General features: G+C 56.3%; 3 protein-coding genes and 2 long non-coding RNA genes across 10 annotated transcripts; 3 read left to right on the forward strand and 2 right to left on the reverse strand.

Annotated features, from left to right (window-relative positions):
• Window positions 1-6,032: 6,032 nt before the first annotated feature.
• GRK1 (G protein-coupled receptor kinase 1) lies at window positions 6,033-21,954 on the forward strand. 2 transcript variants are annotated; one of them, XR_006713693.1, is made up of 8 exons: window positions 6,033-6,889; window positions 8,195-8,322; window positions 11,079-11,236; window positions 11,950-12,033; window positions 14,749-14,873; window positions 16,773-16,974; window positions 18,031-20,985; window positions 21,565-21,954. XR_006713693.1 is itself a non-coding variant. In XM_045482653.1 (7 exons), the coding sequence occupies exons 1-7, from the start codon at window positions 6,191-6,193 to the stop codon at window positions 18,327-18,329; spliced, it is 1,695 nt and encodes a 564-aa protein (XP_045338609.1). In that variant the 5' UTR covers window positions 6,033-6,190; the 3' UTR covers window positions 18,330-21,954. The 2 variants fall into 2 exon arrangements, 1 of the variants encoding a protein (XP_045338609.1); XM_045482653.1 differs by having other exon boundaries at window positions 18,031-21,954.
• On the reverse strand, window positions 8,224-15,447 carry LOC123600599. Of its 2 annotated transcripts, none has more exons than XR_006713696.1 (3): window positions 15,370-15,447; window positions 13,467-13,527; window positions 8,224-9,044 (listed from the first exon to the last, which is right to left on the reverse strand). It is a non-coding gene; the product is annotated as an uncharacterized LOC123600599 (long non-coding RNA). The 2 variants fall into 2 exon arrangements; XR_006713694.1 differs by having other exon boundaries at window positions 8,224-9,099.
• Window positions 21,955-32,403: 10,449 nt separating the features above from the next.
• TMEM255B (transmembrane protein 255B) lies at window positions 32,404-72,512 on the forward strand. Its single transcript, XM_045482683.1, has 9 exons — window positions 32,404-33,025; window positions 37,482-37,618; window positions 39,926-39,988; window positions 52,260-52,349; window positions 60,674-60,754; window positions 63,009-63,094; window positions 64,217-64,376; window positions 67,003-67,146; window positions 71,498-72,512. The coding sequence occupies exons 1-9, from the start codon at window positions 32,980-32,982 to the stop codon at window positions 71,630-71,632; spliced, it is 942 nt and encodes a 313-aa protein (XP_045338639.1). The 5' UTR covers window positions 32,404-32,979; the 3' UTR covers window positions 71,633-72,512.
• A 6,364-nt stretch (window positions 72,513-78,876) lies between these two features.
• GAS6 (growth arrest specific 6) lies at window positions 78,877-112,227 on the reverse strand. Of its 4 annotated transcripts, XM_045482708.1 has the most exons (15): window positions 111,907-112,227; window positions 111,487-111,653; window positions 100,829-100,853; window positions 99,388-99,450; window positions 93,319-93,441; window positions 92,627-92,749; window positions 89,665-89,787; window positions 89,011-89,132; window positions 88,501-88,619; window positions 88,113-88,302; window positions 86,259-86,423; window positions 84,927-85,095; window positions 82,165-82,337; window positions 80,374-80,602; window positions 78,877-79,342 (listed from the first exon to the last, which is right to left on the reverse strand). In XM_045482708.1, the coding sequence occupies exons 1-15, from the start codon at window positions 111,983-111,985 to the stop codon at window positions 79,188-79,190; spliced, it is 2,025 nt and encodes a 674-aa protein (XP_045338664.1). In that variant the 5' UTR covers window positions 111,986-112,227; the 3' UTR covers window positions 78,877-79,187. The 4 variants fall into 4 exon arrangements, with proteins under 4 accessions (XP_045338664.1, XP_045338674.1, XP_045338654.1 ...); XM_045482718.1 differs by lacking the exon at window positions 93,319-93,441 and having other exon boundaries at window positions 111,907-112,222; XM_045482698.1 differs by having other exon boundaries at window positions 88,113-88,619; window positions 111,907-112,222.
• Window positions 82,301-83,718, forward strand: LOC123600623. The gene is made up of 2 exons (XR_006713708.1): window positions 82,301-82,387; window positions 82,571-83,718. It is a non-coding gene; the product is annotated as an uncharacterized LOC123600623 (long non-coding RNA).
• Window positions 112,228-122,874: the final 10,647 nt, after the last annotated feature.

The following is a 122,874-nucleotide window of genomic DNA, read 5'->3' on the forward strand; positions in this document are numbered from 1 at the left end:
AACAAAGAAAAAAATAGTCTCAACAAAAAGAAAGTTTAAGGAAAGAAACAGAAGATACAAAGAAGAACCAATGGAAATATAAAAAATACAATAATGAACATAAAAAGCTCAATGAATGGATTCAACTGCATAAAGGAGGGGACAGAGGAAAGAAATCAGTGACATGGAAGAAAAAATAATAGAAATTACATGATCTGAACAGTAGGAAAAAGATGTTCAGTGCCTCAGGGACCTGGGGACTAATGGAGATGTAACATCTGTGCCATCAGAGTTCTGGAAGGAGAGAAGAAAGAGGACAGGGCTGAAAACTCCCAAACACAGCAAAAGATATAAACCTGTGTGTTCACAAAGCCGAGTGAAATCCGAATAGGGTAACTCCCCAGATCCACAGTGCATCATGATTAAACTTCTGAAAATTGAAAACATACACACACAAAAATCAAGAAAGCAGCCAGAGAAAAAACATTTGAATTACAGAAGAATTCTCTTCAGAAAGCAGAGTCAGAAGGAAGCTGCAAAATATATTTAGATGCTGAAAGAAGAGATCTGTTACCCAGATCCTGAACCCAGCACAAATAGCAGGGATGAAGGGGCCCCAACATTCTCAAATGAAGGAAAAGGAAAGGAAGATAATTTGCCAGCAGCAGACTTATCCTAAAAGTATGGCTAAAGGAAGTTCTCAAAACAGAAAGACGGTGTTGAAAGAATATGGGAGCATTAGGAAGGATGAAATAACATGGTAAGCGAAACATGGGCAAATACTATAAGCTCTCCTTCTTGAATTTCCTTTTCTCTTTTTTAAAAATTTATTCATTTTGAGAGAGAGCATATGCATGTTTGAGTGGGAGAGGGGCAGAGAGAGAAGGAGAGAGAGAGAGTCCCAAGTAAGCCCTGCACTGTCAGCACAGAACCCAAAGAGGGGCTTGAACTCACAAACTGTGAAATCATGACCTGAGCTAAAACCAAGTGTCAGATGCTTAACCATCTGAGCCCCTCTTCTTGAATTTTCTAAATTATGTTTGATGGTTGAAACAAAAACCATAACATTGCCTGATATTGTTCTAAACGTATGTAGATGAAATAATTAAGGTAATTATAAACAGGAAAGGATAAAGAGATGTGATATTTCTGTACTTCACTTGAACTGCTAAAGTGACAGCAATAGAATGTGATAAATTATGTACATATGATACCAACAGCAACCAATAAAAATATGCATAAAGAGATACACGTAAAAATACTATAGATAAATCAAAATTGAATCCTAAAAATTTTTCAAAGTAACCCACAGGAAAAATGCCAGACCTCATCAACAATTACATTAAATGTAAATGCTACAAATACATCAGTCAAAAACAAAACAAAACAGAGACTGACAGAGTAGATTTAAAAACAGACCCAAATATAGGCTGTCTACTAGAAGCTTATCTCAAATAGAATGATATAGGCAGGTTGAACACAAAAGGATGAAAAAAGATACATCATGCAAATAAATACTAATCAAATGAAGCAGGTGTGGTTATATTAATATCATATAACTTCAGAGCAGAGAAAATTACAGGAGACATTACGTAATGATAAAGGGTCAATTATCAAGAAGATATAGCAATCCTAGGGGCGCCTGGGTGGCGCAGTCGGTTAAGCGTCCGACTTCAGCCAGGTCATGATCTCGTGGTCCGTGAGTTCGAGCCCCGCGTCAGGCTCTGGATTGATGGCTCAGAGCCTGGAGCCTGTTTCCGATTCTGTGTCTCCCTCTCTCTCTGCCCCTCCCCCGTTCATGCTCTGTCTCTCTCTGTCCCAAAAATAAACGTTGAAAAAAAAAAAAAGTTCTTTAAAAAAGAAGATATAGCAATCCTAAATGTGTATGCGCCAAATAAGAGAGATGCAAAATGTGCAAAGCAAACTAATAAAACTGGCTTCAACAGTTCTCTCTCGATAATTGATAGAATAGCTAAATAGAAAATCAGCACGGATATAGAAGAATTCAACAATATTGTCAATTAACAGGATGCCATTGACATTTGTAGACTAGCCCACCCAAGCACAACAGAATACACTTTCTTTTTAAGTGATCTTGGGACATATACCAGAATAGAGCATATCCTGAGCCATTAAACAAAGCTCCACAAAGTTAAGAGAATTGAAACCATGCAGTGTGTCCTCCAACCATGATAAAATCAAACTAGAAACAAATAACACAAAGATAACAGGAGAATCCTCAAACATGTGAAAACTAAATCACATTTCAAAGAATTCCTAAGTCAAAAGGAAGTCTTGAGGGAAATTTAAAAAACGTAGGACTGATGAAGACAAAAATAGAACATCAAAATTCGTGGGATGCAGCTAATGCAGTGTTAAAAGGAGAATTTAGGGGCTCCTGGGTGTCTCAGTCGGTTAAGCATCTGACTCTTGCTTTCAGCTCAGGTCATGATCTCGTGGTTTCATGGGTTCGAGCACCATGTTGAGCTCCATGCTGACAGCACAGAGCCTTCTGGAGAGTCTCTTCCTTTCTCTCTGCCCCTCCCCCACTCAAGCTGTCTCTGTCTCTCTAAAAAATAAATAAATAAACTTAAAAGAAAAGAATTTATAGTTCCAAATGCATGTATCAGAAAAGAGAGAGAGTCTTAAATTAATAATCTCAGTTTCCACTTGGAAAATTTAGAAAAAGAGGCAGGGAAAGCAAGCAGAAGGAAGAAATAAAAGCTAAGATCAGAAATCAATGAAATGAAAAACAAAAGCAAAAGGGAAAATCAGTGAAAGAGCTGGTTCTTTGAAAAGTCAATAAAATTGACAAATCTATAGCAAGAGAATAGACATAAATAACCAAATTAAGGATAAAATGAGATATTACTACAGACCCTTCAGACATAAAGAGGAAATGCCACACACAACTTTATGCACGTAAACTCAACAACTTAGATGAAATTGGCCACTTCCTCAAAAAACACACCTTGTCCCATTTGAAATAGAGAATTTGAATCGCCCTATAACTATTAAGGAAACTGAATTTATAATGTAAGGTCTCCCAACAACAAAAAAACCCTTCAGGCCCTGATGGTTTCACTGGAGAATTCTACCAAACAGGTAATGAAGTAGCACAAATTGTGTACTGTATCATTTGGAAAATAGAAAGGGACTTCCCCACCTGATTTATGAGACCAGCATGCCCTTCACCAAAACCAAAGCCAGCGCAAGAAACAAAAACAACTACAGACCAAATCCCTCACAAATATAGACACAAAACTCCTTAACCAACTATTGACAAATTGAACCCAACAATGTATAAAAAGCATTAAACACCATGACCAAGGGGGATATATTCTAGAGATGCGGAGCTTGTTCGATATTAAAAAATCAATCAGTGTAAAACCCCACATTAACAAGCCAAAGAAGAAAAATCCTGTGATCATACCAGCTGATGCAGAAAAAACACTTGACAAAATTCAACATTCATTTATGATAAAAACTCTCAGCAGACTAGGAATAGACAGAAATTTCATTAAAATCATTGACAGAATCTCTACAGCCAACATCCTCTCTAGCGGTGAAGGACTGGTGTCTACCCCAAGATCAATAATGAGGCATGGACTTCTGTGCTCACTTCTCTGTGTCAGCCTTGTGCTGGGCGGGTGTTCCAGCTAGTGGAATAAACAAGAAAAGAAAAGGCAACAGACTAGAAAGGAAGAAATGAAAGTCCTTATTTTCAGACAACAGGATTGTATGTGTAGAAAATTCCAAAGACTCTGCAAAAAATCTAGAATACATGAGTTCAGCAAGGCAAAGTCTATGAGGTTAACACCCCCCAATCAACTGTGTTTCATTTACTAGCAATGAGCACATGGGTCCCAAACGACACTATGATTGACATTTGCTCAAAACAAACAGGAATATTTAGGTGTTAATCCAATACAACACGTACAGAACTTGTGTGCTCAAATATTCACGATGGTGAGGGAAGACAGGTTACAGATTACATTCATAGGTTGGAAGATTCAGTGTAGTAAAGATGTCAGTTCTCCCCAGATTGACATGTAGGTTTAATTCCTATCAAGGTCCGAACTAGATTTTTTTGTGTAGATACAGAGAAGACTACTGTAAGACTTCTATAGAAAGGCAAAGGAAGTGGAATATTTTCTTCCATGTTTTGAATACTTAGTTTTAAAAATTGTTTTTTGAAAAATATTTTTGAAAAGGAATAAAGTCGAGGCTCCGTTTACTCAGTTCCAAGCCTATCATCTGTTCTGTGTCTCACATACAGTGACGGAGAGGAGGGTGCTGGAGCAGAGCGGACCACGCTGACGTGCCCACTGCATCCCCGAGCAGCTTAGAAGAGGCGCACAGTCGCAGCCCCACCCCCAGGCCGCTGAAGCGGAGTCTGTTTTGGCAAGGTCTCCAGGCGATTGGTGTGCCTGGCATGATTGGGAAGTGTGGTAGGCCTTGCGACCCCTGTCCTTTGAACCCTGCCGGGTAGGCAGGGAGGGGTTAAAGGCAGGGGACTCTGCTCATACACAAGTCCTCACTTCTGCCTCCCCTGCCTTTCACCCACACCCCTCTCCCAAACATCCTCTTCTCCCCGGAGGAACAGGGGGTGGGCTGGGCAACCTGGCCCCTGGGCTCAGGCATTCCTGTTTCTGCAACCCCTCACTTCCTCCCCTCTTTAAACTATAACCAACCCTCATTGGTTCCTTTTCTTCCCCACACGTTTACTGAGTACCTGCTGTGTACTGGATAGACAAGGCCATGCCTTTGCAAATCTGACACTTCTGTTGGGCCTGGCATCCCCAGATGTGCCCCAGGTGTCTCCTAGATGTCCCTGTGTCCCCCAGGTGTGTCCTCCAGTTGTGTCTCAGATGTCCCCCAGGTGTGTGCCCCAGGTGTGTGCCCCAGGTGTGTCCCCTAGGTGTGTACCAGCTGTGTTCCCCAGGTGTGTCCTCCAGATGTGCTCCAGGTGTGCCCAGGTGTGTGGGACACCTCCCGGTGTGTACCAGATGTCCCCTAGATGCCCCCCAGTTGTCCCCCAGTTGTGTCTCCCAGGTGTGTCCCCTAGGTGTGTCCCACATGTCCCCCAGGTGTGTGCCCAGATGTGTGCCCCAAGTGTGTCCCAGGTGTGTCCTCAAGGTATGTCTCAGATGTCCCCCACGTATGTGCCCCAGGGTCCCCTAGGTGTGTCCCCCAGGTGTGTGGGACACCTCCAGGTGTGTCCTGATGCCCCCCAGATGTGTCCCCCAGGTGTGTCCTCCAGGTGTGTTCCAGACGTCCCCTAGGTATGTGGCCCAGGTGTGTCCCCCCAGGTATGTCTCTAGGTGTGTCCCAGATGTCCCCCAGGTATGTGCCCCAGGGTCCCCCAGGTGTGCTGCTGGCCTCTGCACCCCTCTCTCACTCCTGTTTCTGTGTGGGGCCTCAGCCCTGGGTGTAGCTGGGGTCTTCTGCTTCGGTCCTCACCTCACCTGAAGCTTCTACAGGCATTCTGCTTTGCTGGCACAGCCCAGGAGAGGGGAGGGAGTGGATGTGGAGCTGATCCCTGGGCAGGTGCCGGGGTTACCTTAGGTCTCAGAGCTGGCAGGTGACCTGGGGGCAGGCTTCTGTCCGTGTCAGGCCCGGTCCCCATACAGCCACAGTTGCCCTGCCAGCGGGGAACCATGGACACCCCAGGAAGCTGTTCTCCTGTGAGCTCTCACTGCCTTTTCTACGTGAATTTCTATGATCACCTGTTTTTCTTCCCACTGGCTTTTTTTTTTAAGACAAAAATGAAATATAGTGGGAAAACCACCAGCCATCTTTACTATATCAGGGTTTCTCCTGGGCCCCTCTGCCTTCTGTTTGGTCTCCTGTCGTCTAGAGAAAACAAACGTGTCCCCGCCTGCCTAGGCTGAGGGCAGCTTCAGCCAGACGCAACGGGGCCCGGGTTTGTCCTTTCTGTCGGGCCCTCAGGAGAAGGGAGCCCCGAGGATGGACCGTCTAATCCGACTGGAAGCCGCTTAGGGGATTGTCTTTTTCTGGCACCTGCTCTGTGACCCCGGGCTGGGATTTGGCCAGAGCTGCGTCAGCTGGGTCCCCTGGGCTCCTGGCACGGCCTCCAGTCACCCTTGCACCTGCTGGGACGCCTGCCATCTGGGGAGGGCAGGGGGCACGGACCCAGGGCGGCAGGTCAGGCCCCTCGTGCCCGACGTGGTGGGAGGCCAGCGCCAGGATGGATTTCGGGTCCCTGGAGACGGTGGTGGCCAACTCAGCCTTCATCGCTGCCCGGGGCAGCTTTGATGGGAGCAGCGGCCCATCCTCTCGGGACAGGAAGTACCTGGCCAAGCTGAAGCTGCCCCCGCTGTCCAAGTGCCAGGGCCTCCGGGAGAGCCTGGACCTGGCGTTCCTGAGTGTGTGCTCAGAGCAGCCCATCGGCAAGCGGCTGTTCCAGCAGTTCCTGGGGGCCGACCAGAGGCATGCGCCGGCTCTGGAGCTCTGGAAGGACATCGAGGACTACGACACCGCTGATGATGACCTCCGGCCACAGAAGGCTCGCGCCATCCTGGCTGCGTACCTGGACCCCCAGGCCGAGCTCTTCTGCAGCTTCCTGGACGAGGGGACCGTGACGCAGGCCCGGGAGGGGCCCGTGGCGGGCGGGGACGGGCTCTTCCGGCCCCTGCTGCAGGAGACCCTGGTGTACCTGAGCCAGGCACCCTTCCAGGAGTACCTGGACAGCCTGCACTTCCAGCGCTTCCTGCAGTGGAAGTGGCTGGAGGCCCAGCCCACCGGGGAGGACTGGTTTCTGGACTTCAGGGTCCTGGGGAAAGGCGGCTTCGGGGAGGTGTCTGCCTGCCAGATGAAGGCCACCGGCAAGTTGTATGCGTGTAAGAAGCTCAACAAAAAGAGACTCAAGAAAAGGAAGGGGTACCAGGTGGGCAGCCGGCCGCTCACATCGGGCAGGAGGGAGTGCCCCGAGACCCACAGGGGGCCACCTGGGACCGCGTCCAGCCCCACATGGGACGCTGGGCCCTCCCTGTGGGTAGCCTTCTTGCCCCAAGCGGAGCACAGGCCCCCTCTGGCCCGGGCCTCGGCGTGGCCGCTCTGAGCCACCGGCCCCAGCTCTCTGCACACACACGCGAGTCGCCGTGGTCCCTCCTCAGAGGAGGATTTTGTGTTGTTGGTGTGGACGGCACCGTGCATCCCGCTGGCCTTCTTGTTTTCACCAACACCATGAAATATAGGAGCTGGTGTTGGAGGGAGGCTGTTGACCCATTAATCTGGCTTTCTGGGGCTCTTCGGGCCCTGACTTGGGCCCTGACGGAGCACATGGGGGGTCCAGCCAGAGCTGGCAGTTACTAGAATGTTTTCCTGGCTCAGGTGAGCCAACGGTATGGCGGGTTGCCGCTTGGGGTCTGCTGTTCCCAGCTCGGGTCAGACTCCCTGTAGGGAGGACAGGGAAAGCTGAGCTCATCTCCTGTTGCGCTTGGTTCCTGTCCTCTCCCGCTGCATAGAGCAGACACGGCTTTTTGGGGTAAACAGCAGCCACCAAGGGTGACTGCGTTTCTTGCCAGCGCTCCCCACTTGGGGCTGCGGGAGCAAGCAGGCGTGGTCTCACCCGACGGTGTCTTCTGTCCCAAGTTCAGGGTCCTCACTGAACTTAACACTCGGCAGGACAAACCCAGAACCTGCCCACGCAGCGTGGGTGTAGAGGGGCCTCCTGAACCATCGAGGGCGCCTCCTTGGAAAAGGAACTCTGCTTTCCTTGCCCAAATACAACTTTAAAAGACATTCTAAGTGCACATCGTGAAGTTTGAAAATGAAGATAGAAAATGAACAGATGAGGGTGGGTGCCCAGCCGTCTGCTGCCCCGGGGCCCGGCGAGGAGGGCAGGGTGGCAGGGGGCGAGCCGGTTGGACATAAGGAAGCACTGGAAGGAAAGCCTCGAACAGGCAGCCACAGACATGCGGGATCCTCACCTGGCGTTTTTAAGGCTGGCTGTCTGACTCCCGCCTCCTCCCGGAGGCTCCAGGAAGCCTGAGTCCTCTGGACTTTGTCTCTGGGGATGGGGCGAGTGAGACACGTGTGTAGGTGACTTGTGGTTGTTTTGTGTTGCGCAAGCTGCTTCAAATGCGTTTGTAACTCTGTTTCTGTTTTCTGGCTTGTGGGGCTTGGGCTTCTATGGTGACATCACATTCCTGCTTAAACCTGGGTACTTATTCGAGATCTTGTTTTTCAGGGTGCTATGGTAGAGAAGAAGATTCTAGCAAAGGTACACAGCAGGTTTATAGTCTCGCTGGCGTATGCATTTGAAACCAAAACCGACCTCTGTCTGGTGATAACTATCATGAACGGAGGCGACCTGAGGTAAGCAGGGGGCAGGCTTGGAGAAGGGGCCCTGGGGCCCTGGGGGCTGTCCCATCTGCACAGAATATGCTAACACCCGAGGAGAAGTTCTGCCCCCCATCAACATGCTCCTCTCTGGCCCCTGGTTGCCGACTCTCCAAGCGGTGAAACGCGGGGCTGTGGGGAGGTGGCCCACGGGTCTCTAGTTGCCGGTGGACGTGGGGTTTGTGTGGCGGCAGGTGTGGGGCACGGGTGCCGTGGGTCAAGCGCTCGTTGGGGGGACAGATGAACGGAAGGTGAGCGAGGGCCCTGCTCTTGGGGAAGGCGGCAGAGACGGAAACACGACGTGGCCAACTTCAGGAGCTGTGGCTTTGCTCTCAGCGTGTCTGGTGCCTGGACTTGCCGAAGGCCTGACAGCTTGGCTCTGGGCTCCCGTGGGAAGTCAGACCATTGGCCCTCGGTGGGGAAAGACCCAGATGCAAGTCGGACAACCTGCCCGCTCTTGCCTCAGCATGCTGGTCTGTAAAATGGGGATAAAGAATAACACTAGTGTTCTCAGGGCCTTGTGGGGAGTAAGTTAATACTGTCACACACCTGCGGGAGAGTCACGTGGCACACAAACAGGGCCATCGCTCTTGGTGTTGCCTGCAAGCCCTCTGCCTTCATTCTTCCTGCTGGATTCGTCGCCACTGAAGCTCCGTCAGGTGTTTGCTGGCCGCATTTCCCGGGTGCGGATTCTGAGCCTTGAGTAAGGAACCCGTGTGAGGCCACACGGAAGAGGAAGTACAGGCAACGTGACTGAAAGCGCAGAGAAGGTCATGACATTGTGCTGTACTGCACTCTACTGTATGACATCACACTGTCCTAAGCTTGTTGCTCTACACGGGACTGGACTGGACACACCACACCGTCCTCTACTACACCATCCTACACCACGTTACACCACGCTGTCCTGTGCTACACTATACTACACTATGCTGTCCTATGCTATGCCGTAGTACCCCGCACTACACTATACTACTCTATGTTGTCCTGTGCTACACCCTACCACACTATGCCACACTGTACTACTATACGGTACTATATGATGCCATACTACCCTATGCTATACTATATTATAGCACACTGTCCTCTACTTTGCTGTGCTGCTCTACTATACTGTATTGCATCACACTACGCTGCTGTGTACTGCACTACACCACACCGTGCCACACTATGTGCTATTGTACCACGCTACACCATACTACACTACAGCACACTACACCATACTATGACACTATGCCGTACTAGACTGCGCTGCACTAGACTCCCATAACATACCACGCTACGTGACACTGTACTGTGCCGTACTAAATGACCCAACTCTACCCTAGACTAAACCACACTAGGCCAGACTACACCATACTACACTGTCCCATACTACACGGTAGTATGATACACGCCATACCATTCTATATGACACTGAACTACACTGCATGATATTATACTGTGCTACGCTATACTCGACTATATTATACCATAGTATATTAGACCACAACCTACTATATGATATGATACGTCTCACTGTACTATACTATACTACACTATGCCCCACCATGCCATAATATGCCATACTACACCGCTCTATATTATCCTATACTACATTGCACTATGCCATCCCGCACCACACCATGCCATACTACACTATACTGCCATGTCATTCTCTGCTACACTACCGTATACCACACTGTGCCATAACATGCCACGCCATACTATGCTACTCTGTATTACGCTACACTACACACGACACCTTCTACACTACACTACGCTACACCATACTACACCATGCGGCTCTCTACGCCACTATACTACTCTATGTTACACCATACCGTACTCTACTGTGCCACACTATGCTACACTGTACTACGCTGCATATTCCACAGTACACGACCACACCATACTGTATTACACCACACTACACAATACCACACCACACCGCACCATCCTACATTATACTCCATTACTCCGTTATGCTTGCTTAACTCTCCCACGCTACATCATACTACACACGTCATGCTGTACCACGCTACGTTACACTACGTTATTCTATGCCGTGCTGTTCTGTACTATACTTCACTACACTACGTTATACTACTCTGTGCACTACACTATATTATGATACCAGTGCAATGTAAACGCCATTTATTTTGTTGTCCTGGCTTTCTCATGGTCTGGCTCACGTGAGGTTTCCTCTCTTGTTTTCTGAGTCTGCCTCTCCCTGGTTGCTATCTGGTATAAATAGTTTGTTTCCTTTTATCGGTAGGTCATCAGGTCTTGCTTCTGCACAGGACGTGATAGTGGAAAGATGGGGAGGGGGGAGGCAGGAAGGAGACCGTCTCGCAGGCCCACCAGGAGTCTGTGTGCGTGGGCTTGGTGAGGTAGCTGCCACGCTTGCCGGGGCGCCATATTGAGTCCTCAGGCCACTCATACAGGCTTCCTTCACTGCCCTCTGCCCTTCCTCCCTTGGCTGGCACGGGTGAGATGGCTTTGGCGTCCATTTCCAGCTTTGCAGGCCAGTGTGGGGGAGGCAGGGACAGCCGTGCACTCTTCTGTCTGCCCTTCTCCATGGCGGTGGCACTGCAGGCTCTTAGGGCTGGTGCCGAGGCCCCACAATGATGACTTTGCCGACACAAAACAGGATTTTGAGGCTCTCACTGTTTTCTGAGATCTTACTTCCTATGGAAACTGGGGGCACGTTGTGCCGGAGAAGCATGGGCATCTGCGTGGTCTGCCCCCAGATACCACATCTACAACGTGAACGAGGAGAGCCCTGGCTTCCAGGAGCCGCGTGCCGTGTTCTACATAGCCCAGATTGTCAGTGGCCTGGAGCACCTACATCAGAGGGGCATCGTCTACCGAGACCTCAAGCCTGAGAACGTACTTCTGGATGATGACGGTGAGGTGGCCTCCCTCCCCTCCCGCCCTCACCCTTCTCAGTATCTCCCTCCTGACTTCCCCTCCAGACCTCCCCTCACCAGACTCTCCTCTGTGGCCCGACAGGTCATTGGTAGGGAGATGGGCCAGTTTTGATGAGTGTTATAACTTTAAATGGCACCAAAGGCATCTTAAGTTTGTTGTTCATTTCACACATTTTGCACAATTGTCTCTAAAGTTTTTGATGGATTTAGTTGAAATTTGGTACATAATTAGGCACCAAGCATTACAGGGAGTTAACTCAGGAGTTAACTGTGGAACTCTTGGTGAAGGGTTAACATTTTGTTCCTGATCATAAATCCTCGGTCTGTCACTCGTTCTGCCTTTTATGGGATTGTCATCAGAAAGTGACATTGAGATCTAAGTTTCCTTCATGTCCCTTAGATATCCTCCCTTTGTGTCACCAAGTCATGCAAACGTGGGCATTCTCAAAATGGGGTTTGGGTGGATTGTGCCCCCACTCACAGCCGCAGATCTGCTGGGGCCCCTGCAGTCTGGCCTCGGCGCCCTGGGGTGGGCCCGTGCTGCGAGTGTGTGCCCCCGTGGGCGCACGTGTGCCCTTGTGTGTGTGTGCACATGTGGGCAGAGGCTGCCCTTGGCTCCTGCAGGCTTGGGAACACCAGGCGCCTTTGTTCTGTGGAGCTGCGTGTGACCTTAGTCCATGTTTGCTTTCAGGTAATATCCGAATATCTGACCTTGGGCTGGCCGTGGAGCTGAAGGACGGGCAGACCAAGACCAAGGGCTATGCAGGAACCCCAGGTTAGCACCTGAGGGCGAGGGTGGGGGCTGAGGCCCTAGGGGTTCGTGGGGGTCCCCATCTGTCATAGTGAATAGCAAAACCACGGGGCCTGGCCAGCAGGCACGCCCGGTAGCTCGAGAGCTGCACCCACCGCAGGGATGACCCCTCCCGCCTGCTGGTCCGGACGTGTCACACCCTCTGAGATAGAAGCTTCTGCCTTCAGTGGCTTTCTGGACATCAGCGGAATGTGTTTGTCTGGAGGGGAGCCCGACCATGTTGGCTGGAGCCCTGGGGGTCTGCGCTCAGTGGATCACCGGCTGCACCCCCACCGAGGCGGGCAGCCTGGGAGAGCCCCGAGGGGTACCCAGCCCCCACCGCAGTGTGACCAGGGCCTTCGCTGTCCAAGGGAGCCCTGGGTAGGGTGTGAGGCAGGCGGGGTGGCCTCAGGGGAGGGGGCTGCCCTCGTCCTGTGTGTGTTCGCGGCTGTGTATGTGCGCACGCACACGTGTGTCCGTGTTTGCTTGTGTATGAGTGTGTGTGCACTGTGTGCGCGTGTGTATGTGTGTGCAGTGCACAACACATTCTGCTGCTCCCCCATGTCCCCCAGCCCAGGCCTGCAGAGAACCCAGGAGACCCTGGGAACAGGGGAACAGGGGCGGGGCGGGCATAGCACAGCTGCCCAAGCTGCAGGGGGAGCTCAGTGCCGGCAGGCCAGGGGCACCTGAGGGTCAGCCCCCTGCCCCACCCTGTCCCGGAAGGTCCAGGGACCCTCAGCAGATCCTCTTCTGGGTTGATCTGGCTTTGGAGAGGAGCTGCCACGGTGGGTCTGTCCTCACCTGTGGCTCTTTGTTTAGGGAAGGTCCTATCTTGAGTTTTCCAGGTCCTTGGCCAGAGTCTATGAAGTTCCAGCCCTGAGTGTGAGTGTGTGAGTGGAAACACCCCACATATTTTGGGGTGATTCAAATCGTTAAGAGAAGGCTGTGGAGAATAAGGCACCGCAGGCTGGATTCCAAGTGGTCTGACTCCAGGCCCTGGTGGTATCCAGGCCCATGTGTGAGGGCCCCGCCGGCCAGCAGAGGGCCCCGCCGGCCAGCAGAGGGCCCCGCAGGCTTTCCTGTGGCCGCGGCCCTTCTCTGAGCAGAGGGTCTTGTCTTCTGTGCCTTTGGGGGCAGGGGCAGGGTGTGACCCACAAAGAGGCCCAGCAGAGGTTACCGTGGAGCTTGGGGTGACGCCTGCTGGGTCCTCCCCAGCAGCCACTCTGCACCCTGACTGCTATGGCCGCAGTCAGCAGGCTGTGACCCCTGCGTGGAGGAGATGTGAGCATGCCCTCCGACCCCATGGACGCGGGGCTGGGTCAACACAGGGAAGAATTAGTAACTAGACAGTGGAGTGTTCACTCATTCATTCATTCATCTGCCCACTCACTCACTCATTCACTCACTCACTCACTCACCTGTGCATTCAGGTGACAAATGTTCACTGGTGCTTGCTCTTTCCCGGATGCCACGTAGGTCCTGGGGATACAAAACGATGTGTCACCCAGACCAAGTTGGGAAGCAGAGCAGAGGCACCACTGGGGTGTTTGCTCAGAAATTGATCCTCTCCCTGTGGCCTGGCTGGCTGGCCTTTCTCCTAGACCTTGTTTCAACCTAGAAGTTGTGGCCAGTGAAACACATCTTTCTTATAGCATTTGAGCAGTCTGGAGTCTTTTCAGTTCCTGAAAAGCAGGACCTACAAAGGGGTGAAGGGGTGTCAGGTCCCGGAGGGTCTGTGGGATTTGACTCCTGTAACCTGTCAAGAACAGGTGAATCTCTGGTCACATCAGCTTGGCCGCCTTGCTGAGCACACCACCTATTGGAACCTGGCCATGAACATGGTATACTGAGGGCCTGGAGGGACAGGAAATCAACAGACACATTAGCTTTGCTTCCCTTGGAATGTCTGAAGCGGTCAGGAACAGAAGCCACCTGCACCTAGATCATAGCACCGACCCCTGGTCCCCGGGGAGTGGACCGTGGGTCCCAGAAACTGGCCTGTCCACCCTTCCCATGTGCTGGCTGGCTTCCGTACAGTGGCAGGTAGGGAGCGGAGGCCCAGAGCTTGCTTTCAGGGATGTGGACCTTCACAATGTGGGGCTCCCCCATGTGGCCCCAACTTCCCAAATGTGGCTGACCTGACATGGGAACAGGTGGGGCAGTGGTAGGCATCTGGATTTGGAACATCTGGGCCTCACTCTGTCCTTTTGTGCCCTTTTCCAGAATCAACTGGTAGTGCCTATCTCTGACCACACACACCCACCACCCCACAGGTCACACTTGTACCTGAGTGGCAAGCGAGGACTGTTACTGTCTGTGTGCTATGGTCTCAGGGACCACCTCTCTGTCTGTCTGCTGTGGTTCTGAGGGACCATCACTCTGCCCATCTGCTGTGGTGTGCCACAGGGAAGATGGGGCCTCACAGCTCACGTGATGTGGACGGCAGTGGTTCTCAAGCAGGGGCAGTTCTGCCGGGAGGGGACACTTGGCAGTGTCCAGAGAGTTTGGGTTGTGACACCTGGGGGCTCTAATTACTTACTGGCCGTGGGCCGGGAGTGCTGTTGCACATGCAGCCCGGAAGGGAAGGTCTGCGTGTGAAGCCTGTGGTCGTGCACGTGGGACATCGGTTCTGTGCCCACTGGGGCCGAGTGAGTGATTGCCACCACGTGCTGAGTTTGAGTCTGCGCTGTTGCCCGGCAGGTTTCATGGCCCCTGAGCTCTTGCAGGGTGAAGAGTACGACTTTTCTGTGGATTACTTTGCCCTGGGGGTCACACTGTATGAGATGATCGCGGCGAGAGGACCCTTCCGCGCCCGCGGGGAGAAGGTAGGAGGTCACTCTGTCATCCTGTGACGGCCCACTCGTGGGGGTCGTAGGAGCAGGTGTCCTGCAGCTGCCCCACGGTGACCCTGGTTGTGGCGGGGGGAGGTGCTGTTCAGATCTTGGGCACTAGGCTTCTCGTGGGCAGGGGAGGGGACGTGGTGGCCTCGTGTCATGGAGCTCCCCACACCGAGACGTGTCTCAGGACCAGCCGTGCCTGGGCCTCCCCAATTCCCCTCCCCAGGAGCAGCACTCAGCCCACCTGGGGCCAAGCTGGTCTAAAAGGGATGGGGGTGCGGCCTCGTCCCCCCCTGCCTTCCACGGTAGACCAGTGAGCTCACTGTCGCCCCCTCCAGCACTGCAACCTTTCTGAATAGAGGGCAGTGGGCCTCGCGTCTCTGTGCCCTGCCCCTGGCCCCCCACGCTCTCTCCTGCACCGTCTGCCCCAGGGTCTGCAGGGTGCTGTTACCCCAACCCACCCAAACCACAAACACAGGCTCACCTCAGTGACACCCGGGGTCTAGCTCAGACCACCATGACACAGCAGATGCCACAGTAAAGCAAATCAAATGAACTTTCTGGTTTCCCAGTGTGTGTAAAGGTCACATGTCCACATGCTACAGGCTGCTGAGTGTTCAGTGGCTTTCCGTCCAAAACAGTCCACGTACCTTAGTTAACAAATACTTACAGCTAACTGGGAGCTTAGCAGGTTGTGATCACTGATCACCATAGCAAATAAAACAATAATGAAAATGTTTGAAATACTGTGAGAATCACCAAAATGTCACAGAGACGTGTAGGAGCAAATGCTGTTGGGGAAGTGGTGCCAGCAAGTCTGCTGCCATTTGTAAACACTGCAGCGTCCCCCAAAGATGGTAGCTGGGGGCCTCGCCGCCTGCTCAAAACCCAGCCTCTTCTGGCGGGTGGGCCGCTGGGCATGCGGGGAGCCGGGGCTGAGGAGGCAGGGCGGGCAGGAGGCGTCTCCAGGGCCTGGTGGGAACAGCAGTATTTAGGCGGCCCCGTGCCTGCCTGGAGGTCACGCCCTTCACTTTCTTCTGCCGGGGTCCCGAACGTGTCCGTCCCCAGGTCACCCTGGTCCTGAGACACCCAGTCTTCCAGGAGCAGAGTCCTCGCGCAGCTAACACAGCCGGCCGCTCTGTGGCTCTGCACGGCCGCCCTGATCGCTACTAACTCGTTTTCTCTCCTGAATTGCAACCATGCAGAAGAGCCAGTGCTGTGGGATCCACACAAAGTGGGGGCCCCAGCACAGAGCTCTCACTGACCCCACGGCCCTGACCAGAGGCCCTGTTTTCCGTGTGTGCGAGTCTGACGAGTCAGGCACAGAGTGTGCAGTGGGCCCACGGTGGCCCACTGTGTGTCCCACGGCCCGTGGCCAGCTGGGCGTCAGACCTGCGATGGCAAATGAAGAGTAAGCCTGTGTCTGCACAGTGTTAGGAAGGCGGATCTAACGTGTGGTGAGAGCACACGGTCAGCGTTTGCTGAGCTGGGGGGGGCAAGACGGGCTGCAAAGGGCACAGGGTGCATCTGGGGTCATCGTAGGGCCCCCTGGTCACTGGGAATGGGGTCCTGTGGTGTGGAAACTATACTCCATAAAGCAGATTCAAACTCGCCCTCAGTTTCCACCCAGTCAGGAGGTCCCTGCCAGCTCTGTCTGCAAAGTTGGTTCTTTCTCTTACCTTTCTCATTTTCGCAGTGGGTAAGGAATGATTATGTAGAGGCACCGCAGCATCAACCAGAGCGCCCCAACCTTGACCAACACTGTTGGGGGGCCCGGGGACCACACACGCAGGGTCAGCCATTACCTTGGGCTGGCGTCTTCCTGGGCAGTGTGCTGGCCTGCACGGGCTCCGGGGCCTGACGTGACATGGCGCATCCCCTGTGCAGGTAGAGAACAAGGAGCTCAGACAGAGGGTCCTCTCTGAGCCCGTCAAGTACTCGGACAAGTTCAGCCAGGCCAGCAAGGACTTCTGCGAGGCGCTGCTGGAGAAGGACCCTGAGAAGCGCCTGGGGTTCAGAGACGGGACCTGTGACGGGCTCCGCGCCAACCCCCTCTTTAAGGACATTAACTGGAGACAGCTGGAGGCCGGTACTGTCCTCTCGCCTTTGGATCTGGGGGGCCGCAGGGGGCAGGTCCAGCGGGAGGTCCTTGCTTGCTCTGCCTGCCCTGTTGGCACCTCCTGAGCTCTGCAGTGATGCCAGCAGAGATGCCCCGTGGCCTCCTGTCCCCAACTAACCCACCGTCCCCACTTCTCTGTCCACACAGAGGTTTCTTGGGCTGGTGTTGGGTGGGATGCTTGGGGTGCTGCCCACCTTTGAACTGAAGATCCACACCTGTGCTTGTGGGTTTCCACACCCTGTACTTTCAAGGAGCCCCTGATTCAAGACAAGGCAGGATCCCTCAAGCCGTTGTCTTGGGAGAACCTCGTTCCTTCAGTCAGTCTGTGTTGTCAGGTGTCCCTTGTGGGACACACGTGTAGGTGAGCGTGTGCAGACGCAGCCCCAGCCCCGAGCCTACGGTAGGGCGTGTGAGCTGCGACTCCCTACGGGAGCCCCAAGCGTCAGATGCCCAAAGGAGAGGAGTCGCTTTTGCAGGGAGGGGGCTCTGTGGCTGGATGGTGGTGCTGGTGTAGGGAAGATGGGAGCCAGGAGATCTGGGGCCTGGGGGGGGGGGGTGGTTCTGCAGGCCACGCCACCGGTCTGGCAGGTGGCTCAGCCCGGGGCCCACACTGAAGGGAAGGGCGGGTGGTGCGGCCACGGGGGTCACGTGGCTAGTGTTGTATATTGGTGACTGAAGGACTTCGGCTCCTGAGCAGGCTGGGAGACAAGCCGGCTTTGGAAAGAAATCAAGATGCTCAGCCTGACTGTGCTGAGTTCGAGGTGTTGCACCTGCAGACAAGGAAGCCCCCTGGGAGACTGGTGTGAGGACACAGACCAGAGCAGGCTGTTCCTTCGCCATGGGCACCCAGGAGGCGCATCCTGCCTGGATGCTAAGACCCTCACACCTGCCCAGCGTGCTGTGCGGCACCCGGACATCCGTCCTGAGCCTTCGGACACCCCTGGAAGGGCAGCCCTGCTCGCTGAGCACACGGCCGTTTCCTTCTGTTTTCGGCATTTCCCATCCCTGTTTTCTGTCTCCTCACAGGGATGCTGACACCCCCCTTCGTCCCAGACTCCAGGACAGTCTATGCCAAGAACATCCAGGATGTGGGCGCCTTCTCCACGGTCAAGGGCGTGGCCTTCGACAAAGCCGATACCGAGTTCTTCCAGGAGTTCGCGACCGGCAACTGCCCCATTCCCTGGCAGGAGGAGATGATCGAGACCGGCGTGTTCGCGGAGCTGAACGTCTGGCGCTCTGACGGGCAGATGCCTGATGACATGAAGGGGGTCGCCGTGGAGGAGGCAGCCCCCGCATCCAAGTCCGGGATGTGTCTGGTTTCCTAGGTGTGCAGGGGCAAGAAGGCCTCTGTGAGCCACAAGAGAAAGGCAAGGAGTGGCCAGATGTCCCGGCCCAGCTCAGGAGCCCAGCCCGTAAATAGTCTGCTTCTTCTGCCCCATTTCACTCAGAGACACAACCGTGGTTCTCAGATGGCACGTCCCACGATGCGTAACTCGAGGGCTCTTGTGGACGTCCCCGCCGGCAGCCGGGTCAGCCGTCCGGGCAAAACATTGCTTGGCGTTTTGGTATATGTTTCCTGCACCTTAACTGCACCTTCCCAGGTGGGAGGCATTCTGCTTGTTGGCTCAGGAGTTGGCAGAGCATGGCCCGCAGGCTCACGGACACCAGTGGAGAGGCCTGGTGCCCCCCTTCATGCCCAGACTGTGCCCCCCGCCACCTGCCTGCTGCCAGGGCCTGAGATACCCACCACCTGCATGTTGGACATGCTGACATCTGCCAGGCGCTGGGGGCGCAGTCTCCCAGGGCTTGCGCCACCCAGGCTGCGGCCCAGTGTCCCAGAGGAGGGAGGACGGGGGCTCTGGGGATGAAGGCGATGGCAGCAGCCTCCCCCTCAGCTTCTCTGTGTCCTGAGAACATCTCCAGCCGATGGCATCTGGGTGTGCCGTTCTCCGGCCCAAGCAACAGCTTACCACCGGACTCTGCCTCCTGGCAAAGCCCTTTCCCGTGCTCCCGTCCTGGGCAAGCTTGGGGCCGGCTGGTCTTGCAACATGGGGTTTTCTGGCTGATGGCTAGGGCCAGACCCTGTCGGAATCCCCAGAGGCAACAGCACTGGAGTTTTGGGGTCCTAACCCTTATGAGCACAAGTATGCCCTCCTTCTGGCCTGTGGCCCCGTGTTCACTGTGTCTGTGTTTCCAGCTTCACCTTTAACCCCAAGAATCCCCACGTGCGTCCTGCCTGGAAGAACACAGTCTTTGTAGTGGCCTCCAGATGACATTCACTCCTGGGCTGGGATTTGGTGGCATTGGCCTTGGAACCTGAGACTGCCCAGGGGGCTCAGGTGGGGCCGAGCCCCTGGGGAGGAGCTGAGATTTAGGGCCTGAAGTTTCCAGAAGGGTCTACTTTTCCTTAGGAAATAACTTCGGAGTCCTTGCAACTCATACACGGTGTCACATGCTGGTCCATGCAGAGAGCCACATGACGTGGCTGTGATATGCCGGATTGCGTGTGGGGGTCATGTGGGAAGACTCCCCCTGGGAGTGTCAGAAGACACCACAGCATTTACCTGTCAAGTGGGGCTGACGTTGGGTCCTGCCAGGGACTGCAAAAGAGGGAGTCCTACCTAGTTTTACCACATGTCCTGGGGTCACTGCTTCCTTTCCCAGCTACCTCATGAGAGTCCACCCTGAGTATTGGGGTGCCCCCACCCTCAGACTGTCAACACCAAGTGTTCAGGGGCCCCCTTGCCCTCAGACTGTCATCCCTGAGTGTTTGGGGAACCCCTGCCCTCGGGCTGTCATCCTCAAGTGTTTGGGGAACCCCCACCCTCAGACTCTCAACCCTGTGTTGGGGCGCCCCCGCCCTTAGACTGTTAACACCAAGTGTTTGGGGCACCCCTGCCCTCGATCTGTCATCCTTGAGTGTTCAGGGAACCGCCACCCTCAGACTGTCAACACCAAGTGTTTGGGGCACCCCCGCCCTCAGACTATCAACACCAAGTATTCAGGGGTGCCCCTGCCCTCAGACTATCATCCTCGAGTGTTTGGGGAACCCCCACCCTCAGGGGGTGCCCCCATTCTCAGACCGTCAATCCCAAGTATATTGGGGCATCCCTGCCCTCAGACTGCCATCCTCGTGTTCAAGTAACTCCCACCCTCAGACTGTCAACCCTGTGTTGGGGTGCTCCTACCCTCAGACTGTCAACACTGAGTGCTGGGGGGGTTGTTGCCTGCAGAAGTCCGTGTGCAGTCCTCTGCTCTCTGCCCTCAGGGGACCAGTGGGTCCTGCAGCCAACAGCTCTGGAGGGTTGCCACTCTGGCCCCCACGCCTGCCTGGCACAGGGCCGTGTCGTGTGTGGCCGTGCAGAGGCCAGCCAGGTGGTGGAGAAAATCCAGCCTGTGCTTCAGAGGACCATATGACATGAAGCCTCTGCCTTTAAAGCACCCTTGGACCAGAAAGATCCTTCTCTCCTGGCTGTGCATGTGGCCCGCCAGAGGCAAAAACTGTTCTGGAAGGGCCTGGAGAGATGCCCAGCGCTTTCTGGTGTGTGACCTGGAGCATCTCTGTAGGCGCCCAGGACCAGGGACATGGGGCTGTCGGCGGGCAAATCACCCTCACCCAGTCTTGCTTTGTTTTCCAGAAAGGTGCACGTGGGCTAAATAATGGCCATATGTGTCACTGCACTACCTTGTGGTGCAACAAGGACCTGTTTCTGGCTTTTATAAACCCATTTAATCTGTTCTAGGTTCTCATGGCCCTGAACAAAGAGTGATTCCAGCAGCTGTGTGGATGGAGGCCTGGCCTGAAGCCCCTTGGCGTCTGCCAGGGGGGCCCATTTGCCTGCGTCTGATGGCCAGATGGTCAGATAAAACACAGGACATCGGATGCATTTGAATTTCAGATGAACAGCAAATACTGTTTTTAGTGCGTGTCCCAAATTACCCAGTTTGTGATCTGGCGCCTGTTGCTGAAATGCTTCATGTGTAAGTAACTAATTCCTCTGAATCAGCAGGTCTGTCAGGCATAGTTGTGACTTCAGCGGTCTCTCCGTCATCGGAAGAGGTCTTTCCTAAGCCCATAAAACTCAAGCTGGCCTCAGTGCCCCTGCCCCCTGCTCCCCTACCTACAGGCGACCCTGCACACACTTGAACAGTGGTCTCAAGGCGCTAATTTAGGACGCCCAGTGCCTGTGGAAATTGCGACCTCCTGTGGGACATCCCTCCCCCAGCTCTCCTGGGGGTCCCGGCAGTGGCGGGCGGGGGAAGGGTCAGTGCCTGCCGGTGGTTTCTTCACAGTCTCGGGGGATCTCTGCTGTGGGTGGTCTTCCAGTCCCAGTCCCCCAACCTGGCACCCTCCCAGGGGGCTGGCTGTCCCCCACACGTGAGGCCCTCCCCCCAGCTCCAGCCTGGACCGTGGAGCTGGCCCTGACACGGGTCTTGGGGGCCGTCAGGGATCTAGTTAGCCTGCAGGCTTGTCTCTGGCTTGGGGGCTGCCCACACTAGGTCGATGAGGTTCCCCTGCAGAGATGCCTTCATTGCTGCTCCTCTTGTCCCACACCATAGCTGCCAAGGGGTCTTCAGACACCGGCCTGGACCCCTGCCGCAGGGTGCCTGGCACTTGGGCATCTGTGACCCTGGCCACAGCCTGGTGAGACTCACTGTCATGGGGTGTGACATACATCATGGTGAAGATGGCACCCACTGGGTTTTTCCCAAGGATGGAAGGAGGCCAGGCAGCAGAGGGGCCCTGGGGGTACAGGGATCAGAACGACTCAGCACGACTTTTTGTAAAAAAAAAATGCAGTTTCTATTCAAGCAGAAAAAGACAAAAAGGGAAAACATAATGGATTCTGGATTATAATATGAACGCTAGTTATGTTTTTTTTTTTCAAAATCACCTATACAGACACCTCTGCAAACACACATATACACACACACATGCATGCACACACATACACGCACATATACATGCACACCCACCTGTGCAGATACACATGTACACACATACACAAGCACATATCTATGCATACACACACATGTGCACATACATGCACACACAGCTGTGCAGATACATACATACACACATATGCACACACACATGCACGCGCACACACATGCATATACACACCTGTGCAGATACACACGTACCCACGATATACACATGCACATACACAATTTACCTCCATTCTCACCTCTTTATGACTACCAGATTTAAAAATTGCTTGCAGGGCACCTGGGTGGCTCAGTGGGTTAAGCGTCCAACTTTGGCTCAGGTCATGATCTCAAGGTTCACGGGTTTGAGCCCTGTGTCGGGCTCTGTGCTGACAGTATGCAGTCTGGAGCCTGCTTCCGAGTCTGTGTCTCCCCCTCTCTCTCCTCTCCCGCTCTGTCTCTTTCTCTCAAAAATAAATAAACGTTAAAAAATATTTAAAAAATAAAAATTGCTTGCAGTGTCTCTACTTGTCAGACTGAGAATTCCTGAGCACATGGACACACACCCCTCCACCTGGTCCCCTACCATTGTGATAGTGTGGTTTTACTCTGCTACTCAGTAGTTAGTTTTTATAGGTCTGGTTCCCCTCTCTCCCAAACCTGCACCACACACTTGTCTGAGACACCGCTTAAGTGAGTGGCATTGTGGCTGCCTTGGACAGAGGCCCCCTGGGCAGGCCCTGGGATTTAATGAGGGGGACTAGATGCTGTGCGGGGCAGTGCTGACGGACACGGTGGCTGACAGAGACTGGGGCAGGACGAGTTGCTGTGCATGGCAGGAAGTGCATGTACTGAGTATCATACCAGGTGCTGCAGAGAAGCACGGCACTCTGTCTTTTTCCTGTTTGTGCTCTGCTCTCCACGGGTGGCCTGCGTGTGGCCCCAGGGACAGACCTGTCCCATGCCCCTCTCGTGCCCTGCTGTGCCCACATCTGTGTCAGGTGCTGGGAGACAACTGTCCCCCTGGGCTAGCAAACACTTCCTCCATGGCCTTGGATGACCTGGCAGTCGTTGTAAATTAGATTAAACCCTTTTCCTGCTCATCCTCTGTGCAGGGTCCTAGGAGCCCCTGGACAAACAGGGCTCAGGTTAGTAGGGAGGACACGGGGGCTGGCGGGGCTGTCTTGTGGGCTCTTGGCAGCGGGTCTGGCTGGTGTTCATTCCTGTAGGTCCCCAAGGCAACGGGGACCTCGATGGGGACTCGTACTTCCCAACCCTGCACAGGGCAGTTCAGACTGGGACTGCGTGTCGCCCTGGGGGCCTGGGAGCGAAAGCCACCTTCCCAGTTCAGGAAGGCAGGAAGCCGACACGGGTTCCGGACGCGGTGTACTCCCGTCCTCCCTCCGCGCCACCTGTGAGGACGGCTGGAGCGCGTGCAGCACACGGGACGCACCGAGGAAGACTGGGGTGGGGAGGGGGACGCAGCTGGCTGGCCCCGGACTGCGGGTGACCCAGGCCGGCGCTGGAGGGGCCGCTGGCCGGCAAAGAGGAACGCGGCCCTGGGAGGAGGGCGCAAAGGAGCCAGCCCGGTGACGCAAGGCCCGTCCACAAGGGACGCCCACGGCCCGCGAAGCTGAGTGGGTCCTGACCGCCACCTGCCCTCGGGCGTGACCTGGCGCTGACTGTGGGCCTGAGCTTTTGCCCTCCGCCCCCCGGGTATGAGCCCCTCCCCGTCCCCTCTTCTGATGAGGACAGAGGGAGGAAACCCGCCCCAAACCCACCCCTCCCCCCCACCAGCCGGCAGCACGCGGCTGGGACGCCATGGCCGCCGTGGCCGCCATACGTCAGGAGGAGTTACGTACGAAATGTGTGCGCAGATGCGGCGCGAATTCTCAGCGGAGGGCGGGGCGCAGGGCGAGGGCACTGAGCTAGCGCGGCGGGCAGGACATGCGGGGACGCGCCGTCTTGGTTGGCTCATGGGAGAGCCCACGAGGGCCTGGGTGACGGTGGGACAGAGACGTGCTCACAGGACAGCAGGGGCGCTGGCCAACCCTCGCCCCCGCCCCCGGACCGGCTTCGTCTGCACGCGCTGCTGTGGCCAGCTGGCGCGCTCCTGCGCGGTCCTCCTGGGCTCCTCTCCGTCCTCGCCCGCAGGCCGGGCCTCACCTGGAAACCGTGCCGATGGGCAGGCCCACTGCCAGCAGGCGATTCGCGGAGTGGACCTCAATTTGGAAACGTGAACTTCATCACTAATGTGAGCTGGGTTCGTAGGCACCACCCAGACCACGTAAAATGACGACAAAGAGGTTTCCAGTGTGTGGAAAGTAAACCCCACCTCCCCGGTTACCGTAGAAACGTGTTTGCAAGTTCAGCCCTCTGCCTCCAGGATGCACGGGTGAGGGCGACACCCAGGGCTGAATGGGAGTAGTGGGGGGCGCTGCAGCCTGGCGCTGGACCCACCCGGGCCTGGCTGGGGGCTCGCGGTGCTGGTGCCCTGGTGCCCCCCTTGACTCCGGGGACGCCTGGGGGCGGCTGCCTATCCCTGGAGCGTCACCACTTAATATTTAATAGGTGTCGTGGTCAGGGGAGCCTGCGAGGGGTGCATTCTCCACATCAGCAGGCCAGCGTCCAGGCTGCACTTGGCAGGCGGTGTGGTGGAAACGGTAGACATCGGACAAGCCCGCGGCTGCCGAGTCCAAGGCCAGGAAGGGGCTCCTGCTCCAGGGAATCTCGGTGGGCTTCATGCTTATGGGGGTGGGTGGTGCGTGAGCCCAGGGACCGGAAACACAAGACATCTGGGATATGGCTGATTCTGCTTCGGCTCAATAGAGAGATCGTTTTTACAAGACCTGGCAAAGCTGGATAGTGTTTTTAATTTAAAAAATTCATGTCTCCAAGACCATTTCCTGGCCCACCCCACCTCGCTGGTGAGGACAGACAGGCTGGGGCTGCCACCTGCCGTTTCTCCGGTTGCTTGTCTACATTATTTATTCCCCGAGCTTCATTTCAAGGTCATTTGGTTACAGGAGGGAGTCATGTTTTGCAGTTTGTACTCCACTCCCCTGAGAGCAAGAGCCTGGCTGCACCTGCCTGGGGGCCAGGAGGCCCATGGTTCCCCAACAAACAAAGGAAACAGACTCTGGATGACTAAGGTGGCTCCTGGCTACTTTTGCTTCTTCCAGTCCTGCTCTTGTCAGAGCTGGGAGCCCCCACGTCCCTGTCCCCAGAGCTGGCTGCCCCTGTCTGCTCAAATAAACTGGTTTTCCTGATGTGATGGGTCCCCCAGCAAGTCCTGCAGAGGATGGGGCCGGAGGGTGAGAGACAGTCAGGGGAGGAGTGCTGTGCCCAGCAGGTGCCTGACCTGGCAGGGAGCAGGTGCTGACCAGTGTTGGGAAGTCAAGTGTATGCAGTCTCCTTTAACAAGTGTGTGCTGTGGACCTGCCTGGAGTTGGACGCTGCTTGAACGAGGGAACACCTGTCTTGAGAGAATGTATTTCCTAGTAGAACGGACAGGTATCACGGTCATCCTTCCCGCCGCTGCTTCACACACTGCTCTTGCCCAAAAGAATCAAACTTTTGGTTCTTAGAGCCTTTGGAAGGCCCTTCCCCGACTTTGCCGCCCTGGCTGCCCCCCGCCAACCCCGCTGCAGTGTGAGGCCTCCGGCTGGTGCACCAGACTCTTCTACTCCCTTTCTTGTTCAGTGGCTTCAGGGAGGGGGGCCTGTGGCAAGCGGGACAGTAGACATCCCTGCGTCTTTCCATCTCGGTTGCTCCAAAGCCTGAGCTGGAAACCTGAGAGGCAGTGAGACAAGGGGGTGCTGGGCCAGTGTAGGGAGGAGGTGGGCATCCGGGGCAGTTGTCAGCACTGATGGCCAGATGCACCCCTGCCCCACACTGTCCCCCACTTGCATGTGTGCGCCCGTGTGTCCTATGTGCTGCGGGGGGCCCTCAGGCCCAGGGCTCCTGCTGGCTGGAATGATGGAGAAGTGTCACACGGTCCAGAATTGTGGCAGCCAATGTCCTCCCGCCCTCCCATGGGCCAGAAGCCCTGATCTCAGTGTCCCCGGGCCCAGGGGTGCCCGTGGGGGGCGAGGCCGTGCTGGCTGTTGGGAGGCCTGGGTCTCCCTCCGGCTGGGCCCACCCGTGGGGACCCCTGTGAGTTCTGCATTAGTTAGTTAGTTAGTTCTGGATTCTAACTGCATGTTTACTTCTGTTTCTCACTTCTAGCTGCAGTATTCTTAAAGGGCCAGTCTGTGTGGCCTGTCCGTGGCCCGGCACATGTGTCTCGTGCACAGAGGAATTTAGTAAATATTCTCTGGCTGCTTCGTGAATGTAAGCTTAAATGCCTGCACTCAGGTAAATACGTGCTTTCCCACTTAGAAGATGTAACTGTGCTTTGAAATTGGGCTGACCTGGTTTATATCTTGTCTCTGTCGTTAGCCAAATACTTGACTTTGGAAAAATTATCTAAATTCTGGGGGCCTGTTTTTCATCTGTGAAATAAAATCGTACAAATTAAATAAGGCCACAGGGTGCAAAGCAGTGACCACACTGTGGGAGGTGTGTGGTCAGTGCTCTGTCAGAGCCACGTACCGCCCCTCCCCAGCCAGTCCTAAGGGATGCGTGCAGGGGCCATGGCACCTCTGGCGAGGCGCTCTGGGGAGGTGTGTGTGTTTCTCGCGCTCGCCGGACCCGTGTCCGTATCGGGGAGGTCTGGGGACACTACAGCGTTGTCACCCTGAGCAGGGAGTTTGGTATTGGGGAGAACAGCCTGCATGTGTCATAGCTGCTTTCCTACATGATCTTTCCCCTCACGTTAGTGATTTTATTAAGTTAGTTGCTTTATTTTTTTAATTATTTTTTAATTTTTTTTAACGTTTATTTATTATTGGGAGACAGACACAGAACATAAACACGGGAGGGGCAGAGAGAGGGGCAGACACAGAATCCGAAGCAGGCTCCAGGGTCTGAGCTGTCAGCACAGAGCCCAACGCGGGGCTCCAACTCACAAACTTCGAGATCATGACCTGAGCCGAAGTCGGTTGCTCAACCAACTGAGCCACCTGGGTGCCCCAAGTTAGTTGCTTTATAAAACACTGCAGGTGTCATAATTGTTAACATAACAATTTACCAAACCATAGTCAACTGGGGAGGTTTGCTGAGTGCGCTTTACAAAGGAGAGGAAATGCCAGCCTGTTAATGCTGTTTGTCTGCAGCCCAGGGGGACAAATAGTTTATTCTTCATCAGGGACAGGAAACCGGCTGAGCGCTTCCTTCGCCCGGCAAAGGAGAGTCCGAGCTTAGGAACCAGAGTCCACAGCTGGGGCTGCCATCCTGGCCAGGCTCACCTCTTCCCGCTTGGTCACAGAAGCTTCCAGTAAGGAGCTAGTGCTGTTCAGCTGCTGGGCCTTTGTCCCCTGGACTTAGTACACCCTGAAGACACACGAGGTAGAGGAGGGGCAGGGGAGCATGGGGAGGCCAGGAAGCCTGTGCCTCTGTCTCCAATTCAGCGGCAGCAGCTACGTTAGCAGGAGTGAGTTTGTAAACCTGGACGTGCTGGCAACCATGTTCCCAATTTTTAAAAAATGTTTACTTATTTATTTGTTTTGAGAGGGGGGGAGAGGCAGAGAGAGACAGGGAGAGAGGATCCCAAGCAGGCTCCATGCTGTCAGCATAGAGCCCAAAGCAGGGCTCAAACCCACGAACCTCAAGATCATGGCCTGAGCTGAAACCATGAGGCGGATGTTCAGCTGACTGAGCCCCCTCCTCTCTCCCCACCCCCCGAGCGTACCCCTCCCCCGAGGTTCCCAGTTTTGACCTAGGTTCCCCTGTTCCCACGTTAGCTCCCAAGTGTCAAGCGCAAAAGATACCATGGTTTTGGGGGTGGCGGGTGGCAGGATGGACGGACAGGAAGCCATGCTGTGCGTCCAAAGGGTTTGGGGAACAAAGAAGACGCAGAAGATAGAAAGCTGCGAGTGGCCTTGGGGGCCCCTTCCCCCTGCCCTGGGGATCCCACCTTCCTTCTTTTGGGCTTGGCTTCCTGGCTTCCGGCTTTCACGGCAAACAGCCCACGAAGGCAGTCTCCATCAAGACCCCCACGTCCAATGAAGTTCACACGTCTTGAACTATGGCTTTCAAAAACCTAGGACAATACGGTGCCTTTTCACACGTGTGATTTTGTGGCTCAGGGACTCCAGGCTGTGGAGCCGGTGTGGCTCTCCCATACACTGGATCACCGATGCCGGACCTGCCTGTGCTGACTCAGGGCCCTTCCTGTGGTTTCTGTGGTTCACCTGCTGATTGGCTCTCCAGGCTCTCAGGTTCTCTGACTGTTCCTCTGTTGCTCCCCTTTCACCATCACTGTCACCCGGTTATTGCTGTGTGACATCCCTGTCCTCACCTTCTTGTGGGGCCGCCACCCCCCACCTTCTGCCCTGGGTCTTCCTCAGGGGCACGGCCACATCCTAGGACTCAGAGCTCCTGGTGGGTGTGTGCATGTGTCTAAATTATCTTCTTAACGTCACTACTAATTTGTCCAGTCCCTTGATTATCTTCAGACAGGAAGAGGACAGATTTCCCCTTAATTGTCTTAGTGAGAGCTCAATTAAATTACATTTAAAAACTTCCCTGATCTGGGGCGCCTGGGTGGCGCAGTCGGTTGAGCGTCCGACTTCAGCCAGGTCACGATCTCGTGGTCCGTGAGTTCGAGCCCCGCATCAGGCTCTGGGCTGATGGCTCGGAGCCTGGAGCCTGTTTCCGATTCTGTCTCCCTCTCTCTCTGCCCCTCCCCCGTTCATGCTCTGTCTCTCTCTGTCCCAAAAATAAATAAACGTTGAAAAAAAAATTAAAAAACAAAACAAAACAAAACAAAACAAAAACTTCCCTGATCTGGGGTGCCGGGGTGGCTCAGTTTGGTTGAGCATCAGACTCTTGATTTCCATTCAGGTCATGATCCCAGTGTTGTGGGATCAAGGCCCCCAGTTGTGCTCTTTGCTGAGCGTGGAGACTGCTTAAGATTCTCTTTCTCCAGGCCGCTGGGGTGGCTCAGTCGGTTGAGTGCCTGATTTTGGCTCATGTCATGATCTTCTATTCTGTGGGTTTGAGCCCCACGCCGGGCTCTGTGCTGACAGCTCAGAGCCTGGAGCCTGCTTCAGATTCTGTGTCTCCCTCTCTCTCTGCCCCTCCCCCACTCATGCTCTGTCTCTCTGTGTCTCAGAAATAAATAAACATTAAAAAATAAACATTAAAAAAAACACAAACAGGGTGGTTCTAAAGCTAAAATTGAGGGGCACCTGGGTGGTTCAGTGGGTTAAACGTTGGACTTCGGCTCGGGTCATGATTTGTGGGTTCGAGCCCTGTGTCAGGCTCTGTGCTGAAAGCTCAGAGCCTGGAGCCTGCTTCGGATTCTGTGTCTCCCTCTCTCCCTGCCCTCCCCCTGCTCGCGCTCTATGTTTCCGTCACATTAAAAACAAAAAATCAAAAACTTCCCGGATCCCAGACTGTCGCTCCCTGCAGAGGTGGGCTTGCTGCAGGCCCCTGGGTCAGGTTGAGGCAGGCAAACAATTGTCATTGGTGCAGTCAGCACAGGAGCTAATGCACCTGTCACACTGGGTGGTCACACTGGTGGACGCTTCCCGGTGGGGAGGGGTCTGAGGAATGAATTCTGACCCTCCCTGCAGTTACGTGTGCAGCCTTTGGAAGAATTCTGCATCCGCTTGTGGTCACCCAGTTAGCCTCCTGGGACCTTGGTGTCTCCGCCTGCAAAAGGGAGCAGCCCTGGGTTGTCCCAGGATGACCTGCAGTCCGCTGAGTGCTGGGGCGCCTTCCAGAGCCCTTCCTAGCCATGCTCTTGCAGCCGTGAAAGAACTTCAAACACCTGCCCATTTCCAGTCGGCATCCAAAGTTGCCTGTATAGACTCGTCAATCGGAAAAGGCCATCGTGTCTGGTAGCACACACACATCTTAAATATATTTTCAGCAAACCGTGGAGTGCGTTGCCCTGCAGGGTGGTGGGCACAGGCTTTGCTCCCGGCTCCGCCACTTCCCAGCTGTGTGGCCGCGTGCTGCGTGCCTCACCTCTCTAGGCCTCAGTTGCCTCACTTAAAATGGCAACCCCAGCAGCAGCTCACGCTTGCAGCCCCGGGGTGGGGGCTCTCTTTCTGTGGGAGCACCGTGTGCCTCGTGGCCCCGGAAGCCGGGGAGCCCGCGCCTTTTGGTCCCACTTGAGGGCAGACTTTCCTCTGATTATCTTTCTATATTTCAGTAAATCACGCCATTAAAAATGGCTATTTTTTCTCGTCAATATTTACTGCAGAACGTTTAGCGAAGTCAATAAAAGCGTGTTATCTCCTTTCACTCTCTGGTCTCTGAATTTCTTTATTTTTCTGGCAGCTCCCGTTTTCTCCCTCTGTGCCTCTGATGGCAATGTCGTGGTTCCCTCAATCTTTCCAGCCGTCCCTCACAACTGGGGTCTAGGGAGGCCATATTGTTTTCAAGTCTTTCAACCTTTTATTTATTTTTTTATTTTTTATTTTTTTTTAAATGTTTTTTTATTTATTTTTGAGACAGAGAGAGACAGAGCATGAATGGGCGAGGGTCAGAGAGAGAGGGAGACACAGAATCCGAAGCAGGCTCCAGGCTCTGAGCTGTCAGCACAGAGCCTGACGCGGGGCTTGAACTCACGGACCACGAGATCATGACCTGAGCCGAAGTCGGACGCTCAACCGACTGAGCCACCCAGGCGCCCCTCTTTCAACCTTTTAAAGACATATGATTTTGCAAGTGGAGTCAGAGGTCTCTAGACGTGGTTCCCAAAGCCATCTGTTTCCCACACGAGCGGGGACACTGCTCTGGAGCTGTTCTTGCTTATGTGGCATTCATGTATCTGCACGTCCACGCTTCCTCGGGCTGGCACGTCTGTATGTACACGGATGCCATGGTGTTGCACGTCCACAGCATGAGGCTGCTATGGCCGTGGCTTGTTCCCTGCACTTCCCCACCTGGACCAAACTGCTGTCACGTCTCAGCGGATTCAGTCCCCTAAACCGGGCTCTTTGCTTCTACCTGCCATGCTGCACGGCACCCTGCGGTGGTATTTCTACACCTGGCTGGTGGCCTTCGTGTCACTCTGAGCAGAGCCTGGGGCCTGGCAACGCCTGAGACCCTCCATCTGGCCCGTAAGCCCTCTGGTGTCTTTGCCCACCCCCACCCCCTCCCCAGGCCTGTCCACTTCACCGTGGCCTCTGCACGGGTGTCAGAAATGCTGACTGCTTCCCAGCCTTTGTGTCTGGGTCTGGCCCTCACCTCCCACTCTGACCACGTAATCGCTGCTGGCTCCTGCCACTGCTTCTTCCCTGCTTGGTCTGTGTTCCCCTTTCCCAAAGTGGGTACTGCCTTCTACTCTACTCTGCATTTGCCTCCTTTCCCATATGTACCAGTCGGCATCTCTTCTCCAGGAGAACGCTAGCTCCCTCGGATCTTTGTTTACTGGCTCATCAGTGCTTCCCGAGTGCACAGATCATGTCTAGTATACAGTGGGTGCTCTGCAAATGTGTATTGAGAGGATCAGTGAATGAAGACCATTGTTTTTCAGGTTTAGACACACCACATAAAGGCTTCCTACTCACCACAACCCCATGAGCCCTCATTGTTGCCCCATGGCCCTCGTACCAATCCATCCCAACCACCAGTGGGGTGCCACGTCTGCGTCAGAGCATGGCCCTGTCCTGGTGTAGGCATTTAGGCTGTGCCCGTGGCTGTGCTGATGTACATGGGGCATCGAGCCCCACACGTGTGCAGCGTCTCTCCATCACGGCGACGGCCCCTGTAGAATAGTGGCCTTCTTCACAGCTACCGCACTCCCACTGATTCGGAGTCACTGGTCGGGGTCGAGCTCAGGACCGCAGTAATTAAAACACGCCTTGAGAGGATTGGATTGGGCGTCCTGGCTCCAGAAACTGACTCTTGGGCAGGTCCTTTGTCAGGGAGCCCTGTTTGCCCTGTTGTAGGTACAAACCTGCTGTTTTCCTGCCTGTCGCTGTCCAAGGGGCCATGGTGCAAGTCAGTGCAGCAGCAGGGAACGAGGGTCCTTGCCCCACGTCCTGTCCATGTTACTCGGTGTTACTGCAAAGTTCCTGCCTGACGGTCAACAATTTGCCAACATGGGCGTGAAAAGACACACGTTTTTTTTTTTTTTTAATTTTTTTTTAATGTTTAGTTAGTTTTGAGAGAGAAAGAGACAGAGACAGAGCATGAGCAGGGGAGGGGCAGAGAGAGAGGGAGACACAGACTCCGAAGCAGGCTCCAGGCTCTGAGCCATCAGCACAGAGCCCGACTCAGGGCTCGAACTCACAGACCGTGAGATCATGACCTGAGCTGAAGTCGGATGCTCAACCGACTGAGCCACCCAGGTACCCCGACACGCGGTTGTTTTTGATGACCTTCTCCTAATTCCCGGGGAGGCTGGGTGCCTCTCACACCTGCTGGGACCATTTGAAAATGGCATGAATGGTCTTTACAAGACTGTTTCCTCACCGCCATGTGAAGCACTGGGTCTTGGGATCCCTTCCTCCAGCAGCTCCCATCCGACCTGGAGATTTCACTCACTCTGCAGCAGTGTGATGCAGGCCAAGGTGAATGGGTGGGGGCGTGACAGGAGCCTGCAGTGCCTATGCATTTGTTCATTCATTCATTCATTCATTCCAGAGCTCACCCCTGGACAAGAGCAGAAGCGGGTCCCTGCTGCCCCCAGGAGCCCTGTTGGGGCAGGTGGGCCAACAGGGGGCTGAGTGTGGCCTCCCTGCATCCCTCCCCTCTGCAGCCTGTGACCTGCGGGCACCGACCAGAAATCCAGGGGGACTTTCCAGTGGGTCTGCCTCAGGCTCTCAGCACCCCCCGCCCCAACACACACATGCAGGACCAGTGGGAGGAGGGGGGAGGGAGGGAGCGCAGGTGGGAAGGAGGCAGTCTGAGCACAGAGAAGGGGCGGTGCTCCTGGACACTGATCCTCACTGATCCACGGCCAGACAGCCAGTGCTCTCCCCCGAGATGCAGCCACCGGTGCCCGGGCCCCTGGCCCTGCTGGACAACACAGGTGAGGGGGTACCGGCATGCAGGCAGGTCGTGGGCTGGGGTGGGGGTTGGGGGGGGGTAAAGGCCAGGTCCACAGCTCCTTCCAGCAACCCTGGGGCTTCACCTTTGGGACCTTGTCCTGACACGGGTTCTCTCCTGGCCAGGCTCTGCCCTTTCTCCCTGCTTGCCTGTCTCAGCTTCTGGGTCTCCCCTGTCTGTTCCCACTTCTGTTACCACAGACAGCAAGCTCCCACTTCCCAGCTGACACCCACACTGCCCTCAGCCTCCCCTGCGCTAGCTCAGCCTGCACACATTTCTAGAACTTGTTTCAACAACCGGTAGCTTCTTCTCATGGTTTGGTGCAGCTCTGTTCCAATCCCCTACATCCTCTGGCCCACGAGTCCTGGAACCCCGGGTTCTTTGATCGGCCGGACCAAGCCCAGATGCATCTGGACAGGCCCCAGGCCTGGAAGGATGCGGGTGTGTTTTCCTGAGGGGGGAGGGGAAGGTTTGGAAGGAAAAGAAAGGAGGACTCCCTGAGACGCTGGGGTGGGGGGGGACACCAGCCACCTCCTGCTGTTTCCCCCCCATGGGTGATCCTGTCCCCCCTATGGGTGATCCCATTTCCCCCCCCCCCCCCCCCCCACACACACACACCCAGTGGCTTCTGCCTCCAGCATCTTTGGAAAGTCTTACTAAAAACCAGATGAGTTAGTGGTGTTTGAGTTTTGAATAATAGCCAAGGAATCTGGCTTCTTGAAAGAACAGCCCTGCACCTCTGTCTCCAAGGCACAGTGCTCTGTGGCAGACTGATTCCCATGCATTTCGTCCTCCAGACAGGTTACTCACTAGTGATGGTAATGATGCCTGTTCTTAACTAACCGTCATCATGTATTACACTAGCAGGGCACAATGGTCTAACTAGCCATCATCACATATTACGCTAATGGGACGTGATGGTTTAAAACAGTTTGGACTTAGTTGGTTCTTCTGATGAGAAATCATAAACTAAGAAAGTAATACCAGGAGTTGGTCTCTTACTTAAAAATTCTAAACCTTAGTGTGGCCGGGGTGGCCTCATAGGTATTTCCTAGTTCATGTTTCTGCAGTCAGCACCCTGGTGTGTGTCAGATGCCAAAGCAGACAGTGGGAAGCTGATGGCTGAGTCACACCATTCTGCCTGGGTCTAGTTACAGGGGCATCTCTTTGCCTCTGTGACCGGGTGTCCCCACGTGAGGAAGTGAGCACATTCTTCTCCCTGGGACACCAAGGCCCTGCTGGCAGGGAGGCGGTGACGGGGGGGCTTCCAAGTGCTCCCCCCACCCCCGACACCGTCTTGGTGACGGGAACTGGAGCCCATCCAGTCTAGACGTGGCCAGACTGCCACAGGAGCCGTGGTTCAGGAGAGGGCTGGGGCTGGGGTGCGGGGCAAGGGAGGGCCTACGTGGCTCAGATGCTCTAGGAGGGATGGACACACAGGCAGGGAAAGACGTGAGCACCACACGGAGATGGCTGGTGGCCTTCCCCTCAAGCTGGAGAGCCGGCTTAGAGCCGGGACTGTGCTACTGTTCCCTCCGCCCTGGCTGATGGATTTAGTCCGCTCACCTCAGTGGGGAGTGGGGGTGCTTTCCCTGAGGTCCTCGCGCTGGGGCCGCACGGCCCTTAGGAGGCGGCTAACGCAGGTGTTGCCATTGTCTCCACTTTCCAGATCGGGAAGCTGAGGTTGGTGCCTCCAGATCTGCCTGTCTGAGCCAGGCACGGGCTCCAGCGGCAGACGGGCCAGACAGCCCCCACCCCACGGGCTTCTCCTCTGGGCAGCTCGAGACCACATGGCCGGTCCGGGAGGCTGCCTGGTTATGGCAGACTGGACAGATGTTTGTCTTGAGGGTGCGCCATTTGTAACCACACATACTAACAGCCCTGCTGATGGGTAGGAGGATCCGGGGGTGGTCCACGGGGCGCTGGGGGCTTCCTGTAGTGCACAACCCTTTTGTCTCTGAAACCTGATCTAACAATGTGTTGTAGGCTAATTGTAAAGATGTCCTGCCTTCTTCTTGAGTTTATTTCTCATTCCCTTGTTTTTATGCCATCTCCTGTATTTATAAGGAGCATTTAAGGTCAGGATTCTGCCTCTCTGGAGTCCAGACACCACAGCTGGCCAGAGCCACGCTTTCTGGCACCCTGCACGAGTGGGGCCACTGTCCTCGGCCTCCCGTTAACTGTCCCCGCAATGCCGTGGGGTGACAGCATCTCGAGGGCCTGAGCCTTGGAGGGAAAGCTGGACTCAGGAGACCATGATGGAATGGGCCTCAGGGGGATGACCACCATCCCGAAGGAGACGTGTTTAGCTTTTGCTCCGCAGTCATCAGCGTGTCCGAGTGTCACTAGCGGATCTGACGATGTTCCTGCAGGCAGGTGCCACTGGTGCCACTGAGGGGCTAAGGGACAAGGCCCCGGGGTTGTTGTGCTGTGGCGGGAACAGGCACTGAGACATCTGGCTGGTGGTCTTGGGCGTAAGATATACGATGCCTCCAGTTAGGAAAAACGGCACAAGAGAAGCACGTTGCCTGAGCTTGCACAGTGATTTTGTTTGTGTAGTTCATGTCTGAGCGCGTGACCACCTGGTCATTACTTGACTGGCCATTGAGTGTTGCTGGCAGGGCCACAGAATTGTAAATTCAGGCACAAACCTTCCAGAGCACACGCGCAAACTCCCGCGTGCAGCTGGCCCCCCACTGAGCACACACAGTGTTGACAGAAGAACTGCAGTGCAGGCAAAGACCTGTATTCCTTGCATCCTGATTTGGTTCTGAATCACAGGGCTCAAGATGGCTAAGCTTCCAGAAAGCAAAAGCCTGGGGCGCCTGGGTGGCTCAGTGGGCTAAGTGTATGACTCTTGATCTCAGCTCAGTTCACGATCCCAGGGTGGTGGGCTCGAGCTCTGCATGGGGCTCTGTACAGATGGTGAGGAGCCTGCTTGGGATTCTCTCTCTCTCTCTCTCTCTCTCTCTCTCCCCCTCTCTCTCTGTCCCCTCTCCCCCATCTCTCTTTATCTCTAAAAAAATTAAAATTAAAAAAACCATCATAAAACAAAACACAAGCCAACAGCCTGGTTGGGCTCGGAGTGGAGTCTTGCCTTGGCCTCTCCCAGCAAACTGTCTCCATGGTGTGGCTGCTGCTGGTGGGGCATGGGGCAGGGGGGTGGTTGCTGTAAACGGGGCTTCCCTGGCAATGAGAAACCCAGAATTTGAGACTTGAGGGAGGGCCAGGCAATGGCAAGTTCTCCTTTCTGGCTGCCTTCTTGAGTTCTGTGCCACCTGGAATTAGGTTTGCTTACAAACCCCGGAACATCCCAGGTAGCAGCCGTAGTCCAGGGACTTTATCCTGCTGCTCAAGTTCCAAGGTAACAACCAGGGCCGTCTTCCTGCTCTGCCATTCTGCAAGTGCTGCCTCTGTGCACAAGGTTCCCTCATGGCCAAAAATGGCTGCCTGGGGCTCTGCCTTTCTGCTCATATTCCAGGCAGTGGGAAGGATGACAGGGAGAAAGGCAAGGGACAGGCTTCTTTAAGAGATGTCTGCCAGGCCTATGGAGCATCCTTTGCTTGGACGGATGGACGGACGGACGGACAGATGGACGATTATTTGGCAAGAATGTAACCGTACAGCTGGAGCAGAGGCTGTAGGATGCGCCCTTCACACTTCCGCATCCCATAACAGGCTGTTAACAAAGGCAAGGGGATGGGTGTCCGGGTGGGCAGTGGCAGCCTCCGATGCGCTCCTGAGTCCTTTCTGCCCCCCATCATGTAGCCATTCACGGGTTTGACACTGAGCGGGGTCCTGGGGGTGGATGGTGGGTGGGGACAGCTTGGGTGGTGCTGCACGGAGCAGAGCGGCCTGCTGAGTGCAAGGTCCCCCCTGCAGTCTGGAGCAGGGCAGGCGTGTGGGGTTCGAGGACGGGGGGAGGGTCTGCACACAGTGGGCACTCAGTAAGTGGCCGAGCATGACCTCTGCTGTGTGGGCTGCCAGGATGAAGGCTTCGGAGGGCGCTGGTTTGAGGGTGAGGCCTGGTGGCATGGATCCTTGAGCACCTAGCCTGCAGGCACGTTGTCAGGTGGCAGGGAGCAGGGAAATCACACCCCCACCTGTCCGCATGAGGTTCATCATCTTGGGTTCTGGGACCTGGGGGCTAAATGCTGGAGTGAGGGTCACTGGTTGCAGTGGGGGCTGCAGGGCAGGGGTGGCGGATGTCGAGGAGAGGGGATGAAACATTTCGGGTCGGTTGGCAGGTGACGAGGGAGACCCCGAGTCCCCACCCAGAGAAACAGGGCAACTGGGAAGAGGGGGTGGCACGTACGGGTGGTCTGGGGTCCTCGGAGCCTGTGGCCTGAGAGCAGCATGGCGAGGCAGGTGCTATTTGCTGGGCCCTGCTCTGAGCCCATCCCCTTGCTAACGGTTCCTGTTTGTCCTCCTTCCAGAAGGGTTTGCCAGAAGAAAGACCTCACTTTGGTTTGTGGGGTCGCTGCTGGTGGCGTCCGTCTGTATCCTGACCATCGGCCTCGCGGCCACCACCAGGACAGAGAACGTGACCGTGGGGGGCTACTACCCAGGGGTCATTGTGAGTGTGGCCACCCCCAGGGGTGTGCGGGAGGGCTGCGCCATGTTGGGGCTTGTGGCCGGCAGAGTCTGTCCCCAAAGACACCCGTGTCCCCTCCCGGGCCCTGTGTGAGTGGCGGTTGCTGATCAACTGGTCTTGACGGGGGCCTGGAGCAGGGGTGGGAGGGGGGGCAGAGACCAGCCCTGACGGCCGGATTCCAGCCCCGAGACAGCGCTCTGACCACAGCTTTAATTGAGTCCTTCAAAGACCCCCCTGCGGAGGGTAGTGTTCCTCACTCCATCTTGTGGGGGCGGCAGCAGAGGGCATCACCAACCGCTAACTTCGTATTTCGGGCAGTAACGCCACGCGGCAAGTTGGGGACAGCCTGATCAGATCTGGCAAGAAGGGCCACCCAGATTCAGAATTATCAGGGAGATTTTTTTGAACTATGAATTCACATCCACTGTTGTTAGCAGTAGAATTTGCTCCAAGGGCATACACTGGACAGGAGTCTGGAAGGGGCCTTTATCAGCTATGAGGCCCTTAAAATGCACGAGAACCCAGAGCTGCTGTGTCAAAAATGCTAAATCAAGGTTTTCTTTTTTAATGAAGATCTTTTAATCACATTACTGTCACTAGAAGTATCAAGATTAGCAATAACATTAGTAACATTTTTAGCAAGGATGGAAAGGTTTTGACATTAAATATTTAAAAATATTTCACATACATTGTTCACTTTATCTCTATTAAAAAAATTTTTTTGTAAGTTTATTTATTTCTTTAAGAGAGATAGAGGGAAAGAGAGCTCAGGGGAGGGGCAGAGACAGAGGGAGAGAGAATCCCAAGCAGGCTCCGTGGTGTCAGCACAGAGCCCGACACAGCGCTCGATCCCACGACCCTGGGGTCATGACCTGAGCCGAGATCAAGAGTCGGATGCTTGACCGACTGAGCCACCCAGGCGCTCCCACTTCATCTTTATATTAATATTTTATTTTTATTTTTTGTCTATGTTTTATAAACCTATATTATCTACTTATGTGCTGTTTATGAGTAAACACATAGGGTCTGTGCAGAAAAAGTTTTATCAGTAAAATGTTAAGAGCTGCCAATATGTTGGGGCCCTACTTTTCTGCTGGGTGTTGTGGGGGGACCCCTGGACATGGGGCCAGGGCTGTGAGGACCCACCCCCCGCCAAGGTCAAGCCTCTGGCAGAGCCAGGTTCCCGGGCAGTGGCCAGTTCTGAAGGTGAGCTACGGAGACCAGATGAAATCCACCTGAAGACGATGTGGGTAAACATCCCTTCCTAGGAGACCCCGCGTCCCACATGGGCATGACAGCAGCAGTTCTCAGGATGAAGCCACAGCTGGAGGCACATCTTGGAAAGAGCATGCCAGTTGGTGAAACTTAACGGAAACACCTTAATACATTATGTTGGCCTGGAATTCTGATGGTTTTGAGCTGTGGAGCTGGACGTGAAGAAAACGTTCACCTTTCCTCCTTGAGAATTCTTCAGTTACAGGTGGAAACTTCCTCTGTGCACATGTGTCCGTCTCCACAGGCACCGTTCACCATTACAGATACAGGCTTCTGTCGCCATAAGGCGGTCAGACTTTCAGGACATTAAATTTGACACCGTGGACTTGAGCGCCCACAGAGGTGCCTCCCAAACCCAGGGACAGGCGGGGCCCCTACCCAGCTGCTCACCTCCGTTGTCCCTTGTCCGACGTCGCTCAAGCTGAGGGAACCACACTCAATGGAGGGTCCAGCCTGGCCCTGGGTCCCTGGTTTTGAGGTGAGGAGGCCGGGAGCTGAGGCTGTCTCCAGGATAGGGAGACACCCCTCAGCATCCTCCTCCTGCTGGAGCCTCCTTCCCTCCTTTTACCTCCTCCCCTCCCATGATTACCTGTCTGCCGGCTCACCTATGGGCGCCTGGTCCCCACACCTTCCCTGAGGAGCCAGCCTCTGGCTTGGACTGCCGCCAGGTCTGGGGGAAAGCAGGTGGGCCCCTCACCCTCTGGGTAACCGTGAGGGGCTGTCCCTCAGGCCGGAGGTGAGGGGCCTGTGCTGCCCTATTCTGTGATCAAGACTTAAATTGTTTGAACGGGTTGCATTTCAGTGGCTTGTATTCCTACCACTGGCTTTGGTGGAGCCCAAGACGCCACCCAGACGGGCACGAGCCTGTGGGCTGCTAGGTGGTGAAGGTGGTTGGGGAGGGGTGACTTTGCCCCTTTGGTAAGATGTTTTCGAGGGGGCGGCCTCCGATTTGCTGATCCCTGCGAGCTCTAAGCCTCCGTGTGCTAACCGGGCACCTTCTCCGTTTCCCTCTAGCTGGGCTTTGGAGCTTTCTTGGGGATTATCGGCATCAACCTGGTGGAGAACCGGAGGCAGATGGTAAGAATGTACGTTGTTTCTTTCAAACGTGGGCAGTAAGAGTGTGTTATGTTATGGCTACAGCTAGTATTCCTGGGGAAGCCCCCAGCCCCAATCCAGCAACCAAGGATCCGGGCCCAGGTTCTCCAGGCTGTGCACTGTACAACTCTGGCCTCAGGGCTTATGGGTGTCTTTCACAATTAGTCTAAGTGACAGTTGCTTCTAGGATTGTAGGGTGAAACCTACAGACTCACATGGTGGTCCTGGCAGCTGAAGTTGAGGCACAGAAAGAAGAGTTTGGGGCATGGGGTGGGTTGGGGGTTAGCAAATTAAAGGATGATGTATAGGCTCCCGCAGGCCAAGGAGAGGGGGGAGATGCAAAGGCCAGAGGAGCCACTCAGACTTGACAGAGAGGAAGTCCAGACCTTGCCCGGCCCCCACGCTCGTCCCCCACGTCTGGTCCCTGGTGGACCCCTGTCCCCCACGTCCTGGAGTAGACTACCACCAGCCTCGATCGGTTTTGCGAACGCGGTGTTTTTATCAATGATTTCGATTTGGGATCTGTTTGCTTTGGGGACACAGCTCCAAGAGTAAGCAGTTAATTTTGCCAGTTCACTGTGGGCTGGTGTTGAATTCTGACAGCAGTTCAGGGGGGCTTGGGGCCACATGGCCAGTTCCCACTCACCTCTAATGCCTGCCTGCATTGGCTTCATCCTACTTATTCCCAAATCTGCGGTCACCTGCCCTGGGGTCCACTGTGTGAGGGGCTGCAGTACATGACCCCATGTGCCCCCCATTCCCTGGCTGAGAGGGAAGGCCTGTGGCTTGGCTGTGGTGGCTGCTGTCATAACTGCGCGATGAGAAAGTGGCCCCTGGGGCAGAAGGAGCCTGGCCAAGTGAGGGTGGTCCTGGGATGGGGCCGGGGAGGAAGCATGACAAAGAGGTTTGGATTCTGGCAGAAAGAAGTGTTTTACCCTGAGTCTGGGGGAGAGGAAGGGTGGGTTGCCACCCTGGGCCGCTGGCTAAGAAGACGGGGACAGAGGGACCCCAGGCTCCTGCCAGGTCCCCAGGCGGTGCATGACCCCACCGTCCTTGCCTGGCTGGTGCTGGTGTAGGGGGATCTGGGGGGTCAGCCCTCGGGGTCCTTGAAGCCCTGGCCTCTGGGTGGATCTCCTGCAGGAGGGAGGCGTCCAGAATCCAGAAGGAGCCCTGGAGGTGGCGCCCTTGAAGGTTCTTGCCAAGGTCTTTCTGTGCCCCCGCTGGGGCCATGGTTAGGAGTCTGCAGTGGGAAAAGCGATTTGCTCCCAAGCTTTAACACATTCAAGTGTCGCTGTCCCCAGGAGAGGTCAGGGATTTAGGGCTGCCAGGAGCGGTCAAGCACAAGGCTCGTTCTCTTCAGCAAACGCTGCTTTTGGATAGAGAGGGCCTCCTGGTGGGGGTGGGGAGAAGCTGGAACCCCGCTGTCCGGGGTGTTACCAGGTCCCGGGCCTTAGTCGGGTTTCCCTCCCGCGGCCTCTGGTGTCTCCGGCCCCGCCCCTGCCTCCGTGCCACCCCCCTCCGGCCCCGCCCCTGCCCGCTGGACCCCTCCCTGCCTGCTCTCCGGCCCCGCCCCTGCCTCTGTGCGCGCCCCCACCCCCCCTCCGGCCCCGCCCCTGTTTCTGTGCCCCGCCCTGCGTCCCCGCCCCTGCCTCTGTGCCCCCACTGCGGACCCGCCCCTGCCTCTGTGACCCCTCCCTGCCTGATCGCCAGTCCTGCTGAGGTGTCTGTCAGTGCTCCTGCCTGGCTCTGCAGGCTGAGAGCCTCCTGACCTGCTTTTCCACGCAGTTTCCCCAAGGCTCAGAGCCGGCTGTGAAGCCGGAGGCCAGGCGGCTGCCACGTGGGTGGTGAGGACCCAGTTTGGTCCGGGGACGCCTGTTTCTTTACCTTTTAAAAGGAGCTTTATTGAGACATAGCTCACCCCTTTAACGTGTAAAATTCAGTGGCTTTAGCATATAACGGGTGTGTGCAACCACCACCACAGCCAATTTGAGGACATTTCGTCCTTTCAAACAGAAACCACCCCGCCGGCACCCGTGTCCAGCCCTGGGCGACCACTAACCTGCTTTCGGTCTGGACTGTGTGCACGGCCTGGCCCACATCTGTTACTCAGCATAGTGCTTTCCAGGTTCATCCCCGTGGCCGCCTGTGTCAGGACCGCGGTGCTTTATGGCTAAGTCATGTTCCAGCGAATGGATGGGGTACATTCTGTGTCCGTTCGTCAGTGCTGGTCCCTGGGGAGGCTGCCACCTTGGGCTTCGAGGCGAGTGTGAACATGGGGCACGGTGCTAGCAGTGGAGTTGCTGTCGTGGGGCCACCGTCTTACATGCCCGCCAGTGCGTTCGGGGTCTCCAGTGTCCCCAGCCCTTCCCAGCCCTCCTGGTGGGAACATCGTGGTATCTCACTGTGGTATTTCCTCCGTGACTAGTGACCTTGGGCTTCTTTCCGTGACCTTCTTGGCCTTCTCTACATCTGTTTTTAGACAAACGCCTATTCAGGTCCCTTGCAGATGTTTAAACTGGGTGACTTGTGTTCCTCTCCTTCAGGGGTCAGACCCTTTATGGCCAGAGGCCAGTCCTTTGTCAGGTATGTGATTTGCCAATATTGTCTCCCTTGAGCACAGAAGCTTGCAGTTTCGAGGAAGCCCCAGGTGTGTATTTTCTCTCTCGTCGCCTGTGCTCTTGGTCTCAGTGTCCCATGCCAGTTCCAAGATTGTGAAGATTTACCCCCTGTGTTTTTGAGTTTCGTCACTTACGGTTATGTCTTTGGTCCATTCTGAGTCAGTGTTTGCATATGTTGTGAGATGGGGTCCACTTTCCATCTTTTTGCCGGTGGCTGCTCCGTTGTCCTGGCACCAGTTGCTCCGAATGGTCTTGGTGGCCTTGTCAGCCACAGTGCTTTTCCTCCACGGGCCAGTGTTCGTGTCGATGTGTGCTGTCTCGGTCACTGGTGCTTTGTAGTGAGTTTTGAAACCAGAACTCGAGTCCTCCTACTTTGTTCCTCTTTTCCAGGACTGTTCTGGTTATTCTCTGTCTTTGCAATTTCACACGAGTGTTAGAATCAGCTTGCCAGTTTCTGCGGAGAGGTCAGCTGGATTCTGCTCAACCTGTACATCAGCTTAGGGAGTGTATCTGGCTGAGAGATGTTAAGTATCCTCACCCATGAACTTGTGATGTTTTCCTAGTTTTTTAGATCTTCTTACGTTGTCCTCAACAATGTTTTGTTAAGTGTCTTAAGTTTCGCGCTCCCTTTGTTAAGTTTATTCCTAAGTGTTTTATTCTTTTTGAGGGTGTTAGGAATAGATTTTTTCCTGTAACTTCATTTTTGGATTGTCCATTAAATGGGTGTAAAAATACAATAAGTTTTTCTATGCTGATCTTGTATCCTGTAGCTCTGTGGAACTCATTCATTTGTTTTAATCGTTTCAAGTGGATCCCTTAGGGCTCTCCATCCGTAAGATCACGTCGCCCGCAGACAGACATAGTTTTGTTTCTTCCTGTCCAGTCTGGATGCTGGAGGTCTGCTTCGGAGGCTTTAGTAAGAGAGCAGTGTGGGGCCCATCTTACCTGCAAGCTTCTGTGTGCCTGGCAAGATGGGGCCCCGGCTTCCCAGACCAGAGCCTACGGATGGGAGTCGTCTGTGACCCTGTGCAGCCCGATTTCCCCTGGTGAGGAAGGGCTCTTCCGGACTAACTTTGTAGGGTGAGCGCACTGCACTCTAACGTTTGACTTCACGTTGATGGAGACTGAGACCTGTGTCCACCACTAGGGTGGTGTGATCTTGGGAAACTTACTTGACCTTTCTGGGCCTCAGTTTCCCCATTTCCAGGGCTGCCGGGAACACCTGTGTGAGGAGGTTCAGTACAGTGTTGGCCCGGAGTAGGTGTCTGGGGGCGGGGGGGGGGGGTTGGTGCCAATGTCACTCACTGTTCCTGAGCCCCCCGGGTGCGGTTGCTTCGAAAGGAGTCTGTAAATAGCAAGCTGAGAAAATGTCAGAGAAAGAGAGAATGCATTTCAAGTGCATCCACATATGTAAGAATGCTTTCTTCTTTCTTGATTTCTTTTTGTTTTTTTTACGATAAGAAATTTAGGGGCACCTGGGTGGCTCAGTCAGTTTAGCATCTGACCCCTTGATTTCGGCTCAGGTCATGATCTCACGGTTCGTGTGTTCAAGACCCATATCAGGCTGTGTGCTGACAGCTCAAAGCCTGGAGCCTGCTTCCAATTCTGTGTCTCCCTCTCTCTCTGCCCCTCCCCTGCTGGCACTCTCTCTCTTTCTCAGTAATAAATAAACATTAAAAAAATTAAACATATACAAAAGTAGGCCCTAGAGCCCAATGAATCTCATGGCCAGTTATCTCTCACCCATTTCTTCCCTTCCTGTATTATTTTGGAACAATTACCAGATAGCGCCATTTCATCTGTAAATGGTTTGTTCAACTTGAGGGGTGGGATCCAATCGTTACAGTGGCTGCACCATTACCTCCGCCCATCACCATGTTGGCTTCCTGTGATGTCCAAAAAATGCCCCAGAGTGAGTCAGCTTTTCCTATTTTCCCACTGATGGTGAGTTGCTGGCTTCTCCTCACCCAGACAGACGCACAGATCATCAAGTTCAATATCAGCCCAGCCATCCACACAGCCCCAGAGGTAGGGGGCGGGGGGGCTGAGAGCGGTGTGCAAACTGTCCACCTGCCTCCATGTGTGTGCACACGGACACACAGACGCACACAGAGACAGAAGGACACACAGAGACACACACACAGACACAAATATAGACACACATAGACATGCAGATACACAGACACACATGCAGACACATATACAGACGTACAGAGACACACACACAGACACACACAGACACACACAGACACACACAGAGACACACATATAGACACACACAGACACACAGACAGACACAAACAGACATGCAGACACACAGACAGAGATGAGACCCTGCAACACTGGAACGTGGTGTAAAAACGTCAGCTGAACTAATGGAACCACCAGGAACCCGCAGGTGCCTGGTCCATAGGGAGCCTGTCATCCTGTGCTGTGTGATGGGGTCCCGGCTGGGTCCTCCCTCCTCTCCTGCTTTGCTTCTGCTGCGGGTCTGGACATTGGGGGCCCTGAAGGGGTGTGTCCAGCCTCTCACCTTGTCACACAGAAGCTGAGGTGGCCTGTGCCCCCCCAGACCAGCCTGGGAGGGGCGGGGGAGGAGGGACCCTAGGCCTCCAGGCACGGTACTCCCAGGTCCTGGACTGGGGACCCGGAGGTCATCAGGAGGAAACCTGCCGACGTCCACAGCAAACGCCTGAGAAGCGGGTGGAGGGTGCGGGGCCTGCTGGACCCCACGTCCCCTCTGCAGGTCTCACTAGTGACTGGTGTCCTGGAAGCTGCCTGACCTTGGATGCCCTCGCTCCGCCACAGGAACCTGGACACAGACATAGGGAGCCACGTGCGGGGCATTTGAGGGCGAGCCCTCTTTGCAGCATCTTACAGGCTGCCGGCAACACTTTGGGGACAGGAGTTCATGGCTTCTTCACCCTTCTCCTCTCAAGCTTCTGGGGCCATGCCTGCGGGGTCTGAAGGACTAGGGGCTCTGGGTGACACCCTCCCCCAGGATGAAGACACCATGGCCTACACCCTCCAGAAGTCTGGTTGATTTCGGGAGAAAGGTGGTGGAAGAGGTGAGTGAAGAAGCCACGGGAATGACTACCCTCCCTGCCATCTGGCTGACTGTTGCTTTGGAATAGGAAAAGCGTTCTGGGTTTTAAGCACCCAAGGTTGGAGGCCCACAAGAGTTAGTAGCTGCCACGCAGGAAGCGGACTCAGCAGCTCCAGTCACATAAAAACTGTGGTTGGCGGGTGGCCCTGTCCTCTTATCGCTCCACCAGGGCCACCAGCCACACCCTGCCCTGTCGCTTGCTGACACGGGAGCCGTGAGGGCTGTCTGGCCGCTGAGGCCGGCCTCCGTCCATGGCCTTGTGACTGGTACGAACCCTCCTGTTCCTTTCTGCCCAGGAATCCGGGCAGCGGGGGCTGGGGCAGTCCCCAGGCCAGCAGGCTGGGTGTGAGGCACGGCATGGTTCGCGGCACTACCCGGAGCCGTCACACTGGGGCCGTGTGCGCCGCGTGCCGGGACAGGGTGTGCTGCTCTGAAGGGAGTGGTCCTGCAGCCCGACTCCTGGTGGCGTGGAGAGCCAGTGAGCGTGTGAAAGCACTGTGCCCTGCCCTCATCCTCTGTGACTTTCACTCACTGGTCCTGGGAGCCGACAGCTAGTGACCACTGATTACACAGGGAGGATTCTCACAGGACCAGGTGCTCCTGGGTCTCAGTTTCCACAGATTTTGGTGTTCATGGAGGGGCTCTGTCTGAAACCACCGCCTGAAACTTATGTTTCAGTTGCCATGAGTCCACACAACGTCTGCTTGGAATATCTGAGCTGCTTTCAGGACAGGCCCCAGTGTCTCTGTGTTTAGATAGGGCCCTGGGGCCTTTCTGATGGGATGCCACACCCTGGGCTGTTTAAGCTGCGCTCCCCAGAGAATGACATTCTCCTGCAGCACCTTCAGCATGTGCTAGAGACACTGGTGCACGCTGGCCTGTGTCGTAGGAAAATGAAGTTACTGATTCTGCATCAAAGTAATCTGACTGCCCCCAGCATGACCGCCCGGGACCGTCGCTATTGCTTCTGGGGCACCGCCTCTCCCGAGCTTCCCGTGCCCTGTGTGTGTGTTGCTATGTGTCCATTTCTCCCCCAGAAACATTCAGCACACACGTCCTGTGCACAGTGCTGCTAGGCATGCGGTGGGGAGCCCTGATCTCCTGCCGCGGATGCACAGAGAGCACTGCCCAGGGTGCATGGGAGGAGCCGTGGGGAGGATGGAGAGTGGCAGTCAGGCAGGGAGGCCCGGAAGGATCTGTCCCGAGGCTGGGATGGGGAGGTTGGGGCGCTTGTGGGTGAGGGCCGGAATGCCAGCTCGCCAAGCAGACATGCCCCCTGTGGCGGCTGTGACCCCCGGGGCTCTCCCTGCAGCTGCAGGACAGGGAGTCCCCTTGATCTCACCTCTTCCCCAGGTCCTGCACCCGCCCGCCTCTCTCCCTGCACACCACCAAGGAGGCTATCTGGTCCTTTGTTGGAGGCTTTTGGTTACAGATTCAGTCTTATTTGTATGGGTCTGTGGAAAATTTCTATTTCTTCTGGAGTCAGTTTTGGTACTTTGTGTGCTTCTTACAATTTGTTCATCTAGATGATCAACTTTGTTGGTGCACAAAAGCTCACAGTATCTTCTTATAATCCTTTAATTTCTGTAAAGTTGGTAATACTGTTCCCAAACTTATTTCTGATTTTAGTCACTTGCTTTTTCCTCTTGTTTTCTTAGTTTAGCTAAAGATTTGTCAACTTTATTGATGTTTTCAAAGAACATTGATTGTCTTTCTTTTCCCCCTGTGTCTTTTTTCTCTGTGTTAACCTTTATAATTTCCTTTCTTTTGCTGGCTTCAGGCTTCGTTTGCTCTCCTTTTTCTAGTTCTTTAGGGCGGGAGGTGGCTGATCTGAGAGCTGTCTTCTTTTTCGGTGTGTATGTTTACCATTGTGAGTTCCCGGAGAGCCTCAACTGCACTGGAGTGGGGTCCCGGTGTGCTTTCATTTCATCCTGTTCACCCCGTGCTTTCATTTCATCCTGTTCACCCCAAACTGGTGTGCAGTCCCCCTGGTGACTTCTTCTTTGACCCATCGGTTGTTTAAGGGTATGATGTTTGGTTTCCACATATTTGGACTTTCCATCCATGATTGATTTCTGCCCCATCCACGTGGTTGGGGGAGGAAGGTATGGACAGCAGGAGTATGGATGGAGGACACATGAAGTCCAGCCTGGGGTCATGCGGGAGGCAGGGTGGTCTGCGTGGTGGCATGCACTGGAGCCTGAGGTGTCCCCAGCAGGAGGACCCCAGTCAGGACTGGAGGCAGACAGTACGAAGGGGCTGAGGGACACCTGGACGATGGATGTGGGAACAAAGAATACCTGGGGATGAGGAACACTTGGGGACAAGGGACACAGGGAGGATGGACGTGGGGACAAGGGACCCGTGGTGAGGGATAGCCTAAGAGTCCTGACTCCCTGCTTGGGGTGTTGGGACTGCCTCAGGGCTCCCTGGTGAAGGCCTGGTGACATTCTCCTTGGCAGATGGTGTCCCTGCCAGCTGCATCCATGTGACGCTCCGGGGCGTCAGACTGCGCCCCTCCACCTGCACTGGGGGCCATCTTCCACCTGGCCCTTGTCATTAATGCCCCCTCTGCCAGCGCAGACGTCTCTCCCAGACCGTGGGCCCAATGGCTCTGCCTCTCCCGTGTCCCCTGGATGCCACCATCAGACCAGCCCCTTGCCCTGCACCAGGCCCCACCCTAGTCATCACCTGCCTGGGTCGCTGTCACCAGGAGCTAACGGTCCCCTTTCTACCTGCCCCAGTTCAGCCCCCACAGCCAGAGGGCTCTCACACCCCAGGGTAGGCCTTCTCAGATCCTCCGGGCGAGACCCTGACCCCTTGTTCCCTTGGCAGCCCTGACTCACTGGGTCTGTCTTATCCTTGGATGAGAGGCCTGCCCACCTGGTGACAACCTTCCCACCTGGTGACAAGCTCACACCCACTGTTTTCCCGATTTCCATGTTATCAACATGACCTTATCTACTGGTATTTGGTTTTTAATCTGCCTTCCCTGTTGCGACGTAAACTCAGAGCCCCGTGGAGATGTGAAGGTGACCTTCCCCCTTCCCAGGAGAAGGGCCCTGCAGGGCAGTGAGACCTGTTCCCTTCTGTCCCTGAGGGAGTAACAGCTTCCATGCAAAGTCTGTCTGTGTGGTGGCCTCACACAATGTGGAGAGTGATGTGGCTTGTGTCCCCCCCAAGGCGTGATGAGTTCTGCCTGCCTGTCCTTACTGGCACCTGACAGACCAGAGACCCACAGGGCATCCCTAAGAGAGCTCTTCCGTCACTGTTCTGGAACACTTCCTACTTCCAGCCCGAACGTTGGAGGAGAGAACGTCCAACATCTTTCCCACCATGATCTCCTGGACCTGGGGGCTGATGCACTAGAGGATCTCAGGCAGTGCCACCCCCTGATCTCGCTGCACTTTATCCTGTGTGTGGTCACGCTAGCACTTGACTTACCGAGTGTGTCTGATCACGCTGGCACTGAATTTTAACTTTCAGGAGCAGTGGGCAGAAAGACAAGGTCAGTTGAAAGGTGATGAGGATATTCAAATGGTGGGGACAGCTTGTACAAGACCAAACCATGTTTTGTAAGTCTGGATGATTGAGGGCAGTCAGGCAATGTCAGAGGACACTACACATCCTGTGCTTCTGCGAAGTTCTGGGTGAAATCAGGTGGGGTGTCAGGGAGGCCTCTCAGCTGTCCAGGACTCTGGCCAGGCCGCTGCTGGCTCAGAGCTGGTCGCATGGCCAGGAGGGGAGTGTGATGTTCTCTGAAGGGCCATCAAGTTGGTGCATGGTGAGCTTGCTGGGACAGCAGTCCCCACAACGCTTTGCTTGCACATGCACAGTGAGAGAAGTAGCAGGGCCACTTCTGGAAGCTTCTCAGACAATGGGCAAGTGCTTGGTGGATGTCCTGGGCCAGCACCGGAGCTGGAGTGTGGGTGCACAAGGCAGGCAGACACCCACTCCCGACCACACACCCTGCCGGGCTCTAGGAGAGTCCTCTGTGGGGACAGCCAAGGCTGCCTGGGACCCCAGAGTGCCATGGGCCAGCAGAGCTCGGTGTCCGGGACAAAGCAGGAGCCTGGGAGGCATTTGCTGGCGGAGCGGCTCTCCCTGCTTTTGGACTTGTCAGAGTCTGACCCCTTCCTGAGTTCACCGGCCACTCAGGAGGTCTGGCAGGCAGGTAGGAGGCTGCATCCTGGGATTGCAGCGTGGCTAGCCCTCCCTGCAGCTGACAGTAATGTCACAGATGTCAGGACCAGGAGGACATGTGCTAAGTGACTCTGGGTTCTAAGGTGATCCTGTTCATCTTTGAGTCTGTTTTCCGTTGGCCCCCTGGCCGGGGATTCTGCGCAAGGAGAATTGGAGGCAGCAAGTGGCAGGGACGGACTCCCGGCTGATGCAGCGTTGGGGTTCAGGCCATTAGGAGGGACCCAAGCTGGGCAAGGGCCAGGACGTCCCTCTGGGGGCGGCAGGACTGTCAAAGCTTGAAGACTCAGCAGCCAAATTAGGTGAAAGCTTTTCATTTTTTTTGGAAAGTGAGGTGCTGGGAAATTTGAAAGCTGCCATCTGAATCGTTTATATATGTTTTAATGCATTTTTCCACAACAGCAGTACAAATGCAGGAGAGTTCCGTCAGTACAGTTTCTGCAAATGATGTTCACGTGACTTTACACACCCATCCTTTTACTTGTGTGCAGTGGTTTCCCCAAGGAAGCGACCAGTGTCTTCTCCTTCCCCAGCAGAATGAAGGAAGTGCTTTTTACTTTGGCTACCTTTGCGGTGGGCGTGGCAGGTGGGCAGCCCCTGCCTGGTCTCACACCCTCCCCCCGCCCCCCCAGAACTTGGCTTGTTTTTCCAGGGCCTTCCAGTGCCCTCAGGGTAAGGCGAGTCCTCCCTGTCTATGCCCCAGGGTGCTGGGTTGATGCCTGGTACTATGGAGGGGGGGTGGTTAGTTCTCAGCGTGGGGGAGGCACCGTGGTCTGGTTGTTGCTGAGTCAACGGCTGAGCTGTTGTGTAGAACAGTGGTGTTAATACTGCAGCTTCTGTGAGGTAATAGTTCTTCGTTGTGCAGATGAGCAGGCAGGGCTTTCTGCACACCTCCCCTCGGGGCCTCAAATTCTCTGTCAGTTCATCACAAAATGTCACAAGTGTCAGACCGTGAGGAACAGCCAAGGACCTCTGTTGGTTTTGTCACGTCTACCGGCCACACCAGAGAGGCAGGCTGCGAGGACGCACGGCAAGAATGAGTCAGAGCCAACACCTCTGAGTCCAGGTGGGGAAATTGAGGACCAGACAGTCACCAGTTCAGAGACCCCCAAAGGACTTGGGCACAGCCCCAATTTGCAACATCAGGGGACTGTTTCCACCGGGCTCTGGAAGGGCTGGCGGCTGAGAGCGGGCCCAATTCCCTGCGCCTCGGAACAGCAGCTGTGGGGGGTGGGGCCTGGCACCCTGCCACACTGTCCCCTGGAGTGTCAAGCCAGCTCCCTGCGCCTTGTTGAACAAAATAATTCAGGTTAACAAGGACAGAGGGGGAGCTGGTTGCGTGGAACCGTGGCCAGTGAGCCTGACTGCGCTGCCCAGAAGCAGCTCAGATGCGTGGGAGGAAGCACCCTGAGTGACTTGGGGGACAGTCTGGGGCCTGTTTCCAAGGCTGGAGACCCAGAGGACTGCTCACAAACACTGGGCACTGCTTACAGTTTGCCGGTCACAAGGGGTGGGTGGTTCCAAGTTGCTTTATGCAGAGTCCTGGACCCAGGAAATAAATACGCTGCCGTGGGTCATGTGGGCGGGGTTCTTGCTGCTGGAAAGGAGTTGCAGGTGACAAGGCTGTTGCAGTGGTTTGGACGGTGACAATACTTGGGGAATCTCAGGGGAACGACATGTGGGAATTCTTTGTACTATGTTTGTTACCTGTTATGGCAAGTTTAAAATTATTTCACAAAGATAGTTTAAAATATGTAGAGAAAGTGGCCGACAAAGGGAAGAAAGGTTTCTTCAGCTAAGAGAGACGTGGCTGGAAACAGCAGCGAGCCTGCGGTAGCCAGCAGATGGCTGACACTTAGAAAATGAAAAGGAGGCGTCGCTTGGGTATACGGAGGTGCTAGGCCTTTGGAGTGAATACTGGCAAAGCCTCGTTATGGACGAGGTGGCGTTTCTCAGACCATAAGGCGCGCAGACCTGAACGTGTCCTGTCTGAACGTGAGGGGTCTGTCCCGCAGAGACGCCCACCCAGAAACCCAGATTCAACACAGATCCTATTTAGGGTCTTGTGGCAGAATTTGTAATAGCAAAAAGCTGCAGACGGTCTGATAATCTGATTATTCGTGAGGGGGTGTGCGGAGGACCTGGGGGCCCGTCTCCCACCACAGCGTGGAAGAACCAGCAAGAACGCAGCCCGTGGGCCGGGCTGAGTCATGGGGCGGTGGGAGCGGCGGTGGGTCCGGGGCGGTGGGGTGGGACTCGGGCAGCTGGCATCTGGAGGACTGTATCGGGAGTGTGTAACGCCCACTCGCTTCTCTGCCCTCTGCCCCAGCTGGTCGCGGCCATCGTGTTCATCAGCTTCGGCGTGGTGGCGGCCTTCTGTTGCGCCATCGTGGACGGCGTATTTGCTGCTCGGCACATAGTGAGTGTCCCTTCCTCCATTTTGTTCTCCGTCACTATTGGGATTTGAAAATATCTACAGAAGCAAAATTTCATGTTGCAGAACTCAGCTCACTGACCTTCTGGGTCCTCCCTCCCTGGGTCTGCCAACCGCTCTCTCTGCCTTGCTGGCTTTTCCTCATTCTCTGCAAAACTGACCCAGCACATGCACACACACACATGGACAAACACACACGTGTGAGCATGCACACTCATGTGCATGCATACACACTGATGGTCACACACATGCACACACATGCACATGGACACACGCACACACATGCACACACTCATGGACACACACATGTGCATGAACACTCACACACTGATGGTCACACGCATGCACTCACATACGTACACATGCACATGGATGCATGCACACTCGTGGGCACACGTGCACACACTCAGGTGCGTGCACATACTCATAGGTACACACACAGTGCCCTCACACACTCATGTGCAGTAGTTCAAGTATGTGTCTTGAGGGGTGATGTTGGCATTTTCTCACTGGCACTGTAGCTGTGAGACCCTTATGCTTGTTTCATCTCCGTGTGGACGCCTGAGTGGGTGAGTCCTTCATAGGGGCTGAGGGCCCAAGTGTGAGAGTCCTTGGCAGTGGCTGAGGACAGGGCCACACCAGGCACACGCCCTGGGACCTGGGAAGTCCAGCTTGTTCTACTTGGAGCAAGCAGGTTCCGAGTGAGGGAGAGAGCCAGGCCACGGAACGAGGAGCATAGAAATAAATACTCGAGTATGCTGAAGTCAGTCAAGGCAGCCAAGGCAAACGTGGAATCCATTGTCCAATTACGTAGGACATTTTCCTAACCAGTTTGTATGTTTAGAAAAGCTTTGTTACAATGTCAGGAAATGGCTCTTGTTTCAAACTGGGCAGGTGGAAGTGAGATTTTTCCGCCAACCTGGGGGCCCAGCAGAGACAACGTTATACCCTCAGCCGAAGCCTGACCTGCATTTCTTTCTGAACACCTGTCACGGGCAGCTGCCTTTGACCTTGGACTCTGGACTCAGGAGGTGGTGGGTTGGTGCTGCGTTGACCTCTGCGGGGCAAGCCGTCCACCTTCCTGGCACCCTGTCCTGCTAAAGGACTCTGAACAGCTGGTTGTTCCCCCAGAACCCCTGACACATTTATGGCCTGAGGGCGATGGGCTGGGAGCAGACACACTTCACGTTCCTTCTGCCTGGCTGCCTTGAGCTCGCCAGTAAGCCCCCCACTTGGTGAGCCCCATGACGGTGCTGTCACCGAGTGCCATGTCCCCATAAATTCTCATGTCGAGACCTGGCTTCCAGGGGGATGGTGTTCGGGGTGCAGCTTTGAGAGGTCACAAGGTGGAGCGTTTGTACAGGGGCCTGTAATGCTCCCTGGCCCCTCCTCCTCATGGGTGAGCACACGCTGTCCCTGAACCCAGAGGGGGCCCCCCCACACACTGGATCTGGCAGCCCCTCCTGACCGTGGACTTCCAGCCGCTGTGCTGTGAGAAGCAAATTGTTTATTGTTTACCCCCTCCCCTCCCTGCCAGTTTATAGTATTTTATTGTAGCAGCTCACGTGGACGAACAAAAATTGGTCCAAGAGTGGCGTGCTGCCGGGGGGCTCCCCAGGGCCGAACAAAGCCCCTGGCGGGGTGGTGGTGGGGGGGTGGCCCCTCTTGGGCCTCTGTGGAACGTTTGTGCCTCTGCCGTCAGATGCAGGCGCAGGAAGAGTGAGACAGAGAGCATCACGGTGGAGCCGCCCAGGAGAGCCCTGGCCTGCACAGGTGGCCAGGCATCTGTGGGTCCTGAGTGGCCCCGGGCCGTGAGGACCCACTGGTGCCTGGAAGGGGCACAGGCCGGAGCCTGACCAGAGCCCCATGGTCGTCCCCGCCCCGGGTGTTCACCGGCATTTGTTAGGTCTTTACATTTATAGCACTTTTTAGGGGTCTCTGTATGCGTACTTTGTCCCGCATTTTTTCTGCTTCTTGTTTTTTATTTCTGGAAAGATCACTTGAACTGTGAGTCCCTGGCCAGTATTTGCTGCCATGCTTCTGGCGTGCTGCTTGGTTAGCACAGAAAGCGTATCCTCCGATCCAAATCCAGTATTCGTTTCCGAGCCTGTTGCTGATGTCAGCAGGTCGTGCTGGACGGGAGACCTGGCCTTCTGCAATGCCCTCCAGCCATCAGCACCCACCGAGGGCTCCCCAAGCCAGGACGCAGGGATGGGTGGACAGAAAGCCTCTTGGGGCTCAAAACAGGCCTGCCAGGGGGTGATCGTCTCAAGGCCTTCTCAGGAGGAAACCCCACGTGTGCCCTCAGAATGCAGCTCTGTGGGGAGTGCCCCGGAGACAGATGCCCATCTGCTCAGTGACGAGCTGGTCAGTTTAGAAATGTCTAGCAGACAGTGCTTCTCAACATGGGCTCCACCCTGGGGCAGACAGAGGAGTGAGTGGTGTCTGTCTGGGCCTGGCCACACTTTTGTGCTGGTCTCTCTGTTCCAGGTGTTTCCTGGGTAATGAGGCCCATTCACACAGTGGCATCTGGTACAAAGAGTTAATCGCAGTTTTCTCCTGGCACGTCGGCGGGTCAGGTCTTCAGTAGGCCCAGACAGGGGGCGATATGTCTGATGCTGTGGAGAACAGCATCCCTCATGGGGCAGAGGGCAGAGCGTGCCAGGGAAGGGTCAGCAGGCTTCCGCCGGGGACTTCGTGCAGAGCCCGGGTGGTTGTGAGGGCGTCCTCCCCAGCGGGGCCCAGCTCTCCGCTCCACAGGCCTTGGCGGGTCAGTGTGCCACTCTGCCCACTAAACCAGGTGCTACCAGCCTGGAGGCCTCAGGAGTGTGTGTGGAAGCGTCCCGAGTGTAAATATCCCCTTGTCAAAGTTCTTTCCCTTCTAAAAATGCACAATTAACATCTCTTGAGAAGAAGATGTGATGATCCCATTGTGGTATGAGTGTCCCTCTGCTTCCAGGAAGGACAGGGAACCCTGAGAGGCAACCACCCCATCCTATGAGCCAGCATGCTGGCAGACGGAGGCTGGCACTTGGCCCCCTTGGCCATAGGCCCAAGTCACCAACACAACAGAAAGTAGAGCTTCACGGCAGCAGGATGTGTGACCGTGGCAAGGACCCCAGTCGCGGCCTGAACTGTGACACAGAAGCTGCTGTCCCCATCCCTGCCCTATACGCAATCTTCAAGCACGTCCTTATGGAACAACAAGACCCAGAGGCAGATGCTTAATAATAAAGACAAATAAAGTGGAAATTTAGGAGCTGGGGGGCCCTCTGGCCTGCCTGAGTCCTGCCCGCCATGCGGGACCTGCCTCCATCCTGAGGAACAGGGCTCCCCAAGGCCTTGACCTGGGTGGCAGGGAGCACATTTCTGCCTGAGGACCAACACGGGGACACTCTCTGTGCTTGTTCTGTGCGATGGGACGTCCATTTCCAGTAGTGAGGACCCGTCTCCCGAGGGGCAGCTCAGCTCAGCCTTCCTGCCGTCAGAAGAGGCAGCATCGACTCAGGAAGGCGGAAAGGGTCTTGTGCCCGAGGTTGGCCCTAGGGGGCTCCAGGTGCCTGGGCCCCCTCCAGCGCACTGCACCCCCATGGCCCGAGCCTCTGCCGAGAGGGCCCATCAGCGGCGGAGCCGGTGGAAGTCAGGCCAGCTTCCTACTTGTGAGGGGGGTGCTCCTCTCCCAGGGAGTGGATGAGGATGAATAGAGTCATGGGTCCTGGTAGGGCCACGTGAAGGAAGGACCACCCTTTCCTGGGCAGACTGCGTTCCTTCCGTTGAAACAAGGTGTGGACATTTCGGAAACCACAGGCAGAGTCTGGCCAGAGGGTTTCACGTGACCAGTCTTTTTTTCCCTCTATTTTTCCCTCTATTAAAAACAAAGGCAGTAAAAGCTGGGTTTTACTGAGAAGGGTCACGGGGTGTTTAAAGATGGGTGTCTTCCCTCGGCTCCAGTCCCTGCCTGGCTGCTGACCCGGGGGAGAGTGGGGCCAGGGGAGCGTGGTGAGGGTGGCTGGACACACCTTTTTTTGTCTGGAAAGGAGCCCAGGCAGTGTGACGGACGGCTCTGGGTCCCAAGCTCCCTGCGGGGCAGAACGGGCTGGGGAGGGGGGCATGGGTCCAGACTCAGTACCTTCACCTCTGCCCTCAGAAGGCAAAGCACTCAGCATTCTCTGTCCTCAGTGTGTCCTACATACATTTTAAGGTTTCTTAGTTTTTTTTTTTTTTTTAAACTGCCGCACCTGGTGTTAATCCTGGGCTATCCCACGTGTGCCTTACAGAACTCTGTTCTTTCCACTTTTCTGCAAGTTTGAAATTATTTCCAAACAAAAGATTTCAAAAACGCCAGGACCAGGTGCACGTCCTCATTGTCCGGGTCTGGTGTGGCTGTCCCAGCCTCTGCAGAGCTCGGGCTCCACCACACGCTGAGGGGTCGCTGAGCCCCCCGCACGTGACGTGAGGGCCTCCTCCCCACAGCCTCCCTCGCACACTCCTGCTCATTTATTCCTTAGCTCGGTTTCCTGCTTTCCTCTGGCTGCACACGGCCAGCGTCTGAGGGCCGGCCCGTCCCCCCTCACGGGGCATGTGCACCGGGGAAGATGTGAACAAGGGTACGAAGGAGCTGAGTTTCCAGGTTGAAAATGTCCAGCCTGACTCTGCAGGGTGGAGAGTGATTGTCTAACAGGCTAACAGGTGAAAAAACCAATTCACCAAAGGCTCTTTCCTACCCGCTTTTTTTTTTTTTTTTTTTTTTTGAGAGAGAGAGAGGGCATGTGCATTGGTGGGGGAAGGGCAGAGAGAGAGAGAGAATCCTAAGCAGGCTCCACACCAAGCCTGATTTGGGGCTCGAACCCACGACCGTGGGATCGTGGACTGAGCTGAAATCAAGACAGAGCCCCCAAGGTGCCCCTCTTTCCTAGAAACTTGTAACCGGCTTCCAGCACTTCTCAAAATTATGATTTTGAGATGCCAACACTGGGGGACAAAATGTGGGGAAAACGTGACCAGGATGACAGGATGTGGTGCCGGGTGTGGTGCAGAGGCCCAGCGGCAGTAGGCCTGCAGGACTCACGTGGTCTCTGTGGCTCCTCCGCGTGGCACACGTCTGGCTTGACACACGTATCGAACAGTGACCGTGTGACTGGACCTTGGGGACTGGTGTCACCACCGGGTCGGACCCAGCCTCACCTCGGTCCACGTCTGGCTCATGTTCTCTGTTGCTGGCTCTTTCCCTGTGCACTCGCTCTTGCTCCTGAGCTGAGCCCCGAGGGCTTGGGGGCGGGAGATGGCTTCTGGAACCCCGGTTTCCGAGTGAAAATCCCAGCCCTGCTGTGTGCATGGGAGTCTCCCGGCCTCGCCTCCCACTCGGCACTCATTGGAGAGAAAGTCCCTTCAAAACCACTTGCTTCCCAAGGGGGGCTCTCTGTGCAGCTGCAGGCGTGAGCAGAAAAGGCATGTCCTCCCTCGGTCTCTGTCTTTCTCAGATGCGTGGGACTTCTGGAAGGTCGCCCCTGGCAGGACATCTGTCAGCCGTCAGCCCACCTGTTTCCACCCAAAGGGGCCTCCGGCAGGTCTTCTGGGCTGCTGGACTCATGGCTCTGGTCCACCACGGGGGCCATGGCAGATAATGGGGTCAAGACGGACTTCTCTCTAGCACAGCCACTTTGCGGTTGCCCCAGAGTGTTTAGTTTAGTGCTGGTTTGAGACACCTGCAGGGACTGGACACACTGCGCTGATGGTAGGGGGCGTGGTGTCCTTCTCCTCCTGCTGGCCCCGGTGCCTCTGTTCACAGCTGCTCACCAAAGTCCTGCCCTGCCAGGCGTGCTAGAGGCTGGGGCGGCACATTAGGTCTGTGGCCATGTGGCCTCTGCCATGGCTACTGAGTTCAGCTGCTACAGCACAGAAGCAGCCACAGACGATATGCAGACAAATGTGCATGGCTGTGTGCCAATAAAACTTTATTTACAAAATCAGGTGGTGGGCCAGTCATGGCCTGAAGGCCACCGTGTCCCCCTACAGGAGACACACGGGGTTTTAACTGAACTTTAGTGACTTAGAGTCTTATGTTAGTATGTGGAGGGTCTTAACACTAATTTACGTAGAATGGTCAAGAAATAAAAACCGTGTCATAGTGGTCTTTTTTGGTTTTTAAAGTTTACTCATTTATTTTGAGAGAGAGAGAGAGAGAGAGAGAGAGAGGATCCCAAGCAGATTCCACACTGTCAGCACAGAGCCCAATGTGGGGCTCAAACTCATGAACCGTGAGATTATGACCTGAGCTGAAATCAAGAGTCGGACGCGCAACCGACAGCCACCCGGCGCCTCTCAGTGGTCTTCCTGAACACCCACTGCCCCTTTTCCTGGGCCAGAGTGACGCTGACTCCGGGCTCTGGCCCCAGAGAAACGCTATTTCCAGTGTGATCGTAAATTCGGAGAAGTCTTTGTGGCAGGTGGAACTAAAATGGTCGCAGTTGTATTTAATTTGAACTATTAAGAATTTTTTCACCCTGATTAGACACTGAAGGTCAGACAGGAAATGAAACCAGCCACTGGTGCTTCTGTGTTAGCAAGAGGATTTGCGGCCAACTCCGAGTCTCACACCAGCTCTCCGTGTCTGACTTAATGAGGTGCGGAGCCAGGAGCCGCCACGGCCTGGGAGTCTGTGCCCCTGGAGCCCTTGTGCGTGGCGGCCTCAGTAGGTGGCCTTCGGGAGGTGATCAGGGCCAGGTGAGGCCCCCCTTGTGGGATTCCTCTCTGCAGAGAGAGACCAGAGCCCACGGCCTGCCCGGTGAGGACAGGGTGGGAAGAGGCTGCCACCACGAGGGCCGTCAGAACAAATGTCTGCTGTTCAAGCCTCTGCGACTTGCTACTGGGCCCAGCCGACCGAAGCAGGAGCAATGGTGGGATGTCCCCAGGCCGGCGGCCAGGCCTCGAGGGGGCTGGACTGGGACCTGGACAGGGTGGCCCATGTGTCTGACCCTTCCAGACTCAGAAAGGGCGTTTCCCTGTGGTTGTTGGCGGGAGGAAGGGCACCGGTCTAGCAGAGCCTGCAGGATGCCACTGTCACTCGGTGGTGCCGGTGCTGAGAGTCAGTGGGACACTGAGCCAAAGCTGCTGGAACGAGGCCCTGTTGGCATGACATCCCAAAGGGAGGGGCCGAGCGGAATCGGCAGGTGCCTGGGGGTGAGGGGGGCTCAGGGGCTGCAGGCCCATCACCGCTGCTCACCGTGGGGCCTCAGGGCACCAGCCCCTCTACCCTGCCCCCTGCACAGCCCCATCGTCCACCTGGCACCCATCTGCCGTGCTCTGTGTCTGTCTCCCTTGGGCTGCTCAGCGCGTCCAGACGGGCCTGGTGTGCGGGCCCCATCCTCATCTGTTGCCTGCAGTGCGGTCCCTGGTGGTTTCTACGCTCATCTTGGGTCAGAGATGGGAGTGCACTGGGAAGTAAGAACAGGTGTGAGGCCCTAACTGTGCACCTCACCAGTCGCACAGGCTCCCGGGCCTCACCGGTCTCTGCCACAGCGGGTACAGGTGCCTTGTCACCTGGAGGGTGTGTCTCCTCCAGCGGTCAGCTGGGGACGGGGCCTCTGTCTAACCCCGGTACCATCAGAGTCTGGCTCCGCATCTGCTCTGTGAATGCTGGGCACAGACTTGTGAATGGAAAATTGAACAGGGCCGTAGGTAGGCATGTATGCAGTGGTTGGTGGATGGAGGAAAGGATGGAGGGACAGAGAAGAAGCAGGGAGGGGGGGCGGGAGGGCAGGGAGGAGGAAGGGTGGGGTGGAAGAGGGCAGGGAGAAGGAGGGAAGAGTGGAGGGAGGGCGGGGAGAAGGGGGTGGGGTGGTGGCAGGAATGGTTGAATGGATGGTCAGGTCAAGGACTGGGTGGGTGAGTGAATTAACAAGAATCCTTTTTTCTCCCTTCCTAGTAGAAAACAAATGTTTTGTTTTAGAGAAAGAGGCAGGCACCAAGGGGTGTCCTTGTTCAGGGCAGAGGACTGCACCTCAAAATGTCCGGCAGCCGCCTCCTCTCGGCTGCCCATGCGATGCTGGTGGCGGGGGAAGGGGGACGTGTCAGCCCAGCCTTCCGGGCAGGTGTGTGCCCCCCAAGGCATCTGCTCTGGTGTCCTGGACACAGTGGCCCAGCTGCCCTGGAAGAAGCCATGGCATCTCCCACTCTGTGGCCCCCGCCTGGCAGACTCCAGTGGCTTCCTTAGGCTCAGAGCCTGGGGCGGATGGGTCTGAAATAGCCAATGGCCACCCCTGGCCCAGGGATGAACCTCCTCTATCACTCTCGTGTGTCTTTGTGTCTAGGAGCCCAGGCCGCTGGCTGCGGGAAGATGCCAGTTTTTCGCCAGTGAAGTGGGTTACGTGCATGACGCCTACCAGACAGAGGTATGTAAGGCGGGGGTCCGTGAGCTTTCGCTGTGCTAATCCGGGTCCCCCAGGCATTCTGTGCCCCAGGCCGGGGTCTGGATGCACAGCCTCCTGACTGCCACTCTCTGTGAGCACCCGCGCTCTGTTCCAGCCAGCTCTGGCATTTCATGCATCGCACCCCTGGGGGGTTGCAGCTGCTGGCCGTCCCGTGCAGGACGCACAGCAAGCTAGCAGCCCTGTCTGGGCGGGTGTGGCACTGTTAACAGCTGCAAAGCACAGTTGGGTCGGCTGCATTTACCTTGGCTGAGAGGCTGGTCCCTGGGCCACTCCCCATGCATGAGACACGAGGAACAAGAGTGCAGGATAGACGGCATGCCCTCCCTCTCAGGCCAGCCCCGGCAGCCGTCTTGCCCCAGCTCTGCATGAATGCATCAGCTGCACTGAGCACGGCCTCCCAAACTGTGCAAATGTCCAGGAGGAGCTGAGAGCCTGGACCACACACCTGGCCAGGCCCCCACGTGGCTTGTGCAGGCTCCTCGACCTCGGGGCCTGGAGGGTCCCTGCTGCCCCTCCAAGGGGGCAGCATTTTTCTCCAAAGGCTGACCCCAGCCTTCCTGGCCTTTTGCCTGGCGGGGGGAGCCCGGGGACTCATCCTGTCTGAAGGCATCATGGGGCTCTCCAGGCCCTACCCGTGCACCCCACCCATCCACAGACACTTCAGCCAGCCGCCCTTCCTTCCTGCTCCCTTCTACTCCTGGCGTCAGGGAGAGGCAGGACCCCTTCCTGAATCCCATCAGTCAGGCTTCTGAGGACAGGCTCACGTGTCCGGGGCTTGCCCCTTGCTCCCGACCCTCTGTCTCTTAGAACCAGCCCAGGGGCTTGAGCAAATCCTGACTCTGGGTCCTGCCTCAGGTTGTTGATTCAGTAGACACAGGATTTGCAAAGCTCCCTGAGGACTCAGGGACCCAGGCTGCCCGCACGGCTCTAAACCAGGGCCGGCAGCTTGCCCCATAAAGGGTCAGTAATATTTCAGGGTTTATAGGCCAAGTGGTCTCTGTCCCAGCTACTCGACCCTATCTCTCTTGTGTGACAGTGGCCACGGGCAAGGTGTTGTCAGAGGAGCGTGGCTATATGGAGCTTCGCCTGCAAAGCAGGCAGTGGGCCAGGCTGGGCTGGAGACCCTTGCTGGCTGACCAGTTCTAACCCCTGTCCCATGTGGTTGCACACTTCTTGGGAGGGGACGCTTAGGGTCAGGCCTCTTGACCTCCAGATCCCCGGCCTGTGGCGCTGACCTTCCAACCAGGCACGTGCAGCCCTCCCTCCTCCCCATCAGCCTCCAGCCCTGCCCCTCCCAGGGCCCTTTTTCATTTCCAGTGAGCCTCCCTCCTGCCCTTGCTTGCACACACCAGAGCGTCCCGTGGCCTGCAGCCACAGGACCCTGAAAGGAAGTCCACAAGTACAGTGGTTCTGGAGATGTGGCCAAAGAGGGGCCGGGGCACCGGGGACGGTCCGAGGGCCTCTGGGGTGGGGCCCCGCTCCCTCACCTGTCCTGGGCCACCTGAATCCTTGATGAGAGCCTGGCCCACCAGCCCTCAGCACACCATCCTCCCTCAGAAGCGTCTCCTCCCCAGATGGCACCATCTTCCCTCTGAAGGGGGGTGGTCTCCACCCCGGTTACCTCCCACGTGTGGGCGGCATGGCTGTGTCACGTGTTGAAAGCCCTGGGGGAGGGAGGAAGGCACATGGTTTTGCCTAATTTTGCTCTTTTAACATCAAGTCTCCCAACCACTTGCCGTGTCTTTGCAGCAGGTGCCCAAGGGGAGGCCTCCACGTGGCTTACACAGGGCTGGCGTGGCAAGGTCGGGCTGCTGGGAGCTTGTGGCCCTATGTGTGGTCACCTGGAGGTGTCCCCACCTGTTCCACCTGTCCCCACCTGGAGACGTTCCCACTTGTCCCCACCTGGAACCGACCCACCTGTCCCCACCTGGAGGTGTCCCCACCTGTAGGCACAGAGCCTAGAGCCCTCTCTCTCTCCTTGTCCACCAGACGTTGGCTGCCTGGACTCTCTGGTGGCCAAGCCTGGTCCTCTGACCCTCCAGCAGGGGAAGGTCCTGCCACCTGCAAGCATGTGGAGGGTCAGGAAATCTGGCTCGGGAGGAGGAGCTCCTGACTGACCCAGGCGCAGTGGCCGGGCCCTGGCCCCCGGGGAGGCAGCCCTGCCCACTCCAGGTCAAGGAAGGGCAGACACCTGACAAGATCTCTCTGCTGGCAGGTCACCTGTCACTCCTTTAACAGCCAGTGCCTGCTGAAGGTGAAAAGCAGCACCTGTTACTGCTGTGACCTCTACAATTGTCAGAGGTGAGGGCCGGGGCCCAACTGGGCGGCAAGCAGTCCCTCTCTTGGCCCCTGCCCCACGCCTGTGTGAGGGAGGGGTTCTCATCTCACAGATGGGAAACTGAAGCTGCGTGGGGGGGGGGGGGAGGGACAGGGAGGGACACGGCCTCCTGCCCCATGGTTGCAGCTCTTCCTCGAGCCTGTGCTTCTGGACGCCCAAGTTCCTCAGTGCTTCCTCCCTGCTTGGCTGGGGCAGGCAGCCAGGGTGGGCTGCAGAAGGTCCCCCTTCTCTTCATCTGCAGGCAGCGGAGGACACTCTTCTGTGATGTGGACTGTGAGAACCTCCTCAGGACAGGCCCTGGGTTCTTGGCGCTCAGGCTCGCTCACACGGAGCCGCTGGTGTCCATCCTTAAGGGTCAGGCTTCCTACTAAGGCCCTGGGCACCGGTTTTGTGTTAATAGCTTGAACACCTACATTAAAACCAGCAGGCTTTCACGTCTGCTCCTTGGGGATGCCTCTCTTGAATTGCTGAAAACTCCGGGGCTTTAAGCTACAACCTCCTTCCCCCAAAGATGGTTCCCTCCCATTTCTAAGCAAGAGCAGCTAAAGCAGCATGTGTGTGGGTCACCGTCTCCACGCAGTCCTGAGGGCCCGGCTGCAGGCCCTCGGCCACAGCACTGTGGTCCAGCTACGCACAGATGGCCACAGTCCCGTGTGGGGAGGGCCAGGATGAATCCCCTGTGGGCTCACCTTCCTGTGCTCCCTGCCAAGGCAGCCGGGTACAGAGAGCTCCGTGTCAGGCCTGCTCGCTCCGAGGGTGCCCTTCTGCCTGCGCTTGTGTTTGGGGAGTGGACTTGGGTGGTCCTTCCTGCTCTTTGGGGGCCTTCCTGCTCTTTTGAAGGCCAGGCCTGCTCTTGGGAGGCCTGGGCTCTTTCCCTGGAGGGATGTCCAGATGCCCTGGGGAACAGCCTTCTTGCCATGAACTCAGGGTGCAGCTGGGCTGGTTCATGAGAGGCGGTGTCCCCCAACCTGTCCCCCGCAGCACCAACAGAGCCCGCGGGGCCTTTACGGCCAAAGACTACAGCCTGTCCGGGAGCAACTCGCAGGCTGTGGCACTGGCTGTGACCTGTTCCCCTCCACCTGCAGCGCTGAACCTTCTCCCACCTACTACGAGTTCGTGGGCGTGAGCAGCTGTCAGGACGTGCTTCACCTGTACCGGCTACTCTGGGCCTCAGCGGTGCTGAACGTCCTGGGTGTGTTCCTGGGCATCCTCACGGCAGCTGTCCTGGGGGCCTTCAAGGACATGGTGAGTAGGGCCCCCTGGTGCTGGCCCTACGGACAGGTCGGGGCTCTGAGGCCTGTGTCCTCTGAGGTGGGCAAGGCGGGCCTCCTTATCATCACTAACAAAGGAGGAAACGGAGGCTCATGGAAACTGCCAACTGTCTGTTAGGGCGACAGCAAGCCTTCACTGGTCGCGTCCAGAAGCAGCTACTCTAGGACATGTGCTGCCATCTAGGCAGCCTCTAGGGTGTGTGGGGACATGCCATTGGACAGCTGTAGGGCTGGGCACTAGGGCGGGCGGGGGCGGGGGCGGGGGTGGGGGTGGGGGCGTGCCGTCCAGGAGCTGTAGGGCCGGGTGCTCCAGGCAGGGATGGGGAAGTGTGATGGGAGAGCTTTAGGGCTGGGCGCTCTGGCAGGGGTGGGTAGCCTCCCCGCAGGAAGCAGCTTACACGTGGGGCTGGGCAGTGCAGGACCCTTGTCCCCTCTTCTCCCTGAGACTGCTTGTTCCAAACTAGAATTCCTGCGCTGCTCAGCTGGCCCCTCCTGGGGCGGGTCGTCCTTGGTTGTGGAGGCATGCCATGGGGTCGCCCCCACCTCAGGTCACGGACTCCAGAGAGCACCCAACACCCATTTGAGTTGGGAAAGTGTTCCGTGCCTTCCATGCTGGCAGGAAGTGGTCTGCACAGGGTCATGGATGTTTCTGTGGAAGCCCACTGCATCCCAGTGTAGCCGGTTCAAAGTGTTCAGTCTTGCCGGTTTCTGGCTAAAGAGGGCTAGATCGTAGACGGGAGGCGGGGTGTGTCCGCTTAGACCTTTGTCATTCCCGCAAACCTGGTGAAGGTTGATGGGCCGCCCCAGGAGGGACGTCAGCCCCGTGGGTTTTATGGAAGGGACTGGAGTTCATCAGAGTCTACAATAAAGCTGCTGGAGTGTTTTGTCGAGAATAAAATGATGCCTCGGAAGGGCCACCAGTCACAATGGGCCACAGAGCTGTGTCTACACTCCGGACAGTTCTCTCGTGCGCACCCACAGCTCTGGGGCATTGAATGAAAGAGGGGAGGTGATTCCTTAGAGGTTTACACCTACTGAGTAGTCTTATACGTCTAGTGGATTTTATAGCTTAGAAATCATCTTGAGGAATGCAGGAGCTTCATGAGCAGCCCAGGCGGCAAGTCCTCACACACGGCCGGCCCGGGCAAGAGGGTGGACCCGCCGGGGCCAGACCGGCAGGCACAGGAGAGAGAGCAAGGCCAGGCTGGGCCCCCAGCGTCCCCTGCAGAGGGCTGCCCATGCCGACCCCAACCTGCCCACCCTCCCGAACCCCGAAATGGCACAAGCACAGAGTAAGGTCCAGCGAGCCCCTCTCCAGCCCACGGCATCATCTGCACCCCTTACCCTGTGACCAGCCCTGTGGGCCCAAGCCCCCAGGCCACCAGGGGCAGTTGTTCCTCCTACCGGATGTCCCCCCACCCCTGCACACCAGACCTTGGTCCCAGGATGCTCTGCGCACACCCTCTGCCCCCAGCACACCAAGTCTCCATCCCGTGATGCTCTGCGCTGCCCCCCCCCTCCCCTCCAAACACCAGGCCTGGGTCCTGTGATGCTCTGCGTGCCCCTCGGCATGCACAGCTCCTGTCTGCCCCGACAGCCCTTAGCTCAACCCGGCACACACAGTAGGCACGCAGTAGGGTTTGTTCATGGACGTGGCAGCAGAGCGGTAAGGCCCGTGAACCTAGCCCTGAGTGTTCCGTCTTCCTTCTGCACCCTTATTCGCCCCTCAGAGTGTGCAGAGGCAGCCTGGGCGGGCGGGGCCGGGAGGTGGCAGGTGCCAGACCTTGGAGCTCCACCTCCAGGGGCCTGCAGGTGCGGGCAGACCTGGGTGCCCTCTCTGCTTCCACTGCTCCCTCCCCTCTGCTCGTGCCCTGCACTCCCACTGCTCAGGACCTACCTCCGCTCCCCATCAGTGGGGGTGGTGAGTTTCCAGATACACTGTCGGCTCCCGAGGCCCCTTCCTGAAGCATGGGGCCTGCCCGTGGTGTCAGATGGGAATCCAGGTCTGTCCTGGTGGGAGGGATGCACCTCAGGTCCGGGAGCCCTCGAGCCTCCCTCTGGGGAGGGGTCTGTCCTACGGCCCCCCCTTGGGGCCACAGGTGGTGGATGGCCCAAGTCCTGTTTTCCTCTGGAGAGTTGGAAACATCTGGGTGAGCTAACAAGAGCAGGGCCCTGAGGGGCTGGGACGCTCTGGTGTTATTTGCACATCTCTGGAAATCCCCACGACCATGCGGTCTAACCCTGTGCTGTGCTGCCTGGGGAGCACATGTGGGGGTCAGCCCTCCTGCCGCTGCAGCTGGGCGGAGACTCCTGGGACACGAGGTCTCTGGAGAGGAGAAGCCAGCATTTTCCTTGCCTTTTCAAATAGAAACCAAAGAGATCCTGGCCTCATCTGGCATCTTGGTGGGTCCCTGGGACAAATAGAAAGGAATAATAAGCCATACTTTTAGGTGTTTAGTTTTGATCTGAGGGCATGGTCTCTCACTTGCAGGTGTCAGATGGGGATGGTATGTGGATGGGGCTCTGCAGGCTTGAAGCCAGGGACGCCCGCCTTCCAGAGGGCCGCTGACACGTGTCCGTTCTCTCCATTCTTTCGGCAGGTCCCTCTGTCCCAGCTGGCCTACAGCCTCTCCGCTGCACCCCAGATCCTCTGCAACCCTGCCCAGCAGGTCCTGGCCTACACGGGCTTCTGCCCGCCATCCGCACCCCTCCCCACCTGCTCATCCTACCCTCTGCCTCTGCAGGTAGGCTCAGTATCTCCTGGAGGAAGCCCGTGTGCTCACATTGTGGGCAGTGGTCATCCAGGACAGCCGTGGTCAGATGAGACATGAATGGAGGCTCAGGTTGAGGGAAGATGGGGGCCCACAGCCTTCCCTGCCCCCAGTTTAGTAACGGGGTGGCAAAGCCAGCCTGGACTGGCGAGAGGGCTGGGAACGATGTGAGGGGGGCATGGTGGACAACTCCAACTGTCCCCACCCTTCCTGACGTTTTGAGCTCCTTTGTCCTTGTGGCCCTGGTGACCCAGACTTTGGTGTTGCCTGGGCTGTGAGCCTTTTCTGAGCCAGGCCCGGGTCCTGCAGAAGTTCCCACCGTGTCCTAGCCAGCCGCGGAGGCCTGTGAGTACTTATTTAGGGGGAGCCGTGAGCCTTGCCCCCAGCCACACCTCACCCCCAGAAGTGGCCACCTCATAGGGCAAACCCAGCAGGACACGCGGGCCTTGGGGCTGTGTGGTGGGGCGAGCCCTTGTCCCCAGATGGGTGCTCCCCTGGGGCTCCAGTCTTGGTTTTGTTGGGGAGCCCACGTGCCTGCCAGCTGGCCACCCTGGGGCACAGAGGCCTCACCAGTCTGCCAGCATGAGCAGCTGGGCGTGGGTGCGGGGGGCTCTCTGGAGCCCAGGACGTGGGATGCATCACGCAGAGGAAGGGCTGTCTGGGGGCAAGCTGAGTGGTGTTCGGGCCTCCTGGTCCAACAGGGCGGGCCCCTGTTCCACGTGCCTTGACCATGAGGCTGGTGGCTGTGCTCTCTGGGAGTGGGTGTGTGTAGCCTTCGAATCCCGAAGGGGACCCGACCCAGCAGTACCCCCAAAGCCCAGCCCCCTCTGGTCTCTGCAGGGACAAGCCATGTGGCACCCCCTCCCTCCCAGGAATCATCGGCCGGGTCCTGAGTGACGCCAGGCCTGGTCCTATGGGGACACTAGGGTGCTCGCTGCTGCGTCCATGTGAGGCCCTCCTCGAGGGGTCCAGAGCGTCTTCTCCACATCTGTGACACGGGGAGGGATGAGATCAGGGCTCAGGAAACGACAGTGTTTGCCCACAACCCTATAGCGCTCACCCCCAAGGACAGGCACCGCCCTGAGGCACCGGACACCTCCTTCCCAGATGCCCAGGTGGCCATGTGTGGCAGCATTATCTTCCCAGGAGCATCGCCCACATCTGCCCTTGGGTATCCCCTCTGGTCCCCACCATGGTGAGGACCACGTGGCCTTGGCCGTGGCCTGTGTCCTGAAGGCTCTGCTCTGCCTCCCCATCCCCTTAGTCTGCCAAACCCAGAGCGTGAGACCCACAGCTGTAGGGAGACTGGACCCGTGGGCGCTGGGCCCCCTTTGGTGACCAACCACAGTGCCGTGTCACCCACCCGAGTGTAGGCAGGACTGGCCCAGGTGTGGCTCATCCGCTCCAGGGAGGGGAGGCGTGGCCCTGAGCTGTGGTGCGTGCTGTAAGGTGGGAGGCAGTCCTGCCAGGGCCCTGGCCCGCGTCCGACGTCTCCCACAAGCTTGGCCCCGGGCGCACCCCAAATGCCAGACCTGACTTGCCCTGGGGGCCTGCCGGTCTTTGGGGCAGGCAGCTGCGGGGGGCCCTTGCAGAGTCCGTGTCCTGACCTCAGGCCCCGGGGCGGGTGTCCTGCTCTTACAGGTTACGGTGCGTCTTCTCAGCAGACGTGCTCCTTGTGTGAGCTGGGCATGGCGGGGGCCTTCCACGTGTGGCAGTGGCCTTCCAGGTGTGGCAGTGGCCTTCCACGTGTCGGCTTTATTCCTGTGCCACATTCCACCCCCAGTCACCTTCAGGGCCTCTGGCTTGTCGCGAACACAGATGCTCTCTCTTTGCCCCGGGGGGCCTGGGTCCCCCCCTGCCTCTCCAGCCTCCATCTGCAGCGTGCACGGGGGCGTAATTACATACGTGTCCACGCCGAGATCTGGGGAGATGACCGGTCAGGGGGCCTCCAGGTGTCCCCGGGGAGAGAAGCAGAGCCAAAGCGGTCTCCGTGACCAATGGAGAGGGAAACAGGGTGCTCCAAGTGCTGTCATTGGCAGCAAAGTACACCCCACGCAGTAGCAGGGAGCAGACAGTGGTCAGGAGCAGCGGTAGTCAGGGCTGTTTGGAGCCATTCGTCAAAAGGAAGACCTTAAAGGGACCCCACCTCCCTGCTCCCCAGGTTGCCTGGCCAGGACAAGCAGGATGGCTTATCTGCTTCCCTGATGGGGCTGCCTGTGTGGACAGAGCTGTCCCAGTGGGGCCTGTCTGCCAGTGGTCTTCCTCAGGGCTCATAGCAATTTCCTTGGTGATCTGTAGTGGTTTAGTCTGTGGTTCATGGTGATTTAGTCTGTGGTCTGTGTTTACTCTGTTGGTGGTGGTTTTCTCTATGGTCTGTGGTGCTTTAGTCTGTGGTTCATGGTGGTTTAGTCTGTGGCCTGTGGTGGTTTTTTTGTGGTCTCTGGTGCTTTATTCTGTCCTCTGTGGTGGTTTATTCCATGGTCTGTGGTGGTTTAGTCTGTGGTTCATGATGGTTTAGTCTGTGGCCTGTGGTGGTTTATTCCATGGTCTAAGGTGGTTTAGTCTGTGGTTCATGATGGTTTAGTCTGTGGTGGTTTTGTCTGTGCTCTGTGGTGGTTTATTCCATGGTCTGTGGTGGTTTAGTCTGTGGTCTATGGTGTTTTAGTCTGTGGTCTGTGATGGTTTTGTCTGTGCTCTGTGGTGGTTTATTCTGTAGTCTATGGTGGTTTAGTCTGTGGCCTGTGATGGGTTAGTTTGTGGCTTGTGGTGATTTACTTTGTGGTCTCTGAGCTGCTCATTTCCAGTGGAGGGCAAGTGGATATAGGCATGGGAGAGACTGGGAGCTACCGGCAGAACACAGGGAATGTTCTCTAGAAGTTTGCTTTGTCCCCCCACAGTCAGAAGGGAGAAACAGAGGTGGGCAGGTCCCTGACCATTGGATTCTGAAGCCCATGCTGTCGACTCTGAGCAGGGTGGTATTCCTGGGTTCAGCTATGGCCTGTGAAGGCATTCTTCTTCCAGAAGCCTGAGATCCCAGGGCCCCTGGGGAAGGGGAGCCACAGTCCAGGAGGCTGGCCTCTCAAGAGCCCCTGGCACTGGTGGGTGGGGAGTAGAGGGGCCACAGCAGGGCCAGGAGATCAGGGCTCTTACACACCCTGGGTATTTCATAGAGGGGACTTCTAGCTTTATTTATTTACATACTGGTTTTAAGTAGACACTCCTTTTCTTTTGTTTTTAAGGTTTATTAATTTATTTTGAGAAAGAGAGAGAAAGTGAGAGGGGCAGATAGAGAGGGAAAGAGAGCGAATCTCAAGCAGGCTCCACTCTGTCACATGGAGCCCAGTGCCGGGCTGGAACTCACAAACTGTGAGATAATGACTTGAGCTGAAACCGAGAGTCGGACACTTAACCTCCTGAGCACGCCCCCAGGTGCCCCTTAAGAAGGCATTTCTAACCATTAGAATTCAAGGGGGAAAATTTAAGAGCTTTGTTGGTAGGTGGAGAAAGACTGGAAATTTTATTGATTTAAAATATGTGCCATACCCAACATTTTTGTTCTCAGAATCACTTTTACTTGAGTCTGTGTGTTAGTAGGGGTTCCTCAGGGAAACAGAACGGATAGGATTATGTGCATATACAGATGATACAGATATTGATACACAGAAAGAGGCAGAGAGACAGAGACAGACAGAGACTGAGAGACAGACACAGGCAGAGAGAGCCTTGAACGTCCAGGCCAGGACAGATGTAGGCTGCAGACCAGGGGAAAACAGATCTTGCACGTCTGGTCAGTCTGGAGGCAGAGCCCCTCTTCCCAGGGAATTCAGTCTTTCCCTCTTATGAGGGAAATTCAGCCTTCAACCGATTGGACTGATGTAAATGTCAATCACATCTGGAAATACCTTCGTAACAACATCCAGACTGGTGTTTGAGCATCTGCGCACGAAGGCCTGACCAAGTGGACACCTGAAATTAACCATTGGGCTATGATGAAAATGTTGATGTCTTATTTTTTCCTTCAAATACGAAGTGCTGGGGAGCCCAGAGCGCTGCCCCCCCCCGCCCCCCTCCCCAGATGCCCTAGGCAGCATCTTCCTTGGACGTTGCGTGGCCAGGAGCTAGGAATTCGGGAGATGGGCACCCCTGTAGGCGGCTGCAGGCGCAGAGTGTGTGCCCAGGAGGCCCCTGTGGTCCGATCAGGGGGCCTGTGTAAGGCAGATGGCCCTGGGTGTGGAAGGAGCCCAGGCCCCAGGAAGGCTCTGTGTAGACTGTGTGTGGGGCTGGCCCCTCCGCCGACTGAGGACGCCTTTCTGTTCTGTTACAGCGCTGTGGCCATCTCCCAGCCTCGACTCCCAGGGACCCTCCTCTGTCTGAGGATTTGCAGCCTCCCAACGACCCCCCTCTCTGTGCTCCAGCCCACTTCCTTCCAGGAGAGAAGCCTCCCCCCTACACTCCCTGACACACAGGGGGTAGATTGAAAAATAGGTTTTTGGTTAAAAAAGCAGCCGCTACAAACCCTGCTTCTGTGGCCAACCTCCTAGAGACGTCAGGGGAATGTTCCAGAAGTCCACACCCTCTCTCCCCTCCTGGGCGAATCCATGGGCAGAGAGGCCAGGACCGGTGGTGGGGACGGAACCCCAGGTGACTGAGACCCCCCAGGCTGCACCTCTGCTCGGCCACCCAGCCCAGAGTGTAAGTTGGACACTAGACAGATCCAGCGTGTCCACCTGGAGCCCCCTTGCTCTGGTCCTCTGTCATCGCTCGCTAAAAAGCTGCTTCCTCACTGTCCTCTTAATGAGTTAGTTATTTTGCAAAGGGAATACGGCTCAGCATACCCTGTGTGAGGATCATGTTTCAAGGACATGTGTTGTATGTTCACATGTTTATATGGTGTCCTCAAGAAGTGCATGGTCTCCATCCTCAGAGCTGTGTTCTCTCGGCATTTACTTGCTGGGGATAAAAAGATGCTTTGGCTCAAATTCCAGCACTGCTTGTAAAGTGCGTGTTCGCTGAGGTCTGTGCACGCTCCGTGTCCAAACCCGCCGTCCCACCTGCAGAAAGGCTTGCTATCCCAGGCCACCTGTTTCCTACTCAAGGCATCCGGACTTCCGGCTGCCGCATGTGGGGTCCCCCTTGCCTGCAGGGCAGATGCCTCTAACTCCAGCCTCTGTGTTCCGCATGACCCCTGAGGTGCGCAGCTCCTGAGGCCCTTCCACAGAGCCTGGAGTGAGCTCTGACTTACGGACCAGCACTAGTGACCGAGGCACCTGGTGCAGCCGGTGGGCACACCCCTGGGAAATGACCAAATCCTGGTTGAGTGACAGGCCCGAGTCCTAAAGTACAGTCCTGGGTCACTGGGGAAAAGAGATAAGTCAGTGGGAGGGGGGTGTGTGGGAGGGGCGACAGGAGAGGGAGGGCGAGGGGGAGGGAAGAAAGGAAAAAAGGAGAGGCTGGTAAGGAGCCGCGGTCTCCGGCCCCCCCTGCTGGCTGAGAACGCAATTCGAACAGACCTTATCCTCAGCCTGGTGCAGAAACGCCTCATCCTGCTGTCTGAGGACACGGAAAGCTTTCTCTGCGGAAGGTGCCACCTGTGTGGCGTGCGGGTGACACGGTGGGCCAGGCCACGGAGCTGGCTGGTTGGCTTGGTTAGAACGGCAGTTTGCTCGGAGCCGCCTTTGGCTACTGTGAAGTGAGGCTCCTGCACCCTGACCGGGTGGTGGCCCGGCACAGCCCTGCGCAGACTTCCTCCTTGAGGGGGGAGGCGGTGCCCACCCTCGGGGTTTGCACCCCGGAAACAACAGCTTTGTCCTTCAAAGGAAGTCCCACTTATTAGTGGCAGGCAGGAAACAGGGCCGTGTCCTGGCCCGCAGGCAGCCTGCGCTGGGGGATCTGAGGAACGGACACAGAGCGGGGGCCTGGGCACCAAGGCCTGAACCCCAGGCCTCTGTCTGCAGCTGCTGCATCTGGGGCCCCCCTCATCTGCCTGGAGTTTAGGAGCCAGCACGGTCTGGCCAAGTCGGGGGGCCTTGGCAGTCTGAGGGGTTGGACCCACTTGGTGAATTCTCTGCCGTGTGGGTGCCTGCACGGGGAAGAGAGGCTGGCCCCCAGCCCTGCCCCCCTCCCCCCCAGCACCCGCTGGGCCTGCGGGCTCATGTGCGCCTCCCTGGGCCTGGGGCTCCTGCCTCATCAGGACCTGCCCTGCTTGGAGGCCGCAGAGCCACTGGGAGGCCCACGTGGCCGCAGGCTGGTGTCGACTGGAGCCGGCCGCCAGCTCCAGACGGCGTCCAGGCGCCATGAGACACAGGGACAGCGTGTGACCTCTGCGCTCGACCCGGTTAGAGCCATGTGGCTGTGTCACTGGTTCCCAATATTGTTGATGCCAGCGTCACCCAAACAGCTTCTATCTGCCCTGTGAGCCCTAAACTGATAAAATCTATCAACTCCGGGGCCAGCGGTCTGGCTCTTGCCCACAGGAATGTCTTCATCCTGGGCCCTGGCCACAAAGAATGTGAACAATTCAACTCCCAGCCTGGTGGTGGCTTCAGGCTGCCCCTCAGTCCCCAGGACAGCGCCTCACCCCTGCACGCTGAATGTGTCCCCACCTGACACCCCCCCCCTCCGCCAGTCCCCAGGACACCTCCTCAACCCTGCACATGCCTGCTGGTGCCTGGCCTGCAGTGCGTTCTGAGAGAGAACCTACCTCTGCCAAAGTCTTTCCCTTTACGTGGACAGACCCTGGCCAGTCTCTGCCTGAGCCTAGATGCTTCGTGGGACCTGGCCTGGCAGCTCTGATGGGGTGGGTGTTGCTGGGGCCTCTCCCTCAGCCCCTCCCTCTACTGAGCTACCACACTTTCTCGAACACTGACTGCTGTTGGCACTCAGCAGACCCCAGCTGGAGGCTGGGTACAGGGCTCCCTGTTGGTGTGATGGAAACGTTCTGGAACCAGATGGTAGTGATGGTTGCATAGTCTTGTTAATGTATAAAACCCACTGACATGTACGTTGTTGAAGGGGGAGTATTATGGCATGTGACTTGTATTTCAGTGAAAAGCGGGCAGAAAAGTACGGTATCAACCCACGCGAAGCACGTGGAGCAGAGCCAGGAGTGTGGCACGTGCCTGGTTCACAAGAATAAAACTCTCATTACCGTGAAGAACGACTCTTGGCTGAGCAGATGCCCTCCGAGCTGCAGGGGAAATGCTCGGCCGAGCTGCCATCTGCCCTACAGAAAGAGGAAAAGGTCTAGGAGCAGAGGCCTCGTTCAAGTCGTGGCTTCCCAGGTGCCCACGTTACATGTGCAGGTGTGTCCTCTTCCCGTGTCCTACCTAAAGCCATTGAATTATGGAATTTAATATACACGAAAGAATGCTTAAAACAAACGTATAAGGCGGTGCTGCTGACACAGAAGGGATAATGAGACGGGCCAGGAGTTCAGGCGCCCCAGAGCCCAGTCGCTCCCTCCTCTGCCCCAGTGCGGGATTTTGTGTGGACATGTTTCCAACTCCTTTGGGTCAATGCCAAGGAGCGTGACTGCTGGACTGGGTGCTAAGAGCGTGTTTGGCTTTGTGAGAAGCCCCTGGACAGTCTGGCGAGGCAGCCACACCGTTCCGCACTCCCAGCAACACAGAGCAGGGCTCCTCAGGGCGCTGTGTGTGCAGCAGGGTCCTCGTGGGTGTGCGGCAGGGTCTCCTGGTCATGTCCGTGTGCTGTCCCTGTCCCCGGATGGCGAGGAACGCTTCTCGTGTGCTCAGCTGTCAGCTGCGTGCCTTTTGGGGTGTCTGTTAGGGTCTTTGACCCATTTTTTAACGAGTTGTTTTATTGTTGAGTTTTGAGAGTTCTTTGTATATTCTGGATCTCAGTCCCCTACCAGATGTTTCTTTTGCAAATACCTTCTTCCCAACTATGCTTGTCTCCTCCTTCTTCTGATGCTGTCTTCTTCAGAAGTCTTTGCTCTGTTGGGGCCCAGCTTGTCCATTGTCTTTCACGGATGGTGCCTTTGGTGCTGTGTCTACAAAGTCATCGCCGTGCCCAGGCCACCCAGGCTGTCTCCTGTGCCCCCATCTGGGCGCTATACTTTTGTCTTTTCCGTGTAGGTATGTGATCCACTCTGAGTTGTGTAGGTGTAGGGTCTGTGTCTGGATTCATTTCTCGGCACGTGGACGTCCAGATGCTCCCGTGCCATTTGTGGAGGGGACTGTCTATATGTCTATATGGGTTCCTTTGCTCCTTTGTCAAAGACCAGTGACTGTGCTGATGTGGGTCTGTCCATGGGCTCTCTGTTCGCTCCGCTGACCTGTCTGTTCTTTCAGCAGACCCAGCCTGTACTGACCGCTGCAGCTTTGCACAGGTTTTGAAGTCAGATAGCCTTGGCCTTCTAACTTGCTTCTTCAAGTTCTTGATTTTTAGTGTAGCTGAAGTTTTACATCTTTTCCTGTTATTGGAGCATTTTGTGTTTTATTTAAGAAATAATTCTCTACTTCAGGTCATGGTAATACTCTTCTGTCACAAGGCTCAGACTAGTCTGTGTAAACGGCCACAGAGTAAACATTGCTGGTTTAGGGGGCCAGGAGGTGTGTGGCAACCACTCGGCAGTGCCATTGGGGAGCAAAAGCAGGTGTAGACATGTGACTGTGTTCCAGTGAGCTTTATTAACAGAGAGAGAGGGGCGGACCACACTGGGCCCACAGGCTGTAGTTTCACACTTCTAAGTGCTTTATAAATTACTTTTAGATTTAAATATATTCTCTACCTTGTGTTATGTGAGATGGAGGTAAAAATTTCCTTTATCTTTAATGCAGTGGTTTCAACAGGGATGATTTTGCACCTGGGGGACATGTGGCAGTGTCTGAGAGGGTTTTGATGGTCATGAGTGCTGTGGCCAGGCCGGGGGGTGCAGCCAGCTCCCAGACGGCAGGGATGCCACTAAATGACCCAGAATAGCCCTGCTCGTAAATAAAATTCCCAATCAATAGTATCCTAAACACACAGAACAAAAAACAAAATTATTGTGGCTCTTCTCATTAAAAGCAAAAAAGCACCTTAGACCATAAATGTGTAGACAGCATAATCCATTCCTCACTCTATCTCCATGGTGCAAAATCAAGTGTGTCCTATCCTCCTCCATGAGGCAGATTCAGGCTCATCCAGCCCCACGTCCATGGCCCACAGTCGGGCCCCCCCCCCAGCCCCGCGTCCGCGGCCCACTGTCGGGGTCCCCCCAGCCCCGCGTCCGCGGCCCACTGTCGGGGTCCCCCCAGCCCCACGTCCGCGGCCCACAGTCGGGGTCCCCCCAGCCCCGCGTCCGCGGCCCACAGTCGGGATCCCCCCAGCCCCGCGTCCGTGGCCCACAGTCGGGATCCCCCCAGCCCCGTGTCTGCGGCCCACAGTCAGGGTCCCCCCAGCCTCGTGTCGGTGGCGCACAGTCAGAAGGATGGAGCTCTGTATGCTGCAGACCCCTCAGCAGCTGGCCCGCCTGGACTGGGCAGAGGTGAGGACACCAGTCTGCCGGCACAGCTGGGGAATGCACCCTGCCCTCAGCTCCATGCTGCTACCTATGGGCTTGTTCTCGGCAGCAGGGGTTCTGCTGGTGTAGTCTCAGGAAACACATTTGTGCCCATGTCTCCCTGGACAGAAGAGGACTCCGTGGTGGTCAGAATCCCCCTGAGCCATGGCCTCTGTTGTGTGTGTGCTCTCAGCTCTGGCTGCCCTGGTCTTCTCAAGAGATTGGGGCTGGCTCGGGAAGCATTCCACAGGAACATTCCAGAGCTGCCTCCACGGTGAGGGAAGCCAGACAGCACCAGGGGAACGGTGCAGTGACAAGCCGATCCGGCCCCAAAGCTGCTTTGGGCTCCCGGGGCCTCATGAGACCAGCTGGTGGGCAGTATGGGGCTCTCCTGGGGGTGACAGGCAGAACTCGTTTTCCACACTGAGAGTCGCTGGTGCTGGGGTTGTCTGGCTTGCAGGGGTGGTGGTGGTGGGGGCCTTCCTGCCTGTTGAGCAGGCAGCGTCCAAGCCTTGGTTGTCCTGGTCAATGCCAAACCCCCAGGAACTGAACTCTCACCCCCCAGATGGACGGTGTCTCCAAGTCCTGGCCTGACCAGCTCAGCCCCACCCGACCACCTGCCCGTTCCAAAGCCCGCGAATGGACTTGGGGTCCCCATATGGTGCAAGCTGGCATGCCTGTCCACCCTGGTCACAGACCACAGAGCAGCCCGTGGACACGTGGCCTTCAAGGTCACGGTTCCCCCGCATCCCTTGTTTCCCGTGTGGAAACCTAACTGAAGAGTCTCAGACTAGTTTTTTCAAGTCCTGAGTCAACAGAACTTGTGCCCTGATGCTGCCACTCAGGAAAACAACAGAAAGGACACAGCCGGGAGGGCAGTGGTGGTTGGGCCGGGGGGTCCCAGGGACACAGTGAATGTGCTGGGACTAGTGGCCACCCTACGTGGCCAGGCCTGCCTGCCAGAGCCTGTGGGCCTTGCTGCGTCCTTGCCCTGGACCTGCGGCCTTCTGCAATTACCTCCAAGGTGAGCTTGGTCAGGGGAGGGGTCCCTGCGGGCAGGTATCTGTGATGGCCATCAGCTCCCTCACTGAGTCCTGGAGAGCCCTCCAAGGGCAGGCCAGCTGTGGGTGCACAGGGATACTCCCCCCGCCCTCACCAAGGTGCAGTGGGGGGTCACCCGGCTTGCCGGTCCAGCAGGGACTCCCGGCACAGTGCTCGAGGCCATAACGTTTTCTAGAAATCTGGAAAGAGGCCTCTCTGCTTCCAGTGGTGCACGGCTCACTTTGCCTCTCGTGTGAGGATCACTGAGCCCTGCTTGCTCTGGCTTCTCTTGCTTCTCTCTGGGTCAGGTGGTGACTTAGACTCATTCGACACAAGAGACCGTTCGGTGCTCGGCTGATAGAGCTTTCAGGGATCACTCTGTCCCGGGGAATGACAGGCTGGGGGACCCTCAGCCGCCATCTGCAGGGCAACATGTAAAAGGAAACCCAGAACCTGCCCCGCAGCCCAGAACATTCTCTGGTGTTTGGTGTTTGAAGAAAAAAAATCTCAGTCTTGAGGAGACTGTCATTGAGCACGACGCCCAGTGGACACTGAAAACGTCCCTGGCACATTCTGCATGAACACCACATGGCCACAGGCCACGGGGCGGGCGCCCTCCGATGACCATGGCGTTGGGCAGACAGACATGCTGTAGCCCTAACCTTGGCGCTGCTCTCCGCACCCCCACCCCCCACCAGGCCTCGGTGACCTTGGTGCGTGCTGACAGCTCTGGGGCCCCAAGTGTGTTTTCCAGGGGGGGTCTTCCTGGGCTCAGTGGGCTAGGGGTCATCGCCTCCACTCCATCTCCTGGTGCCGATTCCAGCAGCCCCACCGCAGAGCAGGGACCTCCGAGAATAGAGAAAACAGGGATTCCCTTTACATACAGAGAAAGAGGGAGGCTCAGAGGTGAATGGGTTTGTCTGGGGGAAAAGCAGCAGGTGCTGGCCGGCCTTGATGCTGGAGGAGTGGCCAGGGCCCCCTGCCTCTGCCTGGGTTGCGTCCATGGCACAGAGAGCAAGGTGGCAGCTCCCAGAGCCAGGGGCGGTTGAGGGGTGGTGGAGAGGGCACCTGGGGCAGAGGCTGGCACTCGGGACCCTGTGCCGCTGATGCTGGCTGCCAGGCACTAATGGGCAAAGACTGGAGCTGGCAGCACAGTTAGAAACGGTTCTGTAGATGTTTTATTTTTCCATGTTTTCAGGCCAGAAAGAAGCATTTGGTAATAAAAATAACAGAATTATTTTCCTGGGTCTGCTCCGGTGAGCGCCAGCCTCCTGCCTCCGGCCTCCCGCTAGGAGGCTTTGGGGGTTGGGGCTGCAGCTTCGGGTCACTAATACTAGTCCCCTCAACTATTTACACGTATGTTACAAGGCAAAGAACAGTCTCGGAGAAAGCGGCCTGCAGGGGTGCGGGGTCCGGAGAGGCTCACGCGGGCAGGTGGGTGGGGTCACCGCGGCCTTCTCTTCCTGCTGCTCTAGGGGCTGGCTTGCTCGACGGGGGGGCAGGAGTGTGATGTGATGTCACTGTGCTTGTAGGCGGCCTCGTCCAGGTCCAGCGTCTGCTGGTTGACCTCCAGGGTCATGCAGCCGCGGTAGAAGGCCGTGACTGGCGCTGAGGTCACAGGCACGTCTGGGCCAGTGGGGAAAGAACAAACAGCATCTTAGCAGGCGAGCCACCCGTCCATCTGGAGCCTGGGCGGCCCACCCATCACGTCCCCCGCCTCGCTGCTGCTCCCAGGCACCCCTGGGCCCCTCTCCGTCCTGGCCTTTTGTCCTCAAGGGCACGGATTCCTTTCTGTCCAGAACAGCACCAGCTCGGCCAATGCCCACAGGCACCACTGAACACCCGGCCAGGTCCCCAGGAAGTGCACACGAACAGTCTCATCAGTAAATCAGTGTTATCTCCTTCTTGGCCCAAATGAGTCACTCAGGCTGCGGGGTTCCCAGTCCATCGTCTTCAAGAGCTTGTTTGTTAAAACTAAATGGAGTGTGTGTTTGGCAGCCAAGGCAGGAATCGTGCATTCTGCACAAAGGAGAACCTGCACTGGGCTGTGCGGGGGCACACGTCAGCCTTTCAACCACCTTTCTACCACTTTGCCCCGATCACTTGGCTCATGGCCACGGGCAGTCACGTTCTGCCTGGTCAGGAACGGGTCCCCAGTCTGCAGGAGGTGGCCGTATGCCAGCACTTCCTGGGGCACAGAGGACTCTGTCCCCAGAAGCTGCATGTTAGGACAAGGAGGCGGGTTGGTAAGGGCCTTGGCCAGAGCCTCTGTCTGACGCATGCTCAGGTGGGCGCTCTTGGAGGACACAGGTGCAGCATGTTCAGGCTGACACCCGTCCCCACTAAGCATGGTCTCGGACTCAACCCCTGAACTGCCCAGCTGGTGCTGATAAACACAGAGCCATCACAACGCCCGTCAAGAGGTGCACCTGCATTTTTCTCTTCCTCTAAAACACAAGTTCTTTCTGGACAGAAATGCCCTGGCCCAGTCTAGAGCCAGCACGTTGAGGACGGTCAGACAGCTGGTGTTCCTCCCCCTCCCCACCGAGCACCCCTCCTTCCCCAAGTGCCCCTCCCCCCAGCACCCCTCCCTCCCAGAGCACCCCTTCCCCCCCCTCCAGTGCCCCTTCCCAGGTGTGCAGCCCCAGGAGCCCTACCTGGAAGTCCACCAACAAAGGTGAGCACAGAGCCCTGTAGGTGCCTCTCGAGCACGGCCAGGCTCTCCTGCAGCCCCGCGGCGCTCACTTCGCTCTGGCCCCTGGTGCCGTCCACCTCCAGGGTGACCTCACCCTTCTGCACAGAGACGGCCACTCGGTGCTCCTGGCCGTCACAGACCTTGATCTCCATCAGGGCCAGGGTGACTCCCTCCACAGCCAGGACAACCAGCTGTGGGGAGACATGCACCTGAGCAGGCCGGCCTCCTGCCCCGTCTCCCATCACTTGAGCCCTGGGGCCAGGGGGGGGGTGGGGGGGTGGGGAGGAGGTGTCCCTGCAGCCTGCACTCTGCGGCCCACTGGTGCGGGACTCAGTTTCCAAGTGTGTGTGTAAGATGGGGGCGGGGGGGGGGGCGGCGCCACACCCTCCAGTCATCCAAGTGGGGCCATGATCGGCCCCAGTGGGGCCATGATCCGGAAGTGGGACGTGGCCACTTCCTCGACGTGAAACTGCCCCATAGGCCACAACGCAGTGGTGGCAGGTGCGGGGCAGTAAGTGCAAGCATCCCAGAAGGCAGCTGGCCCTATGCATATGGGGATGCTCTCACCAGACAGAACAGCCTCCAACAGCCGGGAACAGAAACACGCTCCCACAGCAGGGAACAGAAACACACACTCCGGTAACGGGGAACAGAAACACACTTGGAACGGACATGCTCCAAAAGCAAGGAACAGAAACACGCTCTGAAAGCAGGGAACAGAAACACACCCGGAACAGACATGCTCCGAAAGCAGGGAACAGAAACACACACTCTGGTAACGTGGAACAGAAACACACTCTGACAGCAGGGAACAGAAACACACTTGGAACAGCCATGTTCCAAAATCAGGGAACAGAAACATGCTCCGAAAGCAGGGAACAGAAACACGCTCTAACAGCAGGGAACAGAAACACATTCGGAACAGACACACTCCGAAAGCGGGGAAGAGAAACATGCTCTGACAGCAGGGAACAGAAACACACTTGCAACAGACACGCTCCGAAAGCAGGGAACAGAAATATGCTGTGACAGCAGAGTTTGGCCTGGTGTCTCTCATTCTGCACCCCAGACAGTGAGCACTATTGTGTGGGAGTGCCAAGCTGTTTGCAGGCAGGCTGGGGAAGGAGGTCTGGTGTGTGGACTGGTGTTCAGTGGTGGTGGGTCTGGATGTGGCCCGGCTACTGCCCGGTCCTGGGAGCCTAGGGCTGGGCCATCTGGGGAGGCAGGCTGGCTTGGTGCGCATGCACCCTCCTGGTCAGCCAGGTCCTCATGCTTTGGATAGAGGCAAGAGCATAAAAGCTCCTTCCACAGCCTCCTCGCTGTTCCCTAGGAAACAGTGGGTCCCACATGGCAAGAGTCAGCGTGGCTGGGTGTGAAGGGTTGGCTGAACCCGGGGCTTGGCCTGCATCCCCCAGAGTTTTGGGCTGGGCCTGCACATCTGAGCTGGCAAGGGAAACTGGAAGCCTGAGTTTGTTAGTGAAGTGGTCACAAGTGTGAGTGACTGATGCACAGCGTCCTAAACGGCCAAGTTGGCCGAGTGTCTGGTGGGAAGTGGCCCCACCACACAAGTGCTCCCAGGCCGCGGCCCACACGGCTCTGACCACAGATTGTGTCGGGTGACCTCGGGTCAACAGCGTCCCCGGCCGTGTGGCCGTTGGACTCGTGAGGGCTGCGTGACGCCGGGGCAGGGCTTCCCGAGGCAGGAGCGGGGGACCCGCCCAGGAGGGGAGGCCTGGGCAGTAGCGAGTGGTACCTGCTTCTTGAGCTTCTTGGTGGAGTGGTAGTCAACCAGGGCCACGGAGAGGGCGACCACGCGGTCGCCGCCCACCAGCGCGAGCAGCACCCCTGTGTCAGTGGCGGGGCGGATCCAAGCCACGACCTCTATTTCCCAGGCTGCCTCGGTGCCGACGGCCGCGGACGTCCGAGCTGCGGTGAGGGCAGCACATCAGAAGGCGATCCGGGTGGGGCAGGACGCGGTGAGTGGGGGTGGCCGCGGAGGGTAGGCGGGGTGACCGCGAGAGGGCCGTCCCCGTGGGGGGCTCCTGACCCGGGCTCTGGGCCCCTGAGGAGCGGCTCCTGCCCCTCCCTGCTCGCTTTCCCCCCCAGGACGGGCCAGAGCATCGCCCGCAACCCCACCGCGCCCCGCCTGTGTCCCTCAGGCAGTTTGACAAGGTCGGAGGCGCCTGGAAGACGCTGCACCTAGCTGCATCCCCACAGACCACACGGTTTCACGTGAGGTGAAGCATTGCTGCCATTCTACCGCCTCAGCCGAGTGGCTCCTCACTTAGGTGCCTTATGTATACACGGCCTACGTGTGCTAAGTGTGTGGTGCAGAAACGATGCACGGGGGCCTGAGCCAAGGCGTGTCGAATGTCCCCACGTGTCCTGCATGGACAGTTCTAGAAGACATATTTTGGTAGAAAGGGCTGGACTGTGGTTGTGTGAGGACAAATATGACACCACATTTCCTCCCTACACTTGAATCATCTGACGACCAGAAGCCCCTTTGCTCTGTGGTTGTAAGCGCCTTTGTCTCAGAAGATCTTCCAAGTCCTGACGAAGGAGCCCGTTCGGGCCTCTGGTGCCGCAGCAGGGGCCATATCCGTCGGAGCTCGGGCACCCTGGCCACAGGCCGGCTGGCACCACAGTGAACCATGACCTGGGCTCCTGGCTGCTTCCACTGGACTACAAGCACTGCAAATCATCTGTGCGTCCCCCAACCCTAAGTGGGGCTTGTTACAGTCTGTTCCTGATAATCATTCACTGAATCCAATGGGCGCAGAACTGGAAAAAGCAGCCAAAAAACAAAAACAAAAACCAGTGATCTTCTCTGTGGCCAAGTTTCACCTTTATTCTTGATGGAAGAGAGGAGTGTTTCCTGGCCCTGAGTTTTCCCCGTGACGGGACCGGTGCACTGTGGGGGTGGAATCTTCCAAGGCACCGGAGCCACGGCTGTGCTGAGAAGCCTTGGGGAAGAGGGTCTCCCCCTGAACTGCTGCTTGGTGCAGAGTCTGTGACTCTCAGGGAGGCTTCTCTGTTCTAAGATGTGACTGTCTGAGGTTATGAGAGACGCATCGAGTTCTAAGTGCCATCTGGCCTTTGCTGTCATAGAACTGACTGCCCCAAACCAGTCCGTGTGGACAGTGCACAGACCGTGGTATGCACAGGTCTGTGTTACAACAGAAAACGTCTGTGATACTCAGAAGAAAAGTAATGAAATGTTTTGTGATACCAGATTTTACCCTGAACATTATGATGATGTTCTACATCTTCCTGTTTAACAATGAGACCAAAGGAATAACGTGTATGTTGTTACCGGCTGGTTCTTTCCTCAGAAACACCTAGTACTTTCGACAATGAAAGCAAAGATACAGGTGGGGGGTGACCCAAGGTCCTGAGAGGACAGCCTGCCTCACTGAGGGTAGAGGAGTGGGCCCCCGTGGCCTCCCAGTGGGAGGGGTCATGTGGTCTGTGGTGGGGTGGCAGACGGGAGCCTAACATAACCAGCTCGCCATCTGGGGAGAGAGGGTCTGCAGGTGGCCCGTGGAGACAGGGAGGACAGAGCCAGACCCCAGGAAGGAGCCAGGGTGCACTGCGGGGGGGGGGGGGGGGCCCGCCTGGACCGCAGTGATGGCTGGGAGCAGGGAGGCACCTGTGAGGCCACCAGACACACAGGCTGTGGACGTGGGGTGGGCGGGGGGGGGGGGCACCTGGGCCCGTGAACCCGCCAACAGGGTCCACACAGTCACGTGCATGTGCATTTTCCTGGGCCTGGGACCTGGCTCTCCTGATTCTCTGGGCACAGTGACAATAATTTAGGGCTCCAGGTCGCATGTGCTCAGGAAACAAGGTTAATTTTAAACCTAAGTAAGAGAGAGGAGGGAAAATCCCTTGGTCCCAGGGTCAAACAGAACTACTCAGCGGTCACCACTGACCCACGCTGTTCATGCCGGCACCCTGAGCTCTTTTCCCACCAGCTGGCGATCGAGGACGCACATGATTTAGAACTTCAGTCCCAGGTAAAGTCTGTTTCTGAGACTGTTCCTCTGTCAGCATGAGCGGGTTGTTCGTTGTGTTGTGGCCCTCCAAGGTGGCTGTGCCGCTCTTCTCTCCTTTAACACTAGAGCTCTCCAGGGGCCCGGAGACGGCCCCTGTGACTCCAGGGTGCTGCCCCTCGGGGTCCCTGGATGGTCCCTGTGACTGGGGTGCTGCCCCTCATCCCTCCTCAGGATGCTCTGACTTCAGAGTCAGCCATGTTCCCCACAGCCGGCGTGGACACACCTTCACTCATCTCGTCCAAGAACCATCTGTAGGCATCCTCTCAGATCCTTCATGTCCTCCTGCCCGCCCCGGTACCAGCACAGCCACAGTCTTCTCCCATCTGTCCTGTCCTCCTCACTGGCTGACATGAGACCCAGAGTGGGAGCAGCCACCTGCGAGGTGGCTTCCTACCTCGTGTGTTTCTCACTGCCTGTTGCCTGGAGGCCCAGCTCCAGCCCAGGAGCCCACACTTACTGTAATCGAGGCTGTAGAAGGCAAAGCCGGTCCCGGGGTAGAAGGACCCTCTCTCCGTCACGGAGAAACACTGCATCTTGGAGTTTGCTTTCACCGTTTCTTGGATGGTGGTGTCCTCGCCACTCAGCCAGTTCCAGCTCCTCATACAGCCATCTAGACGGGGGTTTATCTGGGAAGACAGAGAAATCCACGTGGCTTCCTGGGACCACAGAGACTCCCAGATACCATGACGAGGGGCCACGTGGTCAGAGCGTGGGATGCCCTCTGGGCTCAGGCATGTGGAAATCTGCCAAAAGATGAACAATTCCTACTTGTAAAGATGACTTATTTCCCTAAAGGGCTCCACACTGGACACGATGACTCCTTGCAGGAGGCCCAGCACTCGCGGCGGGTCCTCCTGCTGTGCGTCGTGCACGGACGCCCACCTTCTGTGGTCGCACGCTCACTCCCAGAGCAGAACACTGGCCACCCCCGGGAGGACATGGGACGAGGTGATGTGAGCAGTGGTACCTGGTACCTATGGAACTGAGTCCAGGGGCTGGGAGTGCCAATTCCAGTGCACCAGGCATGTGCTACACGCTTTGGAGCAAATCGGGTCACCCCTGCCTGTATCTGCAAAATGAGGAGGCGTAAGCAACTGTAGGACCCCCTGGAATGCAGACTGGCACCTCCTACCGGGATTCCGGCCACTGATGTCCACGTGCTGGGTGACAGGGAGATATCTACCGACCAGGGTGTGGGCTGTGGTGCAGGAAGGGTGAGGTCGGGCAGAGCTTCGAGGTGGACTAGTACTGACCTCTTCCACTTGGGTGGAAGTCCCAGCAGGACTAACAACCCAAATGTTCTTGGGGAAATTGTCAAAAAAGTTGACTGTGTTTTTTAATTAGAAAAAAGTTTTTTTTTAATGTTCATTTTTGAGAGAGAGAGCGCACTAGCAGGGGAGGGGCAGAGAAAGGGAGACACAGAATCGGAAGCAGGCTCCAGGCTCCGAGCTGTCAGCACAGAGCCCAACGCGGGGCTCGAACCCACGAACCATGAGATCTGAGCCAAAGTCAGATGCTTAACCAACTGAGGCACCCAAGGCGCCCCTTGAGCGTTCTTTTTGCTCAAAAATAATTTCATTGTGTCTCATTTTTCATGCGAAATAGGCATTTTTATCATCACTTTAGATGAAAATTAAAGCTACTCTCACAGGGAGAGGCGGTGCACGCATGCTTGCTGACTTCTGGGAAGCCACCACCTAAGCCTGGGAAGCACTAAACACAGCAGTTCGTAGGCTCGCCTGTCCTGATGGGTCCTGCACTCCGACTCCAGGCTGATGATGGTACTTACTGGCTGGACCAGGTCCTTCTCCTTGAAGGGAATGCCTCCCACGGTCAGGTTCAGATGATACAGTCCTCTGTCCAGCTGAAACAGGTCCCCGGCCACCGCGATCTTCATCACGGCATCCTTGTTCACCTTGATGACCAGATTCCGGTCCAGCTCCTCCACAGAGATCTGAAGGAAACCAGGGCCGGAGAGGCGGGTTGCACCTTCACCCGGGACCCCCGGCCCCGGGGTTCACCCGCACACCTCCCTGTCCCCGTGTGCCAACACAACCTCCCTCCAGCCGGGGTGAGGCTCCCGTTCCCAAAAGGCCCCCAGCACTGGCTTCTCCCTTCGCTCCTCCTCCTCCAAGTGAAGCCCCTCGAGCTGCGTCCCTTGCCCCATCCTGGCGCCTCTATAAGCCCTGCCGGGAGCTGCCTCCTGGGAGCAGGAACCCCGCCTGACATCACTGTTTTGGTGCCTCACTTCTCCCACCCGCAGGGGCCCCATCAAAGGCAGGGGGCACGTTTCTAACTCCCAGCAGGTAACTAAGTGTCTGGCACGGACCGGATGCTGTGCGTGAATTCACACGGACTCCAGAAGTTTGCATCTTTCCTCCTTTCCAAGCAGGAGAATGTAGAAACCTCTCTCTACACTCTGTGTTCTCCTAACCCTCCAGAGGTCCATCAGTTTCCTTTTTGGTTAAAACGGGAAACTTGTCGGTACTTGGGTCAGAGTGTGGTCAGGAGGACACGGTGTCCGTGAGGGGGCTGCAGGGGCAAAAGCAGGTCAGGAGGGGCGGCTGCAGGGGCTGCCAATGAGCCGACCCCACTGACCCCACCCTGAGCGGCCAGTTCATGCACCGGGCAGGGGCAGCTGTGCCAGTCACCCATCACAGGCCCTGCGTGCCCCAGCTTTCTCACCTGGGTGCCGCCCACCCCCCTGGACCCCACATGCCCCACGACCACAGGGGCCAGGCTGCCTGTTTGGAGCACGTGCCTCCCTGGGCCCTGAAGGAGGCCGCGTCCCTCTGGCTCCACGGTCTTATCTGGGCTTTGCTGTCGGCACCCCTCCCGTAGCTCCGGAGACCCTTGTGCTGAGAGCTTGGGAAAGAAGGAAGGTGGCCTTACTTAACAGGGTGGACGCCTTAGCAGATGTCCCCAGTGTTTTTATTCAGAAAGTCCTATTTTAACATAGCTTTTAAAGGGCAAAAGGATGCTCTTCTCTCCCAGGTGCTTACTAAGAGCCCACTTCCAACCAGGGCCCTCCAAACTTCAGGAAGGGTCCTGTGTGTCAGGCTGCTGTGCAGGGGGGTGCAGGCAGGGCAGTGGTGGGACACCTGCCTCTGGGGCTCTGGGTGCTCAGGGCACTCTCCAGAGGGAGGCACCCATATGTGAGTGTGCCTGGGTCTGGGCGGGAAGGGCACAGGTCCCGGGATGCTGCGGACACTTGGGCAGGAGCCGTGCCTAGATTTCGGCCCTGGACCCCCAGCTTCAGCACCACGGACATCCTGAGCTGGACAGTTTTCTGAGGTGGGGTGTCCTGTGCACTGCAGGGTGACCGGCAGCCCCTGGCCCCACCAGGAGCTGCTGTAATGGACAGAATGGTCTCAGGGACACAGCCAGGTGTCCCAGGAGGAATGGCCCATCGAGTGTGAACTTCCCAGGGGCCGGGGCCCATGCCACTATGTGTAGTGTTCACCAACTGTCGGGTGCCTAAGCGCACGAGCAAACCCCAGGTCCTCCCCAGGAGTCCCTATGCCGGCCAGGCCGTTCCCCAGGAGTCCCATACGCCGGCTGGGCTGGGGGCACGAGCAAACCCCAGGCCCTCCCCAGGAGTCCCTACGCCACCTGGGCCAGGGGCGGGGGTGGCCACGCTCACCGTCTGCCATGTGCCATGGTTGATGACAGGCCCGCTGCTGGTGACTCGGCCGACACCACCGTAGCGGAGCTGCAGTTCCAGCCGGCCAGCCCGCAGGCCCAGCACGATCCAGGCGCTGTCTTGATGACCTCCAGCAAAGAACAGGACCCCTTCGGGGTCAAAGGTCCTGAAGTCGAATTCAGCGAGCAGCCTGAGGGCCAGCATGAGAATTATCAGGTGACACACATGCCCCATAGGACCCAGACCGACACGGGCGGGCAGGCACCCCGGGACTCCTTCCCCAGTGCCAGAAGCAGTGGTGGGTGTCCATGCTGACCCAAAGCCTGGACTTGGCAGCGGGCTGCCGTGGATGTGCCAGGACCGCGGGGGGCTGCGTGCTGCCTCCCACCTGGTGGGCTGCAGCCTTTTGAAGCGCAGTCTGATCACGGGGGTCCCGCTGAACATGCGGCCCAGGTACAAGGACTTCACGCTTTTGGCCACATTGAAAGGCACGCAGGGCAAAATGTCCTGTGGAACGGGGGCGAGGAGTGTCAGGTGGGGCCCACCTGGTTCCACCCCTCCCGGCCACACAGGGCTTGTCAGGGTCGCAGGTCGAGCCCCCCTCAGCCATTCTGCCACCCAGGTGCATAAGCAGGAGGCAGATGGGCCCCTCAAATGTTGGAGTGGGATGAGCGGGTGTGGGCGCACCCCCAGTCTGGGGGCTCTGGCTGCACGCGCACTGGGCAGGGCCTGCTTTGGGTGCAGGCTGCCTGCCGGGCCACAGGTAGGGATCTGCCCTGGGGGTGTCACGCACAGGACAGTCACGCCCCCCCATCCCGCATCGCCACTGCCCTGGGTCACCAGCCCTCCTCCCTGAGAACGGTCTTCCCGAAGGGGGCGGCCGCCCCGAGGACACTACCTCGCAGGTGTTCATGTCCGGGGACAGCTTGAGGCCCCCACGCCCGTCACAGTGGCAGGTGTAGCCCCCTGGGGAGTTGACACAGGCCTGCTCACAGCGCCCCTCAGCACACTCGTCCACATCTGTGGCCACAAGGGAGATGGGCAAGCCTCACCTGTCTGGTCACACGTGCGGCGTGCTCTCTACGGGCTCCACAGCACGTGACTCAGGAGGCACCCACCCCCCACTACGCCCACAGTGCTTCCCGGCAGGTCCAAGGAGCCGCTGGAATAAGCCAGCTGGTCAGCCACAAAGCACGTCCTCGTCTGAAGGGTCCACTGCCATTGGCAGGCACCCCCGGGGCACGGAGGGTGTGAGTGGCTGCACATCCCCAGCTGTCCCCAGACACAGTAGCTGGAACTGAGGGCCACACACAAGCCCATCTGCTACGGCGGCACAGGGCGTACGGTCTGGGGCAGGTCAGAGAAGGTGCCGAGCTGCACTCAGAGGCAGCACGAATGCATGTGTGTATTGTATGCGCACATGTGTGCACACACGGCACGCACACTCATGTGTACACGAGCACACGTGCTCACAGGTGGGTGCGGTGTGTTGTGTGTGCACGCCTGCACGTGTGTGTGCGCCTGGTGCCGGTGGGCGGCTGGGAAGAGGTACCTTGACAGGCCTTCTCCTGGGGACTGAATGCGTAGCCCTCATCACAGAGGCAGGCGTAGGAGCCCGGCAGGTTGCTGCAGCGCGCCTCCCCGCAGGCCCTGCCGTCTGCACACTCGTCCACGTCTGCAAGAAAACCAGCATGCTGGACCGGGGGGTTTCTGACCGCCATGGGGAGATGCTGTGGCGGGAGCACAGCACATCGGAGGCGCAGCCCCCGGGGCAGACTAGGCCCACGCCCCCTCCGCCCAGCCACCGACTCTGCAGCCCCAGGCCCAGGCATTGAGGCCATGGGGGGCAGTTCCAATCGGTGTCCTGGACACTGGACAGGGCTCTGAGCACTGGAGCACAGGAGCAAAACCCCAGGGGCCTTCCGAACGGAGGGTACCCTGCGTCCCTGGAGCAACTCCCCCCCAATGCCCCCGGGATGCCACCTGCATCTCCCAACTCGGCCTCCACTCACACCCTGGGTCTCTCCACCGGAATTCAAACACCACAGTATTGACAAGTTATCAAGGCTCTTCCTGAGGTTCCGTCCATCCTGCCCCTCCAGCAAATGACCAGCACGAAACTTCTGCAGTTAAAAACCCATTTCCTCCAGAGTCAGAAGGAACAGGTGGCTCGTGTCATTGCTACTTCAAACACCATGGGTCCTTACACAGCAACACGACACGTGTGTCTCTGAGCCCCACGCCATTCACGACTCCTCACGAGGGCAGCTAAACGCAGGCTTGCAGGTGCAGAATGAGGAAGACGTCGCTCACCGACCCCAAGAACGAGCCAGCAATCGCACACGTCCCCCGAGAGACGGCGTGTGAAACCGCCAGGTTGCACCCAATCCGTTTCCAGCTGTGTGGACGCTTCTGAGCCTGGACTTCATTTCAGGAGCCAGGTAGGGCCAACCCCACGTCCAGAACCTTAGGAACCTGGCTCCCCCTAGTACGTGGGGCATGCTGGCCGCACCAGGGAGGACACCGCGCTCCCTGCTCTGCACTCACACTTGGCTGCAGGGCCCCGGGCCGCTCCGCACACAGGATGCCTCGTTGGCACAGGCTCTCTCTGAACACGGCCCATGAGGCCCTACCATGGTACCAAGGAAACCACAGGGACCCCCCACAGCCTCCGCAGCCTCTGTTGCTCTACAGAAGCTCATGACCTGGGCTTCAAGGTATGCAGAGTCCCTGCGGGGCCTGTGACAGCGGAGGGGCCGGGGCGGGAGGACCCGAGAGCCCGTGGCAGCATCGGGGAAGGGCTCCCCTGTCCTGGCCCTGTGCCCGCACACCAGCACTTCCCAGGCCGGGAAGCCTCCCCATGGGAAACAGCGGACAAAGCTCCGGACCCCACGCGTCCACGTGGCCCCTTGCCACCTTGCTTTCTTCTCCCACAGTGCCCATTGGCCACAGCCACAGAGCCTCTGGCAGTACTGTGGGCCGGGCTGGGGGCCCAGACAGCTGAGCTCCAGCCTCTGGGCCCCTCCTCCCTACACCTCACATCCTGCCAACACTCTGCCCATTGGAGATGCCACTGTCGGGCAGTTGGTCACAGAGCACGGTGACTGGGAGCCAAAGCAGGTGAACAGTGTGCAGCATTGGCACGGGGGGGGCAGAGAGCCTAGGCCCAACCATACTGTGTGCACTACGGCCAAGAGGTCCTTGGGCCCAAAACAGGCTCTTATCGCCCTCCCCCTGTGGGGACCCCTGGCCCACCTCCCAGCCATGCAGGCTGGGGACCCTTCCTTGCAGCCAAGGACAGATGATGGAGAGGCCTGGGTCCCATTCCCTATGCTGCTGGGGGGCCCTTGAAGTGGGGTGCAGCGACCCCACTCCCTCCTTCCCAGTATCTCGGGTTCTGACTGAGTAGAACAAGATGGAAAGTTCAGGCTCCACAGTGATAAGGCTCCCCATTCCCCACAGCCTCCCTTGCCTGCATCTGGGGGTCCCAAGGTCCCCAAAGAAATAGTTGATGGCCAAGAGAAAGGGAGGTATGTGAGGACCGGACTCGGCAGGCACACCCTGAAACCTGGCAGCAGAGGTGGGGCGCCTGCCATCATGCTAATCATTACTCAGTCATGCTGAGGACAACACCTTGCAGCCCGCTGACCCAGCAGGTGCAGAGTCCCGTCCCACTACCCTACACGCTGTTCTGGGGGCAAAGGCAAGGATGCAGGGAATCTCTGGGACCCCTAGAGTCCTCACACATCATAGACTTGGCGAGCGGGTGGGAGGGAGATTCTGGTCACTCAGGGACTTCTGAGGAGGCTAATGCAGGACGTCCCCCATAGCACACGGCACATTTCCTGGGGGCGTCCAAACAGACCATCTGCCCGCGACCCTGAGAAACCTGCCCCTCGGCCCCAGCAGGTAGAGGTGCGCGGGCCACGGAGGGGCCCTTGCTCTGGAGGCTGCTTCCCCCTCAGTACCTCCATCTTGTTCCGGGGCAAGCCAGCAGCACTCAAGAAACGTCCCAGATTCCCAGGGACATGCCAGTGACAGACGTCAGCAGGTCCGAGTTGGAGGGTGGGGTGGGGATGGGCGGAGAGCTGCCCCTGTGAAGTGGGGTGCCCCTGTTGTGCAGTAGGCTGGCCACAGCTTGCAGGATGCTGGGCCGCAGGGGGCCCGAGACAGAAGGGACGAGAGTTGCCTTCAGCTTGAGCCTTTGCCAGAGGGAAGCAAGCCGGGTGGGTGTGGATGGGGGCCGCCCCTGGGTCAGAGGGACTGGCTGAGAGCCCGGTGACTCATCCCGGGTTGGATGCTGGGGCAGCTCCCATGGCCGCTGACATGCCCGGGCATGTGCTCTGCAGAGGCCCCTCCCCCTCCTCCCGCCTTTGCAGGGACCCACAGCCTCTCGAGAGGTGACCACCAGCCTCAGCAATCTGGCCATCGTGCCGACTCTGGCAATTTGGCAGCTGCACAGACCAACGGGGAGGGCACGGGGAGGGCTCGGGGAGGCTCGGCCCGGGCGTTACCTTGGCAGGTCCTGCTGTCCACCGTGAGCGCGTAGCCACTGTAGCAGGCGCAGTGGAAGCTGCCGGGCTTGTTGAGGCATATTTGGTTGCAGCCCCCATTCTGCTGGCTGCACTCGTTGACATCTGGGCACAGAGCAAAGAGAGGCTGGGGAGCATGCAGAGGTGACGCACAAGCACCTGCACGCCTGTTCCCACAAGAGACCCTGCTGTGCCGAGGGTGGTGCCCGTCTACCGCGAGTGCGCACTGGAGGAGGGCAGGGCCCCGGGGTGGCTTGGAGCAGCAGTGAAGGGGCCCCCGAGGTCACCAGGTCTTGGGGCGTTTTTCCTGCGGCTTCTTTGCTGACCCCCCAAAACTGCAGACAGGGAGGTTGGACAAGGCCCCACCCAGGGTCCCCAGGGGTAGCCCTACGGTGGCTTTTCTTCCAGTCCTGCCTGAGCCAGGCCACTGCCAGCACCTGATAGCTTCTCAAAGGTTGGACAGTGCCCTGTCCTTGGAGGCGAAAGCAGTGCCTCTCCATGTTCTTGGGGGACGTGAGGGGCCAAGGGGCCCCTCCTCTCCTTTCTCCTCTGAGCCGGATGGAGGTAGGCCGGCCATGAGGGGCCAGGTACCCGGACAGTCTGGGGCTCCTGCCTCCTCTGGAACAGGCCCTGCACATCCCCGGGTGGGCTGGGGGCACAGGGAGGGGCCTCACCTCTGTCACAGAGCCGCCCGCCCCAGCCAGCTCTGCACTGGCAATAGAAGTTGCCCATGAGGTCTTGGCAGACTTGGGTCCCCTCCTTGTTGCAGGGGTTTGGGGAGCACTGGTCAGGCAAGTCTATGTTGAGAAAAAGGAGAAAACATTCAGCTGGGAGGGAACGGTGGGGGGGCAGGCCCACCGAGGCGGGCCCAGACTAGAGGCATGGACCCCAGTTCTGGGCAGGAGAACAGTCATGGAGCAGGTGGGCCAGGCCCTCGTCTGTTCCAGGGAGATCTGGGTCAGCTTGGAGGGAGTGTCCACCTGCCCGCTGGGCCAAGGGCAGCAGAGGAGGACGGGGTGGGCCTGGCTGGGCCCCTTGTGCTCTGGCCTCCCAGGGAGCAGGCCCACAGACCCCTGGCTGACCTTAAGGGTCACATGAGGAACCCCCATCCCGGCCGACATCTCCACCGTCCCCGGCCAGGCGCCCCATCCACTCAAACCCCAGCATGCTCCCCGCAGGGCTTGGCGGCCACAGGAGCACCCCCACACCACCTGGCCGGATGCGGGACTGCCCAGGCCCAGGCTGCCTTGGCTCTCCCAGAGAGGGGTACCGGCCGGCCCCTGCTCAGGGGGCGGTCTGCCGGCCAAGACTGTCAATCACCACCTGCTTTACAGGCTAGTTGAGACAGTTGCAGGGAGTGCCTTCCAATGACTTGGCATGTGAGCAACTTCTCACAGGCCGCTGAAGCCCAGCTCCAAGGCGCCATAGCTGTAGGGCCCGCCCACCAGCAGCCTGGCTTGCCTAGGTGCCCGTGCTGTGTGGGAGGGGCTGGCCAGGGGTCTCCAGGGGATCTCAGCACTGAGGCCCAGGCTGATCTCTGCCGCTCTCACTGTGCCCATGCTCGGCAGGCCCAGGAGATTTCCAGCCCTGCAGCCCTTGTGTGGGTCAGCTCTCGCCTTGGTTCCTCGACATACCTTGGCCAGCCTTCCCCTCCCCTCTTCCAGCATGGACACCTGCCTCTTCCGGCCTGGGGACAGCACTGGGCCTGTGGCTGAGGTCCAAACCCAAGGCCAGGGCTGGTAGACGGGGCGGGAGATGCCCAGAGTGCCCGCAGCAAACTCGCTGTCCCTCAGGCAGGTATTCTTCAGCGGTGTGGACAAAACCTTGCTGCTCTGGACCGCTTCCCTGTGGCCCTGGGGACTGTGGGCTCCAGGCTGGCCAGCTGACAGCCATCCCCAGGCCCGCAGGGGAGAGCAGGTCACTGTGTCACCCTTCCCAGGGCCATGCACCCCACAACTCTCTGATCAGGTCAATCACTTCTCTTGTATTTACATGTATATACATATTTTTAACATTTATTTGTGTTGGAAAGACAGCACGAGCAGGGGAGGGGCAGAGAGAGGGAGACACAGAATCTGAAGCAGGCTCCAGGCTCCAAGCTGTCAGCACAGAGCCCGATGTCGAGCTTGAACCCGCAAACCATGAGATCATGACCTGAGATGACATCGGACGCTTAACCGACTGAGCCACCCAGGTGCCCCACTTCTCATTATTTATGGAGAGAGTAGCCCACACAACGTGGCGGCTGGGCAGGTGGAGAGGCTCGTCAGACTCCCAGGTTTTCCAGCCTCTTCTCTGCACGAGCCAACAGGGCCACCAAGAGCCGAGAGCTCAGGTGTCTGTCCTGCTGGGAGACTGACCAGGTGGGCACAGGCCACTGTTTATCACTTCTTCCTTAAAATGACTGACATTTCAGGGGCGCCTGGGTGGCTCAGTGGGTTAAGCGGCCGACTTCGGCTCAGGTCATGATCTCGCGGTCCGTGAGTTCGAGCCCCGCGTCGGGCTCTGTGCTGACAGCTCAGAGCCTGGAGCCTGTTTCAGATTCTGTGTCTCCCTCTCTCTGACCCTCCCCCGTTCAGGCTTTGTCTCTCTCTGTCTCAAAAATAAATAAACGTTAAAAAAAAAATTAAAAAAAAAAATGACTGACATTTCCAGCCCAACGCCAGGTTTGGGGACAGCATTTCTGCCCCAGGCCTTGCTTGTGGTCACCAGCAATGAATTCCTAGTAGAGCCCTTCTCTGCCTCACCAGCCTAGGGCTCAAGTGACCCCCAGCCCATCTGGGCCTCCTGTCAGCCCTCATTGGAGGACTCCAGACTCCGCCAAGCTGCGTCCCTTTGTCCCATGCAGGTCTGTGACCTTGTCACCAGGGCCCCACTTCTTGGGGAATACGCATAACTGTGTGCAAATAACTGGGGCCTGAGTCTGGTATTGGGCTCCTCCTGTGGCCCTGCCACACTCACTGGCAAGTGTTGACCGGACACAGCATCCCCAAATGCTTTGTGACACTTGCACAGTTGTTTTTGGCAGGGAAGGTAAATGCTTTCTCCCCATAAGCAAGCAAGAATCGGGTCCAGGAATGAGGAAACGGGGCCTGGGAACGGCGTGTCCCACAGCCACCAGGAGCTGGCAGGTCAGCCCTGCGGACCCCATGCTGCCCGTGGGGAGGGGCAGGAGGGCTGGGGAGGGCAAGGCCCAACACCAGCCCCAGAGATAGCAGATAGGGCAGGAGGGTTGTGTGCCATGTGCCAGGGCCTGGCCTGCCTGCTCACAGCACAAGCCCAGAGGGGCCCCCAAAGGCAGAAGGGTGTCTCCACTTGACGCATTTGGTTCAAGATTCAGTTATTTCAGAAGTGCGCATTTGACACATGGAACTGCCTTAAATGGCTAAAGCTCCTTGAATAAAAACGCCTCAGGAACCCACAGTCCAGGGTGGAGACAGACTTCCCCAGGGAACACCGCAGCAGGGCTCCCACAGGACACCCACAACAGCGGCCCCAGGACCCAAGGAAGGGGGAGGGGTGGTATCTGAGCATCTGACACCGGGCAGGGGCCCAGCGAACTCCCGTGGGATCGAGGGCGTGCACCTGAGAGCACGGGTGAGGATAAGCCTCTGCAGGCACCCAGGGCACCCGCTTCCCTGTGGCCAGGCCTCCAGCGAGAAGGAGCCTTGAGAACATGGGGTTCCCCTCGCCCCCACACGGCCCTGCTGCTCTGAGCAGCCATGTGATCCCTCGACAGGAGGCCTTTCTCTCCATCTCGGAATGAAGGTAAAGATGAGTTATAAGCTGGACGACACACTTAGTGCAGGGCCCACTGTGGCCAAAGGGAAGGGGCCCTTCGGACACGGCGGGCGGAAGGTGGAGACGTCGGCGGGAAGAAAGCCCCAGGCCCGGAGCGCAGCAGGGCTGGACACGGGCACCTGGGCAAACCGAGACATGGGCTCTTGGGGGACATTATTCTGACAATAATGGACAGTCAAGCACTCAGCTCTGCTGCCTCATGGCCACCAAATGAGACAGCTGTCGGGAAAGAACCATGAAAACAGCCTAAAGTTGCCCGAACTGTGCTGCGGGTGGAGAGGCCTGCAGGAACCACTCCGGGGGCGCAGGGGGTGGGGGTGCGGGTGTGGGCAGGGCGTGTGTCCTTCCCGAGTGACAGGCCTCGGGTCCTTGTCCCCAGCTGCCTTCATGCACACCCCAATAAGGACGCACTGTATTTGCAGGTTGCCCCCGACTTCGGAAAATTTAGAGGCACAGACGGTGTGTAGTCAGGCACCCACGGAGGACGACACATTTGACCATAGCGCACAGTCCAGAGAGACTGGGCATGGGGGGGCGTAGTGCCGCCACTGCATGAGATCTGACCCTGGTGCCAGCTCAGGAAGCCCCCCTTCCTTCCTCACCCCAGCCGCCACCAGAGCCCAGAGCCTCAAGCCCATTCAGAACGCATCTTTGCTATTCAAACAATTCCGGTCCCTCTAAGGCCACAAAATCTCTCACGTGGTACAACATGGCCCAGGACTCAATGACTTTAAATAAATGCTGTTGGAACAAGGGTGCCGCTCTCTGGAAACAATGATCTTCACGCTGTGTCAGGAAGCATGGATAACTAGATAACTTTTTATGATTTCCAGAAAAGGGAGCCTGAACCCAGGAATTAAATACTTATGGGGGTGCCGGGGGGCTCGGCCTAAAACCCAGGAATTAAACATCTATGGGGACGTACAGTGGCTCAGTGAGTTAAGCGTCCAACTTCAGCTCAGGTCATGATCTTGCGGTTTGTGGGTTTGAGCCCCATGTCGGGCTCTGTCCTGACAGCTCAGAGCCTGGAACCTGCTTCTGTGTCTCCCTCTCTCTCTGCCCCTCCCCCATTCATGCTCAGTCTCTTTCAAAAATAAAAATAAACATTAAAAAAATAAAGCAATCTCATCAATTTGGAGACATAATTTAAAAGAAAAAATTGGTTTAGCAAAACTGCAATGACCATGCCCCTTGGAGAGGCCGAGGTCACGGGCTGACCCCAGGGAGGCCGAGGTCACGGGCTGACCCCTGGGAGGCTGAGATCATGGGCTGACCCTAGGGAGGCTGAGGTCACAGGTTGATCCCAGGAAGGCCGAGGTCACGGTTGACCCCAGGGAGGCTGAGGTCACGGGTTGACCCCCAGGAGGCCAAGGTCATGGGCTGATCCCAGGAAATAGGCTGACCCCCAGGAGACCGAGGTCACAAGCTGACCCCAGGGAGGCCGAGGTCACGGGTTGACCCCAGGGAGGCTGAGGTCACGGGCTGACCCCTAGGAGGCTGAGGTCATGAGCTGACCCCAGGGGGCCGAGGGAGGGAGCCTGCTCCAGGTTGCCCATGATGCATGGGCATGGATTTTGACCACCCTGAGTTAACAGGCACTTGTACCCAAAATGACAGAAGCCAGTCTGCTCTGCACCCGCTATTGTGCCGCTGTCCTGGGGTCAGAGGGGAGCAGGGGCCACGCGGCCTCACCACCCTTCCCTCGCCTTCCTGAGTTAAATCAATCATTTCTTCTGCTCCTCTGGACCAGGGCTTGGGCCCGTTACCCAGGCCAGGCGAGTGGGGTGAGGCCCTTGGCCGGCACACGGACAGGTGGGTGGCTGGATGCAGCAGCACCACAAGCCAGGCCAGCCAGTCCATGAGCAGCTCTGGGTCCTCCCCTCCTGGGCTCCCCGGGGGCAGCAGGCCTGGCCTCAGGTGCAGGGGCTGCGCGCCCAGAGCCCAACTGCCCAGCATGTGCGGTGAACACACAGACACCTGGGCTTAGGGTCGACCAGCCAGCTCGCCGTGAGGAGCTCAGACCTGAGCCGGGCCAGAGTCAGTCCCAGCTGAGGTGGCTACAGCGTTCCTCGCCAGCGAAAAGTCGGTGTTACTGAGTGATCACTTACATGATGTTAATAAGAATACAAAAGATGCATGATAAGCAGAGGGAAAATTGTGCGAACGGCTAACACATAAAGCTCAGCTTGACTCGGTGAGAAAAACATAAACACAAGGACTGGGAGTCACCCTTCATCGTTTATACTGGGTGAAACCAAAAAGTTAAAAAAAAATGCACCAGCTTGGCAGAGATAAGTGGGTGGGCCTCCTGCTCGCGCTCGCTCGCTCCTGGCATAATTCAGGCCCGAAATGAGAAATGACACTGGGCTTGGTGCTGTAGGTCCCGCCCTGGGATTCTGTCCTGCAGACACCGTCAGATGCATATGAGATTTTGTTTGTACTTGTCAAAAACCGGAGGTAGCCTAGAAGTCCCCAGTTCACAGTTAATGCTACCTACCCGAGCCGGTGTTGCCGTGAACGCGCGTGTGTACCGAGCTGCACTCAGGGCAGAGAGGTTGGCACGCCCGTGTGGTAAGCTGGCATTTGTGCAAAACAAGAGACTGTGCGTATGTGTTTACGGGCCCCAGAATATTCTCAGATCTGGCAACCGGGGCCTCTGGAGCCTCACCGGTTGACCAGGAGGCACAGCCGGGGGCGAAGTGCTCGCTCCTCACACCCAGGAAAGGCTTAGATTTTATACCGCGTGCACTGCTTTCTTATTTAGAAAAACGAACCTCATTTGCTGCAAAGGGCAAGTTCAGTGGAAAAGGAGCAGAGCTCAGGCCGGGGCTGCAGCTCCTTAAGGTAATGGGGCTAGTCAAGGTCCCTGGAAAACCACAGCAGAGCCTGAAGTTACCCAAACCCGCGGGGCTTTGAGGGGAACAGCAGGGAGGTGGACTTACTCTGAACGCAGGCGGCGAAAGCTGGGCTCTTGCTGTGCGGAGGCCCATGCCTACTGACGCAGTCTGTAAGACAGATGGAAAGCAGGTCAGTCATTCTTGTCACAGGTGACAGACGACAGGACAGACCTCAGAACTCGTGAGTCGTCTCTGAGCCACCTCTGGAAGAGGAGATTATTCACATTCCCTAGGTGCTCCAGCTTTTGTTGTTAGAGATTTTAACGCTGGCAAGCAAGAAAAGGCCTCCCACAAAAAGGCTGAACTGTGTCCAAAGGTCTGTCTGCGGCCTCTCTGGTGGCATGAAGGACCAGGAACAGTCACTGGGTTTTCTGGCGACAGTCAGAGAGGTGAACCTTATTTCAAGTTGGTCTCTAACAGAACCCCCGTTGGACCCTGAATGTGGAAGTCATGATTTGAGTGTCCCCCTCCCCGAGCCGTCTGACAGGCTGGTTTAAACGGGAGCTGGAGGAGGGGACCAGACACTGGAACTCATACAGAACGGGTGTTGAGCCACTCCTGGACCTTCAGTAGGTCCCTGGCGCTTGGTCATGCCCAGGAGGACCGGGGCCCAGGCGACCTGGAGGCAGCTCCCAGGACAGCTGGTCACCCTCTGCCCCCGGAAACAAATCCCAGACACCTAGGAGCGAGGCCTGCGGAGGCCAACAGGGAGCCCGGGAGTGGGCAGGTCCCCAGCTCTTCAGGGCCCACTATGGCACAGACCCAGAGAATACCGCTAAGAGGACATAAGGCCAACAGGAAATTCACCAAACTTAAGAAGGAACAGACCCTGGTGTAGGTCTGTCTCATAATGATGTACATCTTAGAAAAATCTTAGAACAGCATCAATTAAAGGAGTAGTTCAGGGAAAGTCCAGAGCCTCTTTCTGACGGTCCCTGGTCACTTGGCTGTCACGCGTCTTACTTTCTCTCCCAAGTACACTCGGGAGCTTTCTGGGGGCCACGCTGCCCGGTGACACCCCTGCTGGGCAGCCAGGAGCACCTGCCTGTCCTGAACAATTTCCTCTTGTTCAAATTAAACAAAAACATCTCTTACTGGGCTCAGTTCTGTTAAAAAACACGGCAAATACCAACCACCATAGTCCACGGAGCAAAAGCTCTTCGGCATCTTCAGTAACTTCAGGAGTGCAGACACCCCGAGACCAACAGGTCTGAGACTCACTAAATCAGCCACATTCCCAAACAGCAAGCTAGCCGAGTCAGAACAGAGAAGCGGTTTGCAAATAACGGCACTGGATCGCGGTTGACGCGGATCGTGCTGCCGTGAAAGACACAGGCGCTGTGACCGCGTGCTCCAAGAGTCCCAAGCTCACCGTGTGAGTAAAGCAACCTCCCCAGGAGCACCTGTGGGACGGGCTGGCCCAGCTGACAGGTGACATGTCCACCTCTGTTCCTCTACAACTACAGAAGCAGCGATGCAAACTTACCTAAGTATCTTGGGTAAAAATAGTCCTGTGGAAAAAGAAAAAGAAGGGGCGACAGTTTACTGGCATGGCCTGCACTCCCCACACAGTGCCCGCAGCAGCTGGCGGAGGGCCTCGCCTTCCTCCCCAGTGGGCACAGACAGGCACCTGGGCGGGGCAGGTGCGTGAGGAAGGCGGGGAACTCTCCACAGCTGGCTCAGTGACAGCAGGGCAGAACCACCCAGAAAAGCCACTTTCCGCCTCAAGGACCATGGCGTGAGGAAGAAGAGGGAGGGTGCGGCCCAGGCCGCTGTCTCGGCCGCTGCAGAATGATGTCCGCCTGGACCTTCTGTAAGCGGCAACGGGGATGTCATTTAAGGGACCCAGTGTCTCACAGGAGGCGGAGGGCCGGGAGGAAGATTGTCTGGGCCCTCGCTGACACCGGGCTCCTCCCAGAAGCATGCAGACCCCGCGGGGCCATCCACATGCAGGCGCTGACTTGCACCGACTGTGTTTGTACAAGGAACTGGTGCTGGGCGAGGTGTGAAGGGTGCAAGGGAAGCAAAGGTCCTTTCCGTCCGTGACCGTGAACTAAGAGCTCTGCACCATACCAGCTGTCTGCCAAATACTAGGACCACTTGCCCTGTCTTGGCCAGCAGCAGAGAGCAGCTGGAATTGTCCCCAGGGTCCTTGGCCCCACCTGTCCACCATCATCTCTCACTGAGGGTCAGTCACAGCGTGGCTTGGCCCTAGATGTTCCCCTGGACGGGACCAGGTCGCTACGCAGCAGCACCCACCGAGGAGGGGTGCCTGCTACAGGTGCTGTGATTGTATGTCCTTCCATCTGACCCTCACAACCGCTCCAAGGTCTTTTCAATTAACCCCGTCATCAGAGAGGAGGAAACCGAGGCTCACGACGGGTCGTGGTGTTCAACCAAGGTTAGGAAGCCAGGTCGGGCTCCCGACAGCACACTGGGATCCAAAACCACGCTGAAAGGAGCTGGTGTGTAATCTGCAGTGATGGGCCCCCACAGTTAGCTGGCCTCACGCCATGGTCTGGCACCTCACCTGTCCCGTTCCCTCACTGTTTACAACACTTTGCTAAGACACCCATCAGAAAGTCATGTTCTGATAAAGATGTGGCTTAGACTCTTAACACCTTTAAAAGAAAAGTAATGGTCAGAGCAAGTTTGTATTTCAGCTTGTTTCACGGTTGCGAAGGTGACATTCAGGCAGGTGTGACAGAGGCCAGGTCTGGCAGGCAGAGCCACACAGCCAGGGCGGGGACACCCCTCCCCACCAGCATCCAGAGGGCCCTGACGGCCTGGTTTCACTTCTCCGTGCTGCTTTCAGTCATGGACTGGCCACTCCCAGACAGGAAAGGCAAGTGAGGCCAGGCGCACTCAGACGAAGCCCCCAGAGCTGAGGGCAAGCAGACAGGGACATCTGCCGGGTTTAGAGGGAGAGCAAAGGCCACAGACTTTGTCACAAAGGGAGGGGCTCTGGCTCTGAAAGAAAAGACTTAGGATGCACGATGTGTCCACTCACAAAACCAAGAATTAGACTATGAAGGAACTAAAGACACTGAGGATCTGTGAGCAGAGTTCCCAGTTGTCATAGACGTGGCACCTGCCACAGGAAAGCTATTCTGTATGGTCATAAATGTGGCACCTGCCACAAGAAAGCTGTTCTGTATGGTCATAAACTTGGCACTGCCACAGGAAAGCTGTTCTATATGTTATCCAGAAAGCTGTATTATATTTTTCAAAGCCCTATTACTAGCTATGTGTCATGTGTTTTAACAGCGATTGTATTGTTCTGGAAGAGCCTCGCTGACCGAAAAGCCATGTGCCCTTCCCTTAAGTTAATCACACCCATGGGAATGTGGTTTCCAAAACCATTGGGCCATAAGCTGGTGACAATTTATCTTAATTTGTGTGCTTGATTTATTTGGGGTGAGAGGGGTGCTCATTTGGCTGGCAATCTAGGACAGAGATGATTAACCCCGAGTAACAGCAAAGCTAAGACAGATGCACCTAAAACCACTATGCGCTCTCCCAAGAGAAAGAGACATTTCTAACTGTCCTTCAACGTTCTGACCAAAGAGGAAGACCTATGGAAATCTCAGTGAATGAAGGGCACTGGACACAGAACAGAGAGCCGGCCCCACCTGCACCACAAGTTGGCCACACATAAACTGTGGCCTGAGGCTCAGGAGCTGGGCTGACTCCCATGAGCATCACCCTCCCAGTGATCCATGGAGCAGAGGCCACAGTTCAGATGGCCAGATTCAGAACCAGGGATCGGTTGCCTACAAACTTACCCTTTCTTTTTGACCACACAAGGAGGCGTGTGAGGGCCTGGCTGGGGTCAGGAGCAGGGAATGGGCAGACCAGCCAGCAGGAGGCCAGGGCCACCCAGGTTGGAAATGAAGCCGTCTGTCACCTGGCAATCATTTTTCTCAGGAGTTTGCTTCTGCTTTACTTAAACAGCTAAAGATACAAAGAAGTGAGCAAAACTGCAGGCCACTAAACTGTGAGCTGAAGATCCCAGAGGGGAAGGTATATGCCCGATACCTGGCCTGGTGCTGACTATCCCTCAGAAGGCCCTCAGGAGCCATTGCTAAATGGGTGAATGAATGATAGATGAATGGATAGATGAATGGAAGAATGAGTAAATCGATGGGTGGTTGGATGGGTGGATGGCTGGCTGGATGACGGATGGATGGATCAAAGGAAGAATGCATGGATGGCTGGGTGTATGAATGAATGAACAGGCAAACGTAGAGTCCTACAATTTTCACTGAGTTGTTGATTTTATTTATAACAAAGCTAAGCACACTGGGAGAAATACCTAAATCGGTGCTCTCAGCTTGTGTCTTCCAAAACTCAGAAATATCAGTACTACGTTTCCTCAAGCTTACAAACTGCCAATGCATTTTTCAACTTAGATCCTTAGATGAACTGCCATTTGCCAACCTCTTCTTCCGCCATTCATTCCAAGGACCCTACTCTCTGAGGAGGCAATGAGACATGGTGCATGTGTGATTCAACAACTGAGTCGTCACTCCTACTAGTAGGGACTGCCCATGAGTGAAGTGGCCCCGTGTGGAGCTCACACCCCACCTACGGGGAGCAGCTGGTTCTGGGAGGATCAGTGTGCTGGTCTTGGCCAAGAGCCCACTGGCCACACACCCTCACGTAAATGGAGTTGGGTGCTCCAACAAACCCGGCCTTCCCTGGGACGCATTCTCCCATGCTCCTGTTCCCTGCAGGTTTGTAAACACAGGAACCTGTGCCCAAAGCACCTTCAAGGCCTGAACCCAACGACAGGCTCGGTCCACTTGTGTCTAACGTGAGGCCTAGCAGTTTGCTCTGAAACCACAGGACGATGTTTCTGTGAGATGGTCTCTTCCACGTCTGCTCCTTAATCGTGCCGTCACCCATCTGGCCCCTTCGCTAAGAAGGGGAGCACCAGAAAGGACAGCAAATAGGTGGCTGGTGAAATCCTCGACAAGTCCCATCTGCAGACAGAACCTCCCACCTGCCTCTGCCCCGTGCTGACCACTGGAACCCTGGTCTGCCACACGGGGTCTGTGCCTCCAGAGTCTCCCATGTGGCAACAGTCAAGAGCATCAGGGAGTTGCCCACCCTCCCCGTGGGGCAAGGTTGCGTGTGGGCTGTCCACCTGCCACTCGCCCCTCTCCTACCGCGGGACAGTCAGTTCTGGAGTTGGAACTCCAGAAGCTGTGACCACGACGAGCTCCTTGCCTGGCAGCCTGCCCAGCCTGCTGAAATGCCCTCCAAGCACCCAGCCTCTGCACCTCTTCCCCGGGGCCTTCTGAGGCTTGGTGGGGTTCTTAGTGGTCTCTCTATAAACTTGACGCTCTGAGAGCAAATCTGCCTTCCAAAAATGGTCAAAAACCACACAAGCCTAGTGGGTTAAAATGCACATTATTAAGACAGAAACATCACCTGGGCTCACAGTGTGAACTGAGCACAGTTGCCCTCTTGTAGCTCTTGAACAGGACCACATGCAGCTGGGAAGGTTCTAGAATTTGGCAACTGACACCTCGTACATGCCTTCATGTCCAAACTATTTTAACTCTTCGAGCTCCTCCCAGGCTGGCACAGTCCCTGCAGGGACGGGGTGAGCCAGGGGGACACAGACAGCTTCCGGCCCTGATGCTGCGGCTCACCTTCAGGGCAGTTGCCTTCTTCCTGCCCTCTGATGCATATGCAGGTTAATGGGAGGCTCACTGCCAGGAGGGCCGAGACACCAGCGTGTTAATGGACGTGGAAACTGCTTTGCAAACACATCAGCATCAGCAGTGCGTAAGTCTTTTTGGCGTGGAGTACCCAGCACTTTGATCTAGTTCACACGACATAATAGGAGGCACACATCGCAGCATAACAAATGGTCGTTACTTTTCAAACAGGAAATTAAGAATTTCTTACTTCCTTTAATAAATAACTGCCCGAAATTTTGTTTCCAAAACTCCTTACGCTATTTGACAAAGTGGGCCGAGACTCAAGCGTCACAATAACTGCTTATTTACGTGATACAAATACAAGGTGTCTTCCTGAGAAGCGGTCCACAACACTGACTAATCCTTTAACCTTAATGGTGTCTTGCTAGCAAACTTGACTTCTAAGGGAAATACTGTCCAAGTCACATCAACTTGAATCGTCATTACGGAGGCTTCTGCTTTGCGGTAGCTGGAGGAAGTCACAACAACGGTCTCACAGTTTTTACGACGGCTCCTGGAGAGATTCCCAGCTATCGATGGGCAAGCTTTGGCCCCTCAGCCTGCAGGGACCCTGACAGGTTCTCAGTCCCCCAGGCCAGCATCACTCAGTCTGTGCATGTTTTTCTAAGCGTGGTTCACACAAAATCCCTCTGTCGTCTTCCCAAGTTCATCTCCTCTAAGATTCTCCAAACCAGGGGTCTGTTTAAGCACTCCATGAGACCAAAGGAAACACGGACACCCCCTACCTACCCCTGCCAGGCCCACAGGGCCTCCAGGTCAGCCCTGCAAGGAGGGGAGCAGGCCCCAGAAACACCCCCAAGGCCACAGTGCTCCCCTCCTTCCTGAGACGCTAATGTGCACGTGTGTTGTTAAAAATTCCTGTGGGGACAACACGCAGGTGCACAGATAAAAGCTGGGGACTGCAGCTCTGTGGATCTGTGCAGTGGGATTCCTGCAGCCGCACGCACCCCCACGCCCCTAGAACCAGCCCCTGGCGCCCAGCACATACCAGTGAGATAAGCACAAGGGCTGAGCCAGCCGAGTCCCGGGGAGTGGTGAGAGCCAGCTGGAAAGCTGGGTTCTCTGGGCCCTTTTCATAACCAGCTTTAGGATGAATCAGTGCCCATGTGCGCATCACCACGTAGCAGGCTGTGTAGACACTTCTCGCCTCGGAAGGTCAATCACTTCAGAGTTAACATGCTGACCTTGGAGGCTGGGACCTGAGTTTCCATCTGTGTCCTCCCAGTGAAGAGTGAACTTGGGCAAGTCCCCACATAGATTCCTGGGCCTCAGTTCACAAGCATCTGGAATAAGGGCCACCACGTCCTATGACCTTGTGACAAACACTACTGCAAAGTTCTTGTCTGTTTCTGGCTTAGGGAAAGGAATTTTAAGTGCATTTTGACGCCCCTCCGGACATGCTACATCATGGCATGCAAGTGAGGTGCACGTGAGATGTTCCACGCGTATCTGGCACGGGGTAAGCGTGGGGCAACCCAGAACCTGCATCTGAGGAATGCAGCCGCAGCAATCATTCGGGGCGGGCCCAAGGTGACTCTTCCATCACAAATGGCTGGTCTGCTACGCGACAGGGCAGGTGGGAAGCACCCTCTCCTACTCCCGGCCCCTGGCAACTGCCAATAGCAACCTGCCAACAGGATCTTCCATTTCAACCTGAAGCATCGCACTATAGAGGCATGTGTCCAAACCAGTCACCCAGGCGGCTGCACCTGCAGCCGCGTCATGCCAGTCCTTGTGGATGCCCCAGCACAGCCTCAGTGGCCCCCGGGTGGAAGCAGAGGCCCGCCCCCAGGGGCTGGCTGATTCCAGCTGTGTGATTTTCATGGAGAGCAGTGTTTCAAGAAAAGCCCTGCGCAAACCAGGTCTATGTGGCAGGTTTGGGGGATAGATGTGGAAAACTGTGTATTACCATGGGCACTGATACCAGAAAGAAACAATTCTCAAATCTGACAAAAGAAGTCTGAGGAAACAAGTATGATAGTATGGGGTTCAAACTATCTCATTTGAACAACACATCTGTCATCGTGTGATCAATGGGAGCAGGCCGGATATTGTTCCGGAACTTCAAGTCCTCTTGAAAAGTTATTATAAAACTTCTAATGAACTGCACCCCATCAAGGTCCAAGTTCACAAGAACACGGCTCACAGTGGGGCCCCCGGACCAGCACTGCAGAGGCACAGAGCATTCCCGACGTCAGACACTAACCCCTGAGCCTCAACAGATGCTGCATCACAGAAACAGCCCCCAGTGCCAACCCACCGACCCCAGGGAAGAGGGGCATCGAGTGTGAAGACAGTGGGTCACCTGTCAGCATGACTGGAACACAGGGATGACCCGGGAAGTGTCTGGAAAATCCTGGCCCCAGCTACTTGGAATCTCAAGCAACAGGCCATAAGCATCAGAGTCTTAGAAGGCTGTTTTGCTTCTACAGCGTTTTCCAAAACGTCTTTAATTGGCTTTCGGCAGATGTTGGGCCCACTGGCAAGGACCAAGTGTCATCCACTGGGCCTGGTCTGTAGAGGCTGAACAGCACAGCTGAAGTGCCTGCAGACGCCCAGGAGAGAACCCAGTGCGGGGCAGCCAAGTAGGGCCGGTCCTGCCTCAGCGGCACCCCTGCCCCAGGCCTTTCAGCTCAGCAGCAGCCACCTCAAGACAAAGCAGAACCAGCCCCACAACGGCGAATCCAGCCCATGACCAGCTTCCCTGCGGCCCCTAGGGGCGAAAGCCCAAGAAGGAGAGGGTCCAGGAGGGGAGGCCACGGTCCGCAGGAGCTGCTTCCCTTGAGAACCCCAAGAAAGGAGATGGGCAGTGTGTGCGTGGGGCAGCGTATGCAGGCCACCTGCAAGGCAGCGGTGGGGTGGTGGTGGGGGCAGGTGGGCAGCTGGTGGCTGTCCTGGAGGTCACAGCCGGTATGTCACCTCCCCAGCCAGGGCACCCGCACTGCAGAGGCAAGTCGTGGCAGGGGCTGGGGGGAGTGGTGACCAGGTGCCCTCTTCCTCCCTCCCACCCTCCTGCTGGGGTCTTCGTGAGACCCCTTAGGCCTTAGGCTGGAAGGTAAGACTTTCATCTCTGTAGGGGTACCTGTCCCCAAGCTGTCCTGAAAGAAACAGGGATCTCAGGAAGACAGTGTCCTTGGAGGCCAGCAGCACTGCAGGGCTTTGAAGCTGACTGTACCTGTAAAACCCTCCACCAGCACCACTGGGCTCCCCCACATCCAAGAGACATGGAGGAGGTGGGAGGGGGAGACATGGAGAGAGACAGACAAGGGGGACACATGTGAGCTCAAGCACTGGCCGGCGGTCATGCACCTGTGATGTGAAGCCCTCCAGGTGCGCTGCTGGCCGTGCTGCGAATACTGTCTGCCCTCCAATTTAACGAAGTGCTGGGTCAAGGCCAGGGCCTGGAGTTTCTTTCCTAGCACCAGGTTGTGGCTGCCAAGAGCGGGTTCCCAAGAGGGGAGGGCTCCCAGGAGCTGGGAGGCAGGTAGGGTGGGGCTGGCTAAGTCTTTTGTCCAGAACTCTTTCCGGAAGCGAAGGCCAATTACTGAGACGGCCTCCGGCGTCTGGAACCCGCCAGCCTTAAAGGATTTAAGTAGAAGGCGACTCTGCTGGGCTGGCCAGCGGTGAGCTTAGGAGAATCCCAGCACAGAAGGGTTCTTGTGGGAAGTGATACTGAGGACAAGCAAGGAGAGGGCGAGCCAGCGGGGAGCGTAGCATGTGAGAGGAAACAGATAGGGAGGGAATCAACTGTCCCTGAGCCCTGCAGAGGAACGTTAGCCCTGGCAACAATGGGGAGCCTGGGACACTCCCCAGGGGCCTGAGGCGTGAGGGGGAGGACTGTCTGCTCCCAGGAGGGAAGCAGGAGGGTGACCAGGATGTCAGGAAGCCCCCCACCCCAGGCCCCCTTCCTTTCCAGCACAGGTGTGTGATAAGGCTGGAATCAGGAAGGAACCATTGTGCTAGCAGCTACCTGCTGTGAAGGTCACTTCCCTTCCCAAGAGAAATACAGCCTAGTCAGGAACAATCCGGATCAGGCAGGAACAGCCCACCCAGCTAGCAGTCAGCACTCCAGCACAAGCCTCCAAACACCAGAAAGTACATCTGCAGCCCAGAGCTGGCCCTCCAGGTGCTCAAGCCCGCCCAACCTGGGGGGCAGGGCCCAGCTCCCGCACGCCCTCCCTGGGGCTCGCTCACTAGTGCCCCCAGAACCGCAGGATCAGAACCGGAGGGCACTGGTGCCCTCTCTGCCAGCAGGACAGAGCAGGACCAGGTGGCTGTGTATGCCTGCCAATGAGCCCGACCCTGAGGACAGGGTGGCCCCTTCCAGAGTGCCCCCATGGTGGTGAGGGTGACTCCTAACCCTAGCCTGGCTCCTCCCAGCATGCCACAAGCCAACGGCCAAACAGTCTTCACTACGGTCTACACAAGATGCAAGGTACAGGTTCAGGTGAAGGGTTTGCAACCCAGCTGACCTTGAGGGACAACCCCGAAGTAGCTGGTGTAACCTGGGAAACTGGCAAATGAAGAGAAGGATGTAGTTACTATTGCCGCCAGGGACTGGCGAGGAGGACAGGATCCTGGAAAACCACGGACTGCTTTCCTATGAAAGAAGTTCACAAGTCTCTGCTGTAGGGATGAGGACCCCTGGAGGCTGGGGCGGCCATGACCTCCCTTGCAGGAATGTGCCCAGAGAGCACTGGCTGAGTTAAAATCATGGGTCCTGAGCAAACACACTTTTCCTTCTCTTGCCTTTGTGTCAGACGTTTATAAATAAAGTTACGATTAAAACATAAAAGCAATTAAAATCAGCGAGGGGATTAATGCTCTGGGAAGAAGGATACTGTGGCTAACAAACAGTGTGTCCAGGCAGCAAGGAAAAGCCAGGTCAGGCCCTGTCGTTCTGGGCAAGCACAGCCGGGAGTGGCCACGGGGGTGGACAGTAGCTTCAACTCTTCTCACCTATGAGCCCCCTCCCAGGGTCTCTGTACAAGGTCTGGGGGCTGGGGAGCCCCGCTGCACCTGTCACACAGTCCTGCAACCATGCAGGGACCTGCTGGCCAGGCACATGGCCCTGTTGCTAGGCCTTCAGAAATCCTCTGCAGGGGATGACTCATTGGGCCACCAGGTTCGTCATTAAAGAAACCGGAAAACAGGCCAGAAAAGACCAGCAGTGCTGCCCTTACAGGAAGATTGAACCGGTGCTGCTATTGACATGGAAAGCAACGGCCCTGGAGAAAACCTTCTCAGGCCCACCCCACGGCAGCAACTCGCACAAGAACTGCTGGGGGTCGGCCATCTCCTCAAAGCTCGCTTCACAACGGCCTGGAAAGGGTTGTCAGGTCAAATGATGAGAAATACCAGGGAAGACAAAGCCTCTGTGGGCCCCACAGAGCTATCCATTTATTGCACACAGTGTTTATTTTATCCCAGAATTCTTTAGAAGAAACATTCTGGTAGAACCAAAAACGTCTGTGAAGTCACCCTGATCTCACGGTATAAAGCCCATCCGATTTGCACACTGGCACTCTCCAAGGGCATCTGCCCCAGGACCGATACACACGCAGGGTCCCGTGGGTCCCCTCCCGGGGAGGGCAGAGCTCCTGCACAGATGCTGAGTCCACACGGGCTGTTCCCTGCTGTTGGCTGCCTGCCGCCCCACACCCCCCAAGGACGTTATTAATAGAGTCACGTCCTGAGCCAGAACAGCCAGGCTCCCAAAGTCACCAGCTGCTTGTAAAGAGCACCTTGCTGAAGGAGGCCTCCACAGGGCACCCTGGTGGGGGGGGGGGGAGGAGGGGGGGGGCCCTGACCCCAGCCCTCCTGCCCACCCCTCCCACAGATGTCCTGGTCCTATTTCCGTTTTGGCTTTCGGGACCTGCTGTGGCAAGCGATCCCAGAGGCCACGTCTTTCATTTCCTCTTTCAGGCAAACAGTCCATACCCCTTGGTGAAGATCTAGGGGCTGCGGGCAGCCCACGCCTCACTTCCGGTCCATCTAAGTGGGGAGGCAGGAAGCCCTTTACGCTTTTACCCACTGTATTCCTCTTACATCTTAAACACTGAGGAGGTGTTGCCTATTGCACATTTCCCTGAAGGCGGCTGCCTTCAGAGGCCTGCTGACCAAGGTAACGGGGTCTCAAGAGGACCCATTCACGCACCTGCTTACAGCTGTGGGAGCACCTGGGGTCACCAGGAGAGATGGGGCCCAAAAGGTGTGCAGGAGCCTTGACGGTGGTACCCAGGGCCCCCCGCCCCCCCCTCCAGCACTCCTGACTGGGAGACCTGACTGCAGCCCCGGCACCCCTAACACCAAGGCTGTCTGCGCAGCGGGGAAGGGGCGTCCCCGTGAGGATCCCCAGCAGCGCGCACGGAGGATGTTCCCAGACCCCAGCAGCGGGACTGCGCGCGCTCACCGTCTCGGGGTCGTTCTCGAACACCTCCCGGGCCTCCTCCTGGCTGCACAGCTCCTCAATGCATTCCCTCTCCAGGTGGCCCTGCTTGGCCTCCTCGAAGACCTGGTAGGCGCGTCGCTGCCGGGGCCGCAGGAACTGCGCCGCCTCTCGCGCCCGCAGCATCACAGCTGCCCGGACGCGGGCGGGAGGACGACGCCGGGAGAGAGCGGGGACGGAACGGGGACACGCCGTCAACCCCGCCCCGCACGCGCCGTCCTCTCGGCCGCCAGCCCCCCGGGGACGCGGCTGCGGCGTGCGGGGCCCGGGGGCGCGGGGAGCAGGCGCCCGGGGCGGGGGGGGGGGGAAAGCGGGGGCGCGGGGAGCAGGCGCCCGCGGGGGGGGGCTCTGGGGAGGGGCCCGGGGGTCCGGCCCGGTACTCACTGTGCGCGGACTCGGAGGCCAGCAGGAGCACAAGCAGCGCGGTGCCCAGGGCGGCGGCGAGCGCGGGCGGCGGCGGCATGGCGGGGCCGGGCCGGGGCGAGCGCGGGGCGAGGGCCGGGGACGGCGACCGGGCCGGGAGCGCGCGCTCTCAGAGCGCCCGGGAGGCCGTGGCGAGCCGCGGGCGCCGCGGGGCGGTGGCTCCGCTCATCCCGTGCAGGCGGCTCTGAAGGTCACATCCCGGCGACGGCGGCGGCGGCGGCGGCGGCGGCGGCACCTCGGCGCTCGCGGCCGGGGCCGGGGCGGGGCGCGCGGGCAGGACCCGGCTCGGGGCCGCGCGGGGGCGGGGCGCGCGTGTTCCCAGCACCCACCCCCCGCCCCCCCGCTGGCTCCCAGCACCACCCCCCGCGCCTTCCAGCACCCCCACCCCACCCCGCCCCGCCAGCTCCCAGCACCCGCCCACCTAACCCACGCCGGCTCCCAGCACCCCCTCTCCCCCCACCCCAGCCCCGCGGAGATCAAAGACCCCGGGGAGACCCGTCACCCCACCCGGACGACGTGGCCACTTAGAGCGGCGGGTGCGTCCAGGAGAAGGAGATTCAAGTCGATGGCCGAGCCTGACCCGGTCGCGGGTAAAAGGAAGCAGTAAACAGCCAGGTGCCAGGTGACCAGGTGCCGCCTGACCGCTCACCAGACTGAACCCTCGTCCCGCCCCACCACCGCCACCCGCACCCCAAATCTACCGCACCCTTTTTGGATTCCCCATTCCCGAGCACATTTTCTCAAGACTTAAAACCCCCGAAGAAAGGATAAACTGAGGCCAGACCAAATCCCAGCGAGGTCCAGGGAGTGAGAGGAGATTATTTCCTTTTGTAACCTCTGTCTTCCATAATGATGAATGACATTGAGGTTTCCCAGTAAATACTCAGGCTGAAAGCAACATTGTGCTTCTTCTCAGAGACCAAGACTTTCTGTCTCTCTCTCCGGAGTATTTCGCAAATTCAGGGGCCAAAAACACACAAACAAACAAAACCAAAACGAAGCGGAGGGCTCCCCAGGGGTACTGAAGCGGCAGCGAGGCTGGCAGGGGCCTGGACACAGCCCCCCCAACCCCCACCCCGCATGGTGGGTCACTGTGGTCGTCGTGCCGCGGGCTCTAGGCCCGAGTCCTGACCTCAGATTCCCCTGGCCTGCTGTAGTGGGAGAATGAAGCGTTGATGCTGGTCCATTCCCTGAGGTCGTGGTTTGAAGGTGGGGTTAATGAGCATTAACACGTTAAAGTCGGGGGAATGAACACTGGTGAGAAAGCTCTTCAAAGGGAATGCACGATTTAATAGGTAAGTCCTCTGCACCTGTGATCTGCAGTTGAGCTGCTCTCCCCCTCAGCCAGCAACAGATGAAAGCAGCCTGGACGCCTTGGGCTTGGAAAGAGCATTTACTACATTAATTTTCCTGCTTGTTGTTCTTAAGGAGAACCTGTTTCAAGAACCTGGGTGGGGCAGTAAAATCTTCAGTGTGTATTTACACAGATCCTTAATTAATTAATCGTGCGTCTCTTATTTCCTAGGATTCTGAACCAGGTGGCCCGTGGATGCATTTCCGGAAGTATGCAAACTACTACACATTGTTTGCAGTGGCTTTCTTCTTTCCTATTTGTGTGTGTTTGGCCAAGAGAGTTTATAGAGTTCGTGGGACTCTCACAGTTGGATCCCAGTAAGAGTGAGTGTCATGGCCTCTTCATGTCCCTCTGGGAGGGTCCGTGCTGAGTATGGGCTCAGTGCTTCAGGTGACCAGGCGTTAGCATGATCCCAACTGGAAGGAGGCTTTCAGGCCCCCTGACCTGTCAGCCTGGACCTCAAGCCCCTCGCTGCTTTTCCCCGTTTATCCTTTCTGTTGACTTGGTATCACAATAACCCAACAGCACCCATTATGAAGAGACTTGCTTTAATAAAATGCATTCACACACACTTGCTCACCTGAATAACTGTAGAATACAGGAAGCAAATATAGGGAGCAAGGGAGGGTGTCTGACCCAAGCTAACCCGAAGACCAATGCAGAAACTTTGCTTTAAGGCAGAGAAAGAAAATGGATAAGCAACAATTTGGATAATGCTTTCTGAAATTGGGGAGAGTCGTCAGGCACTGTGTTATACACCTCGAAGTAACCACGATTAAGTAGCTCATTTTTACAAGGGGCAGGTTAGACCTAGTGCCGTGGACACCTCGAATGGACTGTCAGCCAGACTGTAGTCAGGGGCTTGTCTTGCCAAGGCCAAGTGGGATGAAAGTGTGGGGGTTAGGGTCAAAGTGCGGGTGTCAGAAACGAGGTGTTGGTGGGGAGAGAAAAATTCTGCATTTCCTTCCACCATCACTTCTGTGGGTGATGATTTCAAGGTGCTGAGGCTGTTCGTTTATGAATCTGCTCAATAAATCGATAAATGTGAGTTGAGTACTTGCTGTGTTGTCTTAAAAGGCAGTGTGCTGGGCGCTGACCAAACCAGTCATATTGGGTTTTCTTTGTTTTTAAAGCAGGTTTATTGAGGCATAAGGGAAATATAATAAGCTACATAATAAGTTTTGTGGTATCTATGATGAACGTACATACCTGTAAACCCACCACCACATTCCTCTAGAGCATACCCATATTTTGAAAACACTTCCTCATGCCCTTTGGTAATCCCTCCCTCCTGAATGTCCCTGCCCCACCCTCACCCCATCCCAGGCAAAATCACTGGCCCACTTTGTCACTATAGACTAGTTTGCTCTTTTTGGAATGTTGCATAAAAGGAATCCTACAGAATGTGCTTTTTTGTCTGGCTTCTTTCACTAGGCAAATTCACTTTCAGATTCACCTACATTGTTGCACATAGTTTATTCTTTTTTTATTCCTTTTTCTCCTCCTCCTCCTCCTCCTCCTCCTCCTCCTCCTCCTTCTTCTTCTTCTTCTTCTTCTTCTTCTTCTTCTTCTTCTTACCAGTATTCTGTCATGTGGATATGCCACAGTCTTTTTAGCATTCACCTGTTGATGGACATTGGCTTGTTTCCAGTTACTGGTTATTACCAACAAAGGGACTATGAGCATTCATGTATAAGTTACTGTATGCACATAAGCTTTTGCTTCTCTTGAGGAAATATGTAGGAAATAACACTGGACTGTATGGTAGGTATTTGACTTTTTAAGAAACTCACAAACTTTTTCAAAGTGAATTTCCATTTTATGTTTCCACCAGCAGTATATGAAAGTTTCAAGTTGTTGCGTATCCCACCCACACTTGCTAAGGTTAGTCTTTTTTTTGAGAGAGAGAGAGAAAGAGAGAGAGAGAACGTGCATGTGCACATGGGCATGAGTAGGGGAGGATCAGAGAGAAAGGGAGAGAAAGAGAAGCAGGCTTTGAGCTGTCAAAGCAGAGCTGGACACAGGGCTCGATCTCGCGACCCTGAGACCATGACCAGAGCCAAAATCAAGTGGGGTGCTCAACCGACTGAGCCACCAAGGTGCCCTAGTCTTCTTAATTTTAGCCATTCTGGTAGGTGTTTGGTGGTATTTCCTTGTGACTTGAATTTGCGTTTTTCTAGGACTATGATGCTGAGCAGATTTTAATGTGCTCTTTGCCATCCAAATATATTCTTTGGTGAAATGTCTGTTTTAATTTTATCATCTTTTTTTCCTTTTACTTGGGCTCTGTACTTTTCCAATTATGGAATTATTTGTTGAGTTTTAAGAGTTCTTTAAATCTTGGGGCGCCTGGGTGGCGCAGTCGGTTAAGCGTCCGACTTCAGCCAGGTCACGATCTCGCGGTCCATGAGTTCGAGCCCCGCGTCGGGCTCTGGGCTGATGGCTCAGAGCCTGGAGCCTGTTTCCGATTCTGTGTCTCCCTCTCTCTCTGCCCCTCCCCCGTTCATGCTCTGTCTCTCTCTGTCCCAAAAATAAATAAAAACGTTGAAAAAAAATTAAAAAAAAAATAAATCTTCTGGACACAAGACCTGTATCAGACTGTGATTTGCAAATATTTAGTCCAGTCTGTGACTTGGTTTTTCATTATTTTAAACAATGAAACACTGCTCTTTTCCCTCTTAATTTTGAAGTACAATTTATTATTTATCTTTTAATGAATTCTGCTTTGGAATTATATTTGCCTACTCCGAGGTCACGATATTTTCTTTCAGAAGTTTTATAGATTTACATTTTACATTTAGAACTATGACCCACTTTGAATTCATTCCCACATATTTTACATTTCTTTGTTTTATTGTAAATCTTTTTAATTTCAATTTCTGAGTATTTAAATATTTGGTTTTTTGTACATTTATCTTTTATTCTACAACTGTGCTTAACTAAACTACTAGTTTCAATTTTTTTTAATAGATTCAGTAGAATTTTTTACATAGATGGTCATGTTGTCTGTAAATACAGCAAATCTCCTTTCAGAGCTGTGCACTTTTTGCTTCTTTCCTTGACTTATTGACTGTCTAGTGACCTCCACAACAAAGTTGGCTGGAAATGGTGACAGTGGATCCCTGTGTTAGTCCTGATCCCACGTGGAAACAACTCAGTCTTTCACCATTAAGTATAATGGTAGCTACAGGGCTTTCATAGATGCTTTTTATCAAGATGAGGTTCTAGTTTTAATTTTCTGTGAGTTCTTTTCATTAGAATGGATGTTGGATTCTGTCAAATGCTTTTTCTGCATCTGTTGAGACAATCATTTTTTTTCCTTTTTCCATTCATTAATTTGTAATTACCTTGATTGATTTTCAAATGTGGGAAGAACCTCGCCTCATCATGATGTAGTATTTTGTTAAGAATCTTTGCAACCATGGGGCCCCTGGGTGGCTCAGTTGGTTGGGTGTCCGACTTTGGCTCAGGTCATAATCTCATGGTTCACGAGTTCAAGCCCTGGGTTGGGCTCTGTGCTGACCGCTCAGAGCCTGGAGCCTGCTTCAGATTCTGTGTCTCCCTCTCTCTCTGCCCCTTCCCCACTTCATGCTCTGTCCCTCATTGTCTCAAAAATAAATAAATGTTTAGAAAAATTAAAAAAGAATCTTTGCAACCATGTTAATGAGGGTATTTTCTTTTCTTGTATTGTCTTTAAAAAAAATTTTTTTTTAACATTTATTTATTTTTGAGAGCGACAGAGACAGAGCATGAGCAGGGGAGGGGCAGAGAGGGAGACACACAACGTGAAGCAGGCTCCAGGCTCTAAGCTGTCAGCATAGAGCTTGACACGGGACTTGAACCCATGAACCTTGAGATCATGACCTGAGCCGAAGTTGGACGCTTAACCTACTGAGCCACCCGGGTGCCCCTCTTGACTTGCCTTTATCTGGTTTGGCACCCAAGATATGCTGGTCTCATCGAATGAGTTGTTAAGTGCTTCCTTCTACTCAGTATAATGGAAGAGTTGGTATGGAATTTGTGTTATTTTTCCCTTAAATGGCTGACAAATGCTGTCCGTGATGCTATACACACCTGGGATTGTCTTTGTGGGAAGGTTCTCACCTATAAATTCAGTTTCTTTCACAGATATAAATAAGGTCGTTCAGGTTGTTTCTTTGTGAGTAAACTTTCACAGTCTGTGTCTTTGAGGACATTTGCCTTTTCATCTAAGGTATTGAACATATTGGCAGGAAGTTATTCATAATATTCCTTTATATCTGTAGGTCTGTAGTGATGACACCTCTCATTCGCAGAATTGATAATTTGTGTCTTCTCTCTTTTTGTCTGAATCCTTCTGGCTAGAGATTCAACAAGTGTTTCTATTTCAAGTAACCAGCTTTTGGTTTAATGATATTTCTCTATTTTTTTTTGTTTTCTATTTTATCATTATCCATCTGATTTTTATAATTTTCTTTCTTCTGTTTACACTGCATTTCATTTTCTCTTCTTCATCTAGTTTCTTAGGATAGAAGCTGAGGTCATTGACGAGGTCTTATGTCTTTTTAATACAAACATTCCTTGACTTATGATGCAGTTACATCCTGATAAACCCAGCATAAATCGAGAGAATGGTAAGTTAAAAGTGCATTTAATATACCTAACCTATCGAACATCATAGCTTCGTCTTGCCCTTTGTCTCCTTGTGATGATCAGCTGACCGGAGGGGGTCTCTGCAGGTCTCTGAAGTTCTTTCCCTGCATCGCCCTCTCCTACTTGGGCAGTTGGCTCTGCCTGTGTCCTCCACGCATGGCAACCTCGTCTCTCCCTCTAGGCAGTGACCTTGGCAGTCATAGGGCCACCTCATTTATTTCCTGTCCCCCAGGGTTCACTCCTTGTTGCCTAATGTCCAGTGTGTTGAAAACTGTTATTTTATATATATGTCTGCTTGCTCAGTTGTTCTAGGTGGGGAGGTAAATCTGGTCTCTGCTGCTGTCTTTTGTCCAGAAGCAGAAACCCCCAGTCACACTTTAATGAAGGTTTTTGGTTTTTTTTTTTTTTTTTTTTAAGAGCATGTTTTGCAACCCACTGGTTTAGTCGGGTTTTTAATTTTGCAAAAGTTAGTGTTTTGTTAACCAGTGGTTTTTAATGATGTGGGTTAGAACAGAGGAGGATATCAGAGTTTTATTGGCTGTGAGTTCCTTATTTCTCCAATATCTATTTTTGTGAATGTGGTCTGGGTTGTGATGTAAAATACGTTTATTACTGTGGGTTATGCTCAGAAAGTTTGAAGAACACTACTTACTGTCGTGAATGAAGGTGGTGGGACCTCATTAAGGTGAAAGTCCTTCCATGGGTAAGTCCTCTGGGCTCCTCCCTAGCTTTGCAAGGATGTTCCCAGTTTTAAAATCAAAAGTCCCAGATCCTAGACCCCCTCAGCTGGGGGCTACTGAGATGGTTACTTCCCCTGCTTGGCCCCCTAGGGGAGCACCTTTGCAGCCTGTGACTTACAAGGGGTGTTGTGCCAAACACCCCCATATAAATGGTTTTGTGGAATGCTGTAGGGATCTTTACGTAGAACAGTGTCTGCTTCCGGTCAAGGGTGCCTACCCTAGCCTGGTTAACTCCTCCTTCATCTGAAAGGAGTTACACTCACCTGAGTCCAAGGCCCTGGTCTTCTTGAGTTTGCAGTGAAGACAGACGGGGAGGTGGGAAGAGGGACCTTGAGCTGGACAGATACATTTACCTCCTCCACTTAGAGCGATTTTCGGCCACTTTTCTCCACCACAAATTTCCTTCTCTGTGGCACGCCCAGCTGGCTCAGTCTGGAGAGCGTGTGACTCGATCTCAGGGTTGTGGACTCAAGCCCCATGTTGGGTGCAGAGATTACTTTTAAGAAAATTTTCCTCATCTGCAAGGAGCATAGACTTCCTGACTCTTGGTACCTAGTGTGACAGGGAAGTGAGATGGTGGGTGGGAGCCCCTCGGCAGGTCCTAACTGACGGCCTGCCTGTGTGCCCTGGCCCTGCTCCAGCCCTGCCGCTGCCATTCCAGACTCCCTCCTGGCCTTAGGAGGGGAGAGAGGAACAACACTCTCTGTTAGCTGTCTGCTGCTACAGGGACGACTGCGGTCCAGGCAAGTGGGCCCAGCTCAGGAGAACTGCTGTATAAGTGGCGTTGATGGGGGAGCCTCGGAGCTGAGGACCACCTGGGAAGGGTGTGGGTGCAGCTGGACAGAAAGGGAGTGTCATGCCCAGGACAGCCAGGTGGGATCTCCTCCGTGACTTGCGGGCCCAGGGAAGCCCTGAAAGCAAGCATGACCGAGGTAGCCCGATGCACCTGCATTTGGGACAGAGCACCAGCCCTGTAATGTCATTGCCCAGGGACTGCCCAGAGACTTATGCATTTCAGTGCTGTGTTCGTCAGGGCTGGTCCTGCACATACAGACGCCCTGCAAACAGGAACGTCCTGGTTTCAGTCACTGGTCGGTTCGGACTTGTGCTGGCCTCAGGGTCTGGCCACACCATGACTGGGCCTTTCGCTCTCCTGCATGCAGTAAACGCTTCCTGTGTGAGCGCCTGGGACAGAGCGCTGCCAATGCAAGTGACATCCTCACACCAGGGGCTTGGCAGGCGGGCTCAGCCCTGCTCCTGACCGTGTGTGTGCACAGCTCCAGCGGGGAACATGCCGTGGGATTCTCAGCCCTTCAGGGCAGGGCAGGGCTCCAAAAAGGCAAAGCGCCAGGCAGACAAAATGCAACAGATGCCCCTTTTCCAGAGGAAAAGCTTTTCGTGTTGGAGGTGTAGATAAGTGTACATAATATGGAAGGTTACCTTTTAGGGCATCTGGAACTGTAACTATTTCAGAAAACATTTTCCTCTCCGGCCGATAAAACATTTGCTGGGCAAGTCCGAGAGTTGGCTCAGACATATGTTTTCACGATGGGAAACGCTGCCGTTACTTCGTGGGGTTTGCTCTGCGCTTCACGGCAATGACCGCTCTGTGGGATGACCGTTGATGCACGCTTCCTCGGCCTGCCGCCGGCTTCCGATTCCCATCCATTGTCCCACATGACTACGTGTCAAAGAGACATTTTGCAAAGCCTACTAGAAGATGTTCTCCTTTCCATTTAGCGGCTCAGATAACTTATTTGCTAAGGAACTGAACACACTTCAAATGGATTTGGGGTGGAAGGAAAGTCACCACAAATAGCAGCCAGAGGCTTCCTTCTGTTTGGGTCCTTCATCAGTGTGGCTGCAGGGAGGCTCCCGGAGGGGCCGGCGTCTGAGGCAGAGTGGGGACAGCCCTGGGAGATGGCGGTGGGACGCAGGGAGGCGGGGAGGGGGCCCGCGTGGCTGCCAGCTTCTCTTCACCGTGTGCTGTCGTGAGAACGGAAACAGTGAGTGCAGACGGAGCTCTCGGCCGAGGGCCTGGGCACAGCGGCCCCACCAGCTGTGTCCGCAACCACTGGTCTCACCGCTGTCACCACAGTGGCCTGCTGGGCCCGCTCATTAGCAGTGGTAGCTTTCAGGATTTGGTTACTGTGACAATAAAGGCGAACAATGGTGAAGGTAGCGCAACGCCAGGTTTCCAGAGGGAGCCTCAGTCTCTGGCTCTGAAGGAAACCCTTTTGGAAACATAATGTGCAGGGGCGCCTGGGTGGCTCAGTCGGTTGAGTGTCCGGCTTCGGCTCAGGTCATGATCTCGTGGTTTGTGGGTTCGAGCCCCATGTCAGGCTCTGTGCTGACAGCTCAGATCCTGGAGCCTGTTTCGGATTCTGTGTCTCCCTCTTTCTCTGCTCCTCCCCTGCTCGTGCTCTCTCTCTCTCTCTCTCTCTCTCAAAAATAAACATTAAAAAAAATTAAAAAAAAAAAAAAAAAGAAACATAATGTGCAGCTCGGACCCTGCTGTCAGCAGCCCTGGGTTAGACTCCCTCTCGCCACTTGGAGGTGACGGAGCTGTGGGCGGGGATATCGGTGCCACGTGGTCCTTCCACCGTCTCTGCATTAAGTAGCACAGTTGTCTGCTCCAGGTCTTTCCTACTTTCCCTTCATGTGTCTCAGTAAGCTTCTCTCTTGTCCCACCTTTGTGTGACACCCTCAGCATCAGGCTCCTGCCGTTGCCTCTCTCACCTCCACAGCGGAGGGGACATTTCCTCTGCACGGCATGGCTGTGTCTCTCTCACCTGGGCCCGCTAGGGCCCACTGGCTGGCTGAAGCAGCTGGGAGCTCTGGAGGCCAGGAGGACCCCGTGTGGCCATATGAGGGTTCCCGCCCCAGAGGTGGGGCGCACAATGTGGCCACGCACCTGCCTGCCTTCTCCCTAGCCAGCAGCCACCAGGGCCACGCTGAGTGGGGACGCTCCCCAGGGTCGTGAAACGTCAGGACGGGAAGACCAATCCTCTCTGCCTTCTTCCAGGACGCGGACACTGTGTCTGGGAGTGGACTCCGTGCGCCCCTGCTGGAGTCCTCCTGGGCTGAGGTGCTGGGCAGAGGACGGCTTCGGTCCTCATGAGATGCAAAATGCTGTCATTCCGGGTGTGGGGACAGCGCCAAGAGGGCTCTTTCTGGGTGTAGACAGTGCGAGAGCCGTCATTCTGGGTGTAGACAGCAGGAGAAGGCTCCTTCCAGGTGTAGACAGAACCAGAGAGCCATCATTCCGGGTGTGGGGACAGTGCAAGAGGCCTTCTAGGTGGTGCTCTGAAGGCCAGACGCTCTGCCACAGTGGCTCTTGGACAACGTGACCTGGGGATGCCCCACAGGAGAGTCTCGTCACTGCTAACCCGCATCCGCAGCCCCGGGGACATGCTCTGTGCCCTCACGGGCTCCCATCCGCCCACGGGGAGGCTCAGCTGTCAGTGTTAGGGTGCATGACCTGTGACCTGGGCCTCCCAGACTGGACAAACAAGAATGTGAGCGTTCATGCACACACAAACACACGTACACACACGCATGCACACACGTCTAGACACATGCACACAAAGCGTGGAACGTGTGTGTTCACACACACGTGAGCGTGCACAGACATGCACAGCCATGTACACACACACATGTGCACACATACAGATGCACACACAAGCGTGCACACACATACACAAATGCACACGAGCACGCGTGCGTACAGGCACACGTGTGCACACACGTACACATGCACAAATACACATGTGTGCACACACAGACACACACAGATGCACACACAAGCGCGTGCACACATACACAAATGTACATGAGCACGCGCGCACACAGGCACACACAGGCACACATGCAACACACTCACACAGGCACACATGTGCACCCACATGCACAAGCACACATGTGTGCACACAGACATACGAGCACGCACACATACACACACATGCACACTCGCACAGGCACACACACGCACACAGGCACACATGTGCACACATGCACAAACACGTGTGCACACACAGACATTCACATACACACAGGTGCACACACAAGCACGGGCACACATACACAAATGCACATGTGTGCACTCTCACACACAGGCACACGTGTGCACATGCACACATGCACAAACACACGTGCACGCAAGACACATACACACAAGTACGCACACATACACACATGCACACA

This window comes from Leopardus geoffroyi, chromosome A1 (assembly GCF_018350155.1).
Source record: "Leopardus geoffroyi isolate Oge1 chromosome A1, O.geoffroyi_Oge1_pat1.0, whole genome shotgun sequence".
Lineage (NCBI taxonomy): Eukaryota > Metazoa > Chordata > Mammalia > Carnivora > Felidae > Leopardus > Leopardus geoffroyi.

Bases quoted from the DNA above. Each gene is read 5' to 3' on its own strand.
- GRK1 (XM_045482653.1), top strand. From the start codon at position 6,191: ATGGATTTCGGGTCCCTGGAGACGGTGGTGGCCAACTCAGCCTTCATC. The intron at 11,237-11,949 runs GTGAGGTGGCCT...GTTTGCTTTCAG, and splicing joins CGTACTTCTGGATGATGACG to GTAATATCCGAATATCTGAC. The intron at 14,874-16,772 runs GTAGGAGGTCAC...TCCCCTGTGCAG, and splicing joins TCCGCGCCCGCGGGGAGAAG to GTAGAGAACAAGGAGCTCAG.
- TMEM255B (XM_045482683.1), top strand. From the start codon at position 32,980: ATGCAGCCACCGGTGCCCGGGCCCCTGGCCCTGCTGGACAACACAG. The intron at 37,619-39,925 runs GTGAGTGTGGCC...GTTTCCCTCTAG, and splicing joins GCTACTACCCAGGGGTCATT to CTGGGCTTTGGAGCTTTCTT. The intron at 63,095-64,216 runs GTGAGGGCCGGG...CTCCACCTGCAG, and splicing joins GACCTCTACAATTGTCAGAG to CGCTGAACCTTCTCCCACCT.
- GAS6 (XM_045482698.1), bottom strand. From the start codon at position 111,985: ATGCCGCCGCCGCCCGCGCTCGCCGCCGCCCTGGGCACCGCGCTGCTT. The intron at 100,854-111,486 runs GTGAGCGCGCGC...CTTTTTCCACAG, and splicing joins TCGAGAACGACCCCGAGACG to GACTATTTTTACCCAAGATA. The intron at 92,750-93,318 runs GTGAGGCCCCTC...CTCTGTGCCCAG, and splicing joins CGGGCGGCTCTGTGACAGAG to ATGTCAACGAGTGCAGCCAG.